This window comes from Hyla sarda, chromosome 3 (assembly GCF_029499605.1).
Source record: "Hyla sarda isolate aHylSar1 chromosome 3, aHylSar1.hap1, whole genome shotgun sequence".
NCBI lineage: Eukaryota > Metazoa > Chordata > Amphibia > Anura > Hylidae > Hyla > Hyla sarda.
Genome location: NC_079191.1, coordinates 30,996,999 through 31,141,177, shown reverse-complemented (window position 1 = coordinate 31,141,177; position 144,179 = coordinate 30,996,999). Strand labels below are relative to the sequence as shown.

At 44.3% G+C, this 144,179-nt stretch overlaps 1 long non-coding RNA gene across 2 annotated transcripts; it reads left to right on the top strand.

Annotated features, from left to right (window-relative positions):
- The first annotated feature begins 47,291 nt into the window (after window positions 1-47,291).
- Window positions 47,292-123,102, top strand: LOC130361242 (uncharacterized). 2 transcript variants are annotated; one of them, XR_008890918.1, is made up of 4 exons: window positions 47,292-47,427; window positions 48,090-48,220; window positions 66,316-66,354; window positions 123,011-123,102. It is a non-coding gene; the product is annotated as an uncharacterized LOC130361242 (long non-coding RNA). The 2 variants fall into 2 exon arrangements; XR_008890917.1 differs by lacking the exon at window positions 123,011-123,102 and having other exon boundaries at window positions 66,316-66,488.
- The last annotated feature ends 21,077 nt before the right edge of the window (window positions 123,103-144,179 follow it).

The following is a 144,179-nucleotide window of genomic DNA, read 5'->3' as shown; positions in this document are numbered from 1 at the left end:
GAATCGCCAAGAATTTGGCGATACGATTCGAATCGCGATACCAGTGTGGCAATTCAATATATTGCGATACCGTCTAGGTGACGATATATCCCGATACATCACCCACCTGGGAGCATTCATAGATCCCAATAGATGCCGCTGTCAGCTTTGACAGCGGCGATCTAGTAGTCCAACGTGCACTTTTCTCATTTTATCCCGTCCGGGCTGCAAAATATAAGAAAACACACTTTCCCTTACCTGCCAACGAGCCCCCGGAGCTCCGGTACACTCCGGTACAGGTGTTCGGTCCCCGGGCTGTATTCTTCTTACTTCCTGTTAGCCCGTCACCTCACACGGAGCTTTAGCCAATCACCAGCAGAGGCGGGACATCGCTGCGGCCGGTGATAGGCTGAAGCTCCGTGTGACGTGCCGGGCTAACAGGAAGTAAGAAGAATACAGCCCGGGGACCGAACACCTGTACCGGAGCTCCGGGGGCTCGTTGGCAGGTAAGAGAAAGTGTGTTTTCTTTTATTTTGCAGCCCGGACGGGATAAAACGAGAAAAGTGTGCGCCAGAGTACTCCTTTAATAGCCAGCCACGGCGATCGCTGCATGCTGGCTATTAGCGGCGGCCCCCGGATACTGAGAACAGCCGGGGGCTGCAGAGTATGGAGCGGGCACGAGTCCGGAGCCCGCTCCATACACAATGCAGAGCACCGCATGCTGGATACTAGCGGCGGTGATGCATCAGCGGCCCCCGGCTACTGAAATCAGCCGGGGGTCACAGAGTACGGAGCGGGCACGAGTCGGAGCCCGCTCCATACACCCAGAGCGCCGCCGCGTCAGATCGGGCCTGTACGGCTCCATAAATGTGGAACTTGTATCTCCTGATGCCCGGGACATGCTGTTCCGGGCGTCAGGAGATACAAATTCCACATCCCTAAAAGAATCGATTCAAAAATATTTTGAATCGATTCAGTATCGCCAAATGAAAAAATCGCGATAATCGCGCGAATCGATTTTTTCTTACATCCCTATTATGTATAGGATGTAAATGTACGTCCTGGTGCATTAAGTACCAACTCACCAGGACGTACATTTACTTTTTTATATATATTTTTTCTATCAACTGGCTCCAGAAAGTTAAACAGATTTGTAAATTACTTACTATTAAAAATCTTAATCCTTCCAATAATTATCAGCTGCTGAAGTTGAGTTGTTCTTTTCTGTCTGACAACAGTGCTCTCTGCTGACACCTCTGCTTGTCTCGGGAACTGCGCAGAGTAGAAGAGGTTTACTATTGAGATTTGCTTCTACTCTGGACAGTTCCCGAGACAGGTGTCATCAGAGAGCACAGAAAAGAACAACTCAACTTCAGCATCTTATAAGTACTAAAAGGATTAAGATTTTTAATAGAAGCTGTTAACTTTCTGGAGCCAGTTGATATATGAAAAAAGTTTTATCCTGGATAACCTCTTTAAGCCTGTGTATTCCCTCTATGCAGTCTCTCCATCTGCTTCCTCTTCCTCTGTTCCTTTTCCATAGATTAGTATAGGAATCGTGTTACCTGATCTCTCAGTAAACTGCTAATTTGTCTTGACTCTCAGTACGAACCAGAGCTGAGAGGGAAAGGGGTAAGGAAAGAAGCCTGACAAGAGGAGAAAGAAGCACGTTTCTCTGATAAGATACATTTCAAGGTTTCTTATATTTACTTGTGCTAGTGACAGCGACCATCAACTGAGAAATCAAATCACCAATTTCCAGATTTGCAGCAAAAAAGAGTGATTTCGGAGAATCAATGGAAAATTCAAAAAATTTACTTACAGTACCTCTGCTTTGCAGTTTGCCATATTGCTTGTAGAGGCATTTATAGGCATAATTTAGTCAGGCTAGAAAGTGCCTATAAAATTTGATGGTAAGTCCAACGCAAGTCTTGGCAGTCAAAAGTCTCTAGTAAAGAGGTACTCCGCTGAAGGGTAGGTGATAAGATGTCTAATCGCGGGGGTCCCCAGTGGCGGGATTGGACACCTTAGCCATTTTGGCACTCCTGTCATTTGGTGCACGGAGCAAACTCTGCTTCGTGCCTCATGACTGGCGAACACGGCCGGCGCACCCCCTCCATTCATGTTTATGGGAGGAGGTGTGATGGCTATGTGAATGGAGGGGGTGTGGCGTGACGTCATGAACGCAGAAGCTCCAAGCTTCTGTATTCTGGCCGCCGCCGCTGGGGACCCCCACGATCTCCGGGCCAGCAGTGGCGGCGGCCAGAATACAGAAGCTTGGAGCTTCTGCATTCGTGATGTCACGCCACACCCCCTCCATTCATGTCTATGGGAGGGGGTGTGACGGCTACTACGTAGCCGTCACACCTCCTCCCATAAACATGAATGGAGGGACCCTGCGATTAGACATCTTATCTCCTATCCTTCTCAATCTTATCAATCTAGCTTTTTTTTCTTTCTAGTTCAGCCGTGCGTTACTGGTGCAGATATTAAAATTTTGGACACACATAGGATTTATACCGTTTCCTCTATGGATGTTGACACCTGAGGGAAAGAGGCAGAACGGAGATACTGATTACTGATATGCAATGACGTGGATACAAACACATTTACATTTATGTGATGGATATGGTCAGCGCTCTCCATGTAAAGGGATGTTACATACAAGATAAAGCTGCCATATTGTACAAATAAACAATACTGTACAAATATACAATGACACCTTAAAGAGGTTATCAGGGATTAGAAAACACAGCTTTTTTTTTGTGGTCGTGACAGAAGAGAAATCCAAAAAGTAAAGCATTTCCTCTGTAGTATACAGCCTCTAAAAAGTACTGGAAGGATTGAGATTTTTTAATAGAAGTGATTTACAAATCTGTTTAACTTTCTGGCACCAGTTGATTTAAAAAGTACCCCTTAAATGTGAAATGAAGGGAATTGTATATGAAATGGGGAGGAACAAACTTCATTCCTCCCCATTAAATGTATACTTGGCCTCATGTATACCTGTATTCAAGGGGTTATTTCACGTTAGACTTTTTAAAATGTTATTTATTTAAATCTTTCCCAGGCTGTCAGAATTAAAACAAAAACCCTCTACTTACCTCCTGCTACTCCCTCAGTGCCTCCGGTGCCTCTGCTGCGATCTCTTACTGCTTCTTGTGGCCGTTACTTCTCCAATATGGCTCCTCTGTTGAACCATAAAACGCTGGGAAGAAGCAATGTCATCAAGTGAAAGATCACTTCCTCCCAGTGCTAGGCACTACTAGAAGGTGTGAACCAGTCCCGGGGGGGGGGGGGGGGGGGCAGGGTGCCACCAAAGAAGGAAATAGGAACAGGGCTATCGCTGCATGGTAAGTATGTAATAAATGTTGCCGCCGCAGCCCCTAAGGCCCAAATTTAAGACCACCTTGAGGTAATTTTTTGATAAGTTCCCCCCACCAAAAAAACAAACCCTTGACTTATAGTCAAGCAAACGTGGTTCTATGAAAATAAAAGTGCAAGTTAAGTGTCCTGTAAAGATGGAAAGTGGACCTCAGAATCACCTCCTCCTGTGGGTACAAGAAACCTCATTGAGCCATTTATTGGGTTCCATACCACACAGGGACGTGCACAGAAATATGGGGGGCAGGGGCTGATCCAAAAAAAAGGACACTTCCCATAATTATGTATATAAGTATATATGTCCACATAATGATGCCAGACTGCCCAGCATTGCCCAGGGCACTTTTAGGAGTAACGTCAAAGGGCCAAGGGCTCAAGCCCCCTTTCTAGTCAACCTGTGCACGTCCCTGATACCACAATGCACATTACCCTTATATGTCAAATTCAACTCTGTCTCCACCGTGGTCATTGGTTCCGTCCTTCCCTTCCATGTTGTACACTTAGCCTACACATATATCAGTGGTCCGCAATAGTTTCCCTCCGGCATGCATCGGAGGGAAACTGTTGCTAGAACTGTTCCCATTAATTTGAAATGCACAGTTCACAATCATCCGGCATCTCAATTTGGATGCCGGATGGTTGGACACACCAGATGGACACATAGTTGGGTTGCCGTTGGGTAGCTGCATTCCCCTCTATAATGTCCAGAAACAATGGATGCCGGATGAGACACAACTGATGACAACTGATGCATATCAGGGGATGCCAGATGGTTGGACACGCCAGACAGAAGCATGGTTGGGTTGCCAGATGGTTGGACACACTAGTAGTGCCACATCCAGCATCCATTGTTTCTGGACACCGGACAGGGGAACGCAGCTTGCTGCGTTCCCCTATCCAGTGTCCAGAAACAATGGATGCCAGATTCAACGCAACTGATGACAACTGATGCATATCAGTGGATGCCAAATGGTTGGACACGCCAGACGGACACATGGATGGGTTGCCGGATGGTTGGACACACCAGAAGTGTTGCATCCGGCATCCATTGTTTCTAGACACTGGACGCTTTCTGCGTTCCCCTATCCGGTGTCCAGAAACAATGGATGCCGGATGTTACACAACTGATGGCAACTGTTGAATATAGTCATCAGTTGCGGCATCAGTGGCGCCAATATTTAGGCTGAATTCCCCTATGTCGGACATATGAAAACGCAGGCTTAGAGTGCCAGCTCTTAAGACAGTGAGCCTGAGTGACAGCCAATAATAGATTCTCTCCAAACACGCAGCGAGATTTATGTTCCGCTCGCTTTGCACGGAGTCCCCGGCTGGCCTCTTTTACATTAAAAAGTAGAGAGGGAGGAAGAGTCGAAAAGAAAATGGGAATTGCCGCATACTTTTAAATCATGAATACCCCGTCCAATATGAAGACCAAAGACGAGAACTCAATTAGCAATAAAACATGATATGCTGGATGTGTCGTATCCGATTCAAATGAATAAATCCTCTCTATTGGAGCATCATTACCAGTTTTATACTCACAAGATTCGCATGCAACTTCCTCAGTCCATTTATCTCCTTTTTACGAGAGACATATATTATCCTAACCGAAAAAAAACACAACCCCCTCACCACATGTCATTAATCTTTATATTGTGCTCTTGGTATAAGTGGATCTGTGTTCTAAAAAGCTTTGCTTAATAAATAGAAAAGTCACTTTCATTCCAGGCTTGCAGAACGTGCACAGACTTTGGCAGTTTTTTTTTTTATTATTATAGTAATTATTATTTATTATTTTCGATACACTCTAAAACGGAAATATTTTGTCATGGAAATCAATAAATAATAAGTGTATATCTAGACTTTTTTTTTTTTTTTATGGTTTTAGGGTTTCATTCATTCCTGACATTTTGATGCATTTTTTTTTTAAATATAAAGATAATAAAGGAAAAAAACTGAATAAGAAGAATCTTTTTGTAAACTTTATCCACTGTCTGTGGCTTCTGAATATCAGACTGGTATGGAAAAGAATCCTAAATGTTCAGAAAACAAATAATTAAAAAAGTTATAATTTTTTTATATAAATAACTTCCCCCCCAAAAGATTTACAAATATTTAAAATAATATCTATCTATCTGTCTCATATCTATCTATCTCATATCTATCTATCTCATATCTATCTATCTCATATCTATCTATCTATCTATCTGTCTCATATCTATCTATCATCTCATATCTATCTATCTATCTATCTATCTCATATCTATCTATCATCTCATATCTATCTATCTATCTATCTATCTCATATCTATCTATCTATCTATCTATCTCATATCTATCTATCTCATATCTATCTCATATCTATCTATCTCATATCTATCTATCTATCTCATATCTATCTATCTCATATCTATCTATCTATCTCATATCTATCCATCTATCTCATATCTATCTATCTATATTTCTATCTATCTATCTATCTATCTATCTATCTATCTCATATCTATCTATCTATCCATCTCATATCTATCTATCTTTCTATCTATCTATCTCATATCTATCTATCTTTCTATCTCTCTATCTATCTCATATCTGTCTATCATCTCATATCTATCTATCTCATATCTATCTCATGTCTTTCTATATGTCTATCTATCTATCCATTATCTATCGATCAATCTATCTCATATCTATCTTTCTATCTATCTATCTATCTCAAATCTATCTATCAATCTCTCTCATATCTATCTATCTATCTATCTCTCTCATATCTATCTATCTATCTATCTATCTATCTCATATCTATCTATCTATCTACCTATCTATCTCATATCTACCTATCTATCTCATATCTATCTATCTATCTATCTATCTCATATCTATCTATCTACCTATCTATCTCATATTTATCTATCTATCTCATATCTATCTATCTATCTATCTATCTATCTCATATCTATATCTCTTCTTCTCATCATCTATCTGATAATCTTCTTATTCTTTCTCTTCTATGACAATAAAAGTGATAAAAGTTAACATAAATCAGAGCCCGATGGGTTAACAGAACAATGTATCTTATGCTATACAGTTTAAAAAATATGTACAGTATATTTATATAACAGGTGTTTGAAAAAAAATTATTAAAGAAAACAAAAAACAAACACAAACAACCAATGAACCAGGAACATAAAAATAACTTACTTACTAAAAGTCATATAAACTATTTAGAAATACATTTCTTGTAAGTATAGAATAAAAAAATGTAAAAAGAGAATCACCTCTCTAGACCCCATCAAAACCTGAAATTGTCAAAATATCACATTATGCAACTCAGTAAAAGTGAACTTATTGCTAAATACCCATTAGGATCTCCAGAGAGGCCTGGCATTAATTGTTTAGTGAGAGCGCCCCCGGGCTATCACCAGGGAGGAACATTTAATGCATAAAAAAGGAATCTGACAGAGATCCCTGTAGAACAAGGAGCATGTACCATCTTAAAAATTCTCCTGCATGTCACTATTCAGAACGGTCATCTTTATGTTTACTGAGAAAACAAAAACCAGCAAAACAGAACGACAGCCGGCGAGCGAATCATGGCGCTAAGTGCCTCACTTTATTCTGGATATTTCCATAGAAAGATATTCAGGCTATGTGTAAAGAAAGAGACACATAATGGGATTAATGAGTAAAATGTCATAATTATAAAACAGATGAGCTACATATATAAGATGGATAGATAGATAGATATGAGATAGATAGATATGAGATAGATAGATATGAGATAGATAGATAGATAGATGTGAGATAGAGATATATGAGATAGATATGAGATAGATAAATATGAGATAGATAGATATGAGATCGATAGATAGATAGATAGATATGAGATAGATCGATAGATAGGAGATAGATATGAGATAGATAGATAGATAGATATGAGATAGATAGATAGAAATTTAGGGTGGATCAGGAGACCGTAAAAAGAAATAAATGGCATCGGGACAATTTTGATTATACAACTGGCCGGGTATATACCTGGGGAGCACAAACTTCACAGAAACGATTTCGCAAAACCAAGGACTCTAATACAGATTCCCATGACGCACAGAGGAAGGATGATACTGTGGACAATAATAATCTTGATTTTTTAGGGGAAAACTCAAAAGGAGACCCAAAAGGAGACCCACACGCAGAGGAACCCCAAAACTGCTCAAGCCAAGCTTCCATTCAAGAAGAAGTAGAACATCCATCCACTGTAAATCTTTCTTCCACCCCTGTAACACCTGAACAATTAGGACTACTGGCAAAAGGTTTAAATTAGTGTCCATCTCTGACTACTGACTGGTTTGAGCTAGAGCTAGATCTCATACAGTTCTTTCGCAAAACTAAGTTAAAAATATGGTTTTTTGAACATTCTATTAACCAGAGGGAGTTTATACCATCTCATCGATCTGATGTTAATTGCTTTTCTTTTTCTGACTATAACCTTAATATCCCTAGCCGTTTCCAACCATCCATTGACTCATGCAGTTTCGATACCTTTTGTCAATTTGTCAAACGGGAAATTGAAATCTACCCAGAATAAATTTTCAAAATCTAACCTTACTAAAGCAGAAGCTTTGGCCCTCAATGATTTGATCCATAGCCACAATTTGGTGATGTAGCCTGCGGACAAGGGAGGAGCCATTGTGGTTATGGATCGGAGTAAATACATTGGGGAAGCCAATCGCCAATTAATGGATGGTTCAACATACAAAAAATTATCCAAAGATCCCACTAAAGAGATATCTGCACGAGTCAAAGAGTTTCTGGATAGGGCATTGGATTCGGGAATTATTGATAGAACACTGTATAATTTCCTGTACATTGAATACCCTGTGATACCTGTTCTATATCTTTTACCAAAGATCCATAAGTCCCTGGTGGACCCCCCCGGAAGACCCATTGTCTCCAGGCGGGGTTCCATAACCAGTGGCTTATACATCTTTGCAGACCAAGTATTAAGACCTTATGCCCCCAGAACCAAATCATATCTGAGGGATACATCCGATTTCCTTAAAAAAATTGCCAATTTAGACATACCTGACAGAGCTTATGTAACCACCCTGGACGTTGTCAGCCTGTACACCTCCATCCCACATGATGGGGGTGTGCAGGCTGTCAGGTCCATGGTGGAACCTGATTTTTCACATGCACAGGTTGAGTTCATAATTGAGTTACTTTACACTATTTTACGTAACAACTATGTTTTATTAATGATGTCTTTTACCTCCAGACCACCGGCACTGCCATGGGCACAAATGTGGCGCCCACCTACGCCAATGTGTACATGGCAGTGCTGGAGGAGACGTCAGGCTATGTGTCCCACCATTCCGATAATTTATTGGGATGGTGGAGATACATAGACGACGTCTTCTTGGTCTGGAAGGGTAGCAGGGAAGCACTGGATTCTTTTCACCACTTTTTGAATTCAGTTGACCCTCACATTAAGTTTACTTTAACTGCGTTACAGGAATCTGCTAATTTTATAGACACTTTGGTTTCTATCCATGAACACCATTTAGTCACTAACCTTTATGTTAAACCTACGGACTCTAATTCTACCCTGCATTTCAAAAGTAACCATCCCCGCTTGATGGTCCGCTCATTGTCAACTAGTTAAATGATGAGGGCAAGCGAATCATCGAGCGGGATGAAGAAGTCGAACCAGCTTTAAACAAAATGGTCACGAACTTCAGGCGACGGGGACATCCCCCACGCCTTCTTGAGGAAAGTAAGCAGAAGGTGATGAAAATGGATCGCAAAAAGCTAATATACGAGTCTAGATAAAAAACTCTCATACAAGAGTAGCCTTTGTATCCACATTTGGTGAACACTCCGGACAATTGGCCGCAGTTGTTAAAAGACATTGGACATTGTTAAAAGATAGTTTTCCAGCCATCCCCGAGTTTACGAGTTTTCCTCTGATGTCTTATCGGAGGCCTCGCAACCTTGGGGTCAAATTAATCAAAGCGGACGTGTCCAGACAGACATCATCACAGAAATACTTGTCAGTCAAAAACAACAGCTCATTCCCGTGTTGTCAGTGTATCAACTGTCCCCAGATGCTGAAAGGAGGACAGTAAAGTATACAGACTGAAACACTACTTAACCTGCACTTCCACATTTGTGGTGTATGCATTGATATGCCCATGTGGTCTCGTCTACATGGGCGAGACCACATGGGATTTTAAAACGCGTATTAACCATCATAGGTACACAATTAGAAAGAAACGTTTGGATTTACCCGTATCAAAGCATTTCACTGAAATGTGTCATTCTCAGTGGGATTTAAAATTTGTTCTTTTGGATTATGCTCCCCCCCCCCAAAAGAGGTGGCGACCGTGTAAGTAAACTTAAAAAAACAGAATTGAGATGGATTTACCAACTAGGGTCACTCCGTCTGAATATTTTACCGTCACCCCACAAATTTATACAGCATAACCCTTAGTAACCAGTAGTTATTTAGCATCCCCCCCAGTCTAGTTAGTAGTGACTATAGAAATATAGAAATATTGAATTGTGAATATTTATAAATTTTTCCTTTTCTTCGTTTAGATTGGGGAGAAGATGATGGTCTGCAGTCACCTCTCAACATTAATATTATTACATCATATATATAATTATCTGCTGATTATTGTCTTGTAAGGTGCAGTAACCCTATATGAGTGTTTCTATTTCTATTATGACTTCACTTGCTATTTTGCTTCTCATTTTCTATTTTTCCTTATTTTATTTTATTCATCACCCACTTATTCTCATTATTCTTTATTTTTTGTTTATCACTATTTTGTTTGTATTTATGGTGTCTGTAAGACACAGAACCTGTAGGTGAATGCTGTGAGTGTATGGCGCCCCCTGGCTAAATGCCCACCTCGCTCATGGGAAAACTCACTCCTAGTCACGTAAGACATACAATATGCCTATGGGTATTGGAGGTATCCCTGTCAGCACATGGGTAAATCCATAGTGCGGGGGTAAGAGAAGACCTGGAGGTGAGCGGGAAATACGAGACACTATTCATGGTGTCTCGGTTGTGGTGAACCAGGTACTGTGCATTACACCTAGGATGTATTACTAGAATATATTTTTTGATTTTTTGTATTTAATTTCTTTGACCTTTTTAATTGATCTCCATTTTTTACAATTTTATTTTTTATTTTCAATTTTTATTTTTTATTTATTTTTTTATTTTCATTTTTTATTTTTATTTTTCAACTTTTCATCTTTTATTTCCTATTTTATTTTATATGTATTTACTTTCTCAAGACTTCTGATTTTAATTTTATTTTATCTTTACTTATTCTATTCTCTCTCCTTAATAAACCCTTTTCTCACTCATATCTTAGAGTTGCTGTGGGTGATGGCTCCACTGCCGCTTTTGCCCTTTCCCAAAATGGTGTTCCTCATCTGCGCGATTTGCGCAGAAGAGGAAGTCAGCTCAGATGCGAACGGAGCGAGGCGGGATCATGTGATTCTCACGTGACCGGCCCGCTCCGGAAACAAATGGTTGCCTAACTCCTTCCTCAACAACATGGCTTGTTTTCCTTAACACCGGACATGATGTGTTTCCTTAACACCGGACATGACGTGTCATGACAGAGGGTGTCACGTGATTTGGCGCCTCCAGCCATGGACACGCTACATGCTTTAGGATATATACAGCACATTATGGCGTTTTCCTTATATGGTATTGAGGGTGAGTGCAGCCATCATGTCCCGCCTATCTAATCATAATTTTATGTTTATTAACCTTTTAAGATTGTTGAAGGATTTTGTAACTTTTTAGAATGTCTAGCAGCCTTTCGGGCTATACTGTTTTATTATTGCACTCATCACTGCTTAGTGTATATTACAGTGGTAGTTTTACCATCATCATGCCATGTTTTTGCACTTTTACTCTTGTATGCCTTAATGATTTGATTGCATACTCTTAATGTTTTAATCACTTGTATAGCTATATATATATACCTTTGTCTGTCACTACTATGATGCTTGATAAAGGCTGCATGGCAGCTGGAACGTCGCTTTGTATTAGCATGGAATAAATCACTTCTTTTGCACCTCAAGTACTGAGTGCCGCGGATTACTTCAATGGATGTGTGAACTGCCTTGACCAGGCTCTCTGCTGCTGGCACCCCCCGACCTATATGGTGTGCTGTTCAGTTGGAAAATTTGGGAATATAGATAGATATATAGATATGGGATAGATAGATATATATGAGATAGATAGATGTGGGATAGATAGATATGAGATAGATAGATATGAGATAGATAGATATGAGATAGATAGATAGATAGATATGAGATAGATAGGAGATAGATAGATATGAGATAGATAGATACATTTGAGACAGGGTATACAGATGATGTAGTTGTGATGTCACAGTGAATGGGTTTAGGCCTTATTCACACTGGTTCTTTCCAAGTAACTACACATTTTACAAACTTTAAACTAATTTTAAAAAATGAACACACATTCTGAATCTGTATAAATTGTGTGTATTGCAGAAATTATCTTTTTAATATCTATCTATATCTATCTATCTATCTATCTCATATCTATCTATCTATCTCATATCTATCTATCCATCTATCTATCTCATATCTATCTCTCTATCTATCTCTCTATCTATCTCATATCTATCTATCTATCTATCTCATATCTATCTATCCATCCATCTATCTATCCATCTCATATCTATCTATCTATCTATCAATCAATCAATCTATCTATCTATCTATCTATCTATCTCATATCTATCTATCTATCTATCTATCTATCTCATATCTATCCATCCATCTATCTATCTATCTCATATCTCTCTATCTATCAATCTATCTATCTATCTATCTCATATCTATCTATCTATCTCATATCCATCTATCTATCTCATATCTATCTCTCTATCTATCTCTCTATCTATCTCATATCTATCTATCTCATATCTATCTATCCATTCATCTATCTATCCATCTCATATCTATCTATCTATCAATCTATCTATCTCATATCTATCTATCTCATATCTATCTATCCATCTATCTATCTCATATCTCTCTATCTCTCTATCTATCAATCTATCTATCTATCTATCTCATATCTATCTATCTCATATCTATCTATCTATCTATCTATCTATCTATCTCATATCTATCTATCTCATATCTATCTATCTATCTATCTATCTATCTCATATCTATCTCATATCTATTTATCTATCTCATATCTATCTATCTCATATCTAGCTTTCTATCTATCTATCTATCTATCTATCTATCTATCTCATTTCTATCTATCTATCTATCTATCTATCTATCTCATTTCTATCTACCTATCTATCTATCTATCTAATATCTATCTAATATCTATCTATCTATCTATCTATCTATTATCTATCTTTTTATCACCATATCCTCATTCACAGATTCCCATTCAATGAGGTACAAAGAGTTTCATCTGTCAATCATCCTAAAACATAATATAAATCCATTTACAACAACCTCGTCCATCATCCCAACAATCCCAATAACCTCAGTCTATCAATAAACCTACAAATGATTCTGAATGTAAAACCTCCTCTTCGTACATGGTAGATCTCAATATTTTACATTATGTATTCCTGTTATATATATATTACGTTTGTATTTTTTGTCAACATTTAATATATTTTCTATTGAAAAATAAAGGTCTGAAGCAGCTGTTGTCATATTCGTCTTGGCCACAAGGGGGAGCAAATGTTAAAGAATCCATCAGTCAGCAGATTGTGTTTTCGACCTGTTTTGGGGTGTGCAGCGCAGAACACGGTGGGAATGGTTAATAGTCTCACATTTACTTCACTGGGGAATAGTCAGGCAATACACCTACACCTATACATTTACAAGATCTCTGCTTGCTGTCAGTTCAATGTTCTTTTTGCAACGAAAGAATAAAAACCCATAGAGACCCATAATAGATTTAGCAAAAACTACAACTCCCAGCTGGGAGTTGCAGTTTTGCAACACCTGGATACCCACAATTTGGAGACTACTGGTCTAGATCAATGTTCTCTATCCTGTGGCTCTCCAGCTGTTTCAAAACTACATCTCCCATCATGCCCCAAAAAGATCTTCATCTGTCAGAGCCTGATGGGAGTTGTAATTTTGCAACAGCTGGAGAGCCGCAGTATTGGGGAACACTGCTATAGACAGTCACAATTTCTAAGTGGTGAGAATCAGGCCTCCACGGGTTGTACATTCCATGACAGCAAGCAGAGTTCTTACAGGCTGTGAAAATAAAACACAAAGGCCCACAAGAAATTAAGCTAAGTTTTCCTTTTTGGCCCAAAAAAAATAAAATTAAATAAATGCTGGAAAACCCCCCAGAAAAACTGCCATTGCATCTCTGCGTTGCTTTCGGCGATTTTACCTTATTGGGGGATTTTTTTTTCTCCTTTTTCTGTTCCTGTATCCTCCCATTTTTTATTATTAAAAATACATTTATAAAATTTTTTTATTAAAAATTAAAAATAAAGCCAGAAAAAAAAAGCCAGATAAAAACATAAAAGGAAAAAATCCACTTAGCATTTTCAGGGCATTTTTAATGGCCTCTTTTACATATATCAGGTGTCCGGTGGTGTTTTCCCTCCAGCGAGCATCGAAGGGAAACTGATAGCAAAACTGATCCCTGTCACGATGCCGGCTGGCAGGTAGTGGACCCTCTGTGCCAGAGAGGGATTGGCGTGGACCGTGCTAGTGGACCGGTTCTAAGCCACTACTGGTATTCACCAGAGCCCGCCGCAAAGCGGGATGGTCTTGCTGCGGCGGTAGTGACCAGGTCGTATCCACTAGCAACGGCTCACCTCTCTGGCTGCTGAAGATAGGCGCGGTACAAGGGAGTAGGCAGAAGCAAGGTCGGACGTAGCAGAAGGTCGGGGCAGGCAGCAAGGATCGTAGTCAGGGGCAACGGCAGAAGGTCTGGAAACACTGGCAAGGGACACACAAGGAACGCTTTCACTGGCACTAAGGCAACAAGATCCGGCAAGGGAGTGCAAGGGAAGTGAGGTAATATAGGGAAGTGCACAGGTGATAACCCTAATTGGAACCACTGCGCCAATCAGCGGCGCAGTGGCCCTTTAAATCGCAGAGACCCGGCGCGCGCGCGCCCTAGGGAGCGGGGCCGCGCGCGCCGGGACAGAACAGACGGGGAGCGAGTCAGGTAGGGGAGCCGGGGTGCGCATCGCGAGCGGGCGCTACCCGCATCGCGAATCGCATCCCGGCTGGCAGCAGGATCGCAGCGCCCCGGGTCAGAGGACGTGACCGGAGCGCTGCAGCGGAGGGGGAGAAGCGAGCGCTCCGGGGAGGAGCGGGAACCCGGAGCGCTCGGCGTAACAGTACCCCCCCCCTTGGGTCTCCCCCTCTTCTTGGAGCCTGAGAACCTGAGGAGCAGACTTTTGTCAAGGATGTTGTCCTCAGGTTCCCAGGATCTCTCTTCAGGACCACAACCCTCCCAGTCTACTAAAAAAAAATTTTTCCCTCTGACCTTTTTGGCAGCCAAAATCTCCTTGACCGAGAAGACGTCCGAGGAGCCGGAAACAGGAGTGGGAGGAACAGATTTGGGAGAAAAACGGTTGAGGATGAGTGGTTTGAGAAGAGAGACGTGAAAGGCATTAGGGATACGAAGAGAAGGAGGAAGAAGAAGTTTATAAGAGACAGGATTAATTTGACACAAAATTTTGAAAGGACCAAGATAGCGTGGTCCCAACTTGTAGCTAGGGACACGGAAGCGGACATATTTAGCGGAGAGCCATACCTTGTCTCCAGGGGAAAAAACGGGGGGAGCTCTTCTTTTCTTATCCGCGAATCTCTTCATGCGTGAAGAAGTCTGTAAGAGAGAATTTTGGGTCTCTCTCCATATAATGGAAAGGTCACGAGAAATTTCATCCACAGCGGGCAGACCAGAGGGCAAGGGGGTAGGGAGGGGGGGAAGAGGGTGACGGCCGTACACCACGAAAAATGGGGATTTGGAGGAAGATTCAGAGACCCTGAAGTTATACGAGAATTCGGCCCATGGAAGGAGATCTGCCCAGTCATCCTGGCGGGAGGAAACAAAATGTCGCAAATAATCACCCAGGATCTGGTTAATTCTTTCTACTTGTCCATTGGACTGGGGATGATATGCAGAGGAAAAATTTAATTTAATCTTGAGTTGTTTACAGAGAGCTCTCCAGAATTTAGACACGAATTGGACCCCTCTATCCGAGACAATCTGCGTAGGCAACCCGTGAAGACGAAAAATGTGTACAAAAAATTGTTTAGCCAACTGAGGCGCAGAAGGAAGACCAGGAAGAGGGATGAAATGTGCCATTTTGGAGAATCGATCAACGACCACCCAAATAACGGTGTTGCCACGGGAAGGGGGTAAATCAGTAATAAAATCCATACCAATCAGAGACCAAGGCTGTTCGGGGACAGGCAGAGGATGAAGAAAACCAGCGGGCTTCTGGCGAGGAGTCTTATCCCGGGCACAGATAGTGCAGGCTCGCACAAAGTCCCCAACATCCGTCTCCAGAGTCGGCCACCAATAGAAGCGGGAGATGAGTTGCACAGATTTCTTGATGCCCGCATGACCTGCGAGATGGGAGGAGTGACCCCATTTGAGGATTCCGAGGCGTTGGCGTGGAGAAACAAAGGTCTTTCCTGGAGGAGTCTGCCTGATGGAGGCAGGAGAAGTGGAGATCAGGCAGTCAGGTGGAATGATGTGTTGCGGAGGGAGATCAACTTCTGAGGCATCCGAGGAACGAGAGAGAGCATCGGCCCTAATGTTCTTATCGGCAGGACGAAAGTGAATCTCAAAATTAAATCGGGCAAAGAACAGAGACCACCGGGCCTGGCGAGGATTCAGCCGTTGGGCCGACTGGAGGTAGGAGAGGTTCTTGTGGTCGGTGTAGATAATGACAGGAAATCTTGATCCCTCCAGCAGATGCCTCCATTCCTCAAGTGCTAATTTAATGGCTAGAAGCTCTCGATCCCCGATGGAGTAGTTCCTCTCCGCTGGAGAGAAGGTCCTAGAGAAAAAACCACAAGTGACAGCATGCCCGGAAGAATTTTTTTGTAGAAGAACAGCTCCAGCTCCTACTGAGGAGGCATCAACCTCCAATAGGAAGGGTTTGGAAGGGTCAGGTCTGGAGAGCACGGGAGCCGAAGAAAAGGCAGACTTGAGTCGTTTAAAGGAGTCCTCTGCTTGAGGAGGCCAAGACTTGGGATCAGCATTTTTCTTGGTTAAAGCCACGATAGGAGCCACAATGGTAGAAAAATGTGGAATAAATTGCCTGTAATAATTGGCGAACCCCAAAAAGCGTTGGATAGCACGGAGTCCGGAGGGGCGTGGCCAATTTAAGACGGCAGAGAGTTTGTCTGGATCCATCTGTAGTCCCTGGCCAGAGACCAAATATCCTAGAAAAGGAAGAGATTGGCATTCAAACAGACATTTCTCAATTTTGGCATAGAGTTGGTTGTCACGAAGTCTCTGAAGAACCATACGGACATGCTGGCGGTGTTCTTCTAGATTGGCAGAAAAAATTAGGATATCGTCCAGATATACCACAACACAGGAGTATAACAGATCACGAAAAATTTCATTGACAAAGTCTTGGAAGACGGCAGGGGCATTGCACAGTCCAAAGGGCATGACCAGATACTCAAAGTGTCCATCTCTGGTGTTAAATGCCGTTTTCCACTCGTCCCCCTCTCTGATGCGGATGAGGTTATAGGCGCCTCTTAAGTCCAATTTAGTGAAGATGTGGGCACCTTGGAGGCGATCAAAGAGTTCAGAGATGAGGGGTAAGGGGTAGCGGTTCTTAACCGTGATTTTATTAAGACCGCGGTAGTCAATGCAAGGACGTAGGGAGCCATCTTTTTTGGACACAAAGAAAAATCCGGCTCCGGCAGGAGAGGAGGATTTACGGATAAAGCCCTTTTTTAGATTCTCCTGGACATATTCGGACATGGCAAGAGTCTCTGGGGCAGAGAGAGGATAAATTCTGCCCCGGGGTGGAGTAGTACCCGGGAGGAGGTCGATAGGGCAATCATAAGGCCTGTGAGGAGGTAGAGTCTCAGCTTGTTTTTTGCAGAAAACATCCGCGAAGTCCATATAGGCCTTAGGGAGACCGGTTACTGGAGGAACCACAGAGTTACGGCAAGGGTTATTGGGAACCGGTTTTAGACAGTTCTTGGAACAAGAGGACCCCCAACTCTTGATCTCCCCAGTGGACCAATCCAGGGTTGGGGAATGAAGTTGAAGCCAGGGAAGTCCAAGGAGAATCTCCGAGGTGCAATTGGGGAGGACCAAAAGTTCAATCCTCTCATGATGAGATCCGATGCTCATAAGAAGGGGCTCCGTGCGGAAACGTATGGCACAGTCCAATCTTTCATTATTTACACAATTGATGTAGAGGGGTCTGGCGAGACTGGTCACTGGGATGTTGAACCTGTTGACGAGAGAGGCCAAAATAAAATTTCCTGCAGATCCAGAGTCCAAGAAGGCCACTGTAGAGAAGGAGAAGGCAGAGGCAGACATCCGCACAGGCACAGTAAGACGTGGAGAAGCAGAGTAGACATCAAGGACTGTCTCACCTTTGTGCGGAGTCAGCGTACGTCTTTCCAGGCGGGGAGGACGGGTAGGACAATCCCTCAGGAAGTGTTCGGTACTAGCACAGTACAGGCAGAGGTTCTCCATACGGCGTCGTGTCCTCTCTTGAGGTGTCAGGCGAGACCGGTCGACCTGCATAGCCTCCACGGCGGGAGGCACAGGAACAGATTGCAGGGTACCAGAGGAGAGAGGAGCCGAGGAGACGAAACGCCTCGTGCGAACAGAGTCCATATCTTGACGGAGTTCCTGACGCCTTTCAGAAAAACGCATGTCAATGCGAGTGGCTAGGTGAATAAGTTCATGTAGATTAGCAGGAATTTCTCGTGCGGCCAGAACATCTTTAATGTTGCTGGATAGGCCTTTTTTGAAGGTCGCGCAGAGGGCCTCATTATTCCAGGACAATTCTGAAGCAAGTGTACGGAATTGTACGGCATACTCGCCAACGGAAGAATTACCCTGGACCAGGTTCAACAGGGCAGTCTCAGCAGAAGAGGCTCGGGCAGGTTCCTCAAAGACACTTCGGATTTCCGAGAAGAAGGAGTGTACAGAGGCAGTGACGGGGTCATTGCGGTCCCAGAGCGGTGTGGCCCATGACAGGGCTTTTCCGGACAGAAGACTGACTACGAAAGCCACCTTAGACCTTTCAGTGGGAAACAGGTCCGACATCATCTCCAGATGCAGGGAACATTGGGAAAGGAAGCCACGGCAAAACTTAGAGTCCCCATCAAATTTATCCGGCAAGGATAAGCGTATCCCAGGAGCGGCCACTCGCTGCGGAGGAGGTGCAGGAGCTGGCGGAGGAGATGACTGCTGAAGCTGTGGTAGCAACTGTTGTAGCATAACGGTCAGTTGAGACAGCTGTTGGCCTTGTTGCGCAATCTGTTGTGACTGCTGGGCGACCACCGTGGTGAGGTCAGCGACAACTGGCAGAGGAACTTCAGCGGGATCCATGGCCGGATCTACTGTCACGATGCCGGCTGGCAGGTAGTGGACCCTCTGTGCCAGAGAGGGATTGGCGTGGACCGTGCTAGTGGACCGGTTCTAAGCCACTACTGGTATTCACCAGAGCCCGCCGCAAAGCGGGATGGTCTTGCTGCGGCGGTAGTGACCAGGTCGTATCCACTAGCAACGGCTCACCTCTCTGGCTGCTGAAGATAGGCGCGGTACAAGGGAGTAGGCAGAAGCAAGGTCGGACGTAGCAGAAGGTCGGGGCAGGCAGCAAGGATCGTAGTCAGGGGCAACGGCAGAAGGTCTGGAAACACTGGCAAGGGACACACAAGGAACGCTTTCACTGGCACTAAGGCAACAAGATCCGGCAAGGGAGTGCAAGGGAAGTGAGGTAATATAGGGAAGTGCACAGGTGATAACCCTAATTGGAACCACTGCGCCAATCAGCGGCGCAGTGGCCCTTTAAATCGCAGAGACCCGGCGCGCGCGCGCCCTAGGGAGCGGGGCCGCGCGCGCCGGGACAGAACAGACGGGGAGCGAGTCAGGTAGGGGAGCCGGGGTGCGCATCGCGAGCGGGCGCTACCCGCATCGCGAATCGCATCCCGGCTGGCAGCAGGATCGCAGCGCCCCGGGTCAGAGGACGTGACCGGAGCGCTGCAGCGGAGGGGGAGAAGCGAGCGCTCCGGGGAGGAGCGGGAACCCGGAGCGCTCGGCGTAACAATCCCATTCATTTCCCAATCATCTGGCGTCTCACTTTGGACGCCGGATGGTTGGACATGCCGGACTGGCACAGGACAGGGGAATGGCATCTTGCTGTGTTCCCCTGTCTGGCGTTCAGAAAAAATGGACGCCGGATGCTACACAACTGATTCCAACTGATGCATGTTGTCATTAGAGATGAGCGAACTTACAGTAAATTCGATTCGTCACGAACTTCTCGGCTCGGCAGTTGATGACTTATCCTGCGTAAATTAGTTCAGGCTTCAGGTGCTCCGGTGGGCTGGAAAAGTCCTCGGAAAGAGTCTCCTAGGAATGTATCCACCTTTTCCAGCCCACCGGAAAGCTGAACTAATTTATGCAGGAAAAGTCATCAACTGCCGAGCAGAGAAGTTCGTGATGAATCGAATTTACTGTAAATTCGCTCATCTCTAGTTGTCATCAGTTGTGGCATCGGTTAGGTTGAGATTTAGGCTGGGATTACGTAGGCTTATGTCTAAAAATCCTTCTGTCAAACCCTGCTAATTATTAATTAGCAGAAGACTGCATAAGAGTTTCCTCCTAATATTCTCCCGGCCCTCTGGAAGGGAGCACATGGTAAGTGTTCACACTGGGGTGGTTCTCTGTGGCGGCCATTGTTGCTGTGATGCTTTGTCTGTAGGGTGGTGCGGCCCAAAGCAAGGGGCTTGGTCGGGCAGCAGTTGGGCATCCTGGCCACTGGGTCGATTCCCCTGTGGGCATGGTGTCTCAGAGGCGGTGCTCACTGCCCGGCGCTACGCCAGTGTCAGGTTAGGAACCCACTCGGACTAGGTGGCCTTGACGTGGCGATTGGGCTTGTACTTTTTGATCAAAATGTATAATAACAACCTGTTAGTTTTTGAAATTATGCTGAGAAGCAAATACAGTGGTCCCTCAACATACGATGGTAATCCGTTCCAAACGGACCATCGTTTGTTGAAACCATCGTATGTTGAGGGATCCGTGCAATGTAAAGTATAGGACAGTGGCCTACAACCTGCGGACCTCCAGATGTTGCAAAACTACAACACCCAGCATGCCCGGACAGCCGTTGGCTGTCTGGGCATGCTGGGAGTTGTAGTTTTGCAACATCTGGAGGACCGCAGGTTGAAGACCACTGTTAGAGGAAGTTGTACTCACCTGTCCTCGCCGCTCCGAACCGTCACCGCTCCTCACCGCTGCCTTGGATGTCGCTGTCCATCGCTGTCACCACGTCCCCGGCATCCTCGCTCTCCGTCGCCGCCATCACGTCGCTACGCACGCCGCTCCTATTGGATGACGGGACGGCGTGCGCAGCGATGTGATGACGACGATGGAGAGCGCCGACGATGCAGGGGATCCTGAAGAGGACGCGCCGGAGCCCCGAGGACAGGTAAATGATCATCAGCGGACCACACGGGGCACCATAAACGGCTATCCGGTGGCAGCTGAAGCAGTCTGCGCTGCCGGATAGCCGTTTATGCGATGGCCCCGACATACAAAAGCATCGTATGTAGATGCTGCCTCTGAGAGACCATTTTATGTTGAAATGATCGTATTTCGGGGCCATCGTAGGTCGGGGGGGTCACTGTAGATCAAAATACAAATGTTGGATGTGCGGCTATGTTTCTCTATTTTTGAAATAAGGAAAATATTGCAGTATCTGCTTTTTATTAGCTAAATATAAATAAATAAACAATAATATGTACATAATATACTGTATATGCATAGTATATTACATACATTTATATACAAACATATAGAAATAAATAAACAGATAAATACTAAATAGACTGTATATATATATATATATATGATACATTAGTATGCTGATTGTAAAAACAAAAACAAAAAAATAATAGAACTTTTTTTAACCCCTCAGGGTTTTTTCCTCCTCACCTTCTAAAAATCATAACGCTTTCAGTTTTTCACCTACTGACCCATATGTGGACTTGCTTTTTGTGTTACCAATTTTACTTTTAATGACATCACTCTTTTTCCAAATCTATGGCGAAACAAAAAAAATATATATATTGTGTGACAAAATAAAAAATAAAAAAACAGCCATTTTGTAATTTTTGGCACCTTCCGTTTGTCCTCAGAGCACTTTTCGGTAAAAATGACACCTTATATAGGTTTGAATTTGTTTTACGTCTGTTAATTGCTTCTGACCCCCTATAACTTTTTTTATTTTTCCTTATACAAGGATTTGTGAGGGCTCATTTTTGCGCTATGATCTCTAGTTTTTATCAGTACCAGGATAGGTGTGCTATGGGGATTTGCTCCTATTCTGGACAGTTCCTGACATGGACAAAGGTGTCAGCAGAGAGCACTGTGGTCAGACTGGAAAGATGTAAGAAACTCTTTAACGTAGGTAAATTTCCATGACCAATAATACTGATATACAAGTAAATATAAATAATACCAGCACTCAATAACTGGATAATACCGCCATATTGTACTGAATAAAACCCCCATACATGACCAGTATACTATAAAGGATCTGTATACAATATAAGTGATTATATACAGGACCATATGGCGGTAGCTATCAACTGTAGACAGGATGTGTATACCATATAAGTGATTACAGTTACATTTTGGGACTCACAATTACGTCTTTTCTGATCAGCGGCGTCCTCTTTCTTTTTCTTCTCCGTCCAGATAAGACCGCCATGTGGATCTCTTAAAATCCGCAGGACAAACATGTCAGACTCTGCATTTTTCCAGTGCTCTCCCCTCCTCTACACAATCTTTCCATCTATAGACCCACAAACTGTAATAATGCCCTCCTTGGTGTCCTGCACAGTAAAAGGGCATGTAGGTAGGTAGCCAAATAAATAGTTAATTAGGTAGGTAGATCAGGAAGCCAGATATGTAGGTAGGTGACATGTTAGGTAGGTAGGGGGCTTGCTAGGTAGTTAGGCAGCCATGTATGAAGGCCAGGTATGTACATAGTTAGGTAGCTGGGTATGTAGGTAAGTAGTTAGGCATCCAGGTATAAAGTTAGTTAGCTCCCCCTTCCCTGTAGGCATAGGCAGCAGAGTTAACCCCTCCCCTTCTCTGTAGGTATAGGCCGCAGAGTTAACCCCCCTCCCCCAAAGGTATAGGCAGCAGAGTTAGCCCCCCACTCTTCCCCCTAGGTATAGGCAGCAGAGTTAAACCCCCTTCCCAATAGGTATAGGAACAGAGTTAACCCCCCTTTCTCTTTAGGTATAGGCAGCAGAGTCCCCCCACCCCCTTTCCCCGTACATATAGGCAAAATTACACCCCTCCTCCTTTCCCCATAGGTATAGGCAGAGTCCCCCCCTCTTCCTCATTGGTATAGGCAGAGTTACCACCCCCATCTTCCCTATTGGTATAGGCAGAGTTACCCCACCCCCCCTTTCCCCATAGGTATAGGCAGAGTTACCACCCCCCTCTTTCCCATAGGTATAAGCAGGTACACCATCCCCTCTTTCCCATAGGTATATGCAGTGTTACCCCCCTTTCCCATAGGTATATGCAGTTACATCCCCCTCTTTCCCATAGGTATATGCAGTTACATCCCCCCTCTTTTTTACAGGTATATGCAGAGTAATCCCCCTCCCCCTCTTTCCCATGGGTATATGTAGTTACACCCCCCCTCTTTCCCATAGGGATATGCAGTTACTCCCCCCTCTTTCCCATAGGTATATGCAGTTACCCCCCCTCTTTCCCATATGTATATGCAGTTACATCCCCCCTCTTTCCCATAGGTATATGCAGAGTTGCACCCCCCTCTTCCTCATAGGTATATGCAGAGTAACCCCCCCCTCTTCCCCATAGGTATATGCAGAGTAACATCCCCCCTCTTCCCCATAGGTATATGCAGAGTAACCCCCCTCTTCCCCATAGGTATATGCAGAGTAACATCCCCCCTCTTCCCCATAGATATATGCAGAGTAACCCCCCTCCCCCCTCTTCCCCATAGGTATATGCAGAGTAACCCCCCTCCCCCTCTTCCCCATAGGTATATGCAGAGTAACTCCCCCCTCTTCCCCATAGGTATATGCAGAGTAACCCCCCCTCTTCCCCATAAGTATATGCAGAGTAACCCCCCCAGGTATATGCAGAGTAACCCCCCCTCTTTTCCATAGGTATACGCAGAGTATCCCCCCTCCCCCATAGGTATATGCAGAGTAACCCCCCTCTTCCCCATAGGTATATGCAGAGTAACCCTCCCCCCATCTTCCCCATAGGTATATGCAGAGTATCCCCCCCAGGTATATGCAGAGGAACCCCCCTCTTTCCCATAGATATATGCAGAGTATCCCCCCTCCCCCATAGGTATATGCAGAGTAACCCCCTGCTCTTCCCGTTAGGTATATGCAGAGTAACCCCCCAGGTATATGCAGAGTAACCCCCCCCTCTTTCCCATAGGTATATGCAGAATTACTTCTAAATAGAAATCTTAATCCTTCCAGTACTTATCAGCTGCTGTATGCTCCAGAGGAAGTTCATTTCTTTTTGAATTTATTTTCTGTCTGACCACAGTGCTCTCTGCTGACACCTCTGTCCATGTCAGGAACTGTCCAAAGCAGGATAGGTTTGCTATGGGGATTTGCTCCTGCTCTGGACAGTTCCTGAAATGGACAGAGGTGTCAGCAGAGAGCACTGTGGTCAGACAGAAAGGAAATTCAAAAATAAATGAATGTCCTCTGGAGCATACAGCAGCTGATAAGTACTGGAAGGATTAATATTTTTTAAAATAAGTAATTTAAAAATCTGTTTAACTTTCTGGAACCAGTTGATAAAAAAAAAAAATAATTTCCACTGGAGTACCCCTTTAAGCACACAACTGTAAATTGTCCTTCCTTCCATTCTCCCTCCCTGCAGTTGTATATATTTTGGCACCAGGTGGGAGACAGTAGGCAGAGGGAACAGGCTGTAGCTATTATTCATGTTCGGAGCTCCAGTATTGCTCCACTACAGCAAAGAGATAGGAGTTAAAATATATCATGGTAAAGGGGCTTGTCTGACAAATTATTGTAGGAGACGATATGTCATGGTATCATATGTCAAGTCAGTGGCAGGTAGACAGAAAACCAGTGGTTTTACAAAAAAGGAAGTGGGTTATGTTGTGCATACCCTCCAGTTTTTTGCCGCCAGCACATAGCAGGTACAAACAACAGATGAAATATGTATTAAACAGATTTAAACTGTTGTCTTGGCTTCCCATGCCTGTTTGCACCTCCCTTTCCTATGTGTGCAATACTATTTTCCTTAGTCATTTCACATTATTACACATAACTTAATTTCTGAGCTTATTTGCTTTGGTTTCTTTATAGGTAGGGATTAAATGGGCTGTAACCAACACCTGGTAATAATTTCGTGTTAATAGCACCTTTGGAAATATATTTAGTGAGAAAAATGGTGACGTGTTCAATACTTAATTTACCAGCTCTAGTTACCAGCATTTGAAGGTCAAAATAGTAAAATTATAAGGAGATATATTATGCAGCAAAACTTATCCCCTATCCAAAGGATGGGGGATAAATTTAAGATTGTGTGGGGTCTTACAGCATGGACCTCCACGATCTCCTGCAAGGGACCCCATCTCTCCTCCCCCAGAATAGAGTGTGTTGAATTCTGCACCAAGTGGCGGGCAATAGCCGTTCGGCTATTTTCAGCTCTTCTATAGAGATACTTGTGTGGTGACCCAGTATGGGAGGTGTTACCCCGTACCCTTGCTGCCCTGTCAGTCAGCCTCCTCCAGTGGCCCCTGGGCCTCCCTTGCACTTGCTCCCCCATATACATATGTTTTACCAATTGTTGTTATATAAAATGTTTAAAGAGGTGATTGTTACCCAGGAGGAATCAGTGACCAGTGGTATAAGCCCTGGGAGGAGCTCTCTCTCTCTCTCCCTCTCTCTTTCTTTGCTCTTGTTGCTGAGGTCCAGTGCAGTCAAGTCGAGCCTAAGTTAGTGTCCGGAGTCATAGGAGGCCTCAAGTCCAGTCTGCAGCCACAAGCTACAAACCTGCAAGTAACAGTGTTGTCATTCACCAGTCAAGTCAAGTCAGTCACAGTCATCATTTGTCAAGTCAAAGTGGTCTGCATTAAATTGTCCCCATCTACTACAAGTCCCAGCAAGCCCTTAAGGTCTCTGAGTCACTGGTCACCTCCATGGGCCCTGGCTGAACTGTAAAGACTTTACCAACTGTCTACCCTCAGTAAAGTCGTTATTGCCCCCGTGCCTAGCCCAGGATCCAGCGGTATACCTTTGGGTGGTATTGAGGATAATCCGTGCCCTGGCGTCACAAATACAAGGGGTTAATGCCAACTGCCCCTAGGGTAATTCCCTCTGGCTTGCATCTCACACCCCCTACCACACATGGAAGGTGAGTGTCAGCCACCGCTTTGTGCGGGGGTCTACACGCTCCATTCTCGTAATGAGATCAAACACTTATCCCCTATCCTCCTATACCCGGCTCTTGGATAGGGGATACGTTTTGCTGCATGATACTTTTCCTTTAAGCCCTCCCAGGAACACCCCTGAAACAACTGGGCACATCCCAGGGTCTCCACCAAGCACTCCTACTTTGTTGCTTGGTTTGCAGGATTGGCCCAAGAAAAAGAATGCTGTTGGCAAGTATGCAGGTACATGTTTGGAGCGTGCATGCTCTTGACCTGCACAATGTTGCAAATGATCCTGAATGCATCTAAATTGTATAGTTGTCATGTTCTCTTTAAGTACTGTATCTGAATTTATCTCTAAGTTTAGATAAACATATAACTAGCTATTTTATGTCACATTGCTATCACTGCAAACACTTTAGTGTTAGAAAGTGCAAGGGTTAAACATTCTGTTCTTCACTGCAACCACTGGTGTATTGTGTCTGAGGATGCATGGGACATTGGTCGCTTGACTCCTCTCAGATTGGTTTCTATGTAGAAACTGCTAGAAGGTCTTAGGGAGAAGTCTCCCTAGTTCAATTAATTCTCCCCAGAGGACTTGGACCAGTCTAGCTCAGTCTAGAGAGCAGACAAAACGTGGCAACATCCTGCTAGGTCTCATGAGAAGAAGGATGATTAGGCCTTGGTCAGTATCCGGTTACTAGCTAAAGTCAGCCGTGAAACAAGTAACCAACAATTAGCTTTACCAGCGAGTCAACTCCTGTTGCAAAATTTCACCTAAGTCATCTATTGGTCTGTCATGGTGTTCACAGTACAGTGTGGCGTTTTCGGTATGTTTTACCCATGACTGTCTCTGGTCAACACCAAGAGGCAATTCATCTCATGGATCCTGTTCCTGCTTCAAGAGGCAGAATCGTCTGGACAGAAGAGAGAATTGCTGAGCAAGGACTTTTCTACAATGACTTTGAAACCACTGTGCTGCCAGAGGATATATTATCTGGATTGGAGGACTTCAGTAAAGTTTACTACTATTTGCAAGTTACCTGTCTGTCTGAAGTATTCATATTGCATGTACCAAGCGTACCCCCAGTTACAAAAGTTTCAAGTACTCACAAGGGGTCCTACAGGGTTAGCCAGCCACCAAGCTATCCATGACCGGAGTGATTCTCTGTCTGAGAGACTACTACCCTCAGCTTTCCTGGACTATCTGGTTACATTGCATTTGCCTTGCATTGTGTTTGCATTGCGGTTGGCCACATACAGTACACGAGTAAGTGAGGTTTGTATCTTGATGTTCTCCACCAGAAATGTACCTGAGTATCTACCTGCACAAGCACATGTCCAGACTCCTTCTCCTCAAGCTCAAGTCACTGCTTGGTTTATGTGCTTGTGCAGTATGTTAGCCACTGGACACTTCATGTAATGGCAAGGTAATAACACTACAGTAATCCCAGCGGGTAACACTGGTATTATTGGTAATATTGATCTCAGTATAAAGGATTTGGTCAGTAACAGTATGATAATAATATGTATTGTGATAAATGCCTCCTTGTATACTGGAATTATTGGTTTCACTATACAGGATTTGGTCAGTAACAGTGTGGTGGTAACATGTATGGTGATATATTTCCTATTTTATAACTGTATGACTATCTTTTAGGGGTACAATCTCATGCACTCCCATTACATTCTGAGATTTGATCCTAGAATGTACAGGCTCAGAATGTACAGGTTGTGTGAAGGTGATAGGAGTGTGGTTGCAGCAATCACACTCCTATCACTTTCAGGCAGTGTGTACATTCTGAAATCTGAGGGTGATAGGAGTGTGACTGCTAAAACCGCACTGTGTGGTTACCCACTGGTATTAGTGAGAAAATTAAAAGACAGGGCTAGGTTCGTTTGGGTGAGGATGAGGGCGTGGTTATGGGGCAACTGGGCTGTGGTTAAGGGCATGGCTGGGCATATGGCTCTTGCCCCCGGTCTTTTGGAGAACTCCTAATTTTCACTTCCAAACACTAAGGCTTCTTTTACACTGTGAAAGTTGCTCTGTTACAAACTGACGTTAAGGGCTCTTTTTTTTTTTTATAACGTCCCTTTATTGTAATGGAGCATAACAGGAGGGGATTCCTCTAATGTCTGTTATAACTCCCGTTATTGTGGCCGAAGAGAGAGGGAAAAACAGACATATCATTCACAAATTTTTCTGCGTTATATCATTCCTTGTTGACTTTCATCCGTTGTGTTTTTGCCATGGAAAAAATTCTGTGAGGCCAATGTGGCGCTTTTGCTAAAAGGGGGAAACCTGGCCTTATAACACATTCCTCAGCTGCTGCATAACCTCTTCTATTTGTGCTTTTATGGTTCCATAGGTCCCATACTTGATGTGCCAAAGAGATAATGATGCCCTTCACACAATCAATTATAAGGCTGGGTTCATACTACGGAATACGTAATCATTCTTTCGCTACTAGTCCGCTACTAATATTCCTTCGTATGCCGCAGAATCCCATGCATAGCAATGGGACTCTGCTGCACCAAAACATATGCAGCATATATTGCCCTCTATGGGTATGTTCACATTGAGCAATGCGTATGAAGTCTCCGCTCGCGGAATTCTGAGAGCAGAGATACCATACACATTACTCAATGGGGGCGTGTACCCAAAGGGGGCGTGTGTTCCCTCGAAAGATTGACTGTTGGCTGCTGCCGAAATACTTTGGCGATAGGACCGCACGATCCTGCACCTTCCCCATTGATGATAATGCAGTGCTCACGGACTTCGCGAGCAAAAAATGAACGTGTTTTTCTTTGCGCTGACCAATTTCCGCGGCGGAATTGTCTGCCGCTGAAATTCCCCAGTGTTAACAGGTCTCGCGGAAGACCCATTCACACTGATTTTAATGTTCACTGGCCCTCATTTACTAAGAGTGTTGTGTAGGTTTCTTTGTGGGTTTTAATTCCCTACAATTTATTTTCCATGGTACTTACCCTTTCCCTACATTTTGCTTTTTTTACACCTGCTCTGATCTGTCGGGTTTTCCTTTACTGAAATCCACCACATTTTATGTGGAAACCTTAGTAAATATGTTGGGTTTTTGTGAAAATGTCTGGAACACGCCCCATTTCAGAGACCACCCCCCTTTTCCCAGCGGCCACGCCCCTTTTTCGGGTTTTCTTAGCAAAACGGAGAGTTAGTCAGGGTTTTTTCAATTCTGGCGCGAATTCTGGCGCAAAATCTGGCACAGACAGAATTTCTGGCGCAATGCGACAGAATCTGGCGCACAACCCGACAAAACATGTTGGGTTTGCAATAGTAAATGAGGGCCACTGTGTGTAATCTCGCTTGCATAATTCCACAGTGTGAACATACCCTATAGGGACGGCAATGCCCGTGTGGTCCTAATTCAGTCTACGCTGTCTGCGCTTGGAGACTCCGTAGTCTAAACCTAACCTTAAAAAATTATACCATAAGACGATAGAAGAAATCCTTGTCGAATGCATTTCGCAACGTGCTTGCGGCGTAGCTCGGCTCCTTTCATTCTCCCTATACGGCAACCCCATCAGCCGCTCCACCTGCGCTCTCTTCTTGTAATTAAATTATCAGCTGTTTCGCTTTAAATCTGAAAATTTTTCCCGCCCTTCCCTTTCCCTCTTTCAATTCCAATTCACCCAGGTCTCCCCCCCACCCCTTCCTTCTACGAGCCAGGATGACTTAACTCTAATTAAATGTATTTACTTTGGCAGGCCGTAAAAAAAAATCTTCCGTGAAAATTACAAATGGTGCCGTCGCCTCTGCCGCCGCCACCGTGCAGGCAGTATGTACGGCTTTATTGGATTCAATCTAACGCTGTCCAGCAGTTTGGGGCTATTAAACAGCGTGATACAGACATTGTCGTAGTAGTCACCGAATAAATAATCTATAATTATAGAGGATCCATGCTCTGGCAGCGCTCCGCCGGAATGTATTTTAATGCACCAGGCACTACCTGATGACAGCTACAATCAAGAGTGGCTGCAGGCAGCTGCTTAGCTCGGGGCCACATTCAATTATGTCGGACTGCATTAGTCCCTGGTGAAGCTGTCACCTTCCAGCCTGTGAAGTGATAGGAGGCGAAAAAAAAAAAAAAAGGATCCAGAAGTCTCCGCAGTCATCAGCACAGTTAAGGGAGCATGGGAAATATAATGTGGAAAAACAACATTAGCGCCGTTTTGCAGGACTCGTTTTGCTTACAAAAAAATAAATAAAAAAGAATCGCAAAGCCGAGCAGCTGAATCCACAAAGTTTTGCCTTCGCTATCTCTTTGATAGCCCTGAACATGTCAACCGCGGGACGTCTTGGGGGAATTGCCGACACCGAGCTAATCAGCCTGCAAAGGTCAATCATTTGCATATGTAGATTGGAAGCGGAGAGGGAGGGGCGTTATTAGGTAGCGGCGCTGTCGGGGTGTATTATTTGACAGCATGCTGTAGAGATATATAGGTAATTTGATATAGCAGGGATGGAGGCATCTAGAGGCTTAGGGAAGTGTTCTCCAAACACTGTACCTCCAGCTGTTGCAAAACTACAACTGGGCATGCTTGCAGTTGTAGTTTTGCAACAGCTGGAGGTGCACAGTTTAAAGAAGGCTGGTATAGCGGGTGCAGAAGAGACCAAATCGGTACATACACGGGGGGGGGGGCTGAGGCGTAACTTTTCGGCCCCAATACAAAATCCCATGTGCAATTTATAATGCTGGTCTCTAAGGCTAAGTTTCTACTTGGTTTTTTGTGCTGTGTTTTTGGGGTAGAAAAAAACGCCTGAAAAAATGCCTGAAAAAACGCCAGTGCAATTTCCTACGTCTGGTGTTTTTTCTTGCATTTTTTCATTTGTGTGGAAATTGCACCTTGGCAGTTTTTTTGGTACCCAAAATTTGTTGGGTACCAGATAAAAAAAAAAAAAAAAAAAAAAAAAGGATGCAGCAGTGATGGAAACATTTTTATTAAACGAAGTGTATATATTTTACAACAAAATTTGTATTTTTTTTTTAATAAAGTGTGTGTGTGTTTCCCTTTTTTTTCTCTATTTTTTAAATTTTTTAGTTAGTACTACTTCTCCCAGCATGGAACACACTATTCCATGATGGGAGTAGTAGTACCTGTACTATAGACATATCCCCCCGGGTATCAGTCCTGACACCCAATGCGATCATCCATAATATAGCAGAGATGTGAAGTGGCTCTATACAGCGCTCGCATCTCTGCTCTGTACTCCGGTCAGTGATGTGAATAGAACATCATTCACAGAGCTGTGATTGGCCGGATGGTTGAAGCCAATCACAGCTCAGAGGGAAATACGAATGAGTGAGTGGCCATAGTATAGTGCAGAGCAGAGATGCGAGTACTGTATATAACCGCTCCATCTCTGCTATAGACAGGACGATCACAGCGGCTGCTCCCTGTTGGGAGCTGTAGTACCTGCAGTTAAGGAAAGATCACAGCGGATGTCACAAATGACACCCACTGTGATCCTCCTAGATGCAGCGGCCGCTCTTTTCTGGTCCCCTGCACGGCCGTATATATATACACTTATTCATATATCCCACAGAGAATTGTGATTGGCTGGAACCATCTGGCCAATCACAGGTCTCTGCGGGAAATATGAATATGTGTATATATACGGCAGTGCAGGGGACCAAAGAGGAGCGGCCACCGCATCTATACATTATACAGGAGGATCGCAACGGGCGATCTGTCAATTAGTACAGGTACTACTACTCCCATCATGGAACAGTGTGTTCCATGCTGGGAGAAGTAGTACTACCTAAAAAATTTAAAAAATAAAGAAAAAGTGAAAAACACACACACTACATTTTTATTATTGTCGGCTACATTTTTAGGTCCCCACCGGCCCACATAAATTGATCCCTGTTTTAAAAATTAATAAAAATTTTGTTATAAAAAAGATAAATTTCGTTAGATACAATTTTTTTCTTCACTAATTTTATGTTTTTTTATTTTTTAATGGTACCCTATGAAATGTTATTAAAAAAATGTATCTCCATCACTATTTTGGATCGCTAAAGTCCAAAAAAAGAATGAAAACCGCCTGAAAAAACGCCAAAGTTAAAACCCACACATCGTTTTTCTTGGCATTTTTTGACTCCCATAGACTTCTATGGGAGGAAAATTCCACGATTTTGACTATAAAATCGCCAGTGGCTCAACCTGCTGTGATTACCAATGATCTGAAAAACGCCAAAAAAGAGTGAAAAAACACCAAAAGGATAAAAAAAACCCGCCAAAGTGAAAAACGCCAATTGGAATAAAAATTTTGCGATTTCTCATTGATTTACAACTAACATCTGGCCGCAGCATTTTTTGGCCGAAAAAACACCATGCAGCAGAATTGGCGGTTTTCTTGGTGTTTTTCCCCCACACGGAATTTGAGCAGAATTCAAATTTTCACGTGGAAATGAAGAGGAATGAAGGAGGAGGCTATTCAATTCTACTTTCTGGATTCCGCATGCATTCCGCTTGAAATGGATTTCGTCAGGAAAAAAAAAAATCCCATTGACTTCAATGGGCTTTTAGGCTGGGTTCACTCTACGGAATTTCCGCCTGCAATTCCAAAATTGTAGGCTGTAATTCCGCTTGCTAAAATGTATAGTGTAGTGAATGGGTTTCTGTTCACAAATTCACACTTCGGAATTTGTGATGCGGAATTTGTGAACGGAAAATCCGCTTGGAAATTTCCGCCTGAAGAATGGTGTTGCTCATTCTTCAGGCGGAAATACTCGCGGTACACATTGCAGTCTATTAGAGACTGCAGTGTCCGCGTGGTCCTAGCGCCGGCTGGCCGCACTCGGAATCTCCGGGCGGAAACTTTCTGCCCAGAGATTCCGCAGTGTGAACCTAGCCTTACTCGAGGATTCTGCCTAAAGAATAAACATGTTCTATCTTCAGGCGGAACAGAATTCAGAATTCTACTAGCAGAAATTCCACAGTGTTAACAGGGCAGCGGAAAGTCCATTAAAGTAAATGGAACTTTCATTGTAATATGATTTGAAACAGAATAAGCGAGAGGAATTACTCGAGTAATTTCCTCTCCAATTCCTCAGTGTGAACATACCCTAACCAAGACCTTTCTCTAGAAGTTGGTGTGATACTGCCATTTTGAAAAAATTTTGTCAAAAGTTTTGATCGGTCGGGGGTCTCTAGTTATAGCCAAGCATCACTCCCTGGCTTGGCGCTTCCTCCTTGCAGGAGACAGGCTCCATAGACTATAGGGTTCCCTGTCTCCTGCAATGAGTCGGAGAGAGAGTACCGAGCCTGGGAGACCCCAATACTCATTAGCCTGGAAAAAAAATTAAAGTGTTAATGTCATTTAGAAAAACTTTTCAAATGTCCTATTATATATGAGGTACTATAGACGCAAAATAGTATTGTAGATGTGTGGTGTCCCAGCACAAGTGACTGTCCCATGACGTGTCCCGTTGAGGACTGACTTGGGCAGGCTGGCAGTATATAGCTTTGGGCCTACTGGCGTTCCTTTGGGATATAAATTATGTGAATAGTATAATATAAAATAATATATTTTTCTTAAATTAATTTGGTTATGATTCCATGCATGTACATTTAATATGTTACTGTGCCTTTAAATATGTGAGCAGAAAACCCTATGTGACCACGTGAGCCAATGAGACCCCAAAAATCCCCTCTGTATAGTGAGGTAGAGGGGAGGAGTTATTCAGTCTAGTTCCAGCAGGACTCCTGAGCAGCAGCTAAGTTCAGGGGTGCTGTGTCGTGGGTCCGAAGCTGAGGCCTACTCCAGTTCACTACTGGTCATCCTACAATTGTCACTCGTGGGAGGACTACAGACCCCTGCAGAATAGTTTAAAGTGCTTTGGCAGGACCCTAGCTACCATAACCAAAAATTCTACAATTCCGTCCGGTGAAAAGCACCACAAGTCTCAGAACGGCAACAAGGCTTGCAATGAGTACACTGCACTCTAACACTAAGGCCAGCTGTGTGTTATACTAACTCCACAAGCTCAGTAAAAGCAGTTATCCGTAACCTGACATTGGTGGGTTTATTGACTCATGGGGGGATATTTATCAAAGCTGTCTATGTCCCGCATCAATATAGACCAAACTACAGAGTGTTAGTCCGGTCTATTGTGCGCCTAATTTACCAAAAGGCGCACGGCTCTTGATAAATTCTGCGCACAGACTTCGGGATCTATGCTTTAGACTGTATTTAAACCTGCTCCAACATGGTCTGACATTTCGGCGTACTTTCAGCCGATGCGACTTGTCGCTGAAAAGTTGCTTTTGATAAATTCAGCACCAATGCATTTTCCAATGCATTTCCATCTAAAATAGACTGGAATGCATCATGTTCTAAAAATCATCTAGAGCAAAAGTCGCAAAAAATTTGCACATATGTAGACTGCGACTTTCTGTGCGACAAATTTAGACAGGAAAAACCAGTCTAAATACTTTGATAAATATCCCCCATCGTGTCTGGCCCAGGAAGACCGCTTCCCATCTTCGGATCATGGATTGGATAAACGGTGCCCTGGCATCAGGAAGTGAACATGGTACGTCTTACTTACACCGCCACCACCCTTTTTGGGGCCACGCACAGGATAATTTCCTCAACGTGCTGTGGTACGCTTGTGGGGGTATAGGGTATATGGGGTGTAGCTGTGCAGTGATGAAAGGGTGCTGGTTTAACCCTTAACTGTCGTGACACCAGGGTGAGGGCTCCTCAATAAATACTTGTCCTTTTGCCACCCATCCCAAGAACGATAGGGAGGAATAAATGATTGTCCATAACTGGAGATTCAGAAAACTGTAGGAAACTTTACTGCAGATTTTATGCAGAGGTAAAACAGGAACAGTCTTTACATATGCACAGTCTATGAGGACCTGACAGTTGGTTGGGACCTTGTGAGTATAAGCTCTGGAGATTGATTTACACTGTTCCGCTGAATTTAGGGGATTGGTTTTAGGTCCAGCAGTCACGCTAGCTTTAGCGGGAATTTGATTTAGTAACTCACGATTAGTAAGTTGCAGGATTGTTAGGCTTCAGGCCTGGTTTTGTCTTGTAAGTTGCACGGATCTCCTCTCTCTGCTAGTCCGGAACCCAAGAGATGCTGCTTGCTTTGCAGCTCATGAGCAAGAGAGAGCGGATTGGCTGGCAGCTCCCTTATATAGGCAAGGGCTGGCCTTGAGCTGATTGGTTCATCCCAACTGTCAGTCCAGGAAGGTCCTTTAACATACTATCACAGTAGAAACATTAGTCATGTGACCTAAGGTCCTGCAGACACTATATAAATCAATACATTACACTAATTATATACGTGTAAAACACAAAATTAAGGAATGAAGAGGTGACGAAGGATTATCTCAGCAAGTGGACCCCAATGGTAGCAAGGAACTCTAACTTTGGGGACACAGCACACAAGGTACAGTATGAAATACAGTACCGGGACACCACAAACCCCCTTACTTAAGATAAGTCGACCCCGACATCTGTCCCCTAAGGCAGAGGGATGAAGTGCGAAAGTTCTGTAACAGTCCTGGGTATAACTTCAAATGTCCATTAGGCAGGCTGTATGAACACAACAAGAGAGTCTTTGCGCATAATAAATGTCCTTGCAAGCTCTGAAGAAATTAGTATAATTTTTTTTTCTTTTTATGTTTTATGCGAACAAGATTATAATATTTTTGATGTACAAACATGAGTACTGATAAACTCACGAACAGGATTGCGTTGTTCATGAATTTAGTAACAGGATGACATTATCAAACATTAGGTACATCCTAACATTTTTACTTACTTTTCTTTTTCTTTTGACTGACTAGAAGTATTATATACCAGATATTATAAATCTCACTTGACATCTTTATTTACCACATTAGTTACCTGTTTAGTACACTGAAGTTATACTGGCTTGCCTGAGGCTGTCTGACCAATAAGTAGCTACTAGGGTCCATTGGCTACACGCACTTATCCCTAGAACTAACCAGATAAACCTTACCTAGGTTACATTTATTCAATACTAGTGTACACTTAGGCTTACACGAGCACCTTCTGGCCAGGAAGAGCATCCTGAACACGTAAAAAGAGGAGAGAACAAGTTAGTGTACAAACAGTGGTAGGAACTTAACAATGACATATGCTACACTCCCTAAAGTTCTGTATTTTGGTTATTTAGAATGTGAGATATTTTGTTTTGTGTACTGAATTTAGTATGAGGTAGGTACACTGAAGTGACTGTATTATGTACTATGTGTACATGAATTATTTGAAGAGTCAGTCTTGGTATCTGAAGGGTAGATTACCCTGAGTAGACCTTTGAGTAGGTGTTAGTGATGGGTGACAGGAACGTTACTCTCAGTGGAGCTGAGAGAGCCACCTATGTACAGCTACTACAACACCTGTAAATGTTGTGTACACGTGTACAGAGTTTTTCGTGTACAAGAACCATTTGCATTCGGGTCGACCTTGGAACATACATTTATTAGAAGTACAACAATTTCCAGGTGCATTCACCTGATGTAAGTGCAATTGAGCAATGGACATATATTACTACTGGGTTATAGACATATTAACTCATGCGAACAAGTAGAAAAAAGCAAAGCAGAAAACAATAGCACACCAAAAATTACACAAAAATTACTTTATTATCAAAATGGTACATATAACCTAACACAGTTAAAAACATTTAAAAAGGAGGCCCATAAATCACACTAGACCACCTCTAGCCACAGAGAGGGACCCCAGAACTAATCTGGCGATTCCCCCTCAAAAAGCAAGGACACCCGTCTATGTTCTAGTCAATAAATGTAAACAATATCCTCTCTATTGACCGATAACCCCACAACATAGAAATCCAATTAGTACATCTGGCTGCTACAGTACAAATCCAAATAAATATCAAGTGAAAATAATTAAGAAATTCTAAACATAATGAACACTAGTGCTAATAATACTCCAAATAAGTACAGAGCAGCTACAACATGAATGTATGTCTGTCAGGTAAATATCAAACGGTCAGAGGAGCAGATGAGTATACGTCACACTGTCATATGGAGAACGGGTCCCCCCCCCAAAAAACCCTCGGTTCCCACGCGTTCCGTCACTCTGGGAGACTTCCTCAGGGGTTGTTGTAGCTGCTCTGTACTTATTTGAAGTATTATTACCACTAGTCTTCATTATGTTTAGAATTTCTTAATTATTTTCACTTGATATTTATTAGGATTTGTACTGTAGCAGCCAGATGTACCGTATTTATCGGTGTATAACGCCACAGATGTAGTTTCCCTAACCAAGATCTTTCTCTAGAAGTTAAAATGTTACTGTCATTTAAAAAAACTTTCAACATGTCAAAAGTTGTTATCTGTTGGGGTCTCAGTGCTGAGCTCCCCACCACTCCCTGGCTCAGCGCTTCCTCCTTGCGGGAGACAGGCTTTATAGACTGCTGGTGCAAGGATTTTTACCACCTTAGGCAAAAGCAAAATTTTTTGCCCCTTGACTCCTCTCATTGACACGCCCCTCCTTACTACTGGGGTGAGACACTGTAACAAACTTCCTCCTCATTTAATCTTCTTACTAATGGAGTGACACATTGTAACAAACCCCCTCTTCATGTAACCTACTTAGTACTGGGGTGACACACTGTAACAAACCTCCTTCTCATATAATCTTTTTATTGCTTTGGTTATACACTGTAACAAACCTCCTTCTCATATAATCTTCTTACTACTGGAGTGACACACTGTAACAAACCTCCTCCTCATGTAACCTCCTTACTACTGGGGTGACACACTGTAACAAACCTCCTCCTCATGTAACCTCCTTACCACTGGGGTAACACTGTAACAAACCCCCTCCTCATGTAATCACTTACTACTGGGATGACAGCTTAGCGGCTGTTAGAACCTGGAGAAATAACTTTCTTGTGGAGGGCAGAACGGCACCCCCATCAAGAGGGCGCTCTAGGCGGCTGCCTATTTTGCCTATAGGTGGAGCCGGCTCTGAGCCTGTCTTCTGCAATCATAAAGTTGGAGAGAGAGTGCCGAGCTGCGGAGTGAAGCTTGGCTATATCTGCACTGAGACCCCAACCGATCAAAAGTTTTGACATATCACGAGTTTTTCAAATTGTTAGTAACTCCTTAACTTCTAGAGAAAAGTCTTGGTTAGGGAAACTCCATCCACAAAACTATCTTGGGTCAATAGTACATAATACATAATAGAACATTTCAAAATGTCAATTTTTTTTTCCTAAATGATAGTAACGCCTCAATGTATTTTAGAATTATTGTTTTCAGTCTAATGAGTATGGGTGGTCTCCCAACAAGAACAGATACTTTTTTTTTACAACGCATTTCGAGGAGCATCTCTCCTCTTCCTCAAATTACCTTCAAGGCCAGAAATAAGTTTCAGAGCTAGAAATCTTTATTTAGTTGATTTTACATTATTAGCCACCCATGAATGTCTGAGATGCTCGCCATGACATCCACAGCCATAGATGCCCTTCATGACAGCCACAGATGTTCCAAGGCCAGTGAAATTGTTTCCAAGGGTCTCCTGTCACAAATGTCCCATGTAAAAGCCACAGTACACCCCCAGGAGTTTTAGCCTTAATGTCACTATCGACAGGTAAAGATGGCCTATCCCAGCTTTGATGACTTTTATGACAACCACAGCCCACTGGCCAATGCAAGTACCAATAATACTTCCCAGTCAGAAATGGCCCTCATGGCAAATCAGCCAAATCAACTCCTCAGGACTTCAATCCACTGTTGTCTTCAATGACAGCTACAGATGCCTCGTGCCAGCTAGACTCCTATGACAGTCACAGAGGTCCCCAGGCCAGCATAAATTACCAGTCATAAATGTCCCTCATGACAGTCATGGTCCTCACCGCATGAGCCACAGTACCTCCCCACGAGTTCTAGCCTTAATTCTCCCCAATAACAGCTACAGATGCCTCATTCCTGCCTTATTGACTCTCATGGCAGCCACAAATACCTCCAAGCCAGCACAAGTACTACCCATGCTTCCCTGTCAGACAGACAGTCACAGTTTCTACCATGCCACCCACAATACCCACCCTGGAGTTCCAGTTGCAATGTCAGTGACAGATGCTTTATGACAGATGCTTTATGCCTGTGGTTGTCATTATGACTCCTATGACAGCCACAGATAACCCCAGGCCAGCAAATGTACCAATAAGAGTTGCCAGTCAGAAATGCCCTTCATAACCACCACAGTTCCCACCACATAAGCCACAGTACATGAGTACACCCACAGTAATTCCAGCCTTAAAGGGGTACTCCACACCTAGACATCTTATACCCTATCTAAAGGCGGGACCCCCGCGATCTCGGCTGCAGCACCCCAGACATCCAGTGCATGGAGCGAACCGTGCCGGATGACTGACGATGCGGGACGGAGGCTCATGGCATCTCAGTCACGCCCCGCTCGTGATGTAATGGTCACGCCCCTCCCATAGACTTGCATTGAGGGGGCATGGCCGTGAGGTCAGGAGCGGGGCGCGGCCGTGAAGTCACGAGCCTCCGGCACTGAACCCGTCGCTCTAAACGAAAGCCGGGTGCAGCAGGGAGATCGTGGGAGTCCCCAGCGGCAGGACCCCCTTGATCCGACATCTTATGCCTTATTCTTTGGATAGGGGATAAGATGTCTAGGGGTGGAGTACCCCTTTAATTTTCCTCAATGACAGCTACAGATGCCCCGACCCAGCCATAATGACCCTCACAACATCCACAGCCCACAGGCCAGTGCAAGTACCACCATTACTTTCCAGTCAGACATTTCCTCCACACCAACCACAATTCTCACCACGCCAACCACAAAACCCACCTTAGAGTTCCAGCTGTGTATGCCCCATGTCAGCCACAATGACTCATTTGACATCAATAGATGCCCCCCATGCCGTCAACTATACCCCCAAGAGTTGCTAGAAATAACACCACATCAGCCAGTTCTCTGCATGACAACCAAAGTTCCTACCACACCAGCAAGTTCCTACCATGACAACCCAACTTCCCACCACCTTCATCATGTCAAAGAATAATTCCAATAAAAACTGTGCAAGAACATAGAATGAATGCTGTGTAATATCGTGGGATTTGCTGCTATCAATTTAGGACATATCCCCCAGTGCATTCCCTCTTAAGTGTATGCAACATACAGTAATAAATGTGCTACCTTATAAGCCTAAAAAGGAACCAAAACTTCAAATACTGAGGCAAAGCTACACAGAAAAACATACGCTGTATACAATACACTATAACTAATATAAAAAAAGTATAAAAAACAAAAAATAAGGTGGCACAAACTATTCTTGCTAACAATTCTTCTTGCCGGAGGGAATATATTTGATAACATTTTCAAACAGAATATTAAACATCAGAGGAGAATCCTCTATTACCGATGCACAAGTGGAAGAACAGAGATGGCAGGGGGGATAAATTACCGCCACATCTCTCAATTCATTAGACGGTTGTTGAAATACAATTAGCGTCTAATGAAGATAAGAGTGACACTCCCGGCCACTGCACATTCCCGGCCACTGCAAACCTGCAGCTATTTGTGAAAAACGAATACAATAAAATATTTGTCTGTAAATGATGACCCGTGGAGCGATTGTGTGGCTTAGAGAAACACATAAAATAAAATAGAGAAAAATTTTAAAAAGTAGTCTCCAATTTCTGGCTCCTCAGCTCTTGTACAACTATAACTCTCAGTATACCGAGTTTTTTTTTTTTTGGGGGGAAATTATTTTTAACTTTCAATTCCTCTAGGGGACTTGAACAAGTGATCGCTTGTACAGTACACTGCAATAATACTATGTTGCAGTGTGTTGTGATCTGGCTGCTCCATTAGTAAATTCATACATAGAAACATAGAATTTTTCAACAAACAAGAACCATTTGGCCCATCTAGTCTGCCAAATATTCTGAATATGATTAATAGCCTTTAGCCCAATCTTATGCAGACCCAGGAGTCTTCTCCAGGCCCTTAGCTGCCATCATAACTTCTTGGCACCCATAGATACTGTTGTGGGCATTGGTGAATGGAGGACAGAGGGAGCTTTCAGATGGTTTGTAACCTCTTAGATGCTAGCATCACTCTTGACTGAAGCATCTAGAGGGTTAAATGACTGGGATCAGTGTTATCTCCAACCCCAGACATTGTTGGCAGGTGTCAACTTTATTTAAGCAGTTGAGATTCGTAGTGTATGGAGCCCACTCCATATAACCTTCTTGACTTACATGTACATCAAACGTTGAGAAAGAATTCAAGTTTCACCTCCACATGTAGCTCTGCAGAGCAATTGCTCCTTTCAAACAGCTTAAAGGGGTATTCCGGTGCTAAAGAGTTCTGAACATTTCGTTCAGAATGCTCAGAGCCGGAGGCAGGGATTGTGATGTCACGGCCATGCCCCCTTGCGACATCCCGTCACACCCCCTCCATTCATGTCTATGGGAGGGGGCGTGTCAGATGACACGCCCCATCCCATAGACTGGAATGGAGGGGGTGTGAAGTGATGTCATGAGGGGGCGTGGCCGTGACCTTACAACCACTACTGCAGGAACCTGGTGTTTGTTTAGAACGCCGGATGCTGCAGGAGGTCTCAGGGGGCCCCAGCAGCAGGACGCCCACGATCAGACATCTTATCTGCTATCCTTTGGATAGGGGATGAGATGTCTACCAGCGGAGTACCCCTTTAAAGGGTGTCTTCAGGTACTAGGAAGCACACAATGTGCACCCCTGTACTCTGTGTACCACGTCATGGTTTGGCCAAGCGTGTATGTGTTTTCAGTGGAGACAGTGGGGTAAGTTACCTCCAGAAGGCTCTAGTGGTAGCTTTTCTGCATAGACAACAACTGGATCGGGCACTGAAACTCAACATGTCTGATCCTTCATTCCCTGACATCATCTGTCGGAAATCGGGAGACTCCCTTACACCTAGGGATGGTTTCACACCACAGTCATTTACATTAGTATTTATTAGCCAAAATCAGAAATGGAAGCTACATAGGGAAAAAAAAAAAAACACATGAGGGGAAAGACTTCTTTTTTTTTCCTTTTTTTTTTCTTTACCTTTTTCTTGTTATGGAGCCACTTCTGATTTTGGCTTACAGGTACTGATTAGTGATGAGCAGCAGGGGCCATATTCAAATTCGCAATATTTCATGAATATATAGACGAATATTCATCCTATATTCGCGAATTTCGCATATTCATTATATTCGCATATGTGAATATTCCCTTTCGCGTATTCGAGGAAGAAAACAGTGAGGGGGTGGACAACTTTACCATTGGTTGCTAGGGATGTTGTTGATAACCTCTGACAAGTGTATTTGCATCATTCTAATTGTCCCACAAGTGAAAAGAAGGAATATGCTAATATTCACATATGCAAATATGAAAAAATGGAATATTCGCAATTTCGAATATATAGCGAATAAAAATTCGAAATGCGAATATTCGCGCCCAACACTAGTACTGATTTATAGTACTGAGCTAAATACTTTTAAGGACAGAGATTCCTTAAAAGGGTACTCCGGTGGAAAACATTTTTTTTTTTCAAACTAACTGGTGCCAGAAAGTTATACAGATTTGTAAATTACTGCTATTTATAAATCTTAATCCTTCCAGTACTTATTAGCGGCTGTATGCTCCACAGGAAGTTGTTTTTCTTTCTGGAGTTCTTTTCTGTCTGACCACAGTGCTCTTTGCTGACACAGCTGTCCATGTCCGGAACTGTCCAGAGTACAAGCAAATTCCCATAGCAAACCTCTCCTGCTCTGTACAGTTCCTGATATGGACAGAGGTGTCAGCTGCCAGAGAGCACTGTGGCCAGACTGAAATTTTTTTTTTTTAAATTACAACTTCACGTGGAGCATACAGCAGCTGATAAGTACTGGAGGGATTAAGATTTTTAAATAGAAGTCATTTACAAATCTGTTTAACCTTCTGGCACCAGTTGATTTGAAAAATTGTGTTTTCCACCGGAATTCCCCTTTAATGTAAACCCAGCCTTAGGGTACGTTCACATGAGCGGATTTACGCAGCGGATTTCGCTGCGGATCTGCTAGAGAAGGCCCACTCTATGCTGGCTTTACATGTGCCTGCTCGTAGCGGCAATACGCTGCTACGAGCAGACACACTGCGATGTGCGAGTTGCAGTATACTCGCACATCGCGGGAGCTCTCTGCCTAGCTCAGAGCAGGGAGAGTGGCCGCCATGTGCGAGTACGCCGCGCACATCGCTTCAGGGTGTATTGTCGATACGAGCAGGCGCATGTAAAAACAGCATAGAGCGGGGCCTTCACCAGCGGATCCGCAACCTAAAATATGCTGTAAATCCGCTTGAGTGAACGTACCCTTAGTCTTCTATTTCTGCTCCGGAGAGTCCAGATCATCTAGCAGACCTGGGGTCCAATTAACTATCGTAGTCTGTAAATGTCTGGATTATCAGATTCCGGAATAAAGGAATTTTACTTTGTTTCTGTGCAGTCAATAGGGTTAATTCATCCAGGGTGGTGGGGGAGAATGTTTTTTCACACCTGTAATTTGTGTGGTGGAAATGTGTAAGTTCACCAAATTTATAAAATGGCGCAGGGGATGTGACAAATATGTGGCTAATACTCCACTTTATATGGTGCCTCCTCCGTGTCTTTTTACACCATTTGCACCAAAATGTTGTCCACAGCCAGTTTTGTACGACAGATCTGGAATAGCGTAGACTTGGGACAAACGGCAAGACAAATCGCTTATGATGAATCCATTGTGCCTGCATTAAAGTGACTACAGATCTGTGTATCACAACACACCTTCATTTCTTGTGTAAACCAAAAGTTCCCGGATAATTAGCAAATTTTAGAGACAAACCCTGTGACATATTAACCCATTTTTTTTACTCCCAAAAACATGCGCGGTGCATCTGATTACGTCAAATTACACATTGACAGTACATGCCATCAATTTGTGTTGCACACATTGCCATCAATTGGAGATAGTGTAACATCGGCTAGGGGGGCATCGCTGCCCGGGGCATAGGGGACCCTGAGCCTTGCTTCTGTGATAGAACGATAGAAATAGCGTTTTTTAAAGGTAATAAAAGCAAGCAATTCTGGTAACAAAGTTATGCCTGGCATATATACCCCATATTACCCCTTATACACTGTACGGCTGGTTTACCGACTCAGACAGATGCAAGTTGAAGGGGTTCTCCGCCCCTAGACATCTTATCCCCTATACAATGGATAGGGAATAAGATGTCTGATTGTGGGGGTCCTGCTGCTGTGGACCGCCGCAATCTCCCTGCTGCACCCGGCGTTTATTTAGAGCGTTGGGTGCATCGACAGAGGCTCGTGATGTCACAGGCATGCCCCCTCTATGCAAGTCTATAGGAGGGGGCGTGACGGCCATAGATATGCATTGAGGGGGCGTGACGGCCATAGGATTGTATTGAGGGGGCGTGGCCATGATGTCACGAGCCTCCGCCCTTCATCGATAGTCATCTGCCACGGAGCGAAGTTCGTTCTGTGCACCGGTTGTCTGGGGTGCCGCAGCCAAGATCCCGGGAGTCCCCAGCGGCGGGACCCCCCGCGATCAGACATCTTATTCCCAATCCTTTGGATAGGGGATAAGATGTCTAGGGGCGGAGTACCCTTTTAAGCCTATAGAAATGATTGCCACCCACTATATCAATGCTTGGGGGGTGCAGGGTGAATAGTATGTAGCTGTGCAGTGATGAAAGGGTGTAGCATTAACCCTTAACTGTCGTGACGCCAGGGTGAGGTTTCCTCTCTATATATGTATCCTACCACCACCCGTCCCAGGAACGATAGGGAGGAATAAAGGATTGTCCACAACTGGAATTTTAGTAAACTGAAGATAACTTTACTGCAGATTTTATGCAGATTAAACGTAGTAACAGTCTTTACAGAGGACCGGACTTTAGGCTTCTCACAGGTTTGGTTGGGACCTTGTAGGGAATAAGCTTGAAGGATTTGCTTTACGCTGTTCCACTGGATTTAGGGGTATTTTTTAGGTCCAGCAGTCACGTAGGATTAATGGAATTTGGATTGAGTAGACTCACGGTTTAGTAAGGCTCTGGACTGTAGGCTTCAGGCCTAATTTGTCTTGTAGGTAAGCCCAGAGCTCCGCTCGCTGTCATATCCCAAGGGAAAGAGCCGGACAAGAGAGCAAGGATTGGAAAACAACGCCCTTATATCTAAAGGGGCAGGCTTCAAGCTTATTGGTCCCCCAGACCTGTCAGTCCTAATACAAAGCATTGTGGTACAACACATGACATGAGCACATGACCTGAAAGGTCCTTAACCTTAGCAGAACAACATAATTACTGAACATGTGACCTAAGGTCCTGGAAGCAACATTTACACTATACAATATATATACTATATACATAAAATTAAAGAAGGAAGAGGCGACTAGGGGTTATCCCACAAAGAGCATCCTATCAGTATGGAGGAACTCTGACTTTGGGGACTTATTACACAAGGTACAGTACACGTACAGTACCGGGACACCACATCAATTTAAAATTTGGTTCAAAAATATCTTAAGAGATACAGTGATACAGTAAAGGGTTAGGTGCTATCCAAAATATTTTTTTCAGAGCCATATGGGTAAAGTTTATGTGTATAAGCAAAACAAAAAATAAAAAAGAAGAAAAAAAAAAGTAAAAGAAAAAAAAAAATAATAAAAAAAAAAGAAACCCTCCGAAAAAAGCGCGGGCTCCTAAATATTATTATTTTTATTTATTTATTTCATTTCGGCATGTCACTGTAATAAAAGTTGGTAGTGACTCCGGGGAGATCTCTGTAAAGTACACCGCCTTGGGCAAGAAGAGATGGAGCCCTCAATAACTGATATGAAAGGTCGTTAATTAAGCACTTAACATTTCAAGGCAGTTATCACGGCTAGCCCACAGACCGCGCCGCCGCTCCGTCATCACCGATAGGCCACCTAGACGACTAACGTGAGTTGAGTTGAGTCTTTTGTACTTCAGGCGAGGAGCCCCGAGGCAGAGGCTGATCTAGTGACCCTCCCAGATACAATCTCACAGCCATAAGGAACTGGATATCGGATGTGACAACACTGCAGACGGGAAAGGTTTTTTTTTTTCTTTTTTTTTTTTTTATTCCTCCCCCTAAAGATCAAGCGGTAGGAGAGAGTGCGAACGCCTGGCATTTTCTTGGCTTCGGCGAAAGAAAAAAAAAAAAAACGAAAAAAAAAAAAAAAAAAAAACGAACGTAAACTACAACGAATAGGACCAAGCGGAATGATGAGACGGGGAGACGGGAGTAATAAGTGTAGAGGGCGGCATTCCCGGGAATGATCTTATGTGATTAGGTAACCGGCGATCACCTGTTCACTGGATCCTTAACCCTTTCTTTGCCCTGTAAAAAAAAAAAAAAAAAAAAAAATTAATATTGTGGATTTCAACCTGTGGCCAATGTGCTGCAATAAATCAGTGACAGCTTTAGCGCCACTTGTCTATGGATAGAATATTATAGGGCAGTGTTTCCCAACCAGGGCGCCTCCAGCTGTTGCAAAACTATAACTCCCAGCATGCCCGGACATTTTTTTTTATCTAGGTCTATAACAGTGTTTCCCAACCAGGGCGCCTCCAGCTGTTGCAAAACTACAACTCGCAGCATGCCTGGACATTTTTACTCTAGGTCTATAATAGTGTTTCCCAACCAGGGCTCCTCCAGCTGTTGCAAAACTACAACTCCCAGCATGCCCGGACAGCCGTTGGCTGTCCGGGCATGCTGGGAGTTGTAGTTTTGCAACAGCTGGAGGCACCCTGGTTGGGAAACACTGTTATAGACCTAGATTAAAAATGTACAACGTGGCAGGTATTAAAGATGCCCGTTTCTCGCACACTCACCATCACTGGTTGTACAGCGCAATTTGTTTTATTCCAGCGCTGCTGCCTTCTACGCAGTAACCGGGTCATGTGATCAGCAGTCAAAAAAAAAGTTTCTGGGGGACATTTATTAAAACCTGTCCAGAGGAAAAGTTGCTGAGTTGCCCATAGCAACCAATCAGATCGCTTCTTTCATTTTTCAGAGGCCTTTTTCAAAAAAGGAAAGAAGCGAGCTGATTGGTTGCTATGGGCAACTGGACAACTTTTCCTCGGACTTCCTGTTAACTATTAGAATGACACCTCACCTATCAGATCCCTCCTCTGCCAGCTCCATCTGCTATCTATATGGGATCAGGGTATATAGTGGTTATACACCTCTCCTCCCAACTCTATCTGTATACTGCTGCTGCTATCTCTATTGGATCGGAATATATGGTAGTTATACACCTCCCCTTGCACTTTATCTGTATACTGCTGCTGCTATCTCCATGGGGCAAGGATATATACTAGTTATACACCTTTCCTCCAGCTCTATCTGTATACTGCTGCTATCTCTATGGGTTCAGGACATATAGTAGTTATATACCTTATATAGTTATATACTCCTCTCTAGCTCTATCTGTATACAGCTGCTGATGTCTCTATGGGATCAGGATATATAGTAGTTCTGAGCCTCCCCTCTAGCTCTATCTGTATACTGCCACTATCTCTATGTGATCAGGATATATAGTAGTTATACTCCTCCCCTCTAGCTCTATCTGTATACTGCTGCTGCCGTCTCTATGGGATCACGATATATAGTAGTCATACACCTCCCCTCTAGCTCTGTCTGTATACCACAGTGCTCTCTGCTGACACCTCTGTCTGTGTTAGGAACTGTCCAGAACAGAAGCAAACCCCCATAGAAAACCTGTCCTACTCTGGACAGTTCCTGACATAGACAGAGGTGTCAGCAGAGAGCACTGTGGTCAGACAGAAAGTGTAGTGTAAAGCAGCTGATAAGTACTGGAAGGATTAAGATTTTTTAATAGAAGTAATTTACAAATCTGTTTAACTTTCTGGCAACAGTTGATTTGAAAACATTTTTTTCCCCACAGGAGTTCCCCTTTAACCAAGCAAGAAACTCTTCCAGATGACACTCTACTCTTCTGAATGACATTCTGGTTTGGCTAATAATCCCCAGTCATGTTCATTGAGCATTGACTTGCTCGGACACTACCTCCAACAGGTGACACCCAATCTCTTCCCTCCGGAGAAGAACTACTTTGCATAAGTTAAATTAAGTTATTGTACTGTGAGGTTAGGCTATGTTCACACGGCAGAAATTCTGCATGGAATCCTGCATGAAAATTCTGTATTAAATTCTGCAGAAATTAATTACCTATTCACTTTCAATGGAATTCCTACAGCAGAATTTCTGTATCAGAAATTCTGCAGTGTGAATGGGAAGGCGGAATCCCATTAGGCCGGTTTTACACTGCAGGATTTCTCCACTGAATTCTGCTTGAAGATTCTCCATGAATTTATAGGCAATACACTTTAAAGGGATACTCCACTGCTCAGCGTTTGGAACAAACTGTTCCGAATGCTGGAGCCGGCGTTGGGAGCTCGTAACGTCATAGATTTGCCCCCTCATGATGTCACGCCACACCCCCTCAATGCAAGTCTATGGGAGGGGGCGTGACAGCCGTCACGCCCCCTCCCATAGACTTGCATTGAGGGGGCAGCGCGTGACGTCATGAGGGGCGAGGCTATGACGTCACGAGCTTCCGTTGCCGGCTCCAGCATTCGGAACAGTTTGTTCCAAACGCTGAGCAGCGGAGTATCCCTTTAAAGGGGTACTCCGCCCCTAGACATCTTATCCCCTATACAAAGGATAGGGGATTAGATGTCAGATCGCCGGGGTCCCGCTGCTGGGGACCCCCGGGATCTTGGCTGCGGTACCCCGCTATCATTACTGCACAGAGCAGACTCGCTCCGTGCGTAATGATGGGTAATACAGGGGTCGGAGCATCGTTACGTCACGGCTCCTCCCCTCGTGATGTTACGGCCTGCCCCCTTAAAGAAAATCTATGGGAGGGGGCATGATGGCTGCCACGCCCCCTCCCATAGACTTGTATTGAGGGGACGGGCCGTTACGTCACGAGGGGGCGGAGCCATGACGTCACGATGCTCCTGCCCCTGTATTACCCATCATTACGTACGGAGCGAGTCTGCTCTGTGCAGTAATGATAGCGGGGTACCGCAGCCGAGATCCCGGGGGTCCCCAGCAGCGGGACCCCGGCATTCTGACATCTTATCCCCTATCCTTTGGATAGGGGATAAGATGTCTAGGGGAGGAGTACCCCTTTAAGGCCGGTTCACAGGGCTAAATTTCTGCACTGAACTCTGCGCTAAGTTCTGCATGAATTCATAGCCCATTCACTTCAGTGGAATTCCTGCAGCAGAAAAAGTGAATTGGCTATAAATTCTTCACACAGAATTTTTATGTAGAATTAAGTGCAGAAATTCTGCTGGGTGAACGCGTCCTTAGCCTCCCAGAGAACCCCCGTAACACAGAAATAGGGTGCAATTTGATCCCACGGAGGACCAGTGGATTTGCTCATTGTCCTTCAGGCTCCAGTTAGAAAATGCTAAGAAGTTGTTAATGGAAACTTGTCATCACTTTCATGCTGCGTAATCCAAGAGTAAACATGGCCGTCCCTAGTGGTCTCTCACCGACCTGGATTGATACTGTAGATCTTTCTTTGTTTGGGTAAAGAGAATCAAACAAGACTGGTGGGGCGGGGAGATGCCAATGGGGACCACCCTGATGACTTATAATCCACACAACATAAAAGTTATGACAGGTCCCATTTACGTGGAGGATTCTATGTTGCAGAGTTCAATTGCGCCACCCCATGTAAAAGCACCAAGTGTACTGTCAAAGTCACTGTAAGCATTACACTTATTTTTACCACAGAAAAAGCATCTGCAACATAGCAGTGATGTGCCACCCCGGGTACACAAATACCACACAAAGTAGGAACTGATCAGTACACCACCATATGTCACCATGGGTGCTGACAGTGAGTCCTTTAGAACCCTTGACCACCATGGATGATACAACTAACCTCTTAGTTATACTGCCTCTTCTTTGTGGGGTAATAGGAGATAACTACTGTATCAGCCACCATATTGTCCCCATAGTTGTCTGAACTTCTCTCTATAACAGTAGTTTGGTTGTGTGGTCTGAATCATCCTATAACAACAGGCTAGGCTTATCCATAAGAATATTCATACAGGTTGAGCGCCTATAAAACCAACTAGCTGTGTAGTTTGGAGCGCCCCCTATAACAGCAGTCTGGTGTGTAGTCTGGAGTGCCCCCTATAACAGCTGTCTGGTGTCTAGTCTGGAGTGCCCCCTATAACAGCAGTCTGGAGGTGTAGTCTGGAGTGCCCCCTATAACAGCAGTCTGGAGGTGTAGTTTGGAGCACCCCCTATAACAGCAGTCTGGAGGTGTAGCCTGGTGCGCCCCCTATAACAGCAGTCTGGAGGTGTAGCCTGGTGCGCCCCCTATAACAGCAGTCTGGAGGTGTAGTTTGGAGCGCCCCCTATAACAGCAGTCTGGAGGTGTAGTCTGGAGTGCCCCCTATAACAGCAGTCTGGAGGTGTAGCCTGGTGCGCCCCCTATAACAGCAGTCTGGAGGTGTAGCCTGGTGCGCCCCCTATAACAGCAGTCTGGAGGTGTAGTTTGGAGCGCCCCCTATAACAGCAGTCTGGAGGTGTAGTCTGGAGTGCCCCCTATAACAGCAGTCTGGAGGTGTAGTCTGGAGCGCCCCCTATAACAGCAGTCTGGAGGTGTACTGGAGCGCCCCCTATAACAGCAGTCTGGTGTGTAGTCTGGAGCGCCCCCTATAACAGCAGTCTGGTGTGTAGTCTGGAGTGCCCCCTATAACAGCAGTCTGGATGTATAGTCTAGAACGCCCCCTATAACAGCAGTCTGATTGTGTACTGGAGCGCCCCCTATAACAGCAGTCTGGATGTGTAGTCTAGAGCACCCCCTACGCCCCCTATAACAGCAGTCCGGTGTGTAGTCAGGAGCACCCCCTAAAACAGCAGTCTGGCTGTATAATCTGGAGCACCCCCTAAAACAGCAGTCTGGCTGTATAATCTGGAGTGCCCCCTATAACGGAAGTCTGGTTGTTTAGTCTGGAGCCCCCTATAACAGCTGTCTGGTTGTGTACTGGAGCGCCCACTTTAACAGCTGTCTGGTTGTGTACTGGAGCGCCCCCTATAACAGCAGTCTGGTTGTGTACTGGAGCGCCCCCTATAACAGCAGTCTGGTGTGTTGTCAGGAGCGCCCCCCATAACAGCAGTCTGGTTGTTTAGTCTGGAGCGCCCCCTATAACAGCAGTCTGGAGGTGTAGTCTGGAACGCCCCCTATAACAGCAGTCTGGAGGTGTAGTCTGGAACGCCCCCTATAACAGCAGTCTGGAGGTGTAGTCTGGAGCGCCCCCTATAACAGCAGTCTGGAGGTGTAGTCTGGAGCGCCCCCTATAACAGCAGTCTGGAGGTGTAGTCTGGAGCGCCCCCTATAACAGCAGTCTGGAGGTGTAGTCTGCAGCGCACCCTATAACAGTTAACTGGCTATCTAACCTGTACCTCCCATTATGTTGCAGTCTAGCTGACTAAGTAGTCAAGAGTGCCCCCATAACAGTAGTGTGACTGTGTAATCTAGACCCCAATAGCAACATATTATTTCTTTTTACTTATTTTATTAGTTATCCTTCCGCCTTGGTTAGAATTAAATAGATCTCTTGCCCCTTTATTTGTGTCCTTTCAAAGATAAACCTCATGAAGAAAACTAGAAAAGAAATAGCCTATTATCCCCAGGATAACAAATATCCCCCCCCCCACCCCCCGTCCGCCTTGGGTGCCGTTTCCTCCCGTGTCCCTGACAGCCGACAGCTGAAAGAGTTAACAGAATGAACCACACAGACTAAATTGTATAGCAATCAAAGAAAACCAAAGTGTTTATAGCAGAGAACCATCTTCTGGTATTTGGGTCTGTGTCAAGCCACAGAAGTGGAAAATTAGAGCCATATTGAAGAAAGAAATGAACCATATCTAATATATCCCCGGCAATAAAATGGTTTCACTAGGACTGTAAAGCTCAGGCTTATATTAGAAGAAAGAAAATCAGCCTATATGTCAATTCCACATCATAGGACATGAAGTGTCCGCAAAAATTTATATTACTATTTAAAAGTGTTTCATTCTCCTGTTTTATTGTGATTGGATGTGCCCTTTTCTGCAGCTTTTGACTGGTATGAAAATGATTTGAACTTGTTTTTTTAGCACTTATTTTACATCTATTACCTGTTCTATTACTTTTTATTATTTTATTGTGCTTGTGTAGAGGATTTTTGCACAGTTTTCATTATAATGTTACATTAAGCCAATTTATTTGGGTATTATAGCCTGCATAATTGCACCTTTTCCCTGGAACAATTTACTTTTCATTATCTAACAAATCAACAGCACTATATCCCCCAAAAAATAAAAAAATAAAATAAAATAAAAATATATATATAAAATGTTGGTAAATGAGAAGGCATGTGGAAAGTTTTTCGGATCGTCGTCGTCGTTTTCTAATTAATCTAGGGTAAAATGGTTGGCATGGTACAGTTAGGTTGTACTTGTTATATACGGAAATTCAAGGGGGTGGTCCCATGACAGACGTTGATGAGATACCGCTATATGAGTATCCAATTGGTGGGGGTCCGGCAGCTGTGACTACTGACAAGTGGTGTGTTACTACTTTGTATCCTGTTGGCTCTATTTAGGTTTCTCCAGAGGCCACTTTGTTGGTCATTGGTGACCATATTGGGCAGTCTACAATGAAGAACGTTTAGTTGGCACTCCAATTTAGTGAGTTTTCTATTGTTTTTATTTTCTGTGCCCCAAACAAAAACATCACCTAACAAATAGTTTATGGGCATGGTTTTGGGTTTATGTTACCACAAGAACATAACAAGTTGAGGGACAGAGTGATGTTTGACCAATATAGTGATGCCTGATGTTTTTATTAGACATTTGTTGCAAAATTACTAACTTGTTGTCAGGAACCGGACTGGAAGTGGGTAGTGGATCCTCTGTGTTAGTGAGGCAATGGCATGGGCTGTACCAGGGGACCGGTTCTAAGAAGTTACTGGTTTTCACCAGAGCCCACCGCAAGGCGGGATGGACTTGCTGCGGCGGTAGCTCCCAGGTCGTATCCCCCGATAGCGACTCAACCTCACTAACAGCTGAGATAGGCGTGGTACAAAAGGACAAGGCGAAGGCAAGGTCAGACGTACCAAAAGGTCGAGGCAGGCGGCAAAGGTTCGTAGTTAGGGGCAACGGCAAGGGTCTGGATACACAGGCTTGGGAGCTTTCTCAGGGCACAAGGCAACAAGATCCGGCAGGGACAGGAAGGGGAAGTGGGTTTTTATAGTGTAGGGAGTGATTGGAACTAATTGGGCCAGGCACCAATTAATGGTGCACTGGCCCTTTAAATCTGAGAGACCCGGCGCGCGTGTGCCCTAGAGAGCGGGGCCGCGCGTGCCGGGACTGAGCAGTAGGATGGGGCTGGTGAGTGACACGGGATGCGACCCGCAAGCGGGCATGTCCCGCCGCGGGGATCGCATCCCCGCCGAGAGACACAGGGCAGCGCTCCCGGTCAGCGAGTCTGACCGGGGCGCTGCAAGCAGGGGTGTAACGCTGCAAGTGCTCCGGGGGAGAAGCGGGACCCAGAGCGCTCGGCGTTACAGTACCCCCCCTTAGGTCTCCCCCTCTTTTTGGAACCCCAGAATTTACGAATGAGTTCCTTGTCAAGGATATTAGCCTCGGGTTCCCAAGACCTCTCTTCAGGTCCACAATTCTTCCAATCCACAAGAATTTTTTTTTTTACCTCAGACGACCTTGAAGGCGAGGATCTCTTTAACCGAGAAGACATCAGAGGACCCAGTGACAGGAGCAGGAACCGTGACCTTGGAAGAATAACGGTTAAGTATAAGAGGTTTGAGAAGAGATACATGGATACGAAGAGAAGAAGGAAGGTGGAGCTTGTAGGAGACAGAATTAATTTGTTTTTTTATCTTAATTGGCTCGAGGTAACAAGGACTCAACTTGTAGCTAGGGACACAAAACCGTATGTATTTGGCAGAGAGCCACACTTTGTCACAAGGGACAAAGACAGGAGAAGGCCAGTAAGAGGGACTTTTGAGTCTCCTTCTAGATAGAGGAAAAGTCCCGGGTTAATTCATCCACGGCAGGAACTCCAGAAGAAGTGGGAATGGGGAGGGGGGGCAGCGGGTGATGGGCGTACACCACAAAAAATTTAGATTTGGCGGAAGATTCAGAATTTTTGAAATTGTACGAGAACTCAGCCCAGGAGGAGACAAAATGTTGCAAGTAGTCACCAAGAATCTGGTTCACTCTTTCCACTTGTCCATTGGATTGTGGGTGATAGGAGGAAGATAAATTTAATTTGATCTTTAATTGATTACAGAGAGCTCTCCAAAATTTTGACATAAATTGAACGCCTTTACCCAAGACGATATGCGTGGGATGCCCGTGAAGACGAAAAATCTGCAGAAAAAATTGCTTCGTCAACTGTGGCGCTGAAGGAAGGCCAGGAAGCGGAATAAAATGAGCCATTTTGGAAAAACGATCAACGACCACCCAGATGACAGTGTTGCCATGGGATAAAGGAAGGTCAGTGATGAAGTCCATGGCTATGTGGGACCAAGGTTGTTCAGGCACCAGCAGAGGAAGGAAAAGACCTGCAGGCTTCTGGCGTGGGGTCTTGTCACGTGCACACACAGTACAGGCTCGTACGTACTCGGTCACATCCTTTTCCAGGGAGGACCACCAATAGTGTCTGGCAATCAACTGTATAGATTTTTTGATTCCAGCGTGACCAGCCAGAAGGGAAGAATGGCCCCATTTGAGGATCCGGAGGCGAAGACGTGGAGGAACATAAGTTTTTGCTGGAGGGATAGAGACCAAAGAAGCAGGAGCAGAAGAGATCAGACACTCAGGGGGGATGATGTGCTGAGGAAGGGTCTCGGCTTCTGAGGCATCAGTGGTACTAGATAGAGCATCAGCCCTGACATTCTTGTCTGCGGGACGAAAATGGATTTGAAAGTTGAAACGGGCAAAAAACAACGACCATCTAGCCTGGCGAGGATTTAGCCGCTGGGCGGATTGAAGATAAGACAAATTTTTGTGATCAGTATAGATAATGATGGGATGAAGGGATCCTTCCAGAAGATTTCTCCACTCCTCAAGTGCCAACTTAATAGCCAATAGTTCACGGTCTCCTATGGAATAGTTTTCTTCAGGAGGAGAAAAGGTTTTGGAAAAAAATCCGCAAGTGATATTTTTTCCTTTAGCGTTTTTTTGTAGGAGAACAGCTCCGGCTGCATCTGAGGAGGCGTCAACCTCGAGGAAGAAGGGCTTCAGAGGATCTGGTCTGGACAAGACTGAAGCAGAGCAGAAGGTGGCTTTGAGGTGGTTAGAGGCTTCCTCCGCCTGTGGCGGCCAGGATTTCGGATTAGCATTTTTCTTAGTCAGTGCTACAATAGGAGCAACGATGGTAGAGAAGTGGGGAATAAATTGACGATAATAATTTGCAAATCCAAGAAATCTTTGGATAGCTCGTAGGCCAGTGGGACGAGGCCAATCTACTACCGCAGATAGGTTATCAGGGTCCATTTGAAGACCTTGACCGGACACAATGTATCCCAGGAAGGGGAGACTGCTGCGTTCAAATAGACATTTCTCAATTTTGCCGTAAAGATGATTTTGACGTAGTCACTAAAGCACTTGATGGACATGAAGGCGATGTTCCTCTAGGTTGGAGGAAAAAATGAGGATGTCATCAAGGTAGACTACAACACAGGAATACAGCATGTCCCGAAAAATCTCATTAACAAAGTCCTGAAAGACTGCTGGGGCGTTGCAAAGTCCAAAGGGCATGACAAGGTATTTAAAGTTACCATCTCTAGTATTGAAGGCGCTTTTCCATTCATCACCTGCACGAATACAGATGAGGTTGTATGCGCCCCTTAGATCAAGTTTGGTGAAAATCTTAGCTCCCCGCAGTCGGTCAAAGAGTTCGGAGATGAGAGGCAGAGGATAGCGATTTTTTACTGTAGTTTTATTAAGACTGTGGTAGTCAATACAGGGGCGTAGAGATCCATCTTTTTTGGCAATGAAGAAAAATCCATCTCCGCCTGGAGAAGAAGATTTCCGGATAAAACCTCTTTTGAGGTTTTCCTGAATGTACTTAGTCATCGCTTGTGTTTCTGGGGCAGAAATTGGGTAAATCCTAACACGGGGCGGTGTGGTACCAGGGAGCAACTCAATAGGACAGTCATAGGGTCTATGTGGAGGTAAGACCTCTGCTTGCTTTTTACAAAAGACGTCAGAATAGTCCTGATAGGCCTTAGGAAGACCTGGCAATGGAGGAGCGATGGAGACTTGATTGACAGGAACCGACTTAAGACATCGCTTGTGGCAGGAAGGCCCCCAACTCTTAACGTCCCCCGTGGCCCAGTCTAGGAAAGGTGCGTGACGCTGGAGCCAGGGCAAGCCAAGAAGAATTTCTGAAGTACAATTGGGCAATACGAAAAATTCAATATTTTCTAGATGGTGAACTCCAATGTTCATGAGCAGGGGTTCAGTGCGATAACGCACGGTGCAGACCAGTCTCTCTCCATTCACCGAGGCAATGAAGAGAGGTTTGACGAGACGGGTAACAGGAATATTGTACTTGTTGATGAGTGAGGCCTCGATGAAATTTCATGCTGAACCAGAGTCCACAAAGGCCACAGCAGAGAAGGAGGACTTAGTGGGCAAGGAAATCTGTACTGGAATAGTAAGACGTGGAGAGGAAGAATTCACACCTAATAACCCCTCTCCCACGTTCACAAGGTGCGCGCGTTTCCCTGACGCAGAGGACGAAGAGGGCAGTCCTTTAAGAAATGCTCAGAGCTCGCACAGTATAGACACAAGTTCTCGTTCCTACGGCGAGTCCTCTCTTGTTGGGTCAGGAGAGGCCGGTCCACTTGCATGGCCTCCTCGGCGGAAGGCACAGTAACAGATTGCAAAGGATGCTGAAAGAGAGGAGCCAGGCGCGGATTCCTGGTGCGAACAAAATCTTTTTCCTGGCGAAGCTCCTGGCGTCTTTCAATGTAGCGCACATCAATGCGGGTAGCCAGATGAATGAGGTCTGACAGGGAGGAAGGTATCTCTTGTGCGGCCAGACAATCCTTGATGTGGCTGGATAAACCTTTCTTGAAGGTCGCGCAGAGAGCCTCATTATTCCAGGCTAACTCAGAGGCCAGAGTACGGAACTGTACGGCATATTCGTCCACTGTAGAGTCTCCTTGGACGAGGTTTAGCAGGGCTGTTTCAGCAGAAGAGGCATGGGTAGGTTCCTCAAAGACGCTGCGTAGTTCGGTGAAGAAGGACTGGATGGTAGCAGTAGCAGGATTGTTGCGGTCCCAAAGTGGTGTGGCCCAGGCCTTTCCAGATAGCAGACTAACCACGAATGCCACCTTAGACCGTTCAGTGGGAAAGTGGTCCGACATGATCTCCAGGTGCAGCGAACACTGGGTCAGGAAACCACGGCAGAGCTTAGAATCCCCATCAAACTTGTCAGGTAGAGACAGGCGGACTCTGGGCGTGGAGGCGGCAGCTCGCTGTGGAGGAGATGCTGGAGCTGGTGGAGGAGCTGGTTGCTGCTGTGGAGGTAGAAGCTGCTGGAACATAACAGTCAACTGTGACAGCTGCTGTCCTTGTTGAGCGATCTGCTGGGACTGGTGGGCGATCACGGTGGTGAGGTCAGCGAGGCTTGGCAGTGGTACCTCAGCGGGATCCATGTCCGGATCTACTGTCAGGAACCGGACTATAAGTGGGTAGTGGATCCTCTGTGTTAGTGAGGCGATGGCGTGGGCCGTACCAGGGGACCGGTACTAAGAAGTTACTGATTTTCACCAGAGCCCGCCGCAAGGCGGGATGGACTTGCTGCGGCGGTAACTCCCAGGTCGTATCCCCCGACTCAACATAGCGACTCAACCTCACTAACAGCTGAGATAGGCGTGGTACACAAGGACAAGGCGAAGGCAAGGTCGGACGTAGCAAAAGGTCGAGGCAGGTGGCAAAGGTTCGTAGTCAGGGGCAACGGCAAGGTTCTGGATACACAGGCTTGGGAACACACAGAACGCTTTCTCAGGGCACAAGGCAACAAGATCTGGCAGGGACAGGAAGGGGAAGTGGGTAGTGTAGTGTAGGGAGTGATTGGAACTAATTGGGCCAAGCACCAATTAATGGTGCACTGGCCCTTTAAATCTGAGAGACCCGGCGCGCGCGCATTAGAGAGCGGGGCCGCGCGTGCCGGGACTGAGCAGGAGGATGGGGCCGGTGAGTGACACGGGATGCGACCCGCGAGCGGGCACGTCCCGCCACGGGGATCGCATCCCCGCCGAGAGACACAGAGCAGCGCTTACGGTCAGCGAGTCTGACCGGGGTGCTGCAAGCAGGGGTGTAACGCTGCGAGCGCTCCAGGGGAGAAGCGGGACCCGGAGCGCTCGGCGTTACACTTGTTGTACCGAGTCAACTTTCTTTGTTGAAGGCATTAGTGGTTTTTGAGGTATACCACAAGGATCTGGTGCCAATTACCCACAATGTGTGAAGCTGTGCTGCCTGAGATATTTGAAAATATATATTTTGATTCTGAAAAAAAGCCAAGCAAGACAAAAAACAACATGGTGCAATGTTTTCCTGACAACTTTTTTGATCAAAACCCCCAGTAATTAGAATTTGAGGGCATATCCACATCAAAAGGTCATCAGTGTCTGTCATGAAATATTTAAGGACTCTAGAAGACCCTAAATTGAGGAAACTATCAATCTTTCCTCAACCATTTTGGTTGTTTATGTCTGTTTGTACCAATAGCCCAGGAGCATTTGCTCAATCTTAACCAAGAGGCCAAAGATATAATTTAAGATGTGTGCTTCTTTACCTTTCCTCATGACTCAGCATATCCCAAAAAGAGTCGGTGAGGGGACCAGCTTTGAACAGACAATGATTTTGCTTAAAGAGGTACTCTACCTCTAAATATTTTACCCCTTATCCAAAGCATAGGGGACAAGATATCTGGTCGCAGGGACCCGGCGAACTCTGTTCCGTGATGAATGACGGGTGACCATAGCCGTCACGCTCCCTTCATTGATGTCTAGTGTTGAGCGGCATAGGCCATATTCGAATTCGCGAATATTCGCGAATATATGGACGAATATTCGTCATATATTCGCGAATATTCGCATATGCGTAATATACTCGTTTTTTTTGTATATGCGAAAATTAACATATGCAAATTAGCATATAAAAAATTAGCATATGCAAAAATTCGCACGCGAGTCTCACACAGTAGTATTAGAACCTTCTTTACACCACACAAGCTGGAAGCAGAGAGGGATGATCACTGTGATGTTTACTGTGAAAAAATAAATAAAAAAAACGAATATTCATAATTACGAATATATAGTGCTATATTCGCGAATATTCGCTAATTCGCGAATATTCGATATTCACGAATAAAATTCGCTTTGCGAATATTCGCGAGCAACACTATTGATGTCTATGAGAGGAGGCGTGATGGCTATGTACTCGCCGTCACGCCCCCTGCCATAGACATGAATGGAGGGGTCGTGACATCGCAAACACGGAAGCTCCAAGACGGCCCGAAGATCACGGGGACCAGCTGCCAGACCCCCCCTGCAATCAGATATCTTATCCTCTATCCTTTGGGGCCGGAGAATCCCTTTACCTCTGTTGGTTGCTGTTTATACTATAATGGCCCTCATTTACTAAGAAAATCGGGTTGTAAGTCTATGTTGCTTTCTTACCCGACTGCTTTTTTCCCCTGGTATTTATTATTATGTCGCATCCTGTTTGTCGCACGTGGGTTTTGTTGGTTTTGGTTTCCAACTCCTCTGAGCTCTCAGGAAAAAATCCACAACAATACAACAAATTCGGGTTGGAAACCTTAATAAATACGTGGGAAAGCTCAGAAATGTCGGGTTACGCCCCTTTTTCGGGTTTGGGAGAATCCACATCGGGTCCGTTGGGAAAAAATGTCGCATGGTGTCGCAGACTGGCGCACGATGTCTGCGACATGGCGCAGACAAATATGCGACAAAAAAACCCGCCAAAAGAGGTCGGGTTTAGAATAGTAAATGAGGGCCAATGTCTTAATGTGGTCAACTGGTGTGATGTTGTATTAGTTACAGGTATATGATGAAAAATTGAAGACCTGAAAGTGGACCTGTCACCAGATTTTACCCTATATAACTGTTGAAAACACATTATATAGGGTAAAATAAGGTTTCTTACCAGGTCCCGATATCCCTCTTGGCATCCACTAAAGTGCCAAAAATTAAAAGGTTATTCAAGGATTTTTTATTTATTTGACTATGCTACAGGGGCTGTAAAGTTCGTGTAGTTCATAATATAGTGTCTGTACCTGTGTGTGAAGGTTATCTCACAATTCTTATGTGATTTTCACCCCAATATTTATTTATTTTTAACTGCATACAACATGACTGTTGATTTTTCCCAGGTTGCAATACGGCCGAGACCTGACTCACTAGTCAGCTGATGACAGGGGGCCTGTCTGCTTCAATAGTGAAAGTAGAGACTTTCAGAGTAAAAGATGGCAAAAATCTCAGTAAGCCCTTATCAGACAGAAGGTAGTGTGAGGTTCTCTAGCTGAGAGGCCTGTAGGTCTCCCATTTTTTTGGCAGAAGTGACAGCTCGTGAAAAGACAAACTTAAGAGGTTGTTCAGGCTCTTGGAAGAAGCTTGTTTCTCAAGAGACATAGAGGAACACACAGTTGCTTTACCGCGCATATAAACCCACGGGCCTCCAGCCTTCTAAACTGTAGTCCCGTCACGGCCTTTAGAAAATTCTTTATTTCTGGGATTTGGAAAAGCTACCTGCAAAATATGCAGATCTAGCAGCCGGCTTTACTTTATTGTACTTGGAGAAAGGCCCTTATCAGCCATCTTGTAGAAACTCCAGTATTTAAGGAACAGAAGGTGAAGATAAATCAATCTTCCTGTCAGAAAATCAGAAGGGAAAAATCCTTATAACTCTTTACATGCCTTATTGATGGCCTCACTCCTAGAGTGGGAAAACATATTCCATATTTGGTCCGAAAAAACCCTTGCCTTTAAATCTGGACCTATCAATCTCCAAGCTGTCAGACTGAGAGATGTTGTGAAAGAGCTGTGTGCCCTAACACACCAGGTTCTACTGTACAGGAAGCCTCCAATACATCCATGGCTCATCAACGTAAGCTGGGAGAACCACGACCCCTTGGGCCAAAATTGAATCACCGCAATGACTGAGGCTAGATCCTGCTGAATCTTTATTAATACCCTTGGTATTATTGAAGTTAGTGAAGAAATATATGCTAGTTGGAATGTCTTAGGTATGGACATTGCGTATAGTACAAAAGGGTAATCCACTAAATAAGGGAGCAGAAGTTCTTTAGTTTGTTATTTAAGTGAGCGGCCATAAGATCTATTTCCGGTACTTCCCAGTGGAGTATGATCTGGCTGAAGATCTCTGGATCCAAGGACCATTCTCTTGGAATGGTCATATTCTTGCTCAAACGATCGACTAGAACATTCTGCACTGCCTGATATGGACATGAGATAACCTCATTATCCTGGATACTACCCAACCAAAGATCTTCCCACCTCCAGGAGGAGGACTTGAGATCTGGTGCCTCCTTGTTTGTTTATGTAACATGGAGACCATAATGCCTGATCTTACCTGTATTGCTCTCCCTAGAAGGAAAGGGGAGAAGGGCTTCAGAGCGTAAAAGATTGCTCTGAGTTCTTTGTGGTTGGTGGAAAGAAAAAAGTTCTTCCGAATTCCAGACTGAAGAGACTGTTCTGTCTTGTAGGTGAGTTCTTCATCCCGAACCTGAAGCATCCATTGTTAGAATCATGTATAGTGGTTCTTCCAAAGACCATCCTGTAAGTCCGCCACCAACTTACTGGTCTTCTTGTGTTTGTGGACAGCACATGAAGGATCTATATCAGATAATCTTCTGTTCCATCTGTGAAGGATCTCTGACTGAAGCGGGCGAGGATGCAAATGGCAAAAGAGAAAAAACCTAGAAACCTCAGAGTTCTAAGAAACACTGCGCAAGGGATTCAAAGAACTCAAGGCCACTTTAATGTCCTTCCTAGCTGGTGAGAGATGAAGGGTCATAGACTGAGAGTCTATTCTGAATCCTAGAGATTGCTGGATGTATTCGGGGTTAAATCTGATTTGTCCAGATTGATAATCCAGCCTTGATCTGAAAGGAGGTATTTCTGACAACTGTAGAGAGCTGGCAAAGATCTGCCAGAGGTCAGGTATAGGATAACTCTTATCTCCAGTCACCTGGCATTCACCACCATAGCGGCAATAACTTTGGCAAATGGGATTGATGTTATGCCAAAGGGAAGTCCTCTGAATTGAAGGTGGTGCAGAATTCCTTGAATTCTTACTGCAATCTGAAGAAAACTTCTTTTTCCCACACAAAGGCCCTAGGCCCATAGAAGTGGATGGTACCTCTCACAAACAGCAGTCTGACCCTTGGGCTGCACTAGCTGAATTAATTTTAAGCCCCCTTGGACAACTTAACAATTTCCATATCGACTTTAGGAGACCACCAGAGCCTTTTCAGGCATTTTTAACTCAGCCTTATAAGACTGGTGAGGCCTTATACCCACATAAAGGCCCTAGGCCCATAGAAGTGGTTGGGGCCTCCCACAAACAGCAGTCTGACCCTCTGTCTGCTCTAGTTGAATTCATTTTTCAAGTCTTTCCAGAGGGAAATACTGTATTATCTTTCTTAACTCTGGGGAATCATAGTCGTTAGAAGAGGTGAGACAGAAATATACATGTCCCTAATAGTTGTCTCTTCAGAGGCAGGAGGGATAGGTCGGTATGACAGACAAGTTGTGTAGTCACTGTCATCAGGCAGCGGATTGCCTCCAATCTAATACATATTAACATACATATTAACATACATATAATATACATAACATATCTATAGTCTGATCAATTAAAAAAAAAGGATATAGCAGGAGCAACGACCACAGAGCTACAGCTTATCTTTATCCAGAGAGCCGACAGTCAGCTGATCAGTCAGGTGATCCCAGTCAGCTGCTCTGTCAGGTGATCCCAGTCAGCAGATCCTCAGTCAGCTGATCCTCTACATGAAGTCCCTCCAGATAACAGCAGGTATATCCCCCAGCACATGCTCATATACACGCAGGGGAGCAAGTAAAAACCCTAATGACTGCAGCGAGCAGTAATACAGGAGAATTCCCTGTACAGAAGTGGCTCACATCCCGCCCAAGCCATAGACAGATAAAAGGCACAGCGCAGCAAGCATAGCGCCACATTCAGCAATGCTGCCCCCAGCTCTTACAGCAAGGAGTGCGCCAAAAACACACAGCAGAGCTGAGTGAGTCCTATAGTCCTGCTCACAGGACAGAAAAAACTCAGGGGGAGTGGTTACAAGGAGCCTTATATCCCCTTGTTGGGGGAGGGGGGGAGGGGCTCTAGTTACTCAGGTTGTTTTTTAATAAAGTTATCCTAAGGTCCTGCAAGCTCACAGGGGCAGAGTTAACCCATCATTGTGCTGCTGGCAGATGACAGGGAAATATATATGCTTATATATCTATATATATATATATACAGTATATATAGAGTACCGTTTATACTCGAGTATAAGCCGACCCAAATATAAGCCGAGGCCGATAATTTCACCCCAAAAACCCAGGAAAAGTTATTGACTCGACTATAAGCCTAGGGTGGGAAATACATCATCCCCCATATCATCACTCAGACCCCCGTCATCATCCAGACCCCCGTCATCATCCCCCCCTTCATCATCACCGCCTGTCAATCCCTTCAGCCATCGGCTGTCCGGGCATGCTGGGAGTTGTAGTTTTGAAACCCCTGGAGGTCTGCAGGTTGAAGACCACTGCGGCCTTTGTCATCATTCAGACCCCCCCCCCTTTAGTTTTCTACTCACCTCCCCTTGGTGGGAAGGAAGGGTGAGCTGGTCCAGGCCATCTATGCTGCAGGGACCATCCGGTGGGGAGGGTTAATCGTTCTGGGCTGTCCATTTTTACCGGGGGGGCCCTCTTCTCCACTCTCCAGGCCTGCCCCGGACTAGTGACATTGCCTTGACGACGATGCACAGGGACGCGCATGAACGTCCCTGTGCGTCATCGTCAAGGCAACGTCACTAGTCCGGGGCAGGCCTGGAGTGCGGAGAAGAGAGCCCCCCAGTGAAAATGGACAACCCAGAAGACTAACCCTCCCCACCGGACAGTCCCTGCAGCATAGATGGCCCGGACCAGCTCACCCTTCCTTCCCACCGAGGGGAGGTGAGTAGAAAACTAAATGGGGGTCTGGATGATGACGAAGGCCGCAGTGGTCTTCAACCTGCAGACATCTGGAGGTCCGCAGGTTGAAGACCACTGATGAAGGGATTGACAGGCGGAGAGTTCACTTGAGTATAAGCCGAGGGGGGCATTTTCAGCATGAAAAATCGTGCTGAAAAACTCGGCTTATACTCGAATATATAAGGTATTTTTAAAATATATATATATATATATATATATATATATATATATATATATATATAATTTAATTTTTTTTCCCAAAGGGAAAAGATGAGATGGTGTTTGGGTGATGCTGTGTAGAGTGAAGTTAACCAAGACTGGGGAAAACACAAGGCAGCATTTGTGAAGTAGGTTTTACTAAAGCAATGTGAAGTTTATAGCCAAGCTTCCACGTATATGACTTCTCTCCGGTGAGGAAGATAGAAGCTGACATCCCAGTGCAAGGCTTTGTCAAAAATATACATCTGCATGAGGAGAGTAGAGTTAAAAATTTAATCTGCAAAGCTATTTAGAGAGTGTATAGGCCTTGACAGGCCTCCCAAATGTATTAAGAGAACAAGAACAGGAGCATAAAGAAAAAAAAAATGCTTCTGCAGCAAGCAGAATGAAACTAAGCTCTCCTGACAGAATCAGTTTGCCAAATGACTTTAAGATTGCACTTTGTCTTGCAGGATTTCTTAAATAGACTTCCTTTTTTTTAATGTCTAAGAGCAAAAAAAAAAAAAAAAGTTCTTGTTTGTGCCCTTAAAACTAACAAATAAAAAAAAACAAAAAACAACTTGCCGGTGACAACAAGCGGCCGCTCCGCCTTTGTGGAGTCAGTGGTGGGTAAAGGATCCGAGATGAGGTCATGTCTGTGGTGGAGTGCGGAAAATAATATACAAGCTGCCGTAGCTCGTGGGCTCTGGTATTCTACAGGGCAGAAGGAAAGGGAACGTGATACCGCCATATACTGTGGTCCCTCAACATACGATGGCAATCCGTTCCAAATGGACCATCGTTTGTTGAAACCATCGTATGTTGAGGGATCCGTGCAATGTAAAGTATAGGACAGTGGTCTACAACCTGCGGACCTCTAGATGTTGCAAATCTACAACACCCAGCATGCCCGGACAGCCAACAGCTGTCCGGGCATGCTGGGAGGTGTAGTTTTGCAACATCTGGAGGTCCGCAGGTTGAAGGCCACTGGAATTGGAGGTTGTACTCACGTGTCTCTGGACCGTCACTGCTGCCCTGGCTGTTACCGTCCATCGCTGTCACCGTGTCCCCGGGGTGTCGCCGACGCTCCGGTAAGGCCTCTGCTTCCCCGGCATCCTCGCTCTCCGTCGCCGCCATCACGTCGCTACGCACGCCGCTCCTATTGGATGACGGGACGGTGTGCGCAGCGACGTGATGACGACGATGAAGAGCGCCGATGATGCAGGGTATCCTGAAGAGGACGCGCCGGAGCCCCGAGGACAGGTAAGTGATCGTCAGCGGACCACACGGGGCACCGTAAATGGCTATCCGGTGGCAGCTGAAGCAGTCTGCCGGATAGCCGTTTATGCGATGGCCCCGACATACAAAAGCATCGTATGTTGATGCTGCCTCTGAGAGGCCATCGCATGTTGAAATGATCATATGTCGGGGCCATCGTAGGTCGGGGGGTCACTGTACTGTGGAGCACGCTGTTTAGGGGTGGCAAACCAAAAGGCTTATTTTGAAGGGATGTGATGCAGTTAAATGTAAAAATAAACAGACAACATAAACCTATAAAAAAATATGTTTTACCGTTTTTTCCCTCTAAATGTCACTCTCTTCATTTTTCAGGACAGAGAACATTTCTTAATACAGCTGCCTAGAGAGAAGGTTAGAACTCTGAATGTGTCACCCAGTGATCGTAAGGGGAATTGCAGCATGTCAACGGTTTATTTGCATAGTGGATAACATATTTTATTTGTATCCTGAGAAATCGGAGTCCTTTACAGACATTATTAAAACGATTGGCATATTGGTACTAAATTGTGTGGTGTCGGGGTGTGAGGTGCAGGGTAGATGCAGGGCAGATATTATGGCCCAAGGGGCAGATGGTATTAACCCCTTGTATTCGTGATGCCAGGGCATGGTTTAGCCTTAACCACGCAAAGGTAATACCGCTGATGCTGGGTAAGGCAGGGGCAATGAAGACACCAACACCAGATTAAGGATAACAGCAGTTTTACTGAGGCAAGACAGGTGATATAGTCTTTGCAGTACAGCCAAATATCCCAGGGGGGGGGGGGGGGGGGGTGGCCAGTGACACAGGGGGACCTCGCAGGCTTGCTGGGACTTGCAGTAGTTAGACTGACTTTAGTGCAGGCCACGGTGACTACAGATGGACTTGACTTGACAGAGATGGTGACTGATAATAAGATGACTTGACTTACTGATGACCAATTTGTGGCTGCAGGACTTTAGGCTTGAAGCCTCCAATGCTCTGGACACAGAAATAGAGAGATTGCAGCCCCTCCCCTTGTTATATAGGGGGCTGTGCAAGAAGCCCATAGGTCACTTGGGGGGTCACCTGGTAACTGGAGCCCTCTGGGTAACAATCATGTGGTACAAACATTAAAGCAACAGTACATTAAATGAGGCAAACCTATATACATAATGGGGGTATGCTGCAGGGGAGCCCTGGGGACATGCAGGGACTCTGCCTGACAGGGCAGGAGGACAGTTTGGGGCCACATCATCCCGTATTGGGACATCACACTTGCTCAATGAACAAAAATATAACTACTATAATACTGCTGCTATGTACAAGAATTTTACTGTTATGTCGTTTTCTGTATATTTGCATTTTTCTGTTTTCAGTCCGGTTCAGACATTGCTTTTGTGTCTGAAAAGTTTTTTTTTTTTTTTTAAATTTTAATTAAGTTTTTAACTTAAAATACACCATAATACACACAAAAAAAAACAAATAATACACAGGCATTTGAATAGTATGTAATAGGGAAATGTAAGAAAGGAAAAGGGGGAAGGGGGAAAGGGGAGTCATCATTCATTCCTACTTACTATATCACGCATACTATGGTCTCTCTCTTACCCTCCATCGCTAATTTATAGGTCAAATATTGGTAGCTCCAAAGAAAATTACAGCCTCTACAACCAGACTGTCCAACATCCGTACATTGGTCCAAATCATATATTTCAATGATTATGAATTGCAGAGTGTTACCTCATTCTTTTTGTGCCCGTCTTATCTCTTTTATTCATTTTATCCAATGGTCCCAAATACTACAGTGACTATCGTATGATGTTAAGCTCTCTAGTCTATCCAACCTTAGCCTCTCCATTGTACACACTTGACTTTAACCCCTTAAGGACTTATCCCTTTTTCAGCTTAATGACTCGGATGTTTTTTGCAATTCTGACCATTGTCACTTTAAACATTAATACCTCTGGAATGCTTTTAGTTATCATTCTGATTCCGAGATTGTTTTTTCGTGACATATTCTACTTTAACATAGTGGTAAAATTTTGTGGCAACTTGCATCCTTTCTTGGTGAAAAATCCCAAAATTTGATGAAAAATTTGAAAATTTAGCATTTTTCTAACTTTGAAGCTCTCTGCTTGTAAGGAAAATGGATATTCCAAATATTTTTTTTAATTCACATTTCCAATATGTCTACTTTATGTTTGCATCATAAAATTGACAAGTTTTTACTTTTGGAAGACACCAGAGGGCTTCAAAGTTCAGCAGCAATTTTCCAATTTTTCACAAAATTTTGAAACTCGCTTTTTTTCAGGGACCAGTTCAGGTTTGAAGTAGATTTGAAGGGTCTTCATATTAGAAATTACCCCATTATAAAAACTACACCCCCAAAGTATTCAAATGACATTCAGTCAGCATTTTAACCCTTTAGGTGTTTCACAGGAATAGCAGCAAAGTGAAGGAGAAAATTCACAATCTTCATTTTTTACACTCGCATGTTCTTGTAGACCCAATTTTTGAATTTTTACAAGGGGTAAAAGGAGAAAATGTATGCTTATATTTGTAGCCCAATTTCTCTCGAGTAAGGACATACCTCATATGTCTATGTAAAGTGTTCGGTGGGCGCAGTAGAGTGCTCAGAAGCAAAGGAGCGACAAGGGGATTTTGGAGAGTACGTTTTTCTGAAATGGTTTTTGGGGGGCATGTTGCATTTAGGAAGCCTCTATGGTGCCAGAACAGCAAAAAAAAAACACATGGCATACTCTTTTGGAAACTAGACCCCTTGAGGAACGTAACAAGGAATAAAGTGAGCCTTAATACCCCACAGGTGTTTCACGACTTTTGCATACGTAAAAAAATAAATAAAAAAATTTAACAAAAATGTGTTTCCCCCCAAATTTCACATTTTTGCAAGGGTTAAAAGCAGAAAATACCCCCCAAAATTTGTAACCCCATCTCTTCTTAGTATGGAGGTACCCAATAAGTTGGCCTGAAGTGACCTACTGGCGAACTACAATGCTCAGAAGAGAAGGAGTCATATTTGGCTTTTTGAGACCAAATTTTGCTCGGGGGGCATGTTGCATTTAGGAAGCCTCTATGGTGCCAGGACAGCAAAAAAAAAAACACATGGCATACCATTTTGGAAACTAGACCCCTCGGTGAACGTAACAAGGGGTTAAGTGAACCTTTATACCCCACAGGTGTTTCACGACTTTTGCATATGTAAAAATATATATATATATATTTTTTTAACCTAAAATGCTTGTTTTCCCAAAAAATTTACATTTTTAAAAAGGGTAAAAGCAGAAAATACCCCCCAAAATTTGTAACACAATTTCTCCCGAGTACGGCGATACCCCATATGTGACCCTAAACTGTTGCCTTGAAATACGACAGGGCTCCAAAGTGAGAGCGCCATGCGCATTTGAGGCCTAAATTAGGGATTGCATAGGGGTGGACATAGGGGTATTCTACGCCAGTGATTCCCAAACAGGGTGCCTCCAGCTGTTGTAAAACTCCCAGCATGCTTGGACAGTCAACGGCTGTCTGGCAATACTGGGAGTTGTTGTTTTGCAACAGCTGGAGGCTCTGTTTTGGAAACAGTGGCCTACCAGACGTTTTTCATTTTTATTGGGGAGGGGGGCTGTGTAGGGGTATGTGTATATGTAGTGTTTTTTACTTTTTATTTTATTTTGTGTTAGTGTAGTGTAGTGTTTTTAGGGTACAGTCGTACGGGCGGGGGTTCACAGTAGTTTCTCGCTGGCAGTTTGAGCTGCGGCAGAAACTCAAACTTGCAGCCGGATACTTACTGTAAACCTCCGCCCATGTGAGTGTACCCTGTACGTTCACATTGGTGGGGAGGGGGAACATCCAGCTGTTGCAAAACTACAACTCCCAGCATGCGCTGACAGACTGTACATGCTGAGAGTTTTAGTTTTGCAACAGCTGTAGGCACACTGGTTATGTATCACTGAGTTTGTGACCTTACTCAGTGTTTCACAACCAGTGTGCCTCCAGCTGTTGCATAACTACAAGTCCCAGCATATACGGTGCATGCTGGGAGTTGTAGTTTGCAACAGCTGGAGGCACACCGGTCGTGAAACACTGAGTTAGGTAAAAAAAAACTCTGAGTTTCACAACCAGTGTGCCTTCAGCTGTTGCAAGACTACAACTCTCAGCAGTCACCGACAGCCAATGGGCATGCTGGGAGTTGTAGTTATGCAACCAGCAGATGCACCACTACAACTCCCAGCATGCACTTTAGCGGTTTGTGAAAGCTGGGAGTTGTAGTTATACAACAGCTGAAGGTACACTTTTCCATAGAAAAAATGTGCCTCCAGCTGTTGCAAAACTATAAGTCCCAGCATGCCCATAAGGGAATGCTGGGAGTTGTGGTGGTCTGCCTCCTGCTGTTGCATAACTACAGCTCCCAGCATGCCCTTTTTGCATGCTGGGAGCTGTTGCTAAGCAACAGCAGGAGGCTGTCACTCACCTCCTGCTGCTGCTCCGCTGCAGGTCAGTCCCTCGCCGCGGCCGTCACTCCTGGGGCCCCGATCCCAACAGGGACGCCGGGGATCGGGGTCCCCAGCACCCGGGGTCTTCTTCCCACACCCGCTCACGTCCTCTGGAAGAGGGGCGGAGCGGGTTGCGGGAGTGACACCCGCAGAAGGGTGTTGGCTCTGGCTGTTCGGGGCCGTCAGAGACGGCCCCGATCAGCCAGTAATTCCGGGTCACTGGAGACCCGATTGACCCGGAATCGCCGCAGTTCGCTGAATTGTCCAGCGATCTGCGGCCATCGCCGACATGGGGGGGCATAATGACCCCCCTGGGCGATATGCCGGGATGCCTGCTGAACGATTTCAGCAGGCATCCGGCTCCGGTCCCCAACCGGCTAGCGGTGGTTACCAGAATTCCCACGGGCGTATGGATACGCCCTGCATCCTTAAGGACTCGGAATGCAGGGCGTATCCATACGCCCTGCGTCCTGAAGAGGTTAAGGGTACTCCGGTGGAAAACTTTTTTTTTTTTTTTTAAATCAACTGATGCCAGAAAGTTAATCAGATTTGTAAATTACTTCTATTAAAAAAAGCTTAATCCTTCCAGTACTTATTAGCTGCTGAATACTACAGAGGAAATTATTTTCTTTTTGGAACACAGAGCTCTCTGCTGACATCACGAGCACAGTGCTCTCTGCTGACATCTCTGTCCATTTTAGGAACTGACCAGAGCAGCATATGTTTCTGCTGTAGTATTCAGCAGCTTATAAGTACTGGAAGGATTAAGATTTTTTTAATAGAAGTAATTTACAAATCTGTTTAACTTTCTGGCACCAGTTGATTTAAAAAAAAAAAAAAAAAAAAAAAGTTTTCCACCGGAGTACCACTTTAAGGAACTTAGTATTATTGTTATACTTGGGACTTGTAATGATTTTCATTTTTTTTTTTGCTATTTTTATTCGGGCCACTGATAGTAAATGGAATGTTTTTATATGGGAGTGCTTCCAGACCGATATTTAAAATGGCAACCTCTGGCCCCCATTTTATGTGTTTCCCCAATATTGTAGTTAACAAAATATGAATTTGTTTCCAGACTGAATGTATTAAAGGGCAAGCCCACCATATATGCAAAAGTGATCCCTGTTCTGCATTGCATCTCCAGCAAAGCGGCAAGATGTTTCAATTGGGATATATTTTTGCTATACACATAAGGGTGCGGTACCAACGGTACATTAACTTTCGAGAGCTTTCTAGATGAGAAACACAGTGGGACATATTTATAGAGAACACATATGCTTTAGCCCACCTCTCCGTGCTAATATGTATATTCAAGTCCTTTTCCCATTTTCCCAGAAAATTTTTTGGGCACCAGTCCATAAAAGGGACACTGTGGAGCTGGAAAGGGTGCAGAGAAGCGCGACTAAACTAATATGGGGCATGGAACATCTTAGCTATGAGGAGCGATTAAAGGAGTTACAATTGTTTAGTCTTGAGAAGAGACGTTTAAGGGGGGATATGATAAACGTATATAAGTATATAAATGGCCCATACAAAAAATATGGAGAAAAACTGTTCCAGGTTAAACCCCCCCAAAGGATGAGGGGGCACTCCCTCCGTCTGGAGAAGAAAAAGTTTTGTCTCAAGGGGCGACACGCCTTGTTTATCATGAGAACTGTGAACTTATGGAACAGTCTACCTCAGGAACTGGTCACAGCAGGAAAAATTAACAGCTTTAAGACAGGATTCGATACATTCCTGGAACAAAATAACATTAATGCTTATGCAGAAATATAAAATCCCATCCGTTCCCCAATATCGCGCCACACCCCTACCCTTCAATTCCCTGGTTGAACTTGATGGACATATGTCTTTTTTCGACCGTACTAACTATGTAACTATGTAACAGCACACCCTATATACTTTACATACAGTGCCACTGCTTCCTTTGGATGTCATAAGATAATTTTCATATGGTGTTGGTGCGCCTTGCGGTTCAATCTTTATGGACCCTAGAAAGTGTCGTAACTGCAAATACTTAATAAAGTCCTGTGCTGGAAGTTGATACTTGTGGCATGTTTGTTCAAATGAAAAAGGAACCATTGGCACTTATTGATTCCATATTAGTAATCCCTGATAGAGAAATCAATGAATGGTAAAAACTCTTGGATCACCTCAATAGATATATTCTGAATGTTAATGTAGTTGATGATACGTTTTGGTAAGGCTTGCAGATAAATTTCCATACTTACTTTTGCTGTTGGGCTACTTGTGGGGAATACTTGTTTTTTCAATGAAATTCTACATAATGCTGTTTTTAATGAAGTTGTTCTAATTAACCATGTCTCTATACCAATCCATTTTGCCGATGTATCTGAATTCCATCACCGCTGAAGTTGTGTTAAATGGGCTGCTCTATAATAATTTAAGAGATCCGGACACCCTAATCCACCTTCTTTAATATCTTCAAAGAGAATTCTCGAGGATACTCTTGATGCGCTCTTTTTCCAAACATATTTTAGTAGAATTTTTTTAGTAATTTTAGTAATTTTTTTTGATTATTAGTAATGGGAATTTTATTGGAAGGTTGCGGAACAAATATAATATTTTAGGTAATAGAACCATTTTTATTACCGCAATCCTCCCTAACCATGTGATTGGTAATTTTGCTCATTTCTTGATGTCCACCTGTAGTCTGCTAGTACTGAGTAATTCCACATTAGTTGCCAATGATTTCCTTGAAGGGGAGCTTAAACCAATACATAAATATGTAAGGGAATCTTCCGTCCACACGAACAGGAATTTAATTATTAGTGTAGCTTTTAGATATGGATCCAATGATAAGGGTAAATCTATTGTTTTTTGCATATTTAACTTATAATAGCTTACTTTTGCAAATTGATCTAAGATTGACAAAAAGGGGGGGGGGGGGGGGGCAAGGAAAGACAGGTGTCTGGAATAGCTAAAAAAGAAGGACATCGGCAAACAACCCAATTTTATGAATGCTCTGTCCTATTTGTATACCTCTAATTTCTTTGGAGTCTTGTATCATTTGTGCTAGGGGTTTAATTATCATAACAAAAAGAAGCAGTGAGAGGGAGCGCCCCTGCCTAGCGCCAATAGTGGTATTCACTAGCCCTGATTTAAATCCCTCAATACATACCCTTGCTGATGGTTGAGAATATAGGGCCATAATCACTGATATCAATTTTAGTGAGAGTCTAAACTTCTCTAAGACCAGCATAAGATATCCCCAGTGGACCCGATCAATGCCCTCTATGCATCCAAAGATAGGAGCAGAGAAGGCATTCGATCGCCCACCGCTCCTGCTATCACGTTTACAAAATGTCTTGTCCCATCGAGGGACTTTCGTGCCTGAATGAAATCCACTTGATCTGCATCTATCAAAGTGGAGAGAACCCTATTTAACCTGTATGCTAGAAGTTTAGCATACATTTTTATATCACTGTTTAATATAGTAACATAGTTCATAAGGTTGAAAAAAGACCAAAGTCCATCAAGTTCAAGCTATAACCCTAATGAGTCCCTACTGAGTTGATCCAGAGGAAGGCAAAAAACCCTCATATTAGAGGTAAAAATCCCCTCCCGACTCCAATATGGCATCAGAATAAATCCCTGGATCAATGTTCTATCCCTATAAATCTAGAATCCATAACCTGTAATGCTATTACTCTCCAAAAATGCATCCAGACCCCTTTTGAACTAATTCACAGTGTTCCCCATGACCACCTCCTCAGGCAGAGAATTCCATAGTCTCACTGCTCTTACAGTAAAGAACCCCCGTCTGTGCTGGTGTAGAAACCTTCTTTCCTCTAAACGTAGAGGATGTCCCCTTGTTATAGATACAGTCCTGGGTATAAATAGATCATGGGAGAGATCTCTGTACTGTCCCCTGATATATTTATACATAGTTATTAGGTCTCCCCTAAGCCTTTTTTTTTTCTAAACTAAATAACCCTAATTCTGATAATCTTTCTGGGTCCTGTAGTCCTCCCATTCCCCGTATTACTCTGGTTGCCCGTCTTTAAACCCTCTCCAGCTCCACTATATCTTTCTTGTACACTGGTGCCCAGTACTGTACACAGTATTCTATGTGTGGTCTGACTAGTGATTTGTACAGCGGTAGAATTATTTCCTTGTCGTGGGCATCTATGCCCCTATTGATGCCCCCCATGATTTTATTTGCCTTAGTAGCAGTTGCCCGACACTGGTCACTACAGCTAAATTTACTATTAACTAAGACTCCCAACTCCTTTTCCTTGTCAGTCATCCCAAGTGTTCTCCCATTTAATACATAATTCCAGGCCGGATTTTTCCTCCCCATGTGCATTACCTTACATTTATCAGTGTTGAACCTCATCTGCCACTTCCCAGCCCAAACCTCCAACCTATCCAGATCCATTTGTAACAGTGCACTGTCCTCTGTGTTTACCGCTTTAGAGTTTAGTGTCATCTGCAAAGATTGTTACTTTACTATTCAACCCCTCTACAAGGTCATTAATGAATATATTAAATAGAACAGGACCAAAGACTGACCCCTGTGGTACCCCACTAGTAACAGTCACCCAATCAGAATAAGTACATTAATTACCACCCTCTATTTCCTATCACTGAGTCAGTTTCTTACCCACTTACACACATTCTCCCCCAGCCCCATCCTTCTCATTGTTACGCTGAGCGCTCCGGGTCCCTGCTCCTTCCCGGAGCGCTCGCGGCGCTCTCCTGCCTGCAGCGCCCCGGTCAGACCCGCTGACCGGGAGCGCTGCATTGTCTCTGCCGGTGGGGATGCGATCCGCGTAGCGGGACGCGCCCGCCCACCGATCGCATCCCAATCCTCTCACCTGCCCCGTCCTCCTGCTGTCCTGTCCCGGCGCGCGCGGCCCCGCTCTCTAGGGCGCGGGCGCGCTGGCTCTCTGAAATTTAAAGGGCCAGTGCACCATTAATTGGTGCCTGGCCTAATCAGTTGTTAATCACTTCCCATTCCTATATAAACCCACTTCCCCTTCCTGTCCTCGCCGGATCTTGTTGCCTTAGTACCCTTAGAAAGCGTTTTGTGTATCCCAAGCCTGTGTATCCAGACCGTTGCCATTGCCCCTGACTTCGATCCATTGCTGCCTGCCCTGACCTTCTGCTACGTCCGACCTTGCTCTTGCCTTGTCCCTGTGTACCGCGCCTGTCTCAGCTGTCAGTGGGGTTGAGTCGCTATCGGGTGGAACGACCTGGGGGTTACCTGCCGCTGCAAGTCCATCCCGCTTTGCGGTGGGCTCTGGTGAAAACCAGTAACCCCTTAGATTCCGTTCCCCTGGTACGGCCCACGCCATCACCTCACTGACACAGAGGATCCACCTCCAGTGTCCTCGCTGCTTACCAGTCCGGATCCTGACAGTAGATCCGGCCATGGATCCCGCTGAGGTCCCGCTGCCTAGTGTCGCTGACCTAACCACCGTGGTCGCCCAGCAGTCACAGCAGATCGCGCAACAAGGACAGCAGCTGACTCAACTGACCATTATGCTGCAACAGCTTCTGCCGCAACTACAGCAACCATCTCCTATGTTTGGTGGCTTATAGCAAATCCCTATCAGGATTTTTTTAAATTTTTATCTCCATATATTTCTACCTATAATGATTCTACATTACCGTTTTCCCCCCCATATCCTCCCGTAGTGCGCCCTTCAGACTCGATTTCACATACAGACAAACTCCTCCCCCTTTCCGTTTTGTCCGATCCTTCCTGAATAGATTATAACCCTGTATGTTGACCGCCTAGTCACAGCTATCGTCCAACCAAGTCTGTTATACCCACTATGTCATAATTCTCCTCAGACATCAACCACTCCAGTTCGTCAGTTTTATTGGTCAGACTTCTGACATTTTTCATCATGCAATTCCATGGTATATGTTTTTTCTTCCTATGAAGCCTATCCCTATTAATTATTCTAACCCCTCCCACTGCTCCACCCCCAGGTATATTACTTAGTCCCCCCTCTCTATCTACACTATCTTCAACCTCTATGTTTTAGGTTCCCTCCCCCCTAATCCCTAGTTTAAACACTCCTCCACCCTTCTAGCCATCTTCTCCCCAAGCATAGCTGCACCCTCCCCATTGAGGTGCAGCCCATCCCTACAGTAGAGCCGGTAACCGACAGCGAAGTCAGCCCAGTTCTCCATGAACCCAAACCCCTCCTTCCTACACCAGCTTCTGAGCCACTTGTTTACCTCCCTGATCTTCCGCTGCCTTTCCGGTGTGGCTGGTGGAACAGGTAATATTTCAGAAAATATTACCTTGGAGGTCCTTGCCTTAAGCTTGCGGCATAAGTACCTGAAATCATTTTTAAGGACACTCCACCTACCTCTTACTTTGTCATTGGTCCCAATATGTACCATGATTGCTGGATCCTCTCAGCCCCACCCAGCAACCTGTCAACCCGATCCACAATGTGCCGAACTCGAGCGCCAGGAAGACAACACACTGTTCGGCGATCCCGGTCTTTGTGGCAGATTGCCCTGTCTGTCCCCCTAATAATTGAGTCCCCCACTACCAGTACCTGTCTGGCCTGTACTGCTAGCTCTAAAATGGTATCCCCCTCATCTGCCAACCGGGCAAACTTGTTGGGGTGTACCAGTTCAGGACTAGCCTCCCTGACACTTTTCCCTCTACCCGGTTTTCTAACTGTAACCCAGCTAGCTGCCTGACTGTCCTGCACCTCTGTCCCCCTATCCCCCCCACCTCTACCCCAGAGAGTACTTGCTCAGTGAGCAGGAGACTCCTCTCCATGTTGTCAATGATTCTCATTGTTGCCAGTCGCTCCTCTAGATGCAGGATCTGGGCTTCTAAATGAACAACTAGCACACATCTCGCACAACAATATGCACCCTCAAACTGTTGTTCAAGGATTGCATACATTGAATAGGATGTACATTGGACTGCATTTTCCAACATGGAGGCCATCTAGATATGGGGCTTTCACAGATTTACAGCAAAAAACAGACAGTAAAAATTACAAATGAATTCTCAGTAGCCTTCTGAGTTAAAGTCTCTACAGTGTAAGCAAAGTAACACTCACAGCGATCGCAAACTCCTGTTTTCAAACTCTCAGATTTCAAACTCTCTTGCAGCTCCTGTCTTTGAAAGCAAATCTCAGAATGAGTCCCAAGCTACAATTTATACACCTGCGTCCAATATGCCCCTCCCCCTAATGGCCGACTGGAGAAAAAAAATGAGGTGAAAAGGCTGTTTAAAAAAAAAACAGTGATCCCTCTGTACAAATTCAAGTACTCACACAAATCAATCCAGTTCACAAGTTTATAATATTCACTCCTCACCACACAGCAGATATATGAGATTTGCAGCTCCTCTGTTTAAAAGCAAGTCTCAGCCAAACCAATTTAACCCCTTAAGGACCAGGCCATTTTACACCTTAGGACCAGAGCGTTTTTTGAACATCTGACCACTGTCACTTTAAACATTAATAACTCTGGAATGCTTTTACTTATCATTCTGATTCTGAGATTGATTTTTCGTGACATATTCTACTTTAACATGGTGGTAATTTTTTGTGGTAACTTGCATCCTTTCTTGGTGAAAAATCCCAAAATTTGATGAAAAAATTTTAAATTTTGCTTTTTTCTAACTTTGAAGCTCTCTGCTTGTAAGGAAAATGGATATTCCAAATATTTTTTTTTATTCACATTTCCAATATGTCTACTTTATGCTTGCATCATATAATTGACAAGCTTTTACTTTTCGAAGACACCAGAGGGCTTCAAAGTTAAGCAGCAATTTTCCAATTTTTCACAAAATTTTCAAACTCACTATTTTTCAGGGACCAGTTCAGGTTTGAAGTGGATTTGAAGGGTCTTCATATTAGAAATAAATGACCCCATTATAAAAACTACACCCCCAAAGTATTCAAAATGACATTCAGTAAGTGTGTTAACCCTTTAGGTGTTTCACAGGAATAGCAGCAAAGTGAAGGAGAAAATTCGCAATCTTCATTTTTTACACTTGCATGTTCTTGTAGACCCAATTTTTGAATTTTTACAAGGGGTAAAAGGAGAAAATTTATACTTGTATTTGTAGCCCAATTTCTCTCGAGTAAGCACATACCTCATATGTCTATGTAAATTGGTCAGCGGGTGCAGTAGAGGGCTCAGAAGGGAAGGAGCGACAAAGGGATTTTGGAGAGTACGTTTTTCTGAAATGGTTTTTGGGGGGCATGTTGCATTTAGGAAGCCCCTATGGTGCCAGAACAGCAAAAAAAAAAACCACATGGCATACCATTTTGGAAACTAGACCCCTTGAGGAACTTAACAAGGAATAAAGTGAGCCTTAATACCCCACAGGGGTTTCACGACTTTTGCATTTGTAAAAAAAAAAAAATATTTTTTCACTAAAATGTGTGTTTCCCCCCAAATTTCAAATTTTTGCAAGGGTTAATAGCAGAAAATACCCCCCCCCCCAAAAAAAATTTGTAACCCCATCTCTTCTGAGTATGGAGGTACCCCATAAGTTGACCTGAAGTGCACTACGGGCGAGCTACAATGCTCAGAAGAGAAGGAGTCATATTTGGCTTTTTGAGAGCAAATTTTTCTCCGGGGGCATGTCGCATTTAGGAAGCCCCTATGGTGCTAGAACAGCAAAAAAAAAAACACATGGCATACCATTTTGGAAACTTGACCCCTTGAGGAACGTAACAAGGAATAAAGTGAGCCTTAATACCTCACAGGGGTTTCACGACTTTTGCATATGTAAAAAAAAATTATAATTTTTTCACTAAAATGTGTGTTTCCCTCCAAATTTCACATGTTTGCAAGGGTTAATAGCAGAAAATACCCCCCAAAATTTGTAACCCCATCTCTTCTGAGTATGGAGGTACCCCATAAGTTGAACTGAAGTGCACTACGGGCGAGCTACAATGCTCAGAAGAGAATGAGTCATATTTGGCTTTTTGAGAGCAAATTTTGCTCGGGGGGCATGCCTCATTTAGGAAGCCCCTATGGTGCCAGAACAGCAAAAAAAAAACACATGGCATACCATTTTGGAAACTTGACCCCTTGAGGAACGTAACAAGGAATAAAGTGAGCCTTAATACCCCACAGGGGTTTCACGACTTTTGCGTATGTAAAAAAAAATTATAATTTTTTCACAAAAATGTGTTTCCCCCCAAATTTCACATGTTTGCAAGGGTTAATAGCAGAAAATACCCCCCAAAATTTGTAACCCCATCTCTTCTGAGTATGGAGGTACCCCATAAGTTGACCTGAAGTGCAATACGGGTGAACTATAATGCTCAGAAGAGAAGGAGTCATATTTGGCTTTTTGAGAGCAAATTTTGCTCGGGGGGAATGTCACATTTAGGAAGCCCCTATGGTGCCAGGACAGCAAAAAAAAAAAAAAAAAAAAACACATGGCATACTATTTCGGAAACTACATCCCTCAAGGAACATAACAAGGGGTACAGTGAGTCTTCACACCCCACAGGTGTTTGATAAATATTCATGAAGTGGGATGTGAAAATGAAAAACTGGATTTTTTTACACTAAAATGCTGGGGTTACACCAAATTTTTCATTTTCACAAGTGGTAAAAGGAGAAAATGTCACCGTAAGTTTGTAAATACATTTCTTTGGAGTAAGGACATACCTCAAGTCTGGGAGTAAACAGCTTGCACACTGGTCTGAGAGGAGCAGGTCGCATTCAGGGGCCTTGAGCTTCTGCGTTGCGGCCTATGGAGCCAGAACAGTGGGACCCCCCCTCAAGGGGCATTACATGGGGTAAATAACTGGGGTACACTAAATAACTAAAATGGGGTACAGTGGGAGATAAAATTATAAAACTAGTTATGTTCCCAGAATGATGACCCAGAGCATAGCCAAAACTAAAAAATATGCCCTCCCCAAACCCTATGCTCTGAATCATCATTCTGGGAATGTGACGTGTGTGGCCGTCCCTAACCTGTTGCCTCAAATGCGCACCCCGCTAAGGTGGAGAGAGAGCGCTGCGCATTTGAGGCAACAAAAAAAGTCCCCGATGATAGTGACTCAGTGACCATGACCCAGAGGTCTCATCAGTTTTTTTTTAAGATGAGTTTTTTTGGGCAATTTAGTGGTTTTATGGTGTTAAAATTTGGAATGTACTCTGGAAATGGTACATTGGGGTCAAATTATAGAAAATTAAAATGAAAAGGGAAAATTTAGTACTGCATGGAAGTGTGATACTCCCTGAAGCAGTTTTTAATGCAGAGGCCCGGATGATCGGGGCAAGTGTCACATTGAGTGGTGGTATCCTTCCGAATCCCCCTCCTGTTACACACTCTGCATTTTTTCTGGGATCGTCCCTTCTTTCCAGTGTGGGGGACCTCACCTGGAAAGTGTTGGCCTGGGACGATCCTGGCACCTATAACTCCAGTTCCTTGGGAAGTCTGGCCTGCTCTTTCCCGGTCATCAAAGATCAGGACCTTTAGGACTTCTTCTTGGAACTGGAGGAATGTCCCTGTGTTGCCAGCATACTGGGACAGTACAAAAGTGTTGTACATGGCAACCTGTACCAAGTAGACCGCAACTTTTTTGTACCATACCCGTGTTTTCCGCATGGCCATGTATGGCTTGAGGACTTGATCAGAAAGATCAACTCCCCCCATATACCGATTGTAGTCCAGAATACAATTGGGCTTGAGGACCGGTGTTGTGGTACCTCGCACAGGGACAGGTGAGCTGCCGTTACCATGAATAGTGGTCAGCATAAGGACATCCCTCTTATCCTTATACCTAACCAACAACAGGTTTTCGTGGGTAAGGGCACGGGACTCACCCTTGGGCATAGGTGTCTGCAGAAAATTTAGAGGGAGGCCTCTCTGGTTTTTCCGCACAGTCCCACAAGCGGACGTGGATCTGGCAGCAAGGGATGTGAAGAGAGGGATGCTGGTATAAAAGTTGTCCACGTACACGTGGTAATCCTTATCCAGCAAAGGGTGCACAAGCTCCCAAATGATTTTCCCGCTAACACCCAGAGTGGGGGAACAATCTCGGGGTTCAATACGGGAATCTCGTCCCTCATACACTCTAAACTTGAGAGTGTACCCGGAGGTACTCTCACAAAGTTTATAGAGCTTCACGCCATACCGTGTCCGCTTCGAGGGAATATACTGGTGGAAGATGAGTCTCCCCTTAAAACTGATAAGAGACTCATCAACCGAGAGCTCCCTGAGGGGTACGTAGGCCTCCAAAAATTTGGCCCCAAAGTGATCGATAACCAGCCTCACTTTGTAAAGCCGGTCATGGGCGGGATGACCTCGGGGCGGACAGGCCGCATTATCTGCATAATGCATGCATTTCCGAATGGCCTCGAACCGCCTCCATGCCATGACCATACTGTAAAGTGGGGTCTGGTAGAGGATGTCCCCGCTCCAGTACTGTCTGACACATGGTTTTTTGACCAGGCCCATATGCAGCAAGAGGCCCCAAAATGTCCTCATCTCTGCTGCATCAATGGCGTACCATTGGGCCTGGCCAAAACAGAATCAGGGTGGTGGGCAATGAACTGCCTGGTGTACAGATTCGTCTGCTCCACCATTAGATTGACAAAACTGTCACTGAAAAAATAACTGAAATAGTCAATTTCAGTGAATCCAGAATTGTCAATCCGGATTCTGGAGTCACCAACAAACTCCGGAACCCGTGGCTGATAAGCCTCTGGGGGTCTCCAGACAGGTTCACCGGAAGGGGGCTCCGGTAAACTTGTCTGGGGGGTCGAACTCCTAGTACGAGCAGCATCACCACTCGCACTAGTGCCGGCCACTGGGCCACTATCATGGGGGGTGCGTGGCCTCGCCTGGCGGCGTCTCCACCGCCATGCAGGGGGCTCATCATCAGTACTAGATGATGAGGAGGACGATGAAGAACACAGGAATGTTGGATCTTCATCGTCCTCACTGACAGATTCGGAGTCGGAGGCAAGAAAAGCGTATGCCTCCGCTGCCGAAAATGCCTGGCGAGCCATCGCCATTTTTTATACGGTGGTGGTGGTGGGGGGGGGGGGGGGTTGGATGGCGGGGGTGAGTATGTAGTGTGTGTGATTGGTGTAACTAACTGTATGGGGGGGAGGGGGGAAAAGCGCTGCGGCCAAAAAAAAAAAAAGGCTAAAAGCAGTGCCCTGAATCCCTAATAGAGCACGGGTCACACAAAAAAAATTGTGGCGGACCCTTTAGGTCCTATTAGGGGGTCAGGGGGGAAATTTTTTATTTATTTTTTTTACACTTTTTTTAACTTTATTTTACTGGTTAACCCTACCTGTCCCTGTGGCTGTACTCTCTCCCTGCTCTAAGGGGGGGTCTTTCTCTGTGAGGGGCTCCGATCTTCATAGAGGGGGGGTCCCTGGCTCCTTCTCGCAGCTCTGGCAGCTGAATGAACTCAGGGAGCAAGCAGAGCCGCGAGAAGGGGCCGTTAACCCCTCCCCTGCCGGCTGCTATTGGCCGGACAATCGCAGTGATCCTGGGGGGTGACGAAATCACCACCTCCCCATAGATACAGAGGGTGATAGGGGGTGTATCCTACACCCCCAATCACCTAGTATCTCCGGGTCAGCGGGTCACACGTGACTTGCGATTTTTGGCGATCGCCTATATGGGGGGGTCTGATGACCCCCCTGGGCATTGGCGCGGGGTGCCTGCTGATCGATATCAGCAGTCACCCCGGTCCGGTTCCCGCCCGGCACGCAGCAGGGACCGAAATTCCCACGGGCGTACGCCCTTGGTCCTTAAGGGGTTAATAGTGAAATTGGTCTAAAATGCAATGGATCAGTTATAGTCTTCCCTGGTTTGGGTATTGTTATAATAGATGCTTCTAACATCTCTTTATCTAAGTTACCTGTGTTAAGTATATTATTAACCCCTTAAGGACTGAGCCCTTTTTCCCCTTAAGGACTAAGCCCTTTTTTGCAATTCTGACCACTGTCACTTTATTCATAAATACTTCTGGGATGCTTTTACCGATTATTCTGATTCTGAGATTGTTTTTTGTGACATATTTTACTTTAACCTTTCTTGGGGAAAAATCCCAAAATGTCATGAAAATTTAGAAAATTTCGCATTTTTGAAACTCTCTGCTTGTAAGGAAAATGGATATTCCAAATAAATTAAATATTGATTCACATATACAATATGTCTACTTTATCTTTATGCATCATAAAGTTGACATGTTTTTACTTTTGGAAGACATCAGAGGGCTTCAAAGTTCAGCAGCAATTTTCAAATTTTTCACAAAATTTTCAAAATCTGAATTTTTCAGGGACCAGTTCAGTTTTTAAATGGATTTGAGGGGTCTTCTTTTTTAGAAATACACCATAAATGACCCCATTATAAAAACTGAACCCCCACAAGTATTCAAAATGACATTCAGAAAGTGTGTTAACCCTTTAGGTGTTTCACAGGAATAGCAGCAAAGGAGAAAATTCAAAATCTTCATTTTTTACACTCGCATGTTCTTGTAGACCCAGTTTTTGAAATTTTACAAGAGGTAAAAGGTGAAAAGCCCTACCAAAATTTGTAACCCAATTTCTCTCAAGTAAGGAAATACCTAATATGTGGATGTTAAGTTCTCTGTGGAGGCACTACAAGGCTCAGAAGGGAAGGAGCGACAATGGGATTTTGGAGAGTGAGTTTTTCTGAAATAGTTTTTGGGGGGCTTGTCATATTTAAGGAAGCCCCTATGGTGCCAGAACAGCAAAAAAAAAAAAAAAATAATACAAAAACAAAAAAAACAACAACATGGCATACTATTTTGGAAACTACACCCCTCAAGAAACGTAACAAGTTGTCCAGTTAGCCTTAACACCCCACAGGTGTTTGACGACTTTTCGTCAAAGTCAGATGTGTAAATACATTTATGGGAGAAAATGTCTGCCAAAATTTGTAACCCCATCTCTTCTGAGTATGAAAATACCCCATATGTGGACGTCAAGTGCTCTGCTGGCGCACTACAATGCTCAGAAGAGAAGGAGTCACATTTGGCTTTTGGAAAGCAAATTTTGCTGAAATGGTTTTTGGGGGGCATGTTGCATTTAGGAAGCCCCTATGGTGCCAGAACAGCAAAAAATTAAAATAAAAACACATGGCATACTATTTTGGAAACTACACCCCTCAAGGAAAGTAACAAGGGGTACAGTGAGCCTTAACACCCAACAGGTGCTTGACAAATTTCCGCTAAAGTTCCATGTGAAAATGAAAAATTAGATTTTTTACCCTAAAATGTTGGTTGGAGAAAAAACCTCACAAAATTTGTAACTCCATTTCTTCTGAGTATGGAAATACCCCATCTGTGGATGTAAAGTGCTCTACTGGCACACTACAATGCTCAGAAGAAAAGGAGCGCCATTGGGCTTTTGGTAAGAGAATTTGGTTGGAATAGAAGTGGGAGGCCATGTTTGTTTACAAAGCCCCCAGTGGTGCCCGAACAAAATTTGTAACCCCATTTCTTCTGAGTAAGAACATACCCCATATGTGGAAGTAAAGTGCTCTGCGGGCGAACTACAATGCTGAAAAGAGAAGGAGGGCCATTGGGCTTTTGGAGAGAGAATGTGTCTGATATTGAAGGCCATGTGTGTTTACAAAGCCTCCATAGTTCCAGAACAGTGGACCCCCCACATGTGACCCCATTTTGGAAACTACACACCTCACAGAATTTAATAAGGGGCACAGTGAGCATTTACACCCCACTGGCGTTTGACAGATCTTTGGAACAGTGGGCTGTACAAATGAAAAATAACATTTTTCCTTTTCACGACCCCTGTTCCAAAAATCTGTGAGACACCATTGGGGTGTACCCCTTTTTTCAACAGCTGGAGGCTCCGTTTTGGAAACAGTGCCGTACAAGACATTTTTTTTTGTTGGGGGGGGGGGGTGGACTGTGAAGGGGTATATGTATATGTAGTGTTTTTATTTTGTGCAGTGTTTTTAGGATACATTCACACAGGCGGAGGTTTACAGTGAGTTTCTTGTTGGGAGTTTGAGCTGCAGCGGAAAATTTGCCACATCTCAAACTTGCAGCAGAAAACTCGCTGTACACCCACCCGTGTGAATGTACCCTATACATTCACATGGGGATGGCAAACCTCCAGCTGTTGCAAAACTACAACTCCCAGCATGCACTGACAGACCATACATGCTGGTAGTTGTAGTTATGCAACAGCTGGAGGCACATTGTTTGCGAAACACTGAGTTAGGTAACAAACTCTGTTTTACAACCAATGTGTCTCCAGCTGTTGCAAAACTGCAACAATCAGCATGCATTGACAGTTGAAGGGCATGCTGAGAGTTGTAGTTATGCAACAGCTGAAGGCACACTGCTACAAGTCCCAGCATGCCCTTTGGTAGTTTGTGCATGTTGGGAGTTGTAGTTATGTAACGTGATCGTGAGGCATTACAGGTTATGAATTCTAGATTTATAGGGACAGATTGTTGATCCAGGGATTTATTCTGATGACATATTTGGAGTTGGGAAGGAATTTTTACCTCGAGTATGATTTTTTATTTTTTTTGCCTTCCTCTTGATCAACTCAGTAGGGACTCATTGGGGTTATGGGTTGAACTTGGTGGACTCTGGTCTTTTTTCGACCTTATGAACTATGTTTCTATGTATGTTAGGAAAAATATATAGAAAAATGTCAATGGCACTCACCCTAAAACTTCATCTTTATTCAATCACATTAAAATCCGGCATCCTGACGGAGAGAGTAGGTCTGGGAAGCCGCAGCAGCAGCAGCTCTGCGTGGTAAGGATTCAGGCCAAACACACGCTTCCCCTGGCCTCCAGAGGCCTATCATTGGTTGTTTTTTTCTGTCATGTGCACCCCAGAATATTTTTTCCCTCTCCTGCTATCTATGACTGAAGGGCATGTATTTTTAATATAATCGCAAGTATTTTTTTTTACTATGCCTATAACTACTATAATACTGCCTCCTATTTACAAGAATATGACTACTATAATACTGCTTCTATGTACAAGATTATAACTACCATAATACTGCCTCCTATGTATAAGAATATGACTACAGTGATCCCCTGACCTATGATGGCCCCGACATACGATAATTCCAACATACGATGGCCTCTCAGAGGCCATCGCATGCATGTTGAAGGCAGCATCAACATACAATGCTTTTGTATGTCAAGGCCATCGCATAAACGGTTATCCGGCAGTGCAGACTGCTTCAGCTGCTGCCGAATAGCCGTTTAATGTGCCCCATGTGCTCCGGTGAGTGTCACTCACCTGTCTTCGCCACTCCGGACTGTCCTCTTCAGGCTCCCTTGCATAGTCGTCGCTCTCCTCCGTTGTCATCACATCGCCGCGCACACTGTCCCCTCATCCAATAAGAGCAGTGTGCGCAGCGACGTGATGACGGCGATGGAGAGCAATGATCCAGGGCTGCGGTGAAGGTTCGGACTGGCGGGGGACACGTGAGTATATGAACGATGGTTCATTTGGAATGAATTGCCATTGTTTGTTGAGGGATCATTGTACTATATTACTGCTACTATATTCGAAAATAACTACTATAATACTGCCTCCTATATACAAGAATATAACTACTATAATACTGCTACCATATACAAGAATATAACTGCTATAATACTGCTCCTATATATACAAGAATATAACTACTATAATACTGCTCCTATATGCAAGAATATAACTACTATAATACTGCTCCTATATACAAGAATATAACTACTATAATACTGCTCCTATATACAAGAATATAACTACTATAATACTGCTCCGATATACAAGAATATAACTACTATAATATTACCTCCTATGTACAAGAATAACTGCTATAATACAGCTCCTATGAACAAGAACATAACTCCTATAAAACCGTCCCCTGCCTTATGGTCTTGATTAAATCTTTTTAAAGTCCACTTCTCACCATTATAGGACACATATGAAGCAGGGTGAAACAGCAGTGGAGCAGTGAATCGGCTGAATCGGATGATGGCGTGGGCCTGCCACAAAGCGGGATGGACTTGCTGCGGCAGGCGGCACCCAGGTCGCTACCCCTGACACGACTAGTCCACATAGGCTGCTGAGGTGTTACGTGGCACAGGTAAGATGAAGCAAACTCATAGTCTGGACAGGCAAGAGGTCAGGGCAGGCGGCACAGGAGCGTGGTCAGGAATGATGCTAGGAGGTCAGGAACACTGTTAGACAGCACATAACTGGAATGCTTTCTCTAGGGCTAGTGAGCACAAAGATCCGGCAACGACAGGAAGGAGGTGTGGGATTAAATAGACACAGGACCAGACAAGCACCAATCAATGGTGCACTGGCCCTTTAAACCTGAGGAAACCGGCGTGTGCGCGCCCTAGGAGGCGGGGGCGCATGTGCCGACAGCAGAGAACAGTGGAGGGGACAGAGATGTGAAGAGGAGAGTGAGAGCCTGGTGTTCGCATGCGGACACATCCTGCAATGCGAATGGTGGCAGAAGCAGCACGGGAGGACGAGGATGGAGTGCGCTCGCAGCCAACACATCTGGCTGAAGCACTGCTTGTGACACAGGGGACCAATAGAGCCATCACTCAAGAGTAACGGAAAGGGATTGAGAAGAGTCCAGAACATCAGAACATTTTGGCCAAAAAAAAATATTCATTATTGTTGTAAAGTATGATGGTTGGATAAAATAAACAATAACTACTTTAATACTGCCTCCTATGTACAATAATATAACTACTATAATACTGCTCCTATGTACAAGTGTTACGTTATGCGCTCCTGCCGCATACGCTGGCTGTGAGCGCATACTCACGTTACCTGCTGCTGCCGGTGGGGCTGGGATTCGCATCCTGGGACGCGCCCGCATGCGAATCCTAGTCCGTTACTCACCAGGTGCTTCTACTGCTCCCGCCTCTGCCTCTCTGCTCCGGCGTGCGTTTCCCCGTCCCCTAGGGCGCGTGCTGGAGTTTTAAGATTTAAAGGGCCAGTGCACACATTAGTGTAGTACACCTATGGCTCATTGATGAATTCCTCCACCCTCCTCATTTCCCTGCCGGATTTTGTTGCCTTGTACCTGAGAGAAAGCATTCCTGAGAGTTGCCTTACTGTGTCTCTGATCCTTTGCTCTGTGACCTGACCTTGCTCCTCTGCCACCTGCCAACTGAGCTCCTGCTCTGTCCTGACTACGCTACTGTGCCGCCTGCCCTGACCTTCTGCTATCCTGACTATGAGTGGCCTTATCCCTCCTGTGCTTTGCATCTCCTCAGCCGCCTGTGTGGTCGAGCCGTGCCAGGGGTAGCGACCTGGGTGCTGCCTGCTGCAGCAAGTCCATCCCACTTTGCGGCGGGCTCTGGTGAAAACCAGCGGCACCTTAGACTCTGCTCCCTGGCATGGTCTGAGTCATCTGCCCCACAGGTCCAGCGGATCCACATACATCGGTGTTCCTGTCTTCTGAAACGTGAAACGTGTTACAGTAAGATCTGGCCATGGATCCCGCTGAGGTACCCCTGCCTGAAGTCGCGGATCTTCCCTTCATTGTGGTACGTCAGTCTCAGCAATTGGCATGAGAGGCGCAGCAACTTACCCAACTGTCTGCTGTGATACAACAGCTTTTGGCCCTGCAACAGCAGCAGCACCCGCAACCTGTCCCACTCCCTCCTCTAGCTCCTGCAGTGTCTTCTGGCTCCCAGCTACATCTACAATTACCCTCTAATTATGATGTTAATTCCAAGTTATGCAGAGGCTTCCTTACACAGTGCTCCATGCATTTGGAGCTCATGTCTGAACTGTTTCCGATGGAACGTGCTAAGGTGGCCTTTGTCATTAGTCTACTGTCCGGAAAAGCCCGGGCCTGGGACCGTCTATGTGGTGCCAAGGTCTTCTCCAAGTTGGACTTACGTGGAGTGTATAACCTCGTATCCGCAAGGGAGATGAATGGAAAACGGCTTTCAATACTCGTGATGGACATTTTGAGTATCCCGTAATGCCATTTGGTCTCTGCAATGCTCCAGCCGTTTTTCAAGAGTTTGTCAATTATATCTTCCCTGATCTTCTCTAAACCTGTGTTGTCGTATACCCAGATGACATCCTGATCTTCTCTTCCAACTTAGAGGAGCATCGTACTCATGTTTGTCTGGTTCTTCAGCATCTACGGAAGAACCATCTCTATGCCAAACTGGAGAAATGTCTGTTAGAGAAGTCTAGTCTTCTGTTTCTTGACTACCTTGTCTCTCATCAGGGCCTTCAGATGGATCCAGATAAATTGTCGGCAGTGTTGGATTGGCCTCGTCCTTCGGGCCTACATGCTATTCAACGCTTTCTGGGATTTGCTAACTATTATCATCAATTTATTCCACATTTTTCGTCCTTGATTGCTCCAATTGTGGATCTCACTAAGAAGGCATCTATTCCTAAGTCTTGGCCTCAAGAGGCTGAAGAGGCCTTCTTCCGTTTAAAGTCTGCGTTTGCCTCTGCTCCCGTGCTTACAAGACCTTATCCGGAGAGGCCCTTTGCTTTGGAGGTTGATGCTTCATCTATTGGAGAGGGTGCCGTTCTAACTCAGAAAAACGCCAAGGGCAAGACTGTAACTTGTGGGTTCTTCTCCAAGACATTCTCTCCTGCTGAGAGGATTTACTCCATTGGAGATTGTGAACTCGCTATCAAGCTAGCTTTGGAGGAATGGTGACATTCATTGGAAGGTTCTTCTCATCCGGTCAGCATCTACTCCGACCATAAGAATCTTCTATACCTTCAGTTTGCTCAGGGTTTGAACCCCCATCAGACAAGGTGCTCACTGTTCTTTTCTAGGTTCAACTTCTTCATCCACTTCCGTCCAGCAGACAAGAACATCAGAGCAGATGCTCTCTCCAGGTCCTCTGACTTCATTGGCTTGGACTCCACGCCTAGGCATATTTTTCCTCCTGACCGTTTGATTCCTGCCTCTCCTGCCGAAATTCAGCAAGTTCCTCCGGGAAAATCCTTTGTGCCTGCCATATTGAGATGCAAGGTACTGAAATGGGGTCATTCTTCCTTGACAGCAGGACATCCTGGAAAGACTTTACTTCCATCTTGAACGTGATGTTTTGGATTTTTTTTGTTCCTGTGAAACTTGTGCCCGTGACAAAACCACTCGACAGAGATCTGCAGGACTCTTTCAGCCTTTACCCATTCTGGAGACTCCCTGGTCCCATATTTCCATGGATTTCATCACTGATTTGCCACCATCTCATAATAACACTGTCATTTGGGTCGTTGTAGATCGGTTTTCCAAGATGGCTCATTTCATTCCTCTACCAGGTCTTCCTTCTTGCTGCATGTCTTTCATTTACATGGTCTTCCTCAGCACATCATTTCAGATTGTGGTGTGCAGTTTATCTCTGGCGAGCCCTTTGTAACCGTCTGGACATCAATCTGGACTTCTCCTTGGCATACCATCCTCAGTCCAACGGTCAGGTGGAGAGACCTTGAGACTTATCTTCGGCATTTTGTTTCAGCTCACCAAGACGATTGGGTTGACCTTCTCCCCTGGCTGAATTCTCCCTGGACTGGATTACGAGTCCACAAGGTCGTCTCCCTTTTTTGTTTTCCACGGACTCCATCTCCGTTCTCCTCTTCCTCTCCAAGTTTCCTCCGGTGTGCCTGCTGATGATGAGCTGGTCCGTGACTTCTCCACCATCTGGCAACAGGCCCGACAGTCGTTATCCCAGGCTTCTTCACGCATGAAGGCACAAGCGGATAAAAGTAGAAAACCTCCTCCGTCCTTCTCTCCTGATGACATGGTGTTGCTTTCATCAAAGTACATCCACTTAAAGATACCCTGTTACAAGCTTGGTCCTCGCTACCTTGGTCCCTTCCAGATTCTACAAAAAAATTAATCCTGTCTCCTACAAACTCCATCTGCCTGCTACGTTATGTATTCCCAATTCCTTCCACATCTCTCTCAAGCCTCTTGCCATAAACCGGTTTTCTCAAAAGAATCTTGTCCCCACACCTGTCTCCGGCTCTTCTGATGTCTACAAAGTTAAACAGATTCTTGCCACTAAAACCGTGAGAGGTAAACATTTTTTCTGGTCGACTGGGAGGGTTACGGTCCTGAGGAGAGATCTTGGGAGCCTGAGGAGAATATCCTGGACCGTAACCTTCTCTGGAGTTTTCTTAGTCATAAAATGCTGGCTGTGAGCGCATACTCCCGTTACCTGCTGCTGCCAGCGGGGCTGGGATTCGCATTCCGGGACGTGCCCGCGTGCGAATCCCAGTCCATCACTCACCAGGTGCTTCTCCTACCCCTCAGCTTTAAGATTTAAAAGGCCAGCTCACCCATTAGTGTAGTACACCTGTGGCTCATTGATAAATTCCTCCACCCTCCTCACTTCCCTGCCGGATCTTTGTTGCCTTGTGCCTGAGGAAAGCATTCCTGAGAGCTGCCTTAACGTGTATCTGATCCTTTGCTCTGTGACCTGACCTTGCTCCTCTGCTGCCTGCCTACTGACCTCCTGCTATGTCCTGACTACGCTACTGTGCTGCCTGCCCTGACCTTCTGCTATGCTGACTACGAGATGCTTTATGCCTCCTGTGCCTCGCATCTCCTCAGCTGCCTGTGTGGTCGAGCCTTGCCAGGGGTAGCGACCTAGGTGCCGCCTGACACAGAAAGTCCATCCTGCTTTGTGGCAGGCTCTGGTGAAAACTAGCGGCACCTTAGACTCCGCTTCCTGGAACGGTCCAAGTCATCTGCCACACAGGTCCAGCGGATCCACATCCATCGGTGTTCCTGTCTTCTGAAACATGAGTGTTACAACAAGATTATAACTACTATAATACTACTCCTATGTAAAAGAATGTAATTACTAAATACTGCCTCCTATGTACAAGAATATAATTACTATAATACTGCTGCTATGTACAAGAATATAACTACTATAATGCTGACTCATGTGTACAATAATATAACTAATACAATACTACTTCTATGTACAAGAATATAACTACTATAATGCTGACTCATGTGTACAATAATATAACTAATACAATACTACTTCTATGTACAAGAATATAACTACTATAATACTGCTCCTATATACACAATTATAACTACTATAATACTGCTCCTATGTACAAGAATATAACTACTATAGTACTACTCCTATGTACAATAATATAACTACTATAATACGGCTCCTATGTACAAGAATATAACTACTATAATACTACTCCTATGTACAATAATATAACTACTATAATCTACTCCTTTGTACAAGTCCACTCCTCACCATTATAGGACACGTATGAAGCAGGGGACAATTAGAGCCATAAAGGAAACGGATTTGGAAGAGTTCATACAGAAGAGTCCAGAACATCTGAACATTTTTGCAACAAAAAAATAAAAAGTTATTGTTATAAAGTATGATTGTTGGATAAAAGAAAAGGAGGCAGGAGGTGGCCCACTGACACTCTATCACCCAAGGGTCCATATAAAGGAGCCAGCCCTGCTCTAATTCCAGTTTTATAAGTGGGATGCAGTGAGAACCTCACTCCATTGTGTTGTCTCATGGCACTGACGTGTCAAAATAATAATATGGATAGATATTTTAAGTACAAAAAAAAGAGAAAAAAATGTGCATCCCACATATTGTAGATTTCTACAAAACACGAATGACACATCCCGTCTACACAGTTCTACCTAATAATGTATCTGGAAGACTAACCGGATTACGGTTGTGTCTGCTGCTTACAAGATATCAAGCCTGGAGCTCAACACTGACAGTCAATGACACAATTTGAAGAGCAGGCAAGATTGTCAGATCATCTCTAGCAAGTATACCAGAACCCAAGTTCTTATAACTGAAACATTTCCTGTATGCAGCTAAACAGTAATCAAACCCCTATAAACCATACCTTAAAACAGAGTTCCTCATTAAATCAATAGACTCAATAGTCTCCAGTACAAAGTTTTGACTTTTACGTATCTTTGTCCATTACATAGTTGTATCTGATTTGTGTAAAGCAGAGTGTCCGCCATACTAGTTACCATCATAGTTTCCTCAGCATTGTTCATCCGGCTTTCAAGATACAAAAATTGTGGAAGTACATGTGCTGAACTAGTCCCATTGGCATTTCATTGGAGCAATGTGAGTGGCTCCTCTATAAAAGAAGATATTCATAGACCACTTTCATTTTTTGTTTAACCCCTGTTGGCACCCAAGTTTTCCCCTTTCATCCTTCCCTAACTGCCCTTCCTCCTAACAGAATAGTGGAGCTTTGCACCAACAACATCATGTACAAAAATGGGATTCAAATGGTTACACACTGCTAGTGCAAAGCTATATGTGAAATATGACGTGTTTTACTTTTCAATAATGCTATGGTGAAAAATAGATGTTCTCAGCTTACCATTTGGCAAAATAGTGTGTACCATCCCACCACGATATGGTGACCTCATTTGGGATGTACCCTACATTATGAATATGCCTCTCCTAGGCTGCACTGAGCCTTAATTTCTGAGCATGTAAGGTCTAGCACATGCCTCTCCTAGTGCAATGGGTGGAGTGCACGATCCAAGATGGAGGCAGCCACTTCCCGCCACATGTGTTACATAAAAATTAATAATTGGTCAGCACATCCTAGTGCACAGCTATTGTATGAAATAAGTATACAGGTGCACGCTGCTACGGCTGAACTAAAAATATTGTTACACATGTGGGGTGAGTGGTTGCCTCCATCTTTCTATAGTACACGCCACCCATTGCACTAGGTGAGGGATGTGCTAGACCTTACATGCCCAGAAATTGAGGTCAACAAGTTAATTTACAAAGTAGCTACAGTTTAGCAAAAATAAAACAGGCAGGATTTAGACTGGAGCTGCGTAACTCAAGGTATTGATGCCTTTAGAAAACCTTGAACCGGTCCTCCGTACTCTTGCTCTTCTTGTCACTTGTACCTTGTTTTTGTTCCGGAAGCAATAGGTGATTGAATGCAATCCCCATTAATGGGTGCAAATGGGATTAGGCCCCACCTTATTCCAGCCCATTCATTGGACAAAAAAATAACAGAAACACATGTCAATTCCAGGCTGGTTTAGGATTATTAGCTGGCATCATCCCAAGCTATCCTTACTAGAGATAAGCGAGCCGAGCCCAGGGAACCCAGTTTTGCTCTGAACTTCTGGGTGATCGTGGCTCACTGAATCCGGCAATGCTGTTACTGAGCTGTGTGGGTACAGCTCATGCTGGGCAGGAAGTTATTATTTATTTATATAGCACCCTTGGTTACCATTACAAATGCCAATGGCAACAGTAGAAAACACTAACGTAGGGACAGTGAACGTCACACAGATTAACTTGTTGACTGACACAGAGGAGGACCCTGCCTGCAAGGGCTAATAATCTAAAAGGAGAGGGTAAGGAAACAGTAGGTAAGGGAGACAGCAGGTCATATATGAGCAGATGGGGAAATAGCCATTCATAGTGCAGCAGCAGTAGGATTATTGAAGGTTGTAGGCTTGCTTGAAGAGATGGGTCTATATGTTGCCTTTGAAGGTTTTGATGGTGGATACTGGCTGGATGTGTCGGGGTAGTGAGTTCCAGTGTATGGAGGAAGCTTGGGAGATGTCTTAGAGATTTTCACGTAAAGTGCAGATGAGGGGAAATCATAGGACGGAAGTCTTGAGCTAATTAAAGATTGTGTAAGGGGCTGTATCGGGAGTTCAGGCCAGAGATGTATGGGGGGTGGGACAGATTATGAACAACCTTGTTATGTCATGGTGAACAGCTTAAATTAAATTGGATGGCTGAAGGTATACATTGACACAAATAGAACATTTTCAGAAAGTTCGGCAAGCCGGCGATCCAAACTTTCGTAGAGTTTGCTCTTTTTTAGTCCTCACCTATCCTCCTCTGATTTCTCCTTTCATATGGAGAGAGCCTGAACTAGGATAAACTGTTTCCCAGCATCCCACTCTGGAGAGAGGCTGCTGTCTGGCTGAGCAGACAACTCAGCTAAATCTTCTCACCTCATGCTGTCTTACACTGCACTGAACTGAAGGTCTTGCTTAAGAGAAAGAGAGTGTGTGGTGTCCCAGCACAGGATGTTGTCCTGTAGGTTAAAGTGTGTGAAGAAGTCAGAGGAGGTCTAAGGAGAAGAAAATTATAAAATCTGCAGCCATGCCAATCTCAGGAAGACCCAATTGCTCTGGTGAAAGTTAAAGCCTGGCGTGAAGCACAAAGCTCTTGGGGGAAATTAGTCATCAGTCAGTCAGTACCAAGCCTCTCAATTCAGCATGGGCTTTAATTTATCTCAAATCTGCAGTCTCAGCAACTTCAAGTCCCAATAAGGCGACAGGCACTTTTCTCTGCACTTTTTTGACAACAATTCCTGCCTCAGTAAAGATAGTTATCCGTAACCTTGCATCAGTGTCATTCTCCCCACGCTTGGCCCGGGTGAATCTATCTCAATCTTGGACCATGTAGGTTAATGGTGCCCTGGCGTCACAAAGTGATAATTTTACCCACATTTCACCCGTGTCACCACAGGTGCTCTAGCTGAGCTCTGTCTTCCATCTAGCACTATCCTGCTGTGTTCTGTGTTTAGTAATCCTTTGTTGCTTACAGTCATGTATGGAACATTACAGTTTCAACAATATAAACTGTATAAAACATGATAAAATAGGGACAAAGCTTAAGCTATCTACGGCCAACACCAATGGCTGCCAACTGTATGCGCATGTGTGTATACAGTTCAAAGTAGCGCTCACTGGCCTCAGGGTCATGGGCAAGTGTCCTGGATTCCTTGGTTAGTGTACAGATTATAAAGTGAGTGGTTTGGATGATTGCCCAAACCACCCACATTATACCACACATAATCTGCAGGGTGATCTGAAATGGATGATTTGGTGGTTAACTAAGCCCCCCTATCTGCCAGGCCCCATAGCAGTCATGTTCCCTGTCTGTTGGTAATTGAATAGGACCACTGGGGTCCCATCTCTTCTATGTCACCCCTGAAGATGTTGGTTGTTATCTCTTCTCCGTTGCATTTATTTTTGTACGTATATATTTACATTGTTTGATGTTTATGTTGTGACTTATTTACACACATGTAACTGTCAAAACTATGACTTGGCCGGGGTTGCCATTGGAATGTAAAGTTGTTATGTAATAATTGCCTGATTGAATTTTTTCTTTTCTGATATCTCTTATGGCGTGTACTGCGCCAATCTGATCAACAGCTCGCTGTAGCATGTGCAGTCAACTCTTCCAAATCAACCATTTTCTTCTTAATTAGCAGCTGCTCTGAGCAGAGACAGGTGCAGATCTTGGCCCGGCCAAGTACAACACTGACTGCAATTATAAGAAAAGGGGGAAGAAGAAAAAGTCCTGTATTGGAAAGCATATCAAATTTCAATCCGCTGGGGCTGCCGTTCTGGCCTCAAAAAACGTAGTCACCTGACATCTTAGGGATGCTAATGTAAATTATGCAAGCTTTTATACGACATGCCTGTATAATCAGCTGGCAGACGGTGATATGGCTGTCTATTCTATGTGGTTTTTGGACAAAAATTATAAGTCTGTCATACTTCTGCTCTTCAGCAGGAAAAATCCAGATAACAGACGGTTTACACACTACTTCCCGGACGGGTTTGAAGAGCTAATTAAAAATTCAGGACGGTGTGACAGGCCTCGCCGTGACTTTGGCAACTTACTATCAGATACTATTATTTTTTCATTTCTATCCTATAAGTTACTTCGCTTCGCTGGGTGAGAAGAACTCCCCTGATGATCTTTTTCCAAGGCCTAAAAAAAAATTAAAAATTAAAATATAAAAGCAAAAAACATGTGATAAAAAATTCACTTGGTTTCTTTGCCAGGATGGCCAGGACTTCTGCTCGATGGGAGGGAAATCATCAGAACGTGTCTACGGCTAGTAGGCGGTAAAATTCTCAAGCTGCTACTCTGTTTTAAAATTCTCAAGCTGCTACTCTGTTTCCGAAATCTGTTTTCTTAAAAAACTATTTTGAGAAATATTTTAAATGAAAGTGTGTAATTTTTTTTTTTTTACTAGAGTTTACCTTTAACCCCTTGAGGACACAGCCAATTTTCGTTTTTGCATTATAGCTTTTTCCTCTTTGCCTTTTGAAAAGCATAACTCTTTTATTTTCCATCCACAGACCCGTATAAGGCTTGTTTTTTGCAGGACCAATTGCACTTCATAATGACACCTTTCATTTTACAATAAAATGTAAGGTGCAAATCAAAAATATTATTTGTGGGGGGAAATTGAAAAAACTTCCTTAGTATTTAACTCTGCAACCTTTATTTTGATGCCCATGTTTACATGCTTTTCTATTATTGTACTACTTTTAAAAAATGTCAGGCTTTTTAAACAAAATTTTTAAATTCCCCTACTCTGACCCCTATAACTTTCTTATTTTTCCGTATAAATGGCAGTATGAGGGTCATTTTTTAGCTGTAACCTGCAGTTTTTATTGGTATTATTTTTGCCTATACATACCTTTTTGATCACATGTCCACGTAGTTGCCTGTGCCTCAAGATACCAACTTATAATAATGTGTAATACGCTTCTGTTAACTCTGTGTGCTGCTTTTTCCAGTTTTATTGAACAAGACCCATACCTAGAAGTGCTGTAGTGCAAGACCTTTTATTTTACTATTGTCTCTGACATTTCCCAGAAATCCATCCAGCCAGAGACAATAGATAATGGGTGGAAGGTATTTATTAAAGTAATGCTATCTGCCCCCCCCCCCCCCCATGCAACCAAGTAGAGCAAAATGGCTGCCCAAGTAAGTAGAACATTTGTTAAGTTAAGATTGTTCACTATGGAATAGTTGCACTATTAAGAAATAAATCTTATAATAGATATTTTCCTAACAGCCATCCATGCAACCAAGCTAAAACATAGCCTAGTGTTGTGTTATGTATGTTCATTGCTCATACCTTCCAAACACCATCTAGAAGATACATATGAGATTTCGGAGCTGGATCGACAGCTTAGGGCACAGAAAGGTCATTGCGTGTATGACAGATGATGTCCCCTTAGAGAAGTCAGACAGAGGAGTTCATACTTCAAAGTCAAAGAGAAGCGCTGAAGGAAAGGAGCAGGTAGGTGACAGATAAATCACAGCCACCTGCTGCTTCAGTGAAAAGCAATAATAAGAAAACAGAATATGAAGAAGAAGAAACGATGGATAAAATATGGAGAGATGGGAGATCCATGCCATCTTCTGCACCGTGGAGCAAAAGATCTGATAGAACCAAAGACTTGAAACTTTGTCGGCTATAACTCTCGTAGTGAATATCCCATGGATTGGAGATTTTCAGTTACAATACAGGTAGGATTGCGTTAGAATGGATTTCTGAGACCTTGTGAAAAAAAAACATAATGTAGGGATATAAATATGTGATTTTTTGTGTGTTTGTTTGTGCCAATGTTTAGTGCTTGGGCTATTATGTACACACTGGACCAAAATTTGCACCACTGTTCATCTAACCTGTTCTTATTGGCTGAATGTACCATTTACTGACAAAAAGCACCTCTTTGAGGAACTTTTAAAATGTCACCTTTGGGTCAGATACCAAATTATGTATCTAAAAGTGACAGGCAATGTTTATAAATGTTTTGGAGAGGTACTTTTTGTCAGCAAGTTGTCCTCTGAGTCTGAAATAAGGGTTTGGACAAAAATAGGAGCAAAATGAACAGAAAGAAGTCCATGTGTCAAAATTTTGGCACAAAACCAACCAAAAAAAGTGTTTCAAATGACCTTTTTTAGAGTATCTTGCCCAACCCAAAAACTCTTAGGCTATGTTCAGAACACGGAATGTCCGCACAGAAAATCTCCGTGCGGACATTCCGGAGACTGTGGGCAATGGCATAAAATGCCGGCGCTAGGACCGCACAGGAATGCACTGTCTCAAAGTCGGCTATGCAATCTGTGTGGAGTCCGCAGAAATGATGAACAGGGTCATTCTGTCTGTGGACACGGAATTTGGAATTCTGCCATGTGCATAGTGCGGCAGAATCCCATTTGAATTCAACGGGACTCTGCTGCAATGGAATCTCCGTGCAAATTTCGAGGTGTGAACATAGGCTTAGACGTGCACCAGAGCTAAACCTCTAACATGGAGCATGTTTTCCTACATTTAGAATAAAAACACTAATAAATACAGGTCATGAATGTGACTTCTGCCACAATGTTATGCAAAATTTCTATGTAACTGTCAAGTTTATTTTTTGGGTCACAGGATGTCAACAAATATGACCCTTATAACATCCCCACCAGGACGTAGATATAGCAAGAATCTTAAATTATATATACTTTACAACAGTAGTGACATTTAATGTATCACTGCCTAACAAGGCAGTGAAGTCATTCAGTAGCATGAGAAAGGGTGGTCATATTTGTGGCCACCTAGTTTTCTCAAAAACTACTTCAATGAATGAGGTAACCCTTAAGACATCAAAGCCTGCCTAAAAGTCATATAAAACATGGAGGTATGAGTTGGGGAGGCTCATGAGACTTGAGCGTGCATAAACATTTAATTCCTGATTGTTCTGCTATCTCTCCATATCCCCCACACACAGGCATGTGTTTTCAACAGGGAATGGAGTAAGACACTGCCAGACTCATCTGTTGAGGGCATATCTCTCAGAGAACAAGTGGATTGCACAGCTAAAATCTTACACCCAATTATTATTCTCTACAACATTTTCCATTGGGGAACAGTAGAAAGGCTACTATACACATGAGATATTAGTCAGTTCTAAATTGTCAGTTGTTGGTGGACTTATCCGACATTTACAGATGTAGCCAACGAAAAACACGTGGCGGTAGCATGTCATCAATGGGCATCAGCTTGCCAGTGTGCTGTTGCACCACATTGGCATTAAGCTCACTTTGTGAAGAAATGTGTACATGAGTGGAGATAAAGGCTGTAGGTGAGAGATCTGGACGGGCTAGTCCTTGAAGGGTCAGTGGAGGGAGATGGGGAGAGGGATGGTGCTACTGGGAGGATATGGGTGGGGCTACTGGGGAGTTTAGTTTTTTTTTTCTTCTCTTCCATTTAGGCTGGGATGACAAAAATTATTATGTGGAATGTTAGAGGAATGGGGGATCGAATAAAGAATAAAGTTTCCATTGTCGGGACCCATTTAACAACCCAAACTGTGCATAAGATCAGGAAGAAATGGGCCTCACAGGAGTACCACGCAATGTTTTCAGGATACTCAGCGGGGGTGTCTGTTTTTATTTTTTTTTAAAGAGGCAGATTTATTTTCCTCAACAGTACGTAAGATAAGGTTGAGCTGGTACTGGCAATCGCATACGTTCCTCCCCCATTCTCCCTTGAGGTATTGTTAATTTTGGTTAATTTTTTTAAAAGAGAAAACTTCACTTGTTTCTGATGGGTGACTGAAACGGAGTTGTTAACCCAAACCTGGATAGGAGGAGTAAGGGTAGGTGTCCCCCTCCCTCTATCTATGATCAAAAGGAGGAGATGGGAAAGCTTATTACACTACAGGAAGTTGGTGAGGTGTAATAGGATTCAGTCTTCCCCAAACGGCTCCTCCCCGGGCCCAGAAGGCCTCCCGTTCAAATTTTATAAAAAATATTCCGGCATGCTGGCTCCCATACTTTGGGAAACAGCTTGTGAATCCTGTAGGACGGGGGACCTACCGGTCTTGATGTCAGAGACAGACATTAAACTAACACTGAAGAAAGGGAAAGATCCTAGAAACAAAGAATCAAACAGGCCAATTGCACTCTTGAAAGCAGACACTAAAATCCTGGCCAAGATACTGGCCAGGAGACTTTCTGCGGTGGTTGGTGGGTTAGTAGATCGAGACCAAACTGGTTTCATCCCAGGTCGTAATATACTACATAATATTGAAAGGATTTTTTCTAGCCTTCAGAAACCCGAGGGTATCCTCCACTCCACCATGTCTCTCAATGCGACAAAAGCATGGAGGGGAGGTTCTTATGGATGAAAATGGAGGAAATGGGACTGGGACAACAATACCTAAATATGGTGAGATTATTTTAGAAACAACCCATGGCTGGGATCCGTTTGGGAGCCTCACCATCAAGATGGTTTAGTCTATTGAGGGGCACCCGACAGGGGTGCCCCATGTCCCCATTGCTTTTCGCAATTTATATCGAACCACTGGCAATTCTGATTCGCTCTAATTTAGAGATAGAGGGTTTTGGCTCTGAAGGTATGGACTCTGCAATCAGTCTTTAAATAGGCGATCTCCTTGTATATCTTAGGGACACCTGGAAGGCCCTTCCCATACTACTCTCAGTTTTTTCTATGTTTGGTAGACTTTTAGGCCTCGAGATTAATTGGGGGAAATCAAGTATACTGCCCATTGATTTCCATCTGGATCCTGGGGAGGTACCCATGGAGATCTGGAGACAAACTTCCACTCTCAATGGCAGACAGAGCAGCCCTGATAAAGATGGTCCTACTCCCTCAAATTTTGTAGATACTGAATGCATCTCCAATCTTGATTTCCAAGGTATGGTTCGACAGACTTAAGTCGTTGCTTAACAGGTTTCTATGAATAGGGCCAGGCTGAAGTATTGTGTATTCTGCTCTCCAGCTGGGGAAGGTGAAATGGCGGTACCATGTTTCCAACATTATTTTCTATCAAGAATTTTAGATGGGATTAAAACAGCTCCTAACTCGTACTTGGGGAAAAAATCTGGTTAATAGCTTAAGGGGGATAAATTGTAACTATAGCCTTCTGGAACTGATGGAATCTGGGGCACTAGATCAACAATTCACTTATACTGATATGTACACAAATGGGTGGTACCTACTCAAAAAGAAGGGAGGCATTAATGGGGGTCTGGGTTTTACACCCATCTGGTTCAATACCAGGTTGGAAAAATGTTGGACTATTCCGGATCGCCTCTTTTGTGTAACTATGGGTATTAACACATGAAATTACATAATAGAAAATGATAGGTTAAAATCTTTTGAACAATCTAAAGGGGAGTTTCCCTTCACTGATTTAGATTTTTGAGATATTGTCAATTACAGAGTGCTTACACGTGCCACGGAAAGTAAAAATGTATTAAAGGTCGTGAGTTTTCCACTTGGTGATCTTTTGCAGAACTAATCACAATTGAAAAAGGGTCTGTTGATCTTGTATAAAAGATCTCTGAGATTCCAGTTCCTGCAATGGGAAAAGAAAAAAGGCCCCATGGTAGATTTCCAACGGATAGAAATACTCAAAAATGTTAGTGACATTTCTATTAATTATAACTACAGAAGCATCCAATTAAAAAATGCATATACTACATACTGTACCCCCAAGAAATTGGCCAAGTTCAGAGGTCAGGGGAATTTGTTTGTAAAAGATGCTCTGATCCGGAGTTCCTCCATAAGATCTGGGAATGTATAGGAATGAGGGAATATTGGGAGGGGGTCTTTTCGCTCATTAATAAGAACTTGGGTGTGAGCATAGAATTTGGATTCAAACATGCTGTACTGGGCTCAACTGAAGGGCTGGAGCTTATTTGATTTTAAAGCTTCTGTTCTGTGCTCGGTTGATAATTTTGCGAATTTGGATGTCTCATAAGATTCCTAGTATCATGGAATGGAAAATACTAGTTAAAAAAATTAGGCATTATGAAAAACTTTCTGTGTTAGGTAGCAGAAAAAAAACAAAAAAACAACAACTGACCTTTAATAAAACTTGGGGAGATTGGGACATGAGGAACTTTTGAGGTATCTAAAGTCAACTTTGGGTTGTATAGGATATCTCTCCTTGTGGGGGTTCTTTTTTTCCCCTCTTCGGTGGTGGTGAATAAATTGCCTGTTTTATATGTGTTATTAATGTACCCAAGTTGGGGTTGTTAATCTGTTAATTTATAAAGAATAAAAGAATAAAAATAAAAATAAAAAAGACTTGTCATACACTTTAGATATACTGTAGATGTATCCACCAGCTTTATGACCACCTTTAGTGGAAAGCATTGACTCCTCATCTGGAGTACTCAAGTCATTCATATAAATGGTTGCCATATAATACTATATTTTTACTGCCACTGCCTTCAAGGTGAACTCCAGCAAATACTAACTTATCTTCTATCCACAGGATAGGGAATAAGTAGTTGATCAGGGGATCCTATCTCAGAAACGGAACCCTGACTCTCTCAGAGAGGAGTGCGTGTCATCTACCGGTAGAGGGAACTCACTCCATTCAATTTCTATAGGAGTAAGAGTGCTGTACTCGGGTCTCTTTGGCACTCCTATAGAATTTAATAGGGCGCATACCATCAACAGCACGTGCTCCTCACTGAGAGCTGGGTCCCCTTTCCGGACATTGTGGGGGGGGGGGGGGGTCTGACCTCTGGGACCCCCTGCAATCTCCGGCATGGGACCCAGCTACTTATCCCCTGTCCTGTGGCTAGGGTGTAACTTAGTATTTTCTGGAGTTCTCCTTTAATAGCTATTGGTTATCCAGGCTAATTCAGCTACTTGCTGGAGGTTGCAAGAGCTGGAAGCACAGCTTATCACTATGGCGGTTCCCATACGATATGCCTATGATTAGACAACCCTTTAAAAAATGGCTGAATAGAACCTGACAGAAGATGATGACTTTCTTTGATTGCAGAATCCGGCCTTTTATGCAGTGACAAGATGCTATTTCCCATATGTCATCTACTCTAATAGCTACATAGGATGTTGTTGGACTTGTCTCATCTTTTACAATGAGGAGTTGTGTGTTATGGTTTTGTCATATTCATGCTGCTGAGATGTCATGTTGATGCGACTGTACATGGAATGTTTATATTGTTTCATACAGCCGGTTGACTCTTTTACGAGGCTTCTATTCCTTTGACCAGTTATTACCATTATTGCTTAGTGCAGATGACAATTTAGACAATTGACATATAACAATGTCAGCTTGAAAATCATACAATTCTAGTAACTGGCCAGAATAAAACAGAGCCCAGTAGGAAAAGGTGTCCACTACGATATAGGATGAGAAAGACATAAAAGAGTTCCATGCACCCAAAAGACACCCATACACTAATGACAGATGTCGGCTAAACATTCGTTCTGATGTCTATCTTTCCTGATACACTGCTTAGCAGGAGCTACAATGACACTGTAGTATATAGCAATAAAACTCGGAGCACCGTATCTGACGTGGTACCTCCAGGGTCCCCTTCTCCTATCCCAAGTTTTAGGGTTATTGGCATTGCCTCTATAAATTCAGCCTGGTTTAGCTCTTTCCTTGCCTCAAAAACTGGACTGGTGCCACCCCATCTGGGAGATATAACACATGCAATTCTCCTTCAGGTCCAGCAATCCAAATTACCATAGTGACAAGAAAAATGCACAGCTTTTATACACCACCAAATCTAGACATAATCCAATAAGCACAAAACACATACAGTTGTCTGTCAGGTCAAGCTACCAACCCCTATGTCCTGTTGCCTGACTCTAGGACCTTTGTGGAAAGAAAGTGGGGAACATATATTCTGTCACTTAGAATTATCCCAAGAGAGCTTGTCCACAACCAGGATGTCCTTTGATAGCTCTGGGTCCACACTGTCTCTAGTCCAAAAATGGTCTTAAAGGGGTTAGCAAATCCCCATAGCAAACCTCTTCTAAACTGGGTGTTTCCCGAGACAGGTGTCATCAGAAGCTCATAAGTACTGAAAGGATAAAGATTTTTTAATAGAAGTAATTTACAAATCTGTATAACTTTCTGGAGCCAGTTGACCTATTTAAAAAAGTTTTTGCCTGGAATACCCCTTTAATTGGGCATTTAGGTGCCAAGCGATACCTCTTTGTTGCCACCCTGTACCTCTGTACCTGTACCTCTGTACCTGTAACAAATACAGGGTGACTTAAAGGGGTACTCCAGTGCTTAGACATCTTATCCCCTATCCAAAGGATAGGGGATAAGATGCCTGATCGCGGGAGTGATTGTGAACAGGGTGCCACATGCAAGATCACGGGGGTCCCCAGCGGCGGGACTCCCGCGATCAGGCATCTTATCCCCTATCCTTTGGATAGGGGATAAGATGTCTAAGCACCGGAGAACCCCTTTAAACATTAATCCACTGAAGGAAAACACTCTTACCAATCCACAGAGCTATCATAATCCTTTGTATAAAATATGGGATTCTGTAAAGAGCAAGCATATTTCCTGTTCCCAGGCCACTCCAAATTTAAACAAGCTAGCGGCTTTGGTCACATATGTTTTTTTCTCTTCTTTGGCACCCCCTCATGCTACGCTATCACATCTAAACTTTACATCAGCGTAATGCCTGACATATAACTCTGACATAAAACTCCAACCCATGCCGCAGTATATAGGTATACAGAAGCATTTGTCATAAATTGACTGTTACTGTAAAAAAAAATAAAAATAAAATATATGTATTACAGTTAAAACTAGTTTTTATTTAAAACTAATTTTCCCTAGTGAAAATTGGTTTTGACTAAATGCCCTTGTGAAAACTAGTATTGACTGCTTTTCTCCAGTGAAAACTAGTTTTGACTCAACGTCTTTGTGAAAACTAGAATTGGCTGCATTTTCCTAGTTAAAACCAATTTTTACTGAATGCCTTTGTTGAAACACCAGTATTAACTATAAGCCTTTGTACAAACTAGAATACTTACTGAACGCCTTCGTTCATCTAGCTTACACATGACGCTTGAGATCAAAGTTCATCTAGCTCACAAGTGGTGCTTGAGAAGGATTTCTTATTGGTTGTGTGACATTGCCTGACTCGTGGTGGGTTGACCATTCCTCCTCCACATACCCGTGTACTTCTCTGCTAAGCACGCTCACGCGAGTTGACCGAGCTGCCTCCACATTGCCATGTACCTCCTCCGCTAAGCACACTCATGCAGGCTGATCACATCGCCCTTGCAAACCTGTGTATCCCTCCGCTAAGCACCAAAACAGAACTTTTGATATGCTGTACATCTTGGCAAAACAATCGTTTTTCTAATATACTTTTCTAAAAAAAACAAATTCACATTTTATTAAAGAAAACAGTCTTTGAAAAAGATGTCACTAGGGGTCCCCATACCTCCTGGGACACTGACGAGTCCCGCAGCAGCATCAGCTTGTCCACGAGTCATGGACAAGAGAAGGCTGATGGACAAAGCTGCGGATGGGACTACCTTTCTGCTGTGCGCCGTTCCCGGCCTGTCACTTTGCCTGGGGGAGCGCGCGGCTGCAGGGAGTGAGCTTACATGAACATACAGCATCAGTGCTAGGAGCCTCTGAAGTTCAAAGCACAAGACCAAGAGTTCATAAACTCTTGCGGAGCTTCATTTGAAGGGACACCATTATATTTTTCTGTAAATTTTTCTACTTTGCTACTGTTTTTTTTTCTTTCATCTCTGTGGTGGCAAAGTTCGGCACAGGGGGAAAACAGCTGATCGGATGTGGGATATTACAGAGCTACGGGCAGTGCAGGACTTTACAAGATATGTGACTTTAACTTCTGTAATATTCTGACAGCCAGGGGCATCACTAGATTAAAACATTTGGGGCCTGTTCCCCAAATAAAAAGACAAGTGGCCCAAATGTCAGCTGCTGAATAATTCCATATATTAGTGTTTCCCAAGCAGGGTGTCTCCAGCTGTTGCAAAACTACAACTCCTAGCATTCTCAGATAGCCAAAGGCTGTCCAGGCATGCTTGGAATTGTAGTTTTGAAACATCTGCTTGGGAAACACTGCCATACACTCAGCAATCTTTGCCTGTCATGTAATCATGGAAGGTTTTCACGACCTATGACGTACATGTACATCATGCAGATAATGGCCGCCACTGAACGTGTAGTGCTGGGCCTGATAAGATGGTGGCTGATAGCCAGCCATCTTGCCTCGAGACCAGTGCCCCCCTACCACGATCACTGCACCATGCTGGAGCCGATAGGGAAAAAAGAAAGAAGAGCCACAGGAGGTATGTATGCCTGAGGGGGGGGGGGGGGGGGAATTGCTGCCTGCTATGGAGGAACTCTTGCCTACAATGGGGGAACTGCTGCCTCTATGGGGGAACTGTAGCCTGCTTTGGTGGAACTGCTGCCAACTATGAGAAAATGGTTGCCTAAAAAGGGGGGAACCTCTGCGGCCTACCTAATGTGGGGGACTTCTGCTGGATACCTAATGTGGGGGACATCTGCTAGATACCTAACGTGTGGGACTTCTGCTGCCTACCTAATGTGGGGAGCTATCTACTTCCTACAAACTATTATGGAGAATAACTACCAAGCTAATAGGAGGCGCTATCCACTACCTACCTAGCTTATACTGTATAAGGGTGTTCATTTATGGGATAGCTATCTGGGGGATTTACTTTTGCATTCATTATGTATTGTTTTTTGTTTTTATATAAAAAAAAAGCCCTACCCTAATAAAAACTGAGAAAAAGCAACAACAACAAAAAATAAAAACTGTCACATGACATTTAAAATAGTACCATAATTGGTATCAGTACTAGTACTTGTCTTTAAAAAAATGGTATCGGGACATCCCTAAAAACACTGCATGCATCAACAAAATTTACTACTAATATAAAGTACAATATGTCCCAAAAATACAACCTAAAAAACAAACAAAAAAAAAACAGTCAATTCTTGTTTTCACAAAGGCATAAATTCCATTTTCTATGAAGGCGTTTAGTAAATATTCCAGTTTGTACGAAGGCGTTCAGTAAATATTCAAGTTTGCCCTCCTACAGCCTCCTCCACGTCTCCTGATGTACTGGCCTGTCTACTGGTAGCGCCTCCAAGCTCTGGACACTACGCTGACAGACACAGCAAACCTTCTTGCCACAGCTCGCAATGATGTGCCATCCTGGATGAGCTGCACTATTTGAGCCACTTGTGTGGGTTGTAGACTCTGTCTCATGCTACCACTAGAGTGAAAGCACCGCCAGCATTCAAAAGGGACCAAAACATCATGCAGGAAGCATAGGAACTGAGAAGTGGACTGTTGTCACCACCTGCAGAACCACAACTATATTGGGGTGTCTTGCTAATTGCTCCATAATTTCCACCTGTTGTCTGCTCCATTTGCACAACAGCATATGAAATGGATTGTCAGTGTTGCTTCCTGAATGGACAGTGTGATTTCACAGAAGTGTGATTGACTCGGAGTTACATTGTGTTGTTTAAGTATTCCCTTAATTTTTTTTGAGCAATGTATATATATATATATATATATATATATATATATATATATATATATACCCATTGCTCAAAAAAATAAAGGGAACATGTGTTTGTGTAAGTATACTAAATAATATTAGCATGATGAAGTCCAAAAAGATACTTTTTTCCTCTAAAATTACTAAAATGCAATGTGAACAGAGACTTTGAGATATTATGATGGTTCCATAAGGTGCAAGGCTCAAACACCAAACAGTCCCAGCCATATTTGATCAATCACATCCCAAAGGATATTATTAGCATTTTGGCAACCAATTTTTATCGATCCAGCTCCTCTAAACACAATCCCTGTGTGCAGTCTGTTTCTGCTGCCATGTGCTATTCTACTCCCTTTACCCTTCCTCTACCATCTATAGGTTGAAAAATAAGGGTAGGGGACAGAAGTTAGGAAAATTTGTATTCAACGGATGTAGAATCTGTTCATAGATCCCAATAGCCAACATTCATGAAAGAGTTTTACTTCTATTCCATAGAAACAATTTTCCCTATTGTCACCATCCTGGGGATCAAGTTCTACAATGGAAATATAATAAAAATGGCACTAATTAATTTTTCCATGTGCAATAAAGGAGAAAGAAATCTAGCACAAAAGTTAAAAAAACAAAATTTGTAGAAAAATTGGTCTGGACATTACTATACATAATTCCAATAAAATACAATAAAATAATAAAATACACATATTCACTGGTAATTTTTACAACCAACATTTAGATGGCCATTTTTATATCTCAAGATATTGTTCCTTCGCTTATGAGCAGATGTTTAAAATCCTTGAGGAGTTTCTTTTTTTCTTCTTATAAGACTATGGAAATCAACTTGGCATGGGTACCGGACTCCCAGGTGGAGCGGGTGAACACAAGCCGTCTTAGAAGTCTTAGATCAAGGCTAGTCAGTAAGAGCAACAGAGCCCAGTCACCAAAAGCCTAGTGCTTTAGTGACTGACAGGTACAGACTCCTTCTAAAGCATGAAAAGGAATGGCAAATTATCTCCCTGACAGAATAAATCTTCTGTTTGTTTGCTGTGGACCAGATGTGTTACAAGCCGATGTGCAAATGTCTGCTTGTGCCAATCTTACTTTAAATCACAATTTGGCAGGAGCCTAGCCCGTTTAGCTTTGCCTTTCAAAAATTTCAATTTCGGGAATGATAAATGCAATTAGTAAGAAATTCCACGCTCAACCCGGAATTCGGAGGAGGGCGAGATCCCTGACGTTGTGATAGAATGTAGGTTCCAACTCCAGACGTAATATCTGCTAATGAAGTAAATTACCCTGAGGGCAGATTTGTATGTACAGTTAATGATATCATTAATTCATGTCAATTAGTACAGTTATGGATTTGGCATGGGCTTGTATAGGGAAGCAGAAGCAAATAGGGTTTTTTTAAAGGGAGTTTTTTTTATTTATTTTTTAATTCATAAATGGTTTAGAAGCCAAAATGAAAATTTTTACATAAAGGGATTAGTGGTACACTTTCAAGTAATATCACTAGGGTTTAGACAGGCTTTGTAGTTAAAGGGGAACTCTGGTGGAAATAAGTAGAAAACAAATGTTTTCAAATCAACTGGTGCCTGAAAGTTAAACAGATTTGTAAATTACTTCTACAAAAAAAAATCTTAATCCTTCCAGTACTTATTAGCTGCTGTATAAAACAGAGAAATTTGTGAATTTCTTTTCTGTCTGACAACAGTGCTCTCTGCTGACACCCCTGTCCATGTCAGGAAATTTCCATATTAGAATCATATCTCCATAGAAAACCTCTCCTGCTCTGGACAGTTCCTCACACAGACAGAGGTGTCTGTAGAGAGCACTGATGTCAGACAGAAAAGAACTTCACAAATTTCTCTGTAGTAGTGGTCTCCAAACTGTGTCCTTCCAGATGTTGCAGAACTACAACTCCCAGCATGTCTGGACAATCTCGGCATGCTGGGAGTTGTAGTTTTGCAACATCAGGAAGGGCACAGTTTGAGACCATTATACAGTGGTGTCCAAACTGTAGCCATCCAGATGTTGCAAAACTTCAGTTCAAAGCATGCCAAGACTGTCCCGGCATGCTGGGAGTTATAGTTCGGCAACATCTGGCCCTTCAGATGTTGCCAACCTGGGCAGTCTGGGCATGCTTGGAGTTGAAGTTTTGCAACATCTGGAGGGCTACAGTTTGGACCCCACTACATAGTGGACTCCAAACTGTTTTCCCCCAGTTCTTGCATAACTACAACTCCCAACATGCCCTTTGGCTGTCCATGCATGCTGAGAGTTGTAGTTTTGCAACAACTGGAGGCAGACTGGTTTGGAAACATTGTCTGTTTCCTAACTCATTGTTTCCCAACCTGTGGGCCTCCAACTGTTGCAAAACTACAACTCCCATGCACTGACAGACCACGCCTGCTGGGAATTGCAGTTTTGCAACAGCTGGAGGCACACTGGTGGGGAAACACTGAGTTAAGTAACAAACTCTTTGTTTTGCAACTAGTGTGCCTCCAGCTGTTGCATAACTACATCCCCCAGCATGCACTGACAGCCAAAGGGTATGCTGGGAGTTGTAGTTTTGCAACACCTGGAGGTTTGCCCCCCCCCCCCCATGAATGTACAGGGTATATTCACACGGTTGGGGGTTTACAGTTAGTTTCTTGCTGCAAGTTTGCAGTTCAAAATCCCAGCAGGAAACTTGCTGTGAACCCTCGCCTGTGTGAATGTACCCTAAAAACACTACAATACACTACACTACACAAAATAAAAAGTAAAACACTACATATACACATCACACAGCTGGAGGCCCCCTGTCTCAGAATCACTGGTGTAGAATACCCCTATGCCCACCATGCAAATCCCTAATTTAGGCTTCAAATGCGCATGGTGCTCTCTCACTTCGGAGCCCTGATCGTATTTCAAGGCAACAGTTTAGGGCCACATATGGGGTATTTCCGTACTCGGGAGAAATTGCCTAACACATTTTGGAGGGATTTTTCTCCATGTACCCCTTATGAAAAGGTAAAGTTGTGGTCTACTCCAGCATGTTATTGTAAAAAAATGTACTTTTTTTATACTAACATACTGGTGTTGCCCCATACTTTTCATTTTCACAAGCGGCAAAAGGAAAAAAAGACCCCCAAAATTTGTAACGCAATTTATCCTGACATAAAATGCTCTGCGGGCGCACAACAAGGTTCAGGAGTGAGAGCATTTTAGGTGATTTGCACAGGGGTTGTTGATCGATACAGCGGTTCTGACATGAACACAAAAAAAAACACCCAAATGTGACCCCATTTTGGTGACCACACCCCTCACGGAATGCAACAAGGGGTATAATCAGCCTTAACACCCCACACGTGTTTGACGAATTTTTGTTAAAGTTGGAAGTGAAAATGAAAATGTTTTATTTTTTCACTAAAATGCTGTTGTTATCTTACATTTTTCCTTTTCACAAGGGGTAATAGAAGAAATGGGGTTACAAATTATGGGGGCTTTTCTCCTGAGTATATAAATACCCCATATGTGGACGTAAAGAGCTCTGATGGCGAACTACAAAGCTCTGCAGAGAAGGAACCACATTTGGCTTTTGGAGAGAGAATGTGTCTGGAATTGAAGGCCATGTCCGTTTACAGAGCACAGAACAGTGGAACCTCCCACATGTAACCCCATTTTGGAAACTATACCCCTCACGTAATGTAATAAGGGGTGCAGTGACCACTTACACCCCACAGGTGTCTGACAGATTTTTGGAACAGTGGTCCATGAAAATGAAAAATGCTATTTTTCATTTGCACAGCCCACTGTTCCAAATATCTGTCAAACACCAGTGGGGTATAAATGCTCAGTGCACACCTTGTTACGTGCCTTGAGGGGTGTAGTTTCCAAAATATCATGCCATGAGTTTTTTTTTGTTTTGCTGTTCTGGTACCATAGTGGCTTCCTAAATGTGACATGCCCCCTAAAAAACCATTTCAGCAAAAATTGCTTTCCAAAAGCCAAATGTGACTCCTTCTATTCTGAGCATTGTAACCGGGTGCACTTGACGTCCACACATGGGGTATTTCCATACTCAGAAGAGATGGGGTTACAAATTTTGGGGGCATTTTCTCCTATTACCCATTGTTAAAATGTAAAATTTGGGGGAAACCCAGCATTTTAGTGAAAAAAATAAATAAAATAATTTACACATCCAACTTTAACGAAAAGTTGTCAGGCTCACTGTACCCCTTCTTACATTCCATGAAGGGTGTGGTTTCCAAAATAGTATGCCATGTGTTTTTTTTTTGCTTTTCTGGCACCATAGGGGCTTCCTAAATGTGACATGCCCCCCAAAAACCATTTCAGACCAACCCACTTTCCAAAATCCCATTGTCGCTCCTTCCCTTCTGAGCCCTTTAGTGCACCCACAGAAAACTTTATGTACACATGAGGTATTTCCTTACTCAAGAGAAATTTTTCAGAAGATTTCTCTCCTTTTACCCCTTGTAAAAATTCTAAAACTGGGTCTACAAGAACATGCAAGTGTAAAAAATTAAGATTTTGAAATTTCTCCTTCACTTTGCTGCTATTCCTGTGAAACACCTAAAGGGCTAACAAACGTTCTGAATGTCAATTTGAATACTTTGAGGGTGCAGTTTTTATAATTGGGTCACATAAGGGGTATTTCTAATATGAAGGCCCTTCAAATCCACTTCAAATCTGAACTGGTCCCTGAAAAATTCCGATTTTGAAAATTTTGTGAAAAATTGGAAAATTGTTGCTGATCCCTCTGATCTCTCTGATCTCTTCCAAAAGTAAAAACATGTCAACTTAAAGATGCAAACATAAAGTAGACATATTGTATATGTGAATCAATATATAATTTATTTGGGATGTCCATATTCCTTATAAGTAGAGAGCTTCAAAGTAAAAAAAAAAAAAAGCAAAATTTTCAGATTTTTCATCAAATGATGCAAGTATCGACAAAAATTTACCAATAACATAAAGTAGAATGTGTCACAAAAAAACATTCTCAGAATCAGAATGAAAAGTAAAAGCATTCCAGTTATTACTGCTTATTAATGCTTAAAGTGACAGTGGTCAGATGTGCAAAAAAGGCACGGGTCCTTGAGGTGAAAATGGGCCTTAAGGGGTTAAATAATTTATTTGAACATTATGGTGGAAAATAAGTATTTAGTCAATAAAAAAAGTTCATCTCAATTCTTTGTTAAATACGCTTTGTTGGCAATGACAGAGGTCAAATGTTTTCTGTAAGTCTTCACAAGGTTTTCATACACTGTTACTGGTATTTTGGCCCATTCCTCCATGCAGATCTCCTCTAGAGCAGTGATGTTTTGGGGCTGTCGCTGGGCAACACAGACTTTCAACTCCCTCCAAAGGTTTTCTATGGGGTTGAGATCTGGTGACTGGCTAGGCCACTCCAGGACCTTGAAATGCTTCTAACGAAGCCACTCCTTTGTTGCCCGGGTAGTGTGTTTGGGATCATTGTCAAAGAACTGAAGACAAAAGCTAGCAACCAAAAAGATGCACACCATGAGTAAAGATATGTGAATGTACAAATAACTTTATTAATGGCACATATTGACGCTACCAAAAAAAGGAGAGCATACAAATAATTAAAAGCATTAAAAAACATATCATACTGGCAGAGAAATGTAATCCCTCTACGCCCCCCACACACACAAGGGGAAGCAAATAAACCCTGACAACAAATGAAGGCAGACCCATAATAATAGAGTTTAGAAATATGGGTCACTGAAGCTAATAAATAACAATGTAATTCAGACTTGAAAATATCCACAATAACAGAGGGAGCCTCCATTGCTGGAGGCGGAATGTGTGGGGTCTTTTCTCCCCCACACAGGGATGTAGGCAGTCCCGACATTTACAGCTATACATTTGGGTTCCTGAGCCGTAACTAACTTACAGACACAGACTAGCATTACTCAGTATTTATACCTATACTTACTTACACTCTTGCAATTTGGCATCATTTATAGGGGGTATTTATTCTCTGTTATTGTGGATATTTTCAAGTCTGAATTACATTGTTATTTATTAGCGACAGTGACCCATATTTCTAAATTCTATTATCTATATTGTGCATTGTGGTTTGAGACTGCCTTCATTTGTTTTCAGGGGTTATTTGCTTCCCCTTGTGTGTGGGGGGGCATAGAGGGATTAGATTCCTCCGCCAGTATGATATGTTTTTGAAATGCTTTTGTTTGTATGCTCTCCTTTTTTGGTAGCGTCAATATGTGCCATTAATAAAGTTATTTGTACATTCATATATCTTTACTCATGGTGTGCATCCTTTTGATTGCTAGCTTTTGTCTTCAGTTCTTTTGCATCATGTTTTAGCAACTGTTTGCACCCAGTACATACTTACATGGTGTCAGGTGGTGCCCTTCTTTGCATCAATAGGGATCATTGTCATGCTGAAAGACCCAGTCACGTTTCATCTTCAATGCCCATGCTGATGGAAGGAGGTTTTCGCTCAAAATCTCATGATACATGGCCCCATTCATTCTTTCCTTTACATGGATCAGTCATCCTGGTCCCTTAGCAGAAAAACAGCCCCAAAGCATGATGTTTCCATTCCCATGCTTCACAGTAGGTATGGTGTTCTTTGGATGCAACTCAGCATTCTTTCTCCTCCAAACACGACGAGTTGAGTTTTTTTCAAAAAGTTCTACTTTGGTTTCATCTGACCATATGAAATTCTCCTAATCCTCTTCTGGATAATCCAAATGCTCTCTAGCAAACTTCAGACGGGCCCGGACATGTACTGGCTTAAGCAGGGGGGACACCTCTGGCACTGCATGATTGGAATCCCTGTTGACAAAGTGTGTTACTGATTGTAGCCTGTGTTACTTTGGTCTCAGCTCTGTGCAGGTCACTCACTAGGTCCCCCCATGTGGTTCTGGGATTTTCGCTCACCGTCCTTGTGATCATTTTGACATCAACGGGTGATATCCTGCGTGGAGCCCAAGATTGAGGGAGATTATCAGTGGTCTTGTATGTCTTCCATTTTTTGATAATTGCTCCCACAGTTGATTTCTTCACATCAAGCTGCTTACCTATTGCAGGTTCAGTCTTCCCAGCCTGGTGCAGGTCTACAATTTTTTTTCTGGTGTCCTTTGACAGCTTTTTGGTCCTGGCCATAGTGGAGTTTGGAGTGTGATTATTTGAGGTTGTGGACAGGTGCCTTTTATACTGATAACAAGTTCAAACAGGTGCCATTAATACAGGTAACGAGAGGAGGACAGAGGAGACTCTTAAAGAAGAAGTTACAGGTCTGTGAGAGTCAGAAATCTTGTTTGTTTGTAGGTGACCAAATATTTATTTTCCACCATAATTTTCAAATAAATTCTTTAAAAATCAGACAATGTGATTTTATGGATTTTTTTTTCTCATTATGTCTCTCATAGTTGAGGTATACCTATGATGAAAATTACAGGCCTCTCATCTTTTTAAGTGGGAGAACTTGCACAATTGGTGGCTGACTAAATACTTTTTGCTTCACTGTATGTAAAGAAGGACAAATGTGCGATATTTACATTACATTTTCAGAACTTTGTTACATAGTTCATAAGCACAGATAAGTGAGCTTTCCAAAAGTTCAGCGACGCTCGCTCATCTCTGGTAATGACAGGCTGTTGCTGCTTGGTGGGTATCTGACAGAGTGAAAATATGGGGAACCCCACACATTTTTTTTTTACATGGTTTTATTCATTTATGAAAAAATAAGTGTGCGGTTCCCCCGTATTTTCACTCTTAGCCTGATACCAACCAAGCAGCAACAACCTGACGTTACCAGGGTTGGCGAGGATCATTGTTATTGGCTCTCCCCAGCCTAAATAGCAAGGGGTTAAAGCATGAACTCAAAATATATCCCTGGATCAACCTTCTGTCGCTATAAATCTATTATCCATAACCTGTAATGTTATTACTCTCCAGAAATGTATCCAGTCACCTTTTGAACTCTTCAAAGGAAAACTGTCAGCCAGTTCACCCACACTAAACCCATTATACTAGGTGATAGTGTGGGTGAATTGGAGTCCATAAAGGGTTCACTTACTTTTTTGTGTGCTCAGGCCGATGAGTACTCATCCGCTAAAGTTGTGTTTTTGGTCTTCTCAGTGGCGCTTTGAAGGTGGGTCCCACTCTGTCCATCTCGCTTTGAGTTCCGGAGGAAAGACCCTAAGCCCACCTCCGTTGTTTGCATATTAATTTTCTTCAACCCCAAATCCTAGTGACGTGGAGTCACATGCAGTGTTCTTTCTGCTGAGCGCATGTGCCTAAAGTTTTTACGCAGCTCTCATTCACTGATGACGTGAGAGCTGCACGTCCAGGATGCGCAGCTCTCACGTCATGAGGACATGAGAGCTGCGTAAAAACTTCAGGCGCATGCGTTCTGCAGAAATAGCGATGCGCTCAGGGGGCATGTGACTCCACGTCACTAGGATGTGGGTGAACTGGCTAACTGTTTTCCTTTAATTGTGTCTACCATGACCACTTCCTCTGGCAGAGTGTTCCACAGTCTCACTGCTCTTACAGTAAAGAACCCCCGCCTGTGCTGGTGTAGAAACCTTCTTTCCTCTAGTCGTAGAGGATGCCCCCTTGTTATAGATACAGTCCTGGGTATAAATAGATCATAGGAGAGATCTCTGTACTGTCCCCTGATATATATTTATACATAGTTATTAGGTCTCCCCTAAGCCTTCTTTTTTCTCAACTAAATAACCCTAATTCTGATAATCTTTCTGTCACACGGGGGCAGAGCCATGACGTCACAATATTCCGGCCCCGTGATCACCAGTCATCAGACCCGGAGCGAACATGCTCCGGGGGCTGATGGTAATGGGGTGCTGCGTGAAAGATCACAGGGGTCCCCAGTGATCAGGCATCTTATGCCCAGAGTACCCCTTTAAATAAGAGCTTATCACTGGAGTTAGGAATAATCACCAACTGGAGGCCCTAATGAAAGTTTTGAAAGTGTGAAAGTGGTGTGTCCCAAATGGTGAAAAAGAAATAGGCTTTGCAAGAAAAGGTAAAAAAAAATTCAATTAAAGCTTACTTAAAACTTAAAGCTCCCCCAGAAATACAGATTTTTTTTTCATTCCCGAAAAAAATATCTAAAAGTTTTTAAATACATTTTAAACACCAAAAATGATACTATTACAAAATAGAGAAGTAAAAATGTTATAGGTTTCAAAATGTGAGAATAAAAAATTGCTGACCTTTTTAATGTGTCAAAAAATAAGGTCAGTTCTGGGTCCTGTGAAATACAGGAGGATATCATCACCTAATAAATTGCACCTGCTTGCTCAAAGACCCTTCCCAGCTCTGTATACTGCTGCTGCTATCTCTATGGAATCATTGGCATATATAATAGTCATACACCTCACCTCTAGCTCTATTTATATACTGCTACTATCTCTATGGGATCAGGATATATAACAGTTATACACCTCTCCTCCAGCTCTGTCTGTACACTGCTATTATCTCTATGTGATCAGGATTATTAGTAGTTATACCTCTCCCCTTCAGATCTATATGTATACTGCTATTATCTCTATGGGATCAGGATATATAGTAGTTATACACCTCCACTTCAGCTCTATCTGTATACTGCTGCTTCTATCTTTATGGGATCAGGATATATAACAGTTATACACCTCTCCTCAGGCTCTATCTGTATACTGCTGCTATTTCTATGGGATCAGGATTATTAGTAGTTATACATCTCCCCTTCAGCTCTATCTGTATACTACTACTTTGATCTCTATGGAATCAGGATATCTAAAGTAGTTATACAGCTCCCCTTCAGCTCTATCTGTATACTGCTGCTTCGATCTCTACAGAATCAAGATATCTAAAGTAGTTATACACCCCCCCCCCCTTCAGCTCTATCTGTATACTTGCATACAAAGAGGGTTGCTGGCACTACAGAATGTTACCGTGGGATACGGAGTCGGCAGACTCTCAGGTAATTGCTCCAGGATCCGGACGGTGCACAAAGCAGACTAGCATTCCAGTGTAGAAATAAAGTGTCTGTGGCACACGTCATGGATCCAACTTAACTTTATTGTCAGCTTATGCAGCGCACAGTCAACAATTGTTTCGCTTCCAAAGCTTTTTCACAGCCTGATTCCAGATTGCTACTCCTCCCCTTAAATAATCCCAGAATGCAACAACTTTAATAACAATCACAGAAAATAGAAATACCTATTAAAAACATATCAAAATTCAGCAAAGAGGTAACTAAAAGCACAGTAAATATCCTATCAATATCCTATTGCACATTCATGAGAATACATTTATATCTTGACGTTCATTGAGACCAAGTGCCCCTTCTTCAGTATCAATGCTGTCTCACATTGCAATAATATCTGGTGACGATCCCCCCCATGTTGTGGAGCTTCAACTATCTGTAAACCCAAAAGTCTCATATACTTTGGATCCGCATTGTGGAATTCACACATATGCTTAAAGTGTAGCTCCCACCAAGTAATATATAATCTAATATGTCCCTACCTATTCGTAATCTAGCCCTAACCCCCTACCTGGCTTTAAAAAACTTTTAAATCGCTTTAATAGAGCAGATTTAGTGCTTCTAAATCTACTCTATAAAGCAGGGCAGGAAGCAGCGCTTCCTAGCAGGCACGGCGTCACTGATGCCTTGCTGGGCGCTTGCTTCCGCCCTCAGATCGTCTATGCAGCGCTCCTGTCGGGAACGCGCATAGATGATCTGCCAATAGCACTGCAGATCAGACTTACCCATCCGGAGGATCAGGGCAGAAATGAGTGCTCGCGCTGCCTCCGGACAGGGTAACGGGGGCGGGCGGGGCCGGGCGCGAGGCCAGTGGAGCTAGCCAATACGCGCAGCCCCAGGTATCAGCGTGCTCGCTCTTGCCTGTTTGATTGACAGGCGGGAGCAAGCACAGCAGTGCCTGAATTTCGACTCATTGCCAGGCTGAAATGAGTCGAAACTCAGTGGTGACGTCACTGCTGAATGCATTCGGCCACTAGGAGGGCAACCCCTATTGCCCGAATTTAAAAATGATTTTAAACTTGTTTAAAATCACTTTTTTTTTTATTAAAGTATATTAGAGATATATTGTAGTACTTAAGTACTACAACATATCAATTTTTTTACTTCATGACAGTGCCCATTTAATTATCCTGGGTGGCCCTATCTTGGTTCGCAAAGAGCGGACATGTTCATTAAAGCGTTTAAATAGGGGTCAGATAGTCCTGCCAATATAAAAACGTTGACAGTCACAAATTATGGCATATACTACATATATGGTTCTGCCCATCATCAAATCTCTAATAAATAGTTCTGTCTGTCCCAGGTGGATAAACTGTACCCCCAGACTCCCACACTTGTGATTTTGTGATTGCCCTAAGGAGTGGCCTCCCGTAGCCAATTCCTAGGGGTAGCGACATCCAACCTGCCTCGAATAAGTGTGTCTCTATGGTTTTTACACCGCTGAAAGGACACCAAAGGATTCAATTGAGCTTTCACATTCAGAATAGGGTCATCATTCACTAGGTGCAATTTCTTCTGATGGCAGATTTTATGCGTTCATTCATTGGGCTATGTCTAAAAATAAAAGAAAAACTATCTTCTGATTGCTATTAGGCTTGTAAAGAAGTTGCTGTCTGTTGCGATGTTTAGCTTTCTTCCATGCTTTCTTTACCAGTGGGGCAGGGTATCCACATTGCTCCAGTTTTTTGCACAGTATGCCAGCCTGTAGATCAAAGGATGTATCATCATTATTAGTGTTGGGCGCGAATATTCGCATTTCGAATTTTTATCGTGAATATTGCAAATTCGCGAATATTGTGAATATATTAGCTATATATTCGAAATTGTGAATGTTCGCTTTTTCAGCATATTCGCATGTACAAATTTTCACATATGTGAATATTCGCATATTTCTTCTTTTCACTTGTGGACCAATTAGAATGATGAAAATAGACTTGACAGAGGTTATCAACAACATTCCTAGCAACCAATAGTAAAGTTGCCCACCCCCTCACTGTTTTCTTCTTCCAATACGCGAATATGCGAATATAACGAATATGCGAAATTCACAAATATGGGACGAATATTCGTTTATATATTTGCGAAATATCGCAAATTCGAATATGGGCAATGCCTCTCATCATTAACCATTATTTATACAGACAAACTGTCCGTTAGGCAAAGATTCTTTAATGTAAGAGGGATAATAACTGTCATGGTGAAATAGTGCGTAAGTGGCAGTAGGTTTAGAATAAACTGTAGTGTGGATGTTATTGCCAGTAAGTGTAGCTTGAACATCAAGGAAGGTGGCAGTTTTATTACCAAAATCACTTGTAAATACCATGTTGGATGTGTTGCTGTTCAGATACATAACAAAAGAGGCAAACTCTTCCTATGTGTCTGAGGAATTGGTTGCTAAGGGAAAACACCATCCACTCCTTCAGATCCCCCCCAAAAATATTAGCAAAAGTTAGCACGGCTGGCGTCCCCATCACGGTCCCCGAATGCTGCAATACCATTTTAAAAAAAACATTAAAAAAAAACATTAAAAAATAAAGCATAGTCAGCAAAATCGCTGTCAGACTGTGTGCGACGCAACTGGTGTCTAACGGCCTGTACACCCGCAAGCTGAGGGATAGGGGTGTACAAACTCTCCACATCCAGTGTAGTGAGCTTATAGTCCTCATGCCAAGTCATCTGGTCAAGATGGCATAAAAAATCCCCTGCATCCTTGATATAGGAGGGCAGGGTCTGGAGGATAGGATGGAGCAACCAATCCAAGTAGCATGACAGGGGCTCAGTAACTGAGCCCCTGCCAGCTACAATGGGCCGACCAGGAGGGTTGGTGAGACTCTTGTGACTCTTGGGAAGGAAATACCAGTAAGGTCATTGGGGGAACTTCCAGAATAACTTCTCAGCGAAGCGTTGGGAGAGAAAACCTCTCTCAACCCCTTCCCTGAGAAAACTCAGCAGACCCTACTGCTATCTTCTAGTGGGGTCAGCAGCAAGGGGGGCGCAGATCTCAGCATCATTCAACTGGTGATATGATTCTTGTAAATAATACTCCTTAGACATTATAACTATATTGCCCCTCTTGTCTGCTGGCTTCACGGTAATATCAGACCTAGATCTGAGCCATTTCAATTCGATTTTCTCCCCTGGGGATATGTTCTCAGTGGGCATTGGATACACCAAAGCTCTGACCTTTTCCAAGACATTGAGGAGCCAGCAGGCTTTTGTTGGATTAAAGTTAGAGGGAACTCCACCTGTAAAATTTTCAGTAACAGGCATGATGACTGGTTGATCCACAGGGGTTAATTCAAGCAAATCTCTTATAACATCATGCTCTTGACTTGGAATGAAACCTCAGAAGCTATATCCCACACTATCTGATCTAACAGGCACTTCACCTGTACCCACAGATCTAGCAGAGGCAGCACTGTTCTGAGTACAAAATTGTCTAAATAGATACATTTTACGAATAGACCTATTGAAATCTAGTTGGAATGCTGTAAAATCAAGTTCCTGGTGCATACAGAAATGAAGACCTTTTGATAACAGAGATATCCAATATTCAGACAATACAATTTTGGTGAGATTAATTATCTGTATACTGCTGCTGTTATTTCAATGGTATCAGGATATATATTAGATACACACCTCTCCTGAAGCATATTTTGCTGTGTTTTTTGTTGTGATTTATTTTTCTGGAGATATTGAATTTGTTGCTAATATGGTGATTTCTTTTTAAAGGGTACTCCGCCACAAACATCTTATCCCCTAACCAAAGGAGACACCTGCGATCTCTGTGCTGGCGGTGGCTGGATAAGATGTTTGTAGCGGAGTACCCCTTTATCTGCATCGGAAACGGTTGCTGCTGTATGTGCAACGCTTTCTCCCACCCACTCCAACAATAACCCTGTCCCTTTTGCAGATAACTCCTCCTCTTCGTAAATATTCGTAAATATTCAGCCCTCATTTTTCCTCAGTAGGTCTGTGAAAGGGGCGGAGTTATCCTCTATTATTCTGCATTAATAGTCCATGCTGCACTATCTAAGCAAAAAAATAATAAAACAAAATCTTTGTTAAGTGAATACAACGAGATGAAATGTTCGTGGAAGGGTAGGATGTTTAATTCTTTTATATGCACCTTACAGGGCACACTCCCAATGTGGTAACAGAAAGATTAATAATATGATTTGTGTAAACAAAAATATCAAATGTAACAAAGCAATACCTCTCCATTCCTCTTCCTTGTATAACTCACATCTGATATATATTCACTACTAGTGTTTCCTTTTTCATTTCCTCCGACCTTTTGTTTCAGTGGAAGAAGCCTCCTGCTGTGTGGAGTGAAGGAAGTGACAAGAAGAATTAGAGGTTTCGGTAATACCTGGCTAGTTATGAGCAGCGGTGTTTTGTCTGGTAATATCTCATCAGATGTTAGATGTGTAAACACTTAGAAAACTTGACTTTTCATGATGTGTCTGTGCAGAACGTTTATTCGGCATATTTGTCTGGTTCACTTTGCATTTGGAAACCGAAGTTTGTGTTACCCAATCGGTGCCTCCCCAGTTGTTGCAAAACTACAATTCCCAGCATGATCTGACTGTCGAAGGTGGTACCATATAGGGCAAGGCTTTCCAAACTAGTTGCCATGACACAATGGTGTGCCAGCTGCAATCTCCCGATGTATTGTGGGGCCAACCCCTCCTGCCTGTGTAAGATCAACACAAACCAAAATGCCTCTCATAACATTAAATTGTCCTCTGTAGCCCTAATAAAACATAACTTTTAATTACATTCGTTTAAAATGTTGTCGTTTAAATTATTATTATTAAAATTGCCTCTATAACCACAGTGTTCTATAGTGACCGGGGTGAGTATCAGTGCTTATAAATACAGAGTGAAACAAAGGACAGACAGCGCTCCGTAGTGTGATACCGTTGTTGCACAGATTTAACTTGAGCAAAATTAGCGCTTACCGCAGCAGGTTACACTCAACCAAGTGCAACAATGGAAAAAGGCATAGATAGTAAGGCGTCTGCAGCCGCTCCACGTCCAAATAAAATGTAACAAATAATAGGACCTCCAAAGTGTCGACGGGATTCAAAGCGCACGACACACAAGTAAAGGGATCTGAGGTTTATTCACCCATGATGCAACACGTTTCACAGATAGACTGCTTCATCGGGCATGCCTGATGAAGCAGTCTATCTGTGAAACGCGTTGCATCATGGGTGAATAAACCTCAGATCCCTTTACTTGTGTGTCCTGCGCTTTGAATCCCGTCGACACGTTGGAGGTCCTATTCTTTGTTATAAATACAGAGGGAAAAGTGCACTTATGTAATTAAAAGTTACATTTTATTTGGGCTACAGAGAGCAATTTAGGGACGTGAGAGGCACTTTGGTTAGTGTTGTATACTAAACCCTCCACCCTAATAAGGGTGTTTTGTGTGTTTTTGCTGTGTAGGATCAGCAACACGGGCCATGTCCACTTTAAGTCAGTGAGCAACAGTCTTTGACAAGTGACGCCCCTGTCATCGCGACGAAGAGCAGAGCGGGAGGATATTGCCTGTCAGATCTGCCGAGACACTGAGTTTGCACCTGAGGCTGCCAGAACATACAAGGAGACACAGGCCAGGTGAGAAATGCAATGGCACAGCAAAGGATCAGAGGGAGTAGAGTGGGGATGATGTGGCACATGGTGTCATAAAGAAGGGAATAAAATGGCACAGGGGGATAAAAGATGGGGACGAAATGACACAGAGGAGATCAAGGGTGGGTTCAAGTGGGGGGGGGGGGGGGGGGGAGAATGAAGTGGCACACGGGGGTGATGAAAGCAGTTAGCAGCCACATTTCCAATGCTGATAGGGGTGTTGATGCTTGACACTGACATTACGTCGTATGGTATAAGATGCACAACGTGATACATGGAATTGGCAGTACAGCGATAAATGTGTCACCAAACTATACACATCTAAAAAGAGTGTCACCAACATGAAAAGTTTGGAAAGCTCTGCTATAGGGTGTGTGTACACGGGGTTTATTATGTGCACGACCACTACAATGTCCACACATAAAAAAAATTCATAATAGCCCAGATTTACTAAAACTGTCTAATAAACTTTACATTAATTACATTTTATAGATCTGTTGAACTCTTTTACTGTCCAGTCTAAGTGGCAGGATTTTATGCCAGAGTTTTGGCACATTCTTGGTGCACAGTGGGGCAATGAAGTCTTGCCCCTTTAAACAAGACTACGCCCTTTTTTTGGGGGGGGGGGGGGGAATAGCCAATTTTTATTTAAAGCTTACTGTAAATGCTGCATAGGGAAATCTGCAGGGGAACACCCAATTGGCACTTCAGCCTCATTTACATATTAACAAAGAAGCTGCTGACAGGCCCACTTAATTAAACCCAAAGATCACAATATCTGAACTTTGAAAAATAGTTCCAAATTCAATTTACTATGCTGGGAAATATCTACTGGTGTTGGAATACCAGTGTAAGTTTCTATGGTCTCCTCTGGCCACGGGCATCTGGGCCCTTCCCTTGGGCCAGAGTGGTCACCCTGAATGCAGCTCACAAACAGCAGATGAATATTAAACCTCTGGAACCCTCAAATCCTACTTGATGACCACATGGTCCAAGCTAAAACATTTGGTTACATTTGTCTATTTTTTTTACATATGCTGGCATTGATGTTTTTGATACCAAATATGTAGATTATGAACACAAGCAGCAAAGGGGTATAACATCCACTAGTCACGCCTCCTTCTTTCTCAATCACAGATGTTAGGGAAGAGAATGGTTGGGTATGATGAATTTTAATGCCCAATGTCCTTTTGTTCTTGGGTAGATGTGCCATTGCCAGAAGAGTCTAGTAGGATCTTACTCCTCTCCCTATTCAGAACACATTGCTGAGTTGAGTGTGTATGTGTATCAGAGAATTAAGAGAGATATCAGTCTGCTGAATGAACGTTTGATTTATAGCTACCTAAAATCTATGGTCAGCTAAATTGTTCCAAGATGATGTCTTCTGAGGCATATACACCATATAAAGAATAAGAAATAAGACAAAAAAAATTGTGCTACACAATTATTTTCCATTTGCACATGAAACCCAAAGAGGTTACAGAGCTCCCTGAGGAACATGATGCTGGGTATAGAGCTCTGAATCCCTATAGCGAAGTGCAGGAGCAGAGAGTGCCAGCCGTGAACCATGCTATTTGCATTGAGGTGAGACCTTCTACAGCAGTTCCCAATTAAAAACAAAAATTTTGACAACATTTTTTTCATAAGAAGGGTCTGTCAAAGCTAGGCTAGTAAAAGAATGTCCCATATCAGGGATCCGACTATCATCGGAGAAAGAACCTGAGAGACCCCCAAGTAGTAGAAGTAATCCTGCGATAGTGTCACCCAGCAACGCAAGCAAGTGTACTACCTCTGGGAACACTTGCTCCTCTATTCACTCACATGCTGCAGACACTTCTGGCTTGCAGCGTGTGAGCCACAGTGACGCGATCCATGGCAGGCCAGCGCGATGATGTGACGTCATTGCAGCTGCCCAAGAACCCGTCCCCGCAGCTCACATGCTGCAAGCCAGAAGCAAGGGAGAGACCTGCTCATGGGAATGTGGATTAGGTGAGTATAATTGTTGTTTTCTTTTTTACTTTGTTCGGGGCACTATGGGGGCATTATATCTGAGGGGCACATTACAGGGGGCATTATAACTGAGAGGCACATTACAGGGGGCATTATGTCTGAGGGGCACAGTACAGGAGGCATTTAATGTAAGGGGCACAGAACAGGAGGCATTTAATGTAAGGGGCACAGAACAAGGGGCTTTTTTGTCAGTGGCACAGAACAGGGGGCATTATATGTGAGGGGAACAGGACAGGGGGCATTATAAGTAAGGGGCACATGGCAGGTCATTATAAGTGAGGAGCACATGACGGGGCATTATATGAGAGGGGAACATCACACGGGGCATTATATGTGAGGGGCACAGGACAGGGAGCATTATATAAGTGAGGGGTACATATAACGGGACATTATAGGTGAGGGACACATGACAGGGGGAATTATATGTAAGGGGCACAGGGTTACTTGGGGGAGAACGAGGGCATTAGTATTATATGTGGGGGCACAGGACAGAAGGAATTATTATGTGGGGGAACAGGGCGAGTCATTATTATGTGGGAGGAACAGGATAGGGCATAATTGTAATGTGTGGGGACAGGGAGCATTAATATTGTCAGGGGCACAGGACAGGGGCATTAATATGATGAGGGCACAGGACAGAGTACAGTGTGTGTCAGTATTGTATTAAGAGGGTACAGTGTGTGGTAGTATTATATTCAGAGGGTACAGTGTGTAGCAGTATTATTTTCAGAGAGCGCAGTGTGTAGCAGGCTTATAATAATTATTGTTTCCATATAAAGGATCAGAATGCACTGACACAGTGAGAAGCCATTTGGGAGTCATGTTCTGCAGAGAGAAAATTTAGCTGAATGAAGTCCTGGCAGTATGTACCATCTGAATTAGGTAAGGGAAGACTATAGAGAAGTGTAACGCCGAGCGCTCCGGTCCCCGCTGCTGGACCGGAGCGTGTACAGCGTGTGTCCCCAGGCAGAGCTCCGGCGTCTCAGCGTGTGCGCCCCCGCTCTCTTGGGACCGGGACTCTTAGATCTAAAGGGCCACTGCACCGGTGATTGGTGCCTGGTCCAATGTGGTTGATTAAGGGTTAAGGTTTGTGAGAGGCAGTGCTGCTTGGACTTAATTAGGCCTCACCTGTGCACTGCCTATAAATACCATCTCCTCCCACAGCCTCCTGCCGGATCTTTGTTGCCTTGTGCCTGAGAGAAAGCGTTCTTTGTTCCCGTGTTCCCTGCCTGTTGCCGACCCGTTGCTACTGACTACCGCCTGTGAACCGTTGCTGCCTGCCCTGACCATTTGCTTCGTCCGACTACGCCTTTGCCTCATCCTCTTGTACCTTGCCTTATCTCAGCAGCCAGAGAGGTTGAGTCGCTACTGGGAGGAACGACCTGGGGGTTACCTGCCGCAGCAAGTCCATCCCACTTTGCGGCGGGCTCTGGTGAAAACCAGTAACTCCTTAGACTCCATTCCCCTGGTACGGCCCATGTCATCACCTCTCTGGCACAGCGGATCCACCACCAGCCTCCGCTACCTGCTACCAGCCCGGATCCTGACAAGAAGATATTACCTGTAGTCACTGATATCATTGTGTTTGCTGCCTGACTGTCCCATCAGAGCGGTAGTCACTTGTAAGTTCTGCAGTTATGATGGGTGAAACAATAACTCCCAACGTAACCTTACCATTGCTTAGATCATACTGGGAGCTTTAGATTTAAATAGTTAAAACTTCTCTAGCACTGTCCCAATCTGGGGCAATTGGTATTTGGAAATTTATACTGGAAATCATTTTCTGCAATGAGCTACACCACTGGCATCTGTCACAACAGGTTAAGGAGGTGACCCCAACCCTAGCTTCCGTATTTGGTTCACAAATCCCTCTATTCTACTGCTTACTCATTCAGATATCTACTGCTCAGGAAGGGGTGTGTCTGAGACAAGCACTAAGCCCACCCTCACTCAACTTATCTTCCTCCCTGAGTCTGCTGTGCTTCATCCAATCACTGCAGGCTACTCTCTAATCCGCCTCTTCTCTGTTTTCATGCTGCAGTCTAATAAGACAGGAGTGAGCACAGAGTAGTACTAGTCCTGCTTTCACTTCCTAAACTTTGTCTTAGCTTCTGCTTCAGCTGGGACAAAGATGATGCTGCAGCTGAACAGGATTAGGTTCTAGATGGTATGGGGACCCCAGGTCTATAAAAAGAGATAACATTTTGTTATGAAGTATATTAGAAAGGTTTATGTTTTGCCAAGATGAACAACATATAAAAAGTTTTTGATTCTCACAGTGCCCATTTTAAAAAAAAAAAAAGGATTTTTTTGGTTTTATCCTGATCCCCGATCTGCTCCTACTATTTAATTGTGGTGTTCTTGTTTACTCGGAGCTTTGTCAATTTAAGCTCCACAACTCAGTAAATGTATATAGTTTTCCTCGACGCACCTTTGATTATAAATGTAAAAAAAAAAATCCCAGCTTTTCAATACATTGGGGATAGTTTAAGCCACCTTAAATCAGTCAACCCGCAACATATCTGAAATGTTAATTAAGAAAGTTTTTCCTCTCCTCACCTCTGCTTTGCTGGCTTTAGTAAAAGCCTTGCTGCCAGTAGAAGTCTCCGCAGGTACCTTTAATTCTGTTTGATGTTAGTGATCTAGGTTTGGCAAATATCATCCACAGTAGATTCACCTGAAAGATCAATAAGAGCTTGTTCAAAGCAAGATCGGCTTCATAGAGTCCAGGATTTTATTAATTTATAGAAACTTCCTAAGACTTTCACTACAAAAGAAAAAGGCGATCTTGAACCTGTTCACAATGTATGTTTGGCAGAATGGAAGGCAAAATAGCTTCTTCATTTGAACTACTTTTACAATTCCTTGAACTTCCAGGAGCTGAGGACACGGTGGTAGACAAGGTTTCCACTTAAAGGGGTACTCCGCCCCTAGACATGTTATCCCCTATCCAAAGGATATGGGATAAGATGTCTGATCACGGGGAGTCCCGCCGCTGGGGACCCCCGCGATCTCGGCCGCAGCACCCCAGACATCCGATGCACAGAGCGTACTTCGCTCCTTGCTGGATGACTGCCGATGCACTCCACCTCAATGCAAGTCTATGGGAGGTGGCATGAAGTCCATCACACCCCCTCCCATAAACTTGCATTGAGGGGTATGGCTGTGACGTCACAAGTCTCCGGCACTGTACCCGATGCTCTAAACTAACACCAGTTGCGGAAGATTGCGGGGGTCCCCCCGTGATCAGACATCTTATCCCCTATCCTTTGGATAGGGGATACGATGTCTAGGGGAGGAGTACCCCTTCAAGTTTAATTTCGACTAGGATACTGGTTCGCTTAAAGGGGAGTCTATGATAAGTAAAAACATGGCTGTGTTCCTTTAAAAAATTGTCTTCACTTCTGTGCACAGGATGTTTGTGGTATTGCAGCTGAACCCCATTCTCCCCAGTGTTGCTGTGGAAGACATCAGCTATATTTTTTCTAATCCTAGACAAGCCCATATATCAGTGTCTCCCAACCAGTGTGCCTCCAGCTGTTGCAGAACTACAATTTCCAGCATGCCTGGACAGCCAAAAGCTGAATGATTGTTTCATAAAAGTAACCCCTGTCCATATGTTCTACCAGCTGAATACCAGGCATTGCCAGGTCTTCCTATCTAAATCATGTGGGGGAGGAAAAGCAACAATTATCTCTCGTCTTCATATCCCGACCTTATATGCTGACCTAATATCCCATCCTCATATCCTGTCCTCATATCCAGGGCTGGTTCTGCCTATGGGCAAAAGAGGCAGCTGCCTAGAGCGTCCTCTTAATGGGGGCACCGCTCTGTCAGCTGCAATAGAGTTAGCCAGCATCTGAAGCACCGCCCAGCAAAACCCTACCACACTACCCCCACCTCAACCGTACTATAATAATCAGCATTTTTCAGCCTGCTGGAGGAGCTCAGCGCCACTTCTGAGGCTTTAGCTTCCACTTCCGCCACTTTCGTATATCCTGACCTCATATCCCATCCTCCTGCAGCCCAAGAGTAACGTGATCAAGAGATGTACTGGATGTCCCATAGACTTGCATAGGACAAGACAAAAACCCTACTCTCTCAAATTGGGGGTGGGTTGGGATTGATTTAATTTCTACTATGTTTTTATTAATATTATTTGACATATAAATAACATGTGTACCAAGTTTCTCGAAATATTTCCAGACATTTGTAAGTTATGTTAGAACATACACATACTCTATATATACAATAGGTACCATAAGTGATGTTGTGGTACTATGCGGTACTATGGTGTAATACTTGTTTATGCTAAGCCAAACTTTTCAAAATTCTATTTCAAACTGTCAGTTTGCTTCCACTTAAAGTATGTTGGGCATAATGCATTCAAGCGTACCTGTCAATCAAAAAAAAATTGGACCTGTCCTAGGGACATGTCATACGTTTGTTCAGACCTCAACCAATGATGAGAAAAAGCAGGAAGAGAGAAGCAGGTAACACCCTGAGGGACCTACAAATGAATCAATACATTACCTGGTTGTCCATGCATCTGACCCTACATTTTCCCTTTATCAAAATCCCGAATCATAAGAACTTATGTCTGGGTGTTCCAGGAGCTGGATATGAAGCTGGGGAGGTCTTCCTTTGGGTCCACCCTGGGTGCCACTGACCTTGTAGGTGCTAACTGCCTACTAGGGGAGGTTTACTGCCTAGGAGGGGGGTTACTGCCTACTAGAGGGGATTACTGGCTATTAAGGGGGGGGGGGGGTTACTGCCTACTGGATGGATTGCTGGCTTTTATGGGGGGGGGGGTGTTACTGCCTACTGGACGGATCGCTGGCTTTTAAGGGGGGGGTGTTACTGCCTACTGGACGGATCGCTGGCTTTTAAGGGGGGGGTGTTACTGCCTACTGGACGGACCGCTGGCTTTTAAGGGGGGGGGGGGTGTTACAGCCTACTGGACGGATCGCTGGCTTTTAGGGGGGGGGGTGTTACTGCCTACTGGACGGATCGCTGGCTTTTAAGGGGGGGGGGGGTTGCTGCCTACTGGACGGATCGCTGGCTTTTAAGGGGGGGGGTTACTGCCTACTGGACGGATCGCTGGCTTTTAGGGGGGGGGTGTTACTGCCTACTGGACGGATCGCTGGCTTTTAAGGGGGGGGGGTGTTACTGCCTACTGGACGGATCACTGGCTTTTAAGGGGGGGGGGGTTTACTTCCTACTGGACGGATCGCTGGCTTTTAAGGGGGGGGGGGTGTTACTGCCTACTGGACGGATTGCTGGCAATTAAGGGGGAGGGGGTTTGGGATTACTGTCTACTGGGGGCACTGATAGTGTTGAATTCGAATTGTACATTTTTATCGCGAATATCACCACTTCGAGATTTAGCGAATATTTAGAATTGCGATATATTTTTGTAAGGACGAATATTCATTTTTTTTTCTTCACAATACACATCACAACAATGATGTGTACTGTGCAAAAAAATAAAAAATAAAGTGCTCATCCCTCCCGACTTCCAGCTTGTGGTCCAAAGAAGACTCCAATATTGTTTACTGCGGTGTGGAGCGCGAATATTTTGTATATGCGAATATCGGCTCTTCCAGAGGACACTGATCCCTCTCTTCTTTTAGCTTGTTGGCCAATAAGAAGGATGAAAATACAGGTGTCAGAGGTTAGCAACATCCCTAGCAACCAATAGGAAAGTTGTCCACCCCTTCACTATATAAGATTCCTCCCAGCAGTGTTTTTTTGCAGTTTCATGTGGTTGTGAGAGGAGATCGAACACTCTCTGTGCTGGGCTTTTTTTTTTATTTTTTTATAAAAGTAAATTATATACTTAATTGATAATTAGTGTTAGATAGGGTAGGTTAGTTTAGCAGATAGGTTTTAGTGTAGGGTATAGTGTTAGTTAGTGGAAAGATATAATCGCGCATGCGCACTATACAAATTTCCTTACGGTTTTCTATGGAAAAAAAATTGAACAAAAATAGCGTATATGCGAATTTCGGGAACATAGGACAAATATTCATCCATATATCCGTGGAATATCGCAAATTCAAATATGGCCCCTGCCGCTCATCACTAATTGCTGGCTATAAAGGGGGGGGGGGGGGGGGTGTTACTGCCTACTAGGGGGTTCACTGCGTACTAGGGGGGTACCCTCAGCTGGGTTTGCAGAGGAAGTTAGAAGGTCAGATCCCTTATGTCCCATTTAGGAACTTTGCACCTTGAGATGGGTCTATGCTAAAACAATATGTGCTCCCCATAATAACAGGCAGTGCCATATTTGCTGCCATGATAAAATAATGCATATGTCAAAATGTTAATGATCTGTTACATTGTAGAAACTATACTGTAAGAAGATACAGTGATCCCTCAACTTACAATGGCCTCAACATACAATAGTTTCAACATACAATAGTCTTTTCCGGACCATTGTAAGTTGAAACCAGACTCAACATACAATGTACGGACAGTCCAGATCTGTGAAACGTGTCAATGGCCGGAAGAACCGACCAATCAGGATGGGCATTTTACTGGTAAAAACCCCTGTATTACTGAAGCGTATGCACTGACTGGTGTCTGGTAGCGCCCCCTACAGTTCAGTGAGGTATTACATGTTCTGTACTCTTTACCTGTGCCAGGGTTACCTGCTCCTTTGGACACCAGGTGAGGGCGACTCCATGTTACTTTTTGGGACACTTTGTGAACTCTAGAGGACCCCGAAGAAGCTCCTGTCCTCTACATAGACCAGTGCTTCCCAAGCAGGGTGCCCCCAGCTGTTGCAAAACTACAACTCCCAGCACGCCCGGACAGCCTTTGGCTGTCCGGGCATGCTGGGAGTTATAGTTTTGTAACAGCTGGAGGCTCACTGCTTGGGAAACACTGACATAGACAGTGATTACAGCTCCCAGCAGATCTTTCTTACTTTTATATGTAAGGATTTGCTTTATCTATATTAGTTATCGACTTATTTTTCTTTAATTCTCACTTTCTCCTATTTTTGGATGACATTTTGGTGCCTTTAGAACCAATTACCAGGTTTCCATAGAGTAATGGTCCCAACATACAATGGTTTCAACATACAATGGTCGTCCCGGAACCGATTAATATTGTAACTTGAGGGACCACTGTATAAAGCCTATAATAAAGCTGCACATAAAGCTCTCATTCTGTGGCCTATGTATTTTTCATTCCATTTCCTTTGGTTTTAGATGGGTCAGAATACACAGAGCTGGGAAACTTCTATATGAATTGACCCTGTGATGCCCTAAAGCCTTCATTAGGTTATTGTATTGATTTTTACAGAACGCTCTGGAGTTTATTTACTCTGAAGAATCTGACTTCATAGTTTACTGGATGTAAATAAAATTCACATAACCTTAAAGATAAATGGTATCTGACATGAGAATAATAATGCATTATATATTGGAATATACTATAAAAAAACGTAATTCATTAGTTGAATATTAATGTCAATAATATACTATTAGATTGTAAACATTGATACAGTTATTTGTAATTATTGTGATATATTCCATCCTTATGAATGAGTAAATTTTTTTCTCGTGCATTATCGACTAACATAATCCTAACAGTAAAATTTTTGGACTGGAAAAGTATGTGAACCTCTAGAATTTGTAAGAAATGGATGACAATCCAGTGTACACTTTGGTAACCAATTCCATTTTACCCAACAAAGAAGCCTTGTGCATAAATGCCCTGGGCACAGAGCCTGTACAGTACATGGGGCTACACTACAGTACATGGGCCTACAAGACAGTACATGGGGCCTACAATATAGTACATGGGGCTACACTACAGTACATGGGGCTACACTCCAGTACATGGGGCTACAATACAGTACATGGGGCTACACTACAGTACATGGGGCTACACTACAGTACATGGGGCCTACAAGACAGTACATGAGCCTGTACAGTACATGGGGCCTGTACTACAGTACATGGGGCCTACAAGACAGTACATGGGGCCTACAATATAGTACATGGGGCTACACTACAGTACATGGGGCTACACTACAGTACATGGGGCCTACAATACAGTACATGGGGCCTGGACAAATAGAAAAACCAGCGCTCGGAGACAGTTCAAAACATGATAACAGATAACAGTCAAACCATATTGTAGTAGATTATCACTGAGATGAACTTACTTCACTAGGGGAGATGTGTAGGTAGAGTTACCTTTCACATCATCCCCTTCCAGGAGAGTATGACAAAATGACCAAAAAGCATGGGGAACTACAATACAGTGCATGGGGCCTACAATACAGTACATGGGGACTACAATACAGTACATGGGGCCTACAATACAGTACATGGGGCCTACAATACAGTACATGGGGCTACACTACAGTACATGGGGCCTACAAGACAGTACATGGGGCCTACAATATAGTACATGGGGCTACACTACAGTACATGGGGCTACACTACAGTACATGGGGCCTACAAGACAGTACATGGGGCCTACAATACAGTACATGGGGCTACACTACAGTACATGGGGCCTACAAGACAGTACATGGGGCTACACTACAGTACATGGGGCCTACAAGACAGTACATGGGGCCTACAAGACAGTACATACGGCTACACTACAGTACATGGGGCCTACAATACAGTACATGGGGCTACACTACAGTACATGGGGCTACACTACAGTACATGGGGCCTACAAGACAGTACATGGGGCCTACAATACAGTACATGGGGCCTACATGACAGTACATGGGGCTACACTACAGTACATGGGGCCTACAAGACAGTACATGGGGCTACACTACAGTGCATGGGGCCTACAAGACAGTACATGGGTCTACACTACAGTACATGGGGCCTACACTACAGTACATGGGGCCTACAAGACAGTACATGGGGCTACACTACAGTACATGGGGCTACACTACAGTACATGGGGCCTACAATACAGTGCATGGGGCCTACACTACAGTACATGGGGCTACAATACAGTACATGGGGGCTACAATACAGTACATGGGGCCTACAAGACAGTACATACGGCTACACTACAGTACATGGGGCCTACAATACAGTACATGGGGCTACACTACAGTACATGGGGCTACACTACAGTACATGGGGCCTACAAGACAGTACATGGGGCCTACAATACAGTACATGGGGCCTACAAGACAGTACATGGGGCTACACTACAGTACATGGGGCCTACAAGACAGTACATGGGGCTACACTACAGTACATGGGGCCTACAAGACAGTACATGGGTCTACACTACAGTACATGGGGCCTACACTACAGTACATGGGGCCTACAAGACAGTACATGGGGCTACACTACAGTACATGGGGCTACACTACAGTACATGGGGCCTGCAATACAGTGCATGGGGCCTACAATACAGTACATGGGGCTACACTACAGTACATGGGGCCTACAGGACAGTACATGGGGCCTACACTACAGTACATGGGGCCTACAAGACAGTACATGGGGCTACACTACAGTACATGGGGCTAAACTACAGTACATGGGGCCTACAATACAGTGCATGGGGCCTACACTACAGTACATGGGGCTACAATACAGTACATGGGGGCTACAATACAGTATATGGGGCCTACAATACAGTGCATGGGGCCTACAATACAGTACATGGGGCTACACTACAGTACATGGGGCCTACAAGACAGTACATGGGGCCTACACTACAGTACATGGGGCCTACAATACAGTACATGGGGCTACACTGCAGTGCATGGGGCTACACTACAGTACATGGGGCCTACACTACAGTACATGGGGCTACACTACAGTACATGGGGCTACACTACAGTACATGGGGCCTACAATACAGTACATGGGGCTACACTACAGTACATGGGGCTACAATACAGTACATGGGGGCTACAATACAGTACATGGGGCCTACAATACAGTGCATGGGGCCTACAATACAGTACATGGGGCCTACAAGACAGTACATACGGCTACACTACAGTACATGGGGCCTACAATACAGTACATGGGGCTTCACTACAGTACATGGGGCCTACAAGACAGTACATGGGGCCTACAATACAGTACATGGGGCCTACAAGACAGTACATGGGGCTACACTACAGTACATGGGGCCTACAAGACAGTACATGGGGCTACACTACAGTACATGGGGCCTACAAGACAGTACATGGGTCTACACTACAGTACATGGGGCCTACACTACAGTACATGGGGCCTACAAGACAGTACATGGGGCTACACTACAGTACATGGGGCTACACTACAGTACATGGGGCCTACAATACAGTGCATGGGGCCTACAATACAGTACATGGGGCTACAATACAGTACATGGGGGCTACAATACAGTACATGGGGCCTACAATACAGTGCATGGGGCCTACAATACAGTACATGGGGCTACACTACAGTACATGGGGCCTACAAGACAGTACATGGGGCCTACACTACAGTACATGGGGCCTACATTACAGTACGTGGGGCTACACTGCAGTACATGGGGCTACACTACAGTACATGGGGCCTACACTACAGTACATGGGGCTACACTACAGTACATGGGGCTACACTACAGTACATGGGGCCTACAATACAGTACATGGGGCCTGGACAAATAGAAAAACCAGCGCTCGGAGACAGTTCAAAACATGATAACAGATAACAGTCAAACCATATTGTAGTAGATTATCACTGAGATGAACTTACTTCACTAGGGGAGATGTGTGTCACGATGCCGGCTGGCAGGTAGTGGATCCTCTGTGCCAGAGAGGGATTGGCGTGGACCGTGCTAGAGGATCGGTTCTAAGTCACTACTGGTTTTCACCAGAGCCCGCCGCAAAGCGGGATGGTCTTGCTGCGGCGGTAGTGACCAGGTCGTATCCCCTAGCAACGGCTCAACCTCTCTGGCTGCTGAAGATAGGCGCGGTACAAGGGAGTAGACAGAAGCAAGGTCGGACGTAGCAGAAGGTCGGGGCAGGCAGCAAGGATCGTAGTCAGGGGCAACGGCAGAAGGTCTGGAATCACAGGCAAGGAACACACAAGGAACGCTTTCACTGGCACTAGGGCAACAAGATCCGGCGAGGGAGTGAAGGGGAAGTGAGGTGATATAGGGAAGTGCACAGGTGTAAACACTAATTGGAACCACTGCACCAATCAGCGGTGCAGTGGCCCTTTAAATCGCAAAGACCCGGCGCGCGCGCGCCCTAGGGAGCGGGGCCGCGCGCGCCGGGACAGAACTGACGGGGAGCGAGTAAGGTACGGGAGCCGGGGTGCGCATCGCGAGCGGGCGCTACCCGCATCGCGAATCGCATCCCGGCCGGAGGTGGTAACGCAGCGCCCCGGGTCCGTGGAACCGACCGGGGCGCTGCAGTGAGGGAAGTGTAGCGAGCGCTCCGGGGAGGAGCGGGGACCCGGAGCGCTCGGCGTAACAGTACCCCCCCCCTTGGGTCTCCCCCTCTTCTTGGGGCCTGAGAACCTGAGGATCAGACTTTTGTCCAGGATATTGTCCTCAGGTTCCCAGGACCTCTCTTCTGGACCACAACCCTCCCAATCCACTAAAAAAAAAGTTCTTCCCCTGACCTTTTTAGAGGCCAAAATCTCTTTGACAGAGAAGATGTCCGAGGAGCCGGAAACAGGAGTGGGAGGAACAGATTTAGGAGAAAAACGGTTGAGGATGAGAGGTTTAAGAAGAGAGACGTGAAAGGCATTAGGGATACGAAGAGAAGGAGGAAGAAGAAGTTTGTAAGAGACAGGATTAATTTGACACAAAACTTTAAAAGGACCAAGATAGCGTGGTCCCAACTTATAGCTCGGGACACGGAAACGGACATATTTAGCGGAGAGCCATACCTTGTCTCCAGGGGAAAAAATGGGAGGAGCTCTTCTTTTCTTATCTGCGAATCTCTTCATGCGAGAAGAAGCCTGTAAGAGAGAATTTTGGGTCTCTTTCCATATGGTGGAAAGATCACGAGAAATTTCATCCACAGCGGGCAGACCAGAGGGCAAGGGGGTAGGGAGGGGGGGAAGAGGGTGACGGCCGTACACCACGAAAAACGGAGATTTGGAGGAAGATTCAGAGATTCTGAAATTATACGAGAATTCGGCCCAAGGTAGAAGATCTGCCCAGTCATCCTGGCGGGAGGAAACAAAATGTCGTAAATAGTCACCCAAGATCTGGTTAATTCTCTCTACTTGTCCATTGGATTGAGGATGGTATGCAGAAGAAAAATTTAATTTAATCTTGAGTTGTTTACAGAGAGCCCTCCAGAATTTAGACACAAATTGGACGCCTCTATCCGAGACGATCTGTGTAGGCAACCCGTGAAGACGAAAAATGTGTACAAAAAATTGTTTAGCCAACTGAGGCGCTGAAGGAAGGCCAGGAAGAGGGATGAAATGTGCCATTTTGGAGAATCGATCAACGACCACCCAAATAACAGTGTTGCCATGGGATGGGGGTAAGTCAGTAATAAAATCCATACCAATCAGAGACCAAGGTTGTTCGGGGACAGGTAGAGGATGAAGAAAACCAGCGGGCTTCTGGCGAGGAGTCTTATCCCGGGCACAGATAGTGCAGGCTCGCACAAAGTCCACCACATCAGTCTCTAGAGTCGGCCACCAATAGAAGCGAGAGATGAGTTGCACAGATTTCTTGATGCCCGCATGACCTGCGAGATGGGAGGAGTGACCCCATTTGAGGATCCCAAGGCGTTGGCGTGGAGAAACAAAGGTCTTTCCTGGAGGAGTTTGCCTGATGGAGGCTGGAGAAGTGGAAATCAGGCAGTCAGGAGGAATGATGTGTTGAGGAGAGAGTTCAATTTCAGAGGCATCTGAGGAACGAGAGAGAGCATCGGCCCTAATGTTTTTATCAGCAGGCCGAAAGTGAATTTCAAAATTAAATCGGGCAAAGAACAGAGACCACCTGGCCTGACGAGGATTCAGCCGTTGGGCAGACTGGAGGTAGGAGAGGTTCTTGTGATCGGTGTAAATAATAACTGGAAATCTTGATCCCTCCAGCAGATGCCTCCATTCCTCAAGTGCTAATTTAATGGCTAGAAGCTCTCGATCCCCGATGGAGTAGTTCCTCTCCGCCGGAGAGAAGGTCCTGGAAAAAAAAACCACAAGTAACAGCATGCCCGGAAGAGTTTTTTTGTAGAAGGACAGCTCCAGCTCCCACTGAGGAGGCATCAACCTCCAATAGAAAGGGTTTAGATGGGTCAGGTCTGGAGAGCACGGGAGCCGAAGAAAAGGCAGACTTGAGTCGTTTAAAGGCGTCTTCCGCTTGAGGAGGCCAGGACTTGGGATCGGCATTTTTTTTTGTTAAAGCCACAATAGGAGCCACAATGGTAGAAAAATGTGGAATAAATTGCCTGTAATAATTGGCGAACCCCAAAAAACGTTGGATGGCACGGAGTCCGGAGGGGCGTGGCCAATCTAAGACGGCAGAGAGTTTATCTGGGTCCATTTGTAGTCCCTGGCCAGAGACCAAGTATCCTAGAAAAGGAAGAGATTGGCATTCAAACAGACATTTCTCTATTTTGGCATAGAGTTGATTATCACGAAGTCTCTGAAGAACCATACGGACATGCTGGCGGTGTTCTTCTAGATTGGCAGAAAAAATCAGGATATCGTCCAGATATACAACAACACAGGAGTATAGTAGATCACGAAAAATTTCATTAACAAAGTCTTGGAAGACGGCAGGGGCGTTGCATAGACCAAAGGGCATGACCAGATACTCAAAGTGTCCATCTCTGGTGTTAAATGCCGTTTTCCATTCATCCCCCTCTCTGATGCGGATGAGATTATAAGCACCTCTTAAGTCCAGTTTGGTAAAAATATGGGCACCTTGGAGACGATCAAAGAGTTCAGAGATGAGGGGTAGGGGGTAGCGGTTCTTAACCGTGATTTTATTAAGACCGCGGTAGTCAATGCAAGGACGTAGAGAGCCATCTTTTTTGGACACAAAGAAAAATCCGGCTCCGGCAGGAGAGGAGGATTTACGGATAAAGCCCTTTTTTAAATTTTCTTGGACGTATTCAGACATGGCAAGAGTCTCTGGGACGGACAGAGGATAGATTCTGCCCCGGGGTGGAGTAGTGCCCGGGAGGAGGTCAATGGGACAATCATAAGGCCTGTGAGGAGGTAGAGTCTCAGCTTGTTTTTTGCAAAAAACGTCCGCAAAGTCCATATAGGCCTTAGGGAGACCGGTTACATGAGGAAGCACAGGGACACGGCAAGGTTTACTGGGAACCGGTTTTAAGCAGTCCTTGGAACAAGAGGGCCCCCAACTCTTGATCTCCCCAGTGGACCAATCCAGGATTGGGGAATGGAGTTGAAGCCAGGGAAGTCCAAGAAGGATTTCAGAAGTGCAATTGGGGAGGACCAACAGTTCAATCCTCTCGTGATGAGATCCGATGCACATTAGAAGGGGCTCCGTGCGGAAACGTATAGTACAGTCCAATCTTTCATTGTTTACACAATTGATGTAGAGGGGTCTGGCGAGACTGGTCACCGGGATGTTGAACTTGTTGACGAGAGAGGCTAAGATGAAATTTCCTGCAGATCCAGAGTCCAAGAAGGCCACAGCAGAGAAGGAGAAGGCAGAGGCAGACATCCGCACAGGCACAGTAAGACGTGGAGAAGCAGAGTAGACATCAAGGACTGTCTCACCTTTGTGCGGAGTCAGCGGACGTCTTTCCAGGCGGGGAGGACGGATAGGACAATCCTTCAGGAAGTGTTCGGTACTAGCACAGTACAGGCAGAGATTCTCCATGCGGCGTCGTGTCCTCTCTTGGGGTGTCAGGCGAGACCGGTCGACCTGCATAGCCTCCACGGCGGGAGGCACAGGAACAGATTGCAGGGGACCAGAGGAGAGAGGAGCCGGGGAGAAGAAACGCCTCGTGCGAACAGAGTCCATATCCTGGCGGAGCTCCTGACGCCGTTCGGAAAAACGCATGTCAATGCGAGTGGCAAGATGGATGAGTTCATGTAGGTTAGCAGGGATTTCTCGTGCGGCCAGAACATCTTTAATGTTGCTGGATAGGCCTTTTTTAAAGGTCGCGCAGAGTGCCTCATTATTCCAGGATAATTCTGAAGCAAGGGTACGGAACTGTACGGCATACTCGCCAACGGAAGAATTACCCTGGACCAGGTTCAACAGGGCAGTCTCAGCAGAAGAGGCTCGGGCAGGTTCCTCAAAGACACTTCGAATTTCCGAGAAGAAGGAGTGTACAGAGGCAGTGACGGGGTCATTGCGGTCCCAGAGCGGTGTGGCCCAAGCCAGGGCTTTTCCAGACAGCAGGCTGACTACGAAAGCCACCTTAGACCTTTCAGTGGGGAACTGGTCCGACATCATCTCCAAGTGTAATGAACATTGGGAAAGAAAGCCACGGCAAAACTTAGAGTCCCCATCAAATTTATCCGGCAAGGATAGTCGTATTCCAGAAGCGGCCACTCGCTGCGGAGGAGGTACAGGAGCTGGCGGAGGAGATGATTGCTGGAGCTGTGGTAGTAACTGTTGTAGCATAACAGTCAGTTGAGACAGCTGTTGGCCTTGTTGCGCAATCTGTTGTGACTGCTGGGCGACCACCGTGGTGAGGTCAGCGACAACTGGCAGAGGAACTTCAGCGGGATCCATGGCCGGATCTACTGTCACGATGCCGGCTGGCAGGTAGTGGATCCTCTGTGCCAGAGAGGGATTGGCGTGGACCGTGCTAGAGGATCGGTTCTAAGTCACTACTGGTTTTCACCAGAGCCCGCCGCAAAGCGGGATGGTCTTGCTGCGGCGGTAGTGACCAGGTCGTATCCCCTAGCAACGGCTCAACCTCTCTGGCTGCTGAAGATAGGCGCGGTACAAGGGAGTAGACAGAAGCAAGGTCGGACGTAGCAGAAGGTCGGGGCAGGCAGCAAGGATCGTAGTCAGGGGCAACGGCAGAAGGTCTGGAATCACAGGCAAGGAACACACAAGGAACGCTTTCACTGGCACTAGGGCAACAAGATCCGGCGAGGGAGTGAAGGGGAAGTGAGGTGATATAGGGAAGTGCACAGGTGTAAACACTAATTGGAACCACTGCACCAATCAGCGGTGCAGTGGCCCTTTAAATCGCAAAGACCCGGCGCGCGCGCGCCCTAGGGAGCGGGGCCGCGCGCGCCGGGACAGAACTGACGGGGAGCGAGTAAGGTACGGGAGCCGGGGTGCGCATCGCGAGCGGGCGCTACCCGCATCGCGAATCGCATCCCGGCCGGAGGTGGTAACGCAGCGCCCCGGGTCCGTGGAACCGACCGGGGCGCTGCAGTGAGGGAAGTGTAGCGAGCGCTCCGGGGAGGAGCGGGGACCCGGAGCGCTCGGCGTAACAATGTGTAGGTAGAGTTACCTTTCACATCATCCCCTTCCAGGAGAGTATGACAAAATGACCAAAAAGCATGGGGAACTACAATACAGTGCATGGGGACTACAATACAGTACATGGGGCCTACAATACAGTACATGGGGACTACAATACAGTACATGGGGCCTACAATACAGTACATGGGGCCTACAAGACAGTACATGGGGCCTACAATATAGTACATGGGGCTACACTACAGTACATGGGGCTACACTACAGTACATGGGGCCTACAAGACAGTACATGGGGCCTACAATACAGTACATGGGGCTACACTACAGTACATGGGGCCTACAAGACAGTACATGGGGCTACACTACAGTACATGGGGCCTACAAGACAGTACATGGGGCCTACAAGACAGTACATACGGCTACACTACAGTACATGGGGCCTACAATACAGTACATGGGGCTACACTACAGTACATGGGGCTACACTACAGTACATGGGGCCTACAAGACAGTACATGGGGCCTACAATACAGTACATGGGGCCTACATGACAGTACATGGGGCTACACTACAGTACATGGGGCCTACAAGACAGTACATGGGGCTACACTACAGTACATGGGGCCTACAAGACAGTACATGGGTCTACACTACAGTACATGGGGCCTACACTACAGTACATGGGGCCTACAAGACAGTACATGGGGCTACACTACAGTACATGGGGCTACACTACAGTACATGGGGCCTACAATACAGTGCATGGGGCCTACAATACAGTACATGGGGCTACACTACAGTACATGGGGCCTACAGGACAGTACATGGGGCCTACACTACAGTACATGGGGCCTACAAGACAGTACATGGGGCTACACTACAGTACATGGGGCTACACTACAGTACATGGGGCCTACAATACAGTGCATGGGGCCTACACTACAGTACATGGGGCTACAATACAGTACATGGGGGCTACAATACAGTACATGGGGCCTACAAGACAGTACATACGGCTACACTACAGTACATGGGGCCTACAATACAGTACATGGGGCTACACTACAGTACATGGGGCTACACTACAGTACATGGGGCCTACAAGACAGTACATGGGGCCTACAATACAGTACATGGGGCCTACAAGACAGTACATGGGGCTACACTACAGTACATGGGGCCTACAAGACAGTACATGGGGCTACACTACAGTACATGGGGCCTACAAGACAGTACATGGGTCTACACTACAGTACATGGGGCCTACACTACAGTACATGGGGCCTACAAGACAGTACATGGGGCTACACTACAGTACATGGGGCTACACTACAGTACATGGGGCCTACAATACAGTGCATGGGGCCTACAATACAGTACATGGGGCTACACTACAGTACATGGGGCCTACAGGACAGTACATGGGGCCTACACTACAGTACATGGGGCCT